The sequence below is a fragment of the Callospermophilus lateralis genome, chromosome 5 (assembly GCF_048772815.1).
Source record: "Callospermophilus lateralis isolate mCalLat2 chromosome 5, mCalLat2.hap1, whole genome shotgun sequence".
NCBI classification, from domain to species: domain Eukaryota; kingdom Metazoa; phylum Chordata; class Mammalia; order Rodentia; family Sciuridae; genus Callospermophilus; species Callospermophilus lateralis.
This window is the reverse complement of record NC_135309.1, coordinates 112460185-112604363: the sequence shown is the minus strand read 5'-3', so window position 1 is coordinate 112604363 and position 144179 is coordinate 112460185. Positions and strand designations below refer to the sequence as shown.

The 144179-nt window shown below is 38.3% G+C and overlaps 1 protein-coding gene across 4 annotated transcripts; it reads left to right on the top strand.

Annotated features, from left to right (window-relative positions):
• Positions 1 to 45362: 45362 nt before the first annotated feature.
• On the top strand, positions 45363 to 130157 carry Pik3r1 (phosphoinositide-3-kinase regulatory subunit 1). Of its 4 annotated transcripts, none has more exons than XM_076857180.2 (16): positions 45363 to 45567; positions 55494 to 56200; positions 100687 to 100779; positions 101256 to 101330; positions 106820 to 106951; positions 107727 to 107928; positions 108123 to 108202; positions 120111 to 120213; positions 121426 to 121524; positions 121626 to 121806; positions 122039 to 122164; positions 122964 to 123106; positions 123317 to 123493; positions 123592 to 123660; positions 124361 to 124531; positions 125863 to 130157. In XM_076857180.2, the coding sequence occupies exons 2-16, from the start codon at positions 55867 to 55869 to the stop codon at positions 126050 to 126052; spliced, it is 2175 nt and encodes a 724-aa protein (XP_076713295.1). In that variant the 5' UTR covers positions 45363 to 45567; positions 55494 to 55866; the 3' UTR covers positions 126053 to 130157. The 4 variants fall into 4 exon arrangements, with proteins under 4 accessions (XP_076713295.1, XP_076713296.1, XP_076713298.1 ...); XM_076857181.2 differs by lacking the exon at positions 45363 to 45567 and adding an exon at positions 46259 to 46654; XM_076857183.2 differs by lacking the exons at positions 45363 to 45567; positions 55494 to 56200; positions 100687 to 100779; ... (2 more) ...; positions 107727 to 107928; positions 108123 to 108202 and adding an exon at positions 116336 to 116520.
• The last annotated feature ends 14022 nt before the right edge of the window (positions 130158 to 144179 follow it).

Sequence of the window (144179 nt, the reverse complement as noted above, 5' to 3'; positions counted from 1 at the left end):
TGAAATAATAAACACAATGGAAAGAACCAAAACAAACCTCAGGGTGCCCACAAACTTCCTATATAATTAAGGTGCACTTCAAATCAATATGGGGAACCATTATTATTTAGAAAGTAATATCTGCGTAACAGGTTATTCATTTGTAAAAACAAAACATGGTCCTTCATTTACTTTTTTTTGAGGGGGCGCACTGGGGATTAAACTCAGGGGCACTTGACTACTGAGCCACATCCACAGCCTTATTTTGTATTTGATTTAGAAACAGGGTCTCACTGAGTTGCTTAACACCTCCCCACTTTTGCTGAGGCTGGTTTTGAACTCTCAATGCTCCTGTCTCAGCCTCTGGAGCCACTGGGATTATAGGCATGTACCACCACACCCGGCAGCCCTTTTGCTTCTAATCCAAGCCAATTTATATTAAAAATTTAAATGAAAGAAGTAAAATCATAACAATAGTATACAAAAATACAACTGAATAATGCTATCATCTTATGGGAAGGACAAATACAATACAAATAGAAAAGCTGTAAAGGAGAAGTTGGATAAAATTAAAACCTAAATGTCCCAAAATACAAATAATAAAAACTGAAACAACAACAAAAAATAATGAGAGAGAGAGAGAGAGAGAGAGAGAGAGAGAGAGAGAATCACAAAGCCATGTACTTATGCACATAACATTCACGGTGTTTAGGTTTTATGGTGATATTATACAGGTGATGTTTCTTTTCCTTGTTTTCTTACTTCTTGAAGTTTTTTTCTTGAAATTAATATGCATTGCCTAATGATAACCTTACTTTAAATGATATTAAAACATTTTTAAATAATTAAAAATAGATCACCATAGTGAAAAGACTCACTATTGAAACAGTGTTTTCCAGTAACACATGAAGACTGAATATGTTTGCTGAGGTAAAGGAACTGCTTTTCCAGCAAGTTGTTTTCTCCAATGGTACTCTTCCTCAAATTGTCATTTTTTTTTTTTCATCTTGGAACTTGAATCCTTCTGTGTGCTTGCTTACTTTGAGCTGATGTTAATAGAATGCTGTTCACAATGACATTGGAGAGGATTTCTATTGACAAACCTGAAATTGGAAACCTTGGTATAGCAGCTCCCAACAGAACAATATTGTGAAGAGTGTGTGTGCCCTAATTGATTTATTCTTTCACACCCAGGTTAAATTCTTCTAATTCCAGATTTAAACAAGAGGGCAAGGCAGTATTTTTAGCCAGAAAGCCCAGAGAAGGAGAAATGACGATTGTTCTATTTTCAAAAGTCAATATTTTCAGAGTTCAGAAGTTATAACAAATTCTTATAATCTACAACAGAAAACCATGTGATAAAATAGCAATAAGCACCACAAACCAGAAATAAAGATGTTATATTAATAGTACCGATAGTGACATTTGAGCACCTGCCATGTGCCCGTTAACCTACTAGAGGCTTTATGTACATTAGCTGTAGCCATAGTGATTCCTTAAAATACAAACTGCTTGATTGATTTCTTTTCAAAAAGATAATTCCATAAAAATTAGATTTTTAAAATACTATGGCCCGTGACATTAGGGCACGTACACTCTTCACAATAGCATTCTGTTGGGAGCTACTATATCAAGGCTTCCATCTCCGGTTCATTATCCTGAAAACGACTGCTGTTGAGTATAAACATAAATAATAATTCAGGTCCTAATATATATTATAATGTCCCTAAGGAAGTTTAGGGATATAAATGAAGATCTTCAGGACCATTTATTTTTCCATAATGAAAACAAAGTTTACGATACAGCTCAAACACTTAGGCTCCTACAAAGTCCTGGATGGTGATGATGAAGATAATGAGGAAGATGATGAGGACAGCAAGTATATGGAGAGTCCTTGCTGTATGTCAGGTGCTATTACATTCACTCTACACTTAATTTGACCTAACCAACAATTCTGTAAGGAGTAGGAGAGATATCCCTGCTTTAACAGAATGAAACTGAAATATTCAGAAATTCTAAAATGCATCCTAGGTCACACAGCTAGTGAGATAAAATGCCAGTAATTAGGCTCAGACATTTTGAGTCTAAAATGTTTATACAATACACTGTCCCCCCAGGCTCAGATCCTGAGGGAGGAAAGGATGGAAAGATCAAATTATCACATTTTGGGAAATAGGTCTATATCCCTTGACAAGCATATCAAAATGAACCACCAAAACACTTATTTGAAAAAAAATAAAATCAATTTCATACTACAATATGGAATTAAACCAAAACAGAGGAATGCCTAAGTTGTTGAGATAATTGCCTTGGGGTTTTATTATCCTCTGCTAGAGGACACTGACCCAGAAGGGCACATTCCCAAGAGATCCACTGTCTCTGTGACTACATATAAGGCCAGATTTTCACTTCTTACCCTGAGAAAATGAGTCTGCTTCTCACCTAAATTAGTGCAGTAGTCACTGAAATAACAGGATGGTAGAAATGTAGGACATATGCCCTGGTACACGTGTAGAAGTAGGAGTATGCACAGCATATACCAGATGAAGTGTCCTAAGATATGTAGTCTATGTAACATAGTGATTAAAAGCAGGGACTTTGTAAGTTAGGTAGAAGTATCTTCAAATACTGGGCCACAACTTATGAGTTCTGTGACCTTGGGAAAGTAACTTCACCTCCCTAAGCCTCAACTTTCTCATCTTTAAATGGGATAACACATGCCTACCTTATAGATTTGTTGAGAGGGCCAAAGGGCATGCCATGTCTGGTACTGAGACTGGAGCATGGATAGTGCTATGTAATTGTTAGCTCCTATTATTTTCATGATCATCTTCAACACCATCATATTTAGCCCACATCTGCTCTATTATTAGCATTTTTAAGCTAATAATAGAGTGATTTCCAACGTGGCTATCTTCTTTGCTTTTCATTTTTACCTACAGAAAATGTGTCCCATTAGACTACTGAATTTTCCATCTAAAGCATCTTGTAAAGTTGAACCAACAAAGGAAGGAAAGACAGAAAAATGAGAAAAGCCATCCCACAAAGCCTCCTTATGACCAAAACTTTCACAATAAATGCAAAGCATATAAAAGGGAATGTCCATCCCCTTATGTCACAGCTGAAAACTGTGGCATAAATATTTTTGTCAGTTGGCTTTATTCTACAGATGTTTTTAAGTATTTGTTGCTGAAACAGCCAATCCACTCCTGAATTTAAAAAAAAAAAAAATTGGCAGTACTCAAAGTGTCAACTAATTAGATCCAAATTGCAGCTGAACACTTTGAAATGTATGCATCGCCCACATGAATACTGAAAAATTTATTATAAATAAAATTTCAATTGCTATGAAAGGCACAGGAATAAACTAATTTGTGAGCATTTATTAAACACCTTGTTACGAGTTCCCCTCATAAGGGACAATGGAATAAATAATGGGTTTTCCAACACTGTGCTCAGGGAGTCAGAAGGAGATTGTGTGCATAACCAACTAGATTCCACTCCCATCTCTGCTACTAACTTTGTGAAACTTAAAAAGTTGCTTTTCCTTTTTGTGCAAACTAGGTCCCCACCCTCTGGACCTAATTCCCTCTGCAAACTTTTTAAAAACTTAATTTGAATGACTAGAGCGAAGGCACCTATTCTTAGGCAAACACTTCACAAGTTGTGCTACTTACTTACCCTGAAGTCTGTGAGTGGGCAAGGCATTGGTTTAATCCTATGGGGTCTCATTGTCTGCCTTTCGGTGAGATGAAATTTTAGTGAGCTATTTGCCAAAGTATATCATGATATGAATTATAGACAATGCCAGTGGTTGATAGAAATAAAGCAACTTAAACCACCCAGCAGAAAGTCTTTCCATTATATCAGGAAGGACTTTGTAGATTTTACCACCAAGCCATGCATTTGCCTATTATGTTGGGTAGTGAATGCCCATCATTGGACTTGCTCATTCTAAGGCTATTAAACTTTCTGCAAGAGGTTGGAAGAAGAGGTATGGTATAGATTGGGAGGTGTGGCGGTTTCCTAGGGCTGCTGTGACAAGGTACCACAAACTTAGTAGTTAGAAATTAGTTTTCTCACAGTTCTAGAAGTCCAAAATCAAAGTATGGTCAGAGCCAAGCTCCCTCTGAAGATCTAGGGGACAATCCATCCTGGTCTCTTCCTAGCTCTTCCTGGTTGCCAGCAATCATTAGCACTCCTTGGCTAGAGGATATGTCACTTCAATCTCTGCTTCCATCTTCCCAGGGCCTTTGTCCCTCTGTAAAATGTCTCCCAGTCTCTCTTCTCTTATAATTATGCCAGTGGTTAGGTGTAGGGGCCTCTCTAATCCAGTACGACCTCATATTAAGTAGATTATACCTGTAGAAACCCAATTGCCAAATCAGGTCACATTTGCAAGTGTCAAGGGTTAGAGCTTCAACACTCTGGGGGAGGTGCAGAGGAGTGAGGAGGATATAATTCAACCCACAACACTAAATATGACTAGACGCCTGCTGTGGTGATCCCACCTGCTGTGAGATTTTAGACTTTTATAATTCCGTTCTACCAGCATACTGTTATTAATTTGTTCAACAAATATTAACTAGCTCTATTCTCTAATCCTGTTTTTTTTTTCTTAAAACATGCATCTTGCTAATTCTGTAAGTTTTGTGTTTTAGGAATGACTGGGGAAATTGAGGACATTGCCTTGAGTCAAATCCCAGAGCACACAGGGCTAATTACTGTTTTGTTTGTAGGTTGTTGTTGTTGTTGTTGTTTTAATTTCACATTCAGCTCATTAACCTTACATTTGCTTTGCATTCAGCAATACAGATGCATATGCACAGTGCAAACAAGAGCTAGATGTTGAGCATGAGGCACAATGAACTTCTCAAAAAGTTTTAATGGTAATGAGTTTTAATAGAAAATCAGAGCTCAAAAGCCAGCCTTGTATTTTCCTTTAGAAAATAACAGACTGGTCTCACTAGTAAATCAGAAAAGAGTTCACATGGCTTGAACCTACTATCCTATGCTGATCTGTTTGTCTCTTGTTCTCAAAATGTGGCATTTGGACACACATTCTTAAGTGGTTGTGCTTTATTGTCCTTTTTAACAGGCAACTTTTTTATATCTCTCTTCTATCGCTTATTCTGTAGTTTCTCAGCTTTGGTGCTATTGATATTTTGTGCAAATAACTGTCGTGGGACTATCTTGTGCACTGGGGGATGTTCAGCAGCATCTCTGGCTTCTACTAAATCTCACTGACATCCCCACCTCCACCCTTTGTGACAACTAAAAAAAGATATTGCCAGGAGTCCCTGGAGAGCAGGGTGGTCAATATCACCTCCAATTGAGAACCACTACATATTTTATAAAAATGAATTATTTTCAAAATATAATGAGGGGCTGGGGATGTGGCTCAAGTGGTAGCGCGCTTGCCTGGCATGCGAGCGGCCCGGGTTCGATTCCTCAGCACCACATACAAAGATGTTGTGTCCGCTGAAAACCAAAAAATAAATAATAAAAAAATTCTCTCTCTCTCTCTTAAAAAAAAAAATATAATGAGGATACTAGTAGCATTGTTACCTTATATCTTTAATGTCTGACTCAAGAGAAGCCTGAATTCTCACACTGACTTCTTTCATTCTGATAATATGTTGTTTTGGTTGAAGTATACGAAGAAAACCCGACAGAGATATGAAATTGGAAATATGTAATTGGAAAATGACAGCAAGTTTTAACAGCTTTTTAAAGTCACTATGAACAATTTCCTTTAGCACTACCCCAAAATCACCAAGTAGTAATTTCTTAAATGTTACTTTGCAAATTATTTTGTCTATCTTTGACTTTGAATGGATCTTTCACACATGCTTTGGTCATTTGGAAAATACCAGTTTGTTGAACTTTGTTGTTCTTCCAAAATTTGACACATTTTATCAATTTCATTACTGATTCAATATCAAAAAGATCACAATTGTTAACATCAACATCCATCTCATCAGCAATGCCTCTAAGCACAAGGATGTGGTCAAGTTCACAGCAGTGGGTAGAAGTTTTACAAAGTTCCCATTTTTTTGCTTGAAATCTTGAATTTTATCATTGGCAACAAATATTGCCAGTTATTTCCCCTGAAGGGACAGACTCACTTCTTTAATTTTTTAGTTATTGTCTTAAAAAAATGCTCAAGTATGAATAACCATAATTTTCTGTGATTCTTTTGAGTAAAAAGACATGTTTTGTGAAAAAGGCTTTTAAGTCTGCATCTTATGCAGTTAAGCACCCACTCTCCCCAAGCCAACGGGCTACCTTAATTTGCAGCTTCATGTGCATTACTCATTGTGACACATAAGACATTTTTAAGGCAAACTTAGGGTATATTTGAGATCACATTTTATGTTTCATCAAAGACCTTCTGAACCAGAACTTGCTGTTTTCACCACAGGGCCTGGTGACAAGGAGTACAATAACCTGCTGGCACAGCTGTACAGCACTGTCTTGGTTCCTGCAACACCACAGATACCACTGGTGCAAATGTCAACACAGTAGAAAGGGCCAGTTTTGTCTTAGTAGCAACAGAAAGAACAGTTCGACCACAGAGATCCCCAGAGGCCCACAGACCACACTTTGAGAACTGCTGGTCTATGAAGATCATTCCACTCCACATCATCTGAATAATATAAAATGTATCTTCTGATAGACTTGCATGTAGCAGACACACATCATCAAACTAGAATTTGGCATAGACCAAACACTTCACATAGCATCTGAAGAGTACATATCCTACTACACCAAAATTGTTAAAACAATGTGGTTGATTTCCTTGATGAGAGTCTTGGAGATTAGAAATGTTTCTGAAACATTTTAGTTTCTATATTAATGAAGCTGGCATTTCTGAGCTTTTCTTTATATTTTTTGAAATGATTTCCACATTTAGCCTAGACCTTTCTGAGTTTCAAAACTTTGTGTGTCACTGCTGCTTTCTGGGATTTGTACCAAACTTGACTCTTTCTTCCCTCAAAGAGTGGGTTCCAGTTCCAAAGAATTTGGTAAAGAAGCAAGCATTCACTCCATTTCCAATGCCATGCCTTGTTCAAATTAGACACTCAATAAATATTTGTTGACTATAAAATTTAATTGGCTTACCCCTTTTATAATCTTGATAGTTTTATGATCTGATAATATGTTTCTAATCTTCATCCATCTTAACTGGACAGAGCTACTTTTTAGACCCCAGGCATTTGAAGGTGAAAGCAAAGCTTTTTATTGAAAACAGAATGATTAAATAAATTTCTGCATACTGCAGAAGAAACCTGTTCCCTTGCCCAAGGCCTTTCCAGGACACAACCTCAGCAGCCAAAACCTTGGCTGCCAGTTTGATGCACACCCTCTCACCATCAGGCAGCTGAGGGATTCTCTCCAAGAGAACTGATAAGCACAAGAGATAAGACTCAAAGATAACTGGCATTTGGGGTTCCTAAAGAACCAGATGGGCCTGTGTACTGAAAGACCTACTTTTTGATAAACCACACCCTAGGAATACAAGAGAAAAAGGAAGATGATATTCAACAGATAAATAGAGGTCATCAGGAATTCCTAGAATAGGACTACATGAAATCCTGGAAATATAGCTCCTCAGTAAGCTGGAATGAGAAGATGGATTCTCCAAGAGGAAATCTTCAGGAGGGAAAAAGAACATAGAAATTACCAGCCAGATTTGATCACACTGAAGGACATTTCAGATGCCTGAATGGAGGATTCAGAGTAAACCAAGAAAATAAATTCACATTATGCCACATGACTTAGCTGAGAACAATATTTACATGGTGGTAAAAATATAAACACTATGTACGTCGATGTAACCAAAACCTGTGAAAGATTTTTATTGGGAGGAGAAAGGTAAAAATAGTAGCATCAAGGACTGGTAATTATAAAAGAGTTCAATCCTCATCTAATAGAGTAAATCAGTTCTAAATAAAGAAGTTACAGTATAGTATGTTTCTTTAAAAAATGGAAGTTAAAAATCTGAAGAAAAAGCCTAAGATGTTAAAAGTAGTTCCTCTATATAGTAAAACTTCAGAATGGGAAGGTTGGAGAAGATTAACTGTTATTTTTCACTGTAAACCTTATATAGACTTAACATTTCGTACATGTTTTGCCTCAAATTACTTCAATAAAAAATAAAAGCTAACAAGTCAAAGATGTTTTGCTTTCGAAATAGATGGACCCAACTGCGTACCCAGGCTTTTTTTCGCCTAGGAGTTTCTGGTAAACCACACTGAATTTCCCTGCAGGAACAGGAAGCAGCCGCATGTCTGGCCCTCCCCGACCCCCTTCTCCTATCAGAAATTACCTGTCATGTGTCCTATCTCCTAGAATTCTGTCCTTGAATAGTTAATTGAATTAAGACTTTGGTCTAACTGCTTTACCAACCTGATTTGTCCAACGTATCCTGTATGAACAAATCTCTCTGGCCAGATTGGTCTTCTTCCTGCAGCTTGATTATGTCATTTTGTCAAAGAGAAATTATCCTTCTCTGTTTCTGCTCTGAGCTTTACATATCAAACAAACTTCCAGCAATAGGTCAAATCCCAATTCTGTGTGGGATTTTTCTTGACCACTTTAGTCAGAAGTGATGCTCCTAGATAGACACTATTTGGTTTTTAATATTTTTACACTATTTGTTTTTAATATATTTTTTAATTATCTTAAATACAAAAGCTATGCATCATTTATCTGTACAACTTAGAAGAAAATAAACATCCAATAACTCACTTCCCAACTTAAGAAATAAAACATTAATTTCCATGACTGTGTATCCCTACCCTTACCTCACAAGAAATTGCTGTCCTGCTGTCTCTGTTACTGATATCTTTTTATCAGGTTATTCATTTTCTTGCTTTTCTTTATGGTTTTATCATAACTAGATGCATCCCTAAATAATCTTAATTGGCTTGCCTTGAATTTTAAATGAATGAAATCCTACTTTATATATTTTCCTTAGATTTTCTTTTGTTCGAACATAATTTTTAATATTATTATTTTTTAATTATTTTCATTTTGAGACAGGGTCTCACTAAATTGCTTAGAGACTTGATAAGTTGTTAAGGCTGGTCTTGAACTTGCAATCCTTCTGCCTCAGCCTCCTGAATCACTGGGATTACAGATGTGTGCCACTGCACCTAATGAAACATTATTTTCAGGAATTACTTACGTTCATATCTGCAGTTCATTCTTTATCATCATTGTATAGTATCCAATTGTCTGAATGTAATATGAGTTATTGATAGTTTCTGTTATGGACTGCCACATTGAGTTGTTGTCAGTACTTTTCTATGATGACCAGTGCTACTGTAAACTACACAGAGCTCTTCCCTAGAACACTGCCTCTCATGGTGTGGTCCTAGGACGACCATCAGCTATGATTGGGCCTAACCCCAGACTTACTGCATCAGAAACTGTCAGTGAAAATCTGTGTTTGAACAGCTTTCCAGTGATTCTGACACACTCAAGTTTAAAAACTGCTGCTCTGGTGTGATGACCCATTTGTCAGTTTAACCTTGTAGTTCTCTTCATTATTTTATATACTTTTGTATACTTTATTTTATATACAGCTATGTTACTGGGCTATATGAATTAAAATTGTTACATCTTCCCTTTGAATCAAAACTTTTATAGCAGCCGCGCCTAGCACATGCAAGGCTCTGGGTTTGATCTTCAGCACCGCATAAAAATAAATAAATAAAATAAAGGTATTGTGTCCAACTATAATTTAAAAATATATTTTAAAAAACTTTTATAAAGATAAAGTAACTCACTTTATTTCTGATAATGTTTTCAGCCTTAAAGTCCATTGTGACCGATAGTAAAACAGTTCAACATCTTTTTCTTCTGTTAGTTCTAGCTAACTTTCTTTCTCTGTGCTTAAGTTTCAGTTGAATGTGGCTCCTGTAAAACAGCATATTACTTTTTTTAAAAGTCCCATCTGATAGGCTTGTAATTAAGGACCTCAGTCCACCTACATTGATAATCTGTCTTTTTAAACTCATTTCTACCTTCTTACTTTCATGTCCTGTTTGTTCAGATTCTTGTTTTGTTTAGTTTTTTCAATTTTATATTCTTTGGGTTATTCAAGATTTATTTTTTCATCCTTTATTTTTTTCTCTCTGCTTGTTTTATACTTTGAGTATTTATCCTAGGAATATTATCATGAGTATTTAATTTTTAAAATTGTGAATTTAATGGACATTTCTACTCCAAGGAGTAGATGTTTATAATGTTCTAAAGTTAAGTGACGAGCTGGGGGTGTGGCTCAGTCATAGAGCGCTAGGCTAGCATGCATGAGGCACTGGGTTCAATCCTCAGCATCACACAAAACTGAAATGAAGATCGTGTGTCCACCTACAACTAAAAAATATACATTTAAAATAAATAAATAAATAATTTAAATGACACTCCTCCAGACATGTTTTCTAAATCAAAAATTTCATTTTTAATTTGTTTTCAGTCTCATAAATTGAACACTCGTGTTTTATTTCATTGTTGATGTTCAGATACCAAGACATTCTTATTTTTGTTGGTTATTATTTTTCCATGAAATTCAAGTCTTCTGCGGTTCTTTTTCTTCTTCACTTTTGTCATGTAGGAGTTCTTTTAGTGAAGGTCTGGTGGTGTTAAGTTCTCTTAGTTTTTATATAAATTTCTTTATCTCATCCTATTTTTAAATGGTATTTTACTGTGTGGCCAATTCTATGGTGACAGTTATTTTATCTCTTGTAATTTAAAAATAGTATCCAACTATCCTCCTTTCCATGTTGCTACTGAGAGATCAACTGTCAAATTCATTGTTCCCTCATAGTAAAACAGCCTTTCTCTGTAACACAAGTTAAAAGATGATTTTCTTTTTTTGCTTTGCCACTACAATTTTTCTCTAAATGTCTGAATGAAGATTTCCATTTAACATGTCTAGGATTTGCTGGGATGTCTGAATCTAATAATCAGCCTTTAAATATAGATGCCAATTCAATGCCACAATTTTTATATAACTTAAAATCTATTAAATATCATTCTCCTTCATTCTTCCTGTTATCTTTTCTAGCAATCTGATCACCTCATCCTCAACATGTTTTGACCTCCTTTATATTTTCATTCTTTTTCAAGTTCTTCTGTTTTCCTGAAACCGTATTTTTCTTTATAACTTTTATCTGGTTATGCCAATGTCTCTCATACTTATATGTCTATTTCTATATTTTTTGTTGTGCTGATTCTTATTCCTGATGGCTTGTTCGTTCACGTTAGTGTATGTGTGTGGTGGGGGAAGGGGAGTGTGTAGAGAAAGAAAATACTGATGCCAGATGTTCTGTGAGATTTTACATAGGAATCTGTTTGAGGTCTGAGTTTAAGGAGGATTTGTGTTTGCTTCTGCCAGGCATCTGAGGGCAATATCACTTTAAGCTCTATTAGAATACTGTACAGATTTTTATAATGATGGTCCCAAGTCCATGTGGTTAGAAATTCTCAGAAGAAATATTTAAGAATATTTCTCCATCTTTATTTTTTATTTGTATTTCACTACATCAGTTGACAATGTATTTTACTGCAAGCTATTGTCCTCTTTGATAAAATTTTAAATTGTAACTATAAAATAAAAGGAGTGAATCAAAGAAAATCTAGAAACCGGTTGAAGATAATGTTGCATTATTTTTAAATGAGAGTTTGCTGGGATCTCAAGAAATACAGTCCACTGTGTTCTGCTTTTAAAGGAAGTTTCAGGGCATTGCCTAAGGCAATGCTAGCAGAATAAATTGATTTTGGAGTGCTTAGGCAGCTTCAAAATCTGAGCAAGGAAAACTGAAAGTTCTAACTTCGCATTAAATATTGAAATGGCAGTTATGATTTAAAGACTTAGGAACTCAGACCTGGGTGTGCTTGCCAGTGTGAATGGGCAAGATGGAGCCATTTGGTTCCGTGTAACGGAGAATAATATGACTCCAAAAAATACTAAGTGCAAAACCAAACCAAGTGCAGGACCATGAGTCTAGAGTGCTTCCTCAGAAGGCAAGAATTTACATTTGCTCATATATACATATGCTATCTCTGCAGGAATACTCAGAACACTGAAAATATTTGTCCTCCCTGGGAGCAGGAACTGGATGGTAAGGAACAGAGATGTGATAGAGATTTTTTCCATGTGCACCTTTTAGAAGCTCTTAAGTTTTAAGCCATAAAAAACATTTCCTATTTACATAAGTAGAAATATTGATGCATATTTTGATAGATATAAACAGATGAAGAGTCAGTGATTAAATGACTGAGTGAGTGTGTGAATTCCCTGACCAGATGCAACTCTCACTGATTGCTGTATAGCCTCTCTCTATTCCTTCATTTCTGTCTGTAAAATGGGGGTGAATAGCACCTTCTTATTGGGTGGTGGTGAGAATTAAATGAGTTAAGTCAAGTAATCAGAACAAAGTTTAACACATAGTAAGAACCTGAAAAATGATAGCTATCATTATTTTTATCATAAGCCTTGTGTTCTTGGGAGCCTACTTACCTAATAAACATGGGCTTTGTACAACATTATGCACAGATTCGAATTCAGATTCTCCTACTTACCCTCTGTAAGATATTGTGCAGGACTTGGGATTTTTCATGCCCTGTTTCTACATTTACAAAAAAAATAATGTAGAGAATAATAATTCAAGAATAACTGCCATAATCAACTCAGCCATCTCTCTGATATTGACATTAGGTATTCTTAATTCTTTAGGTATAATAATTATAGTAAATTTAGTTTTAATGAGTCTTTATATTTCATAAATGCATACTAAAATATTTTGGGGTGAAAATCTCACATTTGCTTCAAACTAACAGAAGGAGGGATGGGTGAGGGAATGGGTAAGACAGGAGTGGCCCTGAGTAGATACTTGTCATAATTGAGTGATGGGGGCATGGGGCTCATTACAAGTGCTCTCTCCTCTTTTGTATATGTTTTCACTTGTCCCTAATAAATTTTTTTTCAAAGAGACTATGGTTAAGTGAGAAAACAAATCACACAATATGTTATTTTTTTTTATGTAGTAATGACATTGTACCTGGTTGCTGGTAGCCAGTTGCAGAACTGGTAATATAGCTAGAGTATAGTAACCTCATTATTTATATTAGCCCCAGTTAAATGGTCAGGAACAAATGCTGGTAAGCCAGGGAAAGGATTAACTGATGTATGCAAAGAAATCACCCCCTTTATTTATTTATTTATTTTTTACAGTTCTCCTGATGAAGATCTCAGGTTTCTGACATTTGGGGAGACACCAACCCCCACATGTTACTGAAGGTCCAGAGGTCTGACACATAACATTCATGCTATTCAGCCAAAAACCAGACCCTGGAAAATGGCAGAATTGTCTCTCCATGCTTTAGTGTCAGCAGTCATTTTGCCTTCACTTCAAGCTTCAATTGAATAGTCTCAAACAGGGCAGGTACTTTCCTTTATCTCTATAACCGTATCGTATCTGTATAACCAAATTCCTTATTGTCATCATTTAACTTAAAAGAAAGTGAGTTTCAGTGATTAATGTTTGGACAGTCATTAAATAACACGGGGGGAGTGGGGATTTGGAAATGCTGTCTTTAAAAGTTTCTCCCTCTACTTATTTTTTACCCTTCCCACCTCTGTCTCCATGGAAATGAGGTCAGAGGTCATAGGGACTCACAGGGAGCCAGCAGCTGAGAATGAGAATTCCCACTTAGAGATTTCAGCTGAAAGCCATAAACTCTTTTACAAAGACCAGCTGAGTCTTGGCCTCTTCAGTCTCTGGCTTTTTATACTGATGAATAGGTGGCTTTTCATTTTGTTTTGTTTTCCTTTAGTGTGTATGTGGAGGAAGACTAGGTACTACTAAGTAAAACTCATTTTTTACATTTGTATTTGATTTCTGTGCAATAAATCAAGTATGAGGACATTCCTTAAGAAGTTATTTTAAATTTAATATTGTTAAATGATAGTGTACATGTGGAATGAAGCAATTATCACTAGTTTGATCTCTTTCCTTTCAAGCTTATGACAATACCAGCTATTTGAAGAAAAGCATATGTGAAATTATCATGCAATCAGTTATAAATGATTCTGTCTGATAAAATGTCACCATAATGCATTTCAAAATCACTTGGCTAAAAAACAAAATCTCAAGATATGGGTAGTTAGTACCATATCATACATAAAATGTTTTATGAACTTAAATATAATTTACTATTGGCTCTTTGTCTTTCTGAACTATACACACTATCTCATATTTTTTGCCCTTTAAGTATTCAGCTTACTTTCTCAGAAATCATTTAAAAATACTTGAGGAGTGACTACTCAAATATACCAAATATTTTAAATTATTCTTACATATTCTACATTATCATTTTATACATTAGTAGCTAAATACTAACTGAAATACTATGAAATATAAATGTAGGTTTGAAAAAGCTCTAGCAGGTTCTTATTAAATTTGGAACTAAAGGAGTCTGTTTCAAACTTTAATATTCTTTTTTTTTTTTTCCGTTTTGCTACACATCTTTATGGTTCAAGGTTTATAGACTCAGCGTTATTCCCAAGTACTTTTGCAAAATGTCATCATTACTGTTACATAAAATAGTCAGTTCTTACTTTTAATTAGCAATCACAAAACTGCTCTGAATATTTCAGAATGTAGTTTTAGCAAACATCAGTACCACAGTACCTCTCAGGGGCTTTACCATTCTCTCTTTTTCTTTTGTGGTCAGCAGTCTAACTATGTAGTTTTTATTCCTTAGTGTTTCCTTTGTCTTTCAGCCTTTCTCATGTCTGTACTGAGACCTCTGTCCTGGGTTGAGCTCTTATTCCACTTTCCTCTGCTCTCAGAAGTGAAACAGAACATCGTGTTCTGAAACTGCCCGGCACACATGCCTGAGGATGCTGCCAAGTCTGCAGCTGACCAATTGGCCTACTTTAGAGGACTTGCATTTATAAAATTTACAACCCTTTATTTCCACCACCCCATCCTCACTGCTCTCCCCCTGCCAGCACGATAAAGAGTATGCCAAACGTACTGATAAATCAAGTGTTCTTTGGTTTGGTTGCAACAAAATGGGCAGCCCTTTCTTTTCCCTTCGTTGGCTCTGAGGCTGTCCATTCCCTCCTGAATAAATGGAAAATGTGGTTGATGTGGTGTACAAAGACATTTGAAATTGGCTGCCTCTGTATTAATGACTATTTTCAAAGAAATATACTAACAAAAATGATATGCTCTTCAATTTGGGGACATTTGTATTTTTAAAGTAATTCCCTTCCAAAATCTGATTCAGACAAACCCTCCTTCTTCCAAATTAGGAAGTCAGTGATGCCCGGTTTTCAGCAAGATCAGGGAAGTCAGATATTATGGATGTAGGTATTTTGAAGACTCCTTATTGACATTGGAATCTTCTAGGGTTTTAAGTAGATTCAAGACCAAGACCAAGTAGGAAAGGATGAGGATTTAAACAAATAAAGAGAAGCTGTGGGAATTGCTTTCTCATAATTTAAGTAATTATTCTGTATCCAACCCTATTTCTCAGAAGAAGGATCTCTGCTAAGTGCAGATACAGAATTTTCCAAAACTGATAAACCATTGTACTCTCTTTATGGAACAGAATATAGAATAAGGTCCAAGAGTAAATATCTATTTAGAATGAGAAAAGAAACCACAAAAATTAAAACATTTTTAAAAGCATCCAGAAAACAGATTATCATTTGTATTAATTAATACTTAGGTGTTTGACCCACCTATATAACTTTTATTTTTTTAAATCTTGTCCTCTTTGGTCCTTCCTCATATGGCAAAAATTTTGCAATGCCATTTTTCATAGAGAGAACAGAAAAATAACACTGTCTTTCTTCTGGCATAGTCATCAGAAATAGGTTTTTTGTTATTGATGGATTTAAAATGATTTCTTTAGCTTCAGAATTTATTGGTCACAGCCAAAACACTTTCTTACTCCAGAGGTACTTTTTGAGAAAAGTCTCTAGAGATTCCCCTTTGATTTTGCTAGGTAGTATGTTTGCTGGTCCCCTTTGACTGGTCCAGCACCCTGTTGGTTGTCCTGGCCAGGAAAGCAGGACATAAAATGTTTGTAGTAGGGCCTTGGTCTGGAGGGCCCTGAGCAGAGAGTGTTGCATCCTATCATTCCAAATTTCTTTCTTGGTGCCAAAGTTAGATTCCAGACTCTTACGGAGGCCCCACATGGTGCAGGGCGTGTTACTGGAGGTTGGCAACCAGAGGAAGTATTGGAAACCCACTGGCCCCACCCACAGGTTCAGGACAGGATCCAGCTACACCCCAAATCCCTGAAAAGAGCACACAGGACCTTGGATGGGTCCTATGAATATAAATAGCTATGAGACTTGAAGTTTTAATGTTTTAAAAGTCCACCTCTCTGTTCAGTGCTGGTCATTTCATGGACATTCATGAAAATGAAAAGGGAATTGAATCCCCTAGCCAAAGTGACTTCTTCTTAATAGTCTTAAAATTTGTAATCTCCACGTAGCATGGATTTTTATCTACTTGGTTCACCACTATATTTTCATCATTTAAGCAAAATGAGAAGTCTCTTCCTCTGAATATTTTTCTATTCAAGGAGGGTACCAAGATCAGTTAGGAATGCTTTTCTTTTCCTGGGTTAAAATGGACCAGCCAACAGGAAGCCCTGGCTGTTGCTCACTTCAGATGCTTTCATCCACCCTCGAGATGCTTGTTTTTACATCAGCTGAGCTCCCCCTTCCCTGGGGGAGTACTGTAATGCATATTTTAAGCATCATGTCATCTCCTTTCACTTGGAGTGCAGGTTCTAATGCTGCTGGGGAGGCAAATGTAAAACCTTTTAGGCTGGAACCCTTCCAGCCAGGGTACAATTCTTGAATTTTATCAGAGTCTAAAATTAGTTTCTTGCCCTCTGTTACAATCTCACTTAAGATATTTGAAGAACCTTGAAAATACACATGTTTGCTTATTTGAGGGCTCTGGGATGCTCCTTTTGACCTCTGGGGAGAAAAATAATTCAATTAGTGTGGTCAATGTATGCATTATTTTGGGCCACTTCACAACGTGGCCATCCATATGTACAGAGTGGGAGTAGGGCTGCAAGGAACTCCTGAATTACAGATTACTCAGTGTTGGGGCTGAATGTGTGCCACAGTGTATTCTCCCACTTTACTTGAGAAGAAATAGACCTGCAAAGAGATGAATTGAGTTGCCCAAAGTTGTCCTCATGAGTAGCATCAATCAGAAGTTCTGTGAGGGAAGCATATTAAAGTTCTCTCTCAAAATGAGTGTCATAGTCCATTGTCTTAGTCCATAAAATGGCAGATTGGGCAATTAATAAATAGCAAAATTTATAACTAACAAATTTATTTCTCATAGCTCTAGAAGTTATGAATTGGGAAGCCCAAGACACTAGCAGATTCCGTGTCTAGTAAGGGCTGTTTCCTGGTTCACAGAGGGCATCTTCTCACTGTGTCCACATGTGGTAGAAAAGGTAATGAGTCTCTTTTTGGCCTCTTTTCAAAGGATATTAACCCCATTCACAAGAGCTCTATGGTCATGAGATAATCACATCCCGTAGGCCCACCTCTTCCTACTACCTCACTGAGGGTAAGGATTTTAATGTATGAAATTTGGTAGGGACACAAACATGCAGGCCATCTGTTCTTTTGTTTTGTTTTGTTTTTTTAAAAAGAGAGAGAGAGAGAATTTTTTAATATTTATTTTTCAGTTTTCTGCGAACACAACATCTTTATTTTATTTTTATGTGGTGTTGAGGATCAAACCCAGCACCCTGCACATGCCAGGTGAGCACATTACCACTTGAGCCACATCCCCAGCCCAATGTGTTCTTATCTCTTATTTTTATTTCTTCATAAGCACCAATCTCTAGTACCATAACAGTTTGTCTAAGTCAGTAACATTTGAAAACCCTGTAGTTTATGATAAAGCACACTGGGAGGCCAAGAAAATTAGAGAAATTATTGTGGATGGACTTAACATGGGCATCTGAAGAATACTTAGTGAAATAAATTGAGTACATTTGATCCTCATCTCTAATTGCCTATACAGCACTGCAAAATGAAAAGGCACTATTTTATTAATTTATTAAATAAGAGACACTCACTAGGCCATTGCTTTGAGTCAAGCACTTTGTTTAGAGGGGCCCGCATATGGTGATCAATAAAATATGGACACTACCTTCCAGGAGATCATAATTCAGTGGAGAGGACAAATGTATGATATATTTGTTTCTACAGCTTCATAACCAGTGATCTCAAACTACTGTGATCATTAGCAGCTAAAAATAGCATTTATTTTTAGTTCACAGTTCTATGGGTCAGAATCTTGGGTATAGCACAGGTATCTGCTCAGGCTCTCACTGTGCTAAAAAGTGAGGTGTCTGCATTCTCATCTGAAGCGGGCATTCCATGCCAAGATCATGAGGTTGGGACACAATTCAGTTCCTTGAGATTGAATTTCCTTGTTGGCTCTCAGACAGGGACTGCTTTCATATCCTAGAAGCTACAAACATTCCTTTCCTATAGATCCCTCCATCTCTAAGCAAACAAATGGGTATCTCCTTTATACCAAATCCCTCTCGCACTTCATTCTCCTTTGAAGAACCTCATCTCGCTCTTTTTAAAATTTATTTATTTATCCTAATTTGTTATACATGACAGCAGAATGCATTTCAATTCATAGTACACATATAAAGCACAATTTTTCATGTCTCTGGTTAAACACAGAGTCACACCATTCGTGTCTTCATACATGCACTCAGGGTAATGATGTCCATCTCATTCCATGATCTTTCCTACCCCCATGCATCCTCCCTTCCCCTCCCTCCCCTTTGCCCTATCCTAAGTTCCTCCATTCCTCCCATACTCCCTTCCCCACTCCCATTATGGATCAGCATCCACGTATTTCATTAGGCCTGTCTCACAATGTCCACAGATTTTTGTACCTTAATTCCATCTGCAAGAACCCCTTTAGCCCTATGCTGACCGGGGAGAAGCACATCATCATTGTCCCAGCTGCGCTCACACTCAGTGGAAGGAGACTCTACAAGGGAATCACTGGAGGTCATCTAGAATTCTGCCTACTGCACCTAACAAAATGCTACCATTTACCAGTGTAAATGATATAGTAAAGGTGGGTACAAAGAGCCATGAGAACTCAGAAAAGGGAAAGAAGCAACTCCATCTAGTAGAATGGATAGAATCGGGGTGAGAGAATAGGTAAAGTTTGAGCTTAGTAGGAATGAGCAGGAGGGCAACAGACAGGGAAAGGGCAGTCTTGTATACTTTTCTGTGATGTGTCTCTGTTTTATCTGTACCAGTGTAGCTAAGGTCTTTGAGGACATGAAGCTTACCACCTCTGGAGACTCCCATCTCTAACCTGCAATATACCAAATAGAGCCATAGACTCAGTGTTAATGTTTAAGAAATATTTGGGGCTGACTCAATATCTAACTAGTTCTGATGATTGTGTAACCTTGAACCTCTCACATTGCTTACCCAGCAGAGGTTTAAAAAATAAAATGTGAGTTTTGTAAAAACTTTTGACATACACAAATATTTTGTAAAAAAGCTTTGCCGATACAGAGGAAATAAATAATTGTTCGTTATTAGTCTGACATCTATTAACCTCTCCTGTCATTTTCTTCTGCTCATCCTACTAAGCTTTGCCCATTTTGTCCCAACTCAGTCAATCCAGCTGATGTTGTATTAGTCAGGGTTCTTCAGAGAAACAAAACCAATAGGAGATTAGATGGATGGATGGATGGATAGATAGATAGAGATTTATTTTAAGGTATTGATTTATGCAGTTGTAAGGACAGCCAAATTCCATGCATGGGGGCTGGAAGCAGTCTCAAAACTCAGTGAAGAATTGCTGCAGACTTGTGGCAGATTTAATTTCCCAAATAACCTCACTTTTTGCCCTTAGGGTTTTTCAACTGATGGGATAAGGCGTACCCACCTTATCTAAGGTGACCCATTTTACATAAAATCAACTAAGAGTGGATGCTAATCACATTTACAAAATACTTTCACAGCAGCATCTAGATTAGCATTTGATGAAATAGCTGGGTAATGTAACCCAGCCAAGGTGACATTTAAAACTACCTGTTAAGGATGTGTTAAACCACTCTTGGACCTTCTGGAACCGTCAATTCCCCCAGGTGTTGACCCTTCAGCCAACATCACAGAGAGCAGTATTACCCAGCTACAGCCAGCCAACCTGGAATTATGTGAAACAACAAAATGGTTGTCATTTTAAGCTGCTAAGATTAGGATAGTTTGTTACGTGGTCATAGAAAAGAGGAGCACCTACAGATGAAAAGGAAGAAATAAACAACATAAGGCAGAGCAGCTCTGGAAAAGAGCAGTAAGATTTTGAGGCCCATCTTCTGGAACAAGGCCATTCCTGTGATCAGCTCCAGTGACCCCAGAACTATGCCTTTCCAGTCAAAGTTCTTCAGGAACCCACCAGATATTTATTACTTTCTCCCTTCCCAAGAACACCTGGTTTCTATTTAGGGATCAAAGAAATATGACTCCCTCCTCACCCCCAAAGAAATGAAGCACATGACCTTGGCTAAGCTCATCAACAGATCCCTGGACACAGTGATTGAGTCAAAGAAAGACACATGACCTAAACCAGTCCAATCAGGGTTTTTGCTGATAACTACAGCAAAGACATTATTTGTGCCTCGCTGGGTGTCAGTGAAAAGGCATGTGGTTCCTTCCAGGAGCTGCTGGCAGCCAGTGGATGACCTTCAGGGGAGTCAAATATTAACCCAACAGCACAGAAAGCAGAATGAAGACAGATAGTTACTCCTTCCTACTGTCACTGCCCTGCTGGTGTAAGCCCCACCTGCATCTTATATTCTGATGGCTGTTCAATCCTATGAATGAGCAAATTTCCTTTCTTTCTTACACCTACTTCAATTGTACTTTCTGGATCTGAAAGCCTCTGTGTAGGTAGAGCCTTTCCTAAAGAAGAGAGGGTTAAGCAAACTCAAAATGTTTATCTATAAAACTCCCTTTCACCTGTGTCAGCAGCTGTCTTGAAAACAGGTACACAGAAAGGGATAAGAGGTAGCAGGACATTTCTACTGTCCTCGCAACTCTGGATTCTGCAGGTCATCTGTTAGGAAGAAAGAATGATAGAAAGCGGAGCTAGAACGAATATTTACTGAGCACCTACTATTTACCAGGCACAGACCTGGATTCTTACACACATTCTCTTAGTCAATCTCTACAAAAGCCCTTGGGTCATCATTCTAGACCCCATGGATGTGGTAGCCTAAGATCAGAGAAAACAGCTCGGCTAAGTTCATGCTGGTATTCAGTTCTGCCTGACTCCGTGCTCACATCTTCCCCACTCCCTCTATATCCCAGAAGCACCCTCTCAAATCAGTGGTGTTATCATCACTGTAGAGAGTAACTCTCAGTGGAGATAGGGAAAAGAAAGTATAACGCAACTCAATGCACATTAGTCCTTGAGGTGAGGACCCGGAGGTGGAAGGGATGAAATCCACCCTCAGCCTTGCTCCATTAATTGCACAGGTTGTCAAGAATGCTTTTCACTTAGAATCCCTGCATGTTGGAGCAGGGTCATCTACTCTGATCTCCTTTTACAGTTGATGGAACTGAGGCCACAGAAATCAAATGACATGCCCTAAAGTTGCACAGCTAGGAGTCAACACTCGAACTGAAACCAGAGTGTACTTTGGCCCTACCTCATTGGTCCATAGTATAGAATGTCAAGTTTGAGATTTTGGGACTAGACATCCTAGGTTCATCACCTGGCCCAATACTTATTAAGTAGGTTGGGCAAGTTATTTAATCATTCTGGGCCTTGATTTTCTCTCCCTTTAAAAAGAGGTAATAAAAGCACCTCTTGGATATAAATCACATAGCACAGCCCTGGGATACAGTTACTGCTAAATGTTAACCACTGAAGACCAACTTACATCTCACAACCTCAATGGTACTGATTCTCTTCCATCCTGCCCCATCTTATGTACTTCTCAGGATGTGTTTTCCAATCTGATTATCTCCAGTGTGATCTAAATTAAAGTCTTCAGAAGTTTGCCTATATCTGCTATAGAATAGAACTTTTAATTACTACACTCTGAAATGACAGAGAAGATAGGATAAGAACCCTAGTTTTCATTTTAATTTATCTATCCTTGGGTTTAGAAGAGGAAGTAGGAAGTTGGTGGAAGTAGGAAAAGGAAGTTTCCCAGTTCTTTTTCCATCTTCCCACTGTTGAAATCTGCACCAGGGAAGCATCTGATGAGTTTATTCAGTGGTCACTTACTGATACGTATGGTTTAACCAGTGACCTCTGCTCTTGAGGGTATTTGCAGTTTCACCAAAGGTCAAAGCTGAAATTAAAAGATCTCTACTGTCTAGGTGTCAATCAAGAGTGAAATAGGTTTGCTGCTGCTGATCTAGGGTCAAGGAGCTGACCGTGAAAAGGAAACCAAGATAGGTCTTTTTACAAACCCAGGTTTCACACTCCAGAGTCGGGGTAAACTGATCAGGTGGCAGATAGGAAAAAGGAAGTGTTGGCTATTTCCTGAGATAGCCCAACTGGAGTAGAAAATCAGAATGCCTTCAGGAAAACCAAGGGGCTGGGGTGGAGAATACTTCCACAAAGAGCCAAGCCCTTTACTGAGGACAAAAAAGCATACATCATATCTAAGAAGCCAGAATAGCACAGGGTGACCCATGAAAAACTTCAGAGTGAGTCAGAGCCCTGAGCTCACACACCCTTCTTTCACTTGGCTGGCTCTGTGCTATGGGCAGGGACAGGTTCAGAGTATCAAGGTGGCTGATGCTATACCACTGCTCACTCCTGCTATTCTTGAGGTTGGTACACGTTCCAAAGAGTTGGGAGTAGGAACAGGAGGAAGCAAAAGCCAGTGTCACCAAGAGAGGCTTGAACTTCAGAAGAGCATCAGAACTCCAGCCAGGTCAAATCCAGCCCACAGGAAGTTCCTTCTCAGTGTTCTATGGAGATATGAGGAGGAAGGGAAATCCTCAGAAACTGGAAGTCCAGGCAGAACAGCCCCTCCACTAGAAATGAAGACCTAGATTAGAACCAGAAAGGTGAGCTGGGGAGCAGGGCAGGGCAGGGAAAGCAGGGGCAGCAACCTGTGCTTTCCTGTCTAGGGGGACCTAGAGGTCTTAGGGCTTATTGAAAGGCTTTTTGCAGAAAGCCCTATGTAGTCTTAATAGATATATATTTTTATACATATATACCTCTGGTTTTGCAAATGTGTATGGAAGCTGCAGTGTGAATATGTGATTCATATTCCAAGCTTATGGTTTATTTCATCAATAAATGTACAGTAAGACTCACTTACTCTCATATGGGGACATACATAAGAGTTTTGACTTCCAAAGGAGATTCTCACTCTTAAAAAGGTTGGAGACATTGGGCTATATCATTGATTGCATCCCCTTCTCATTGCCACTGCAAGTACTTCAAAGCTGGGTTTGTGAATGCCTCCTTTATGACCAGAAAGCATGCTTGTTGTCCTTTGATGAACAGTGGATAAAATAAATCAAACAAATATGTCAAGTACTTCTTTCAAACAAGCCCCAATGTATTCTACTGAGTAATATCTTTTACATTCTCCTCTGGGGTGAATTTAGCCTCTTCTGTCTTGCCTGCCAGTTTCTTCCAATGTAGTGACTTGGGGACAGACTCTTTTGGAGGTAGTTGAACTTTGCGTTCTGAAACTTCCCATTACAAATTTTTAGGTAAATGTGATAATACAGGCCCTTGTTAACACACTGAGAAGCATGGCCCTCAGATTGCTAGTTATGAGCAGTTCAAGGTCAAAGACACACTACTAACTTTGCTTTATTTTCTTTACACTAAATAAATCAACCATCAGACAATATTTAGTTATATTTCTAACATTACTTGTCAATTATTTTCTTTGCATATATTTTTTTAAGTTTTTGATTTACAAAAATAATACACATTGAGCATTTAAAACACAAGTATGCAAAGATAAAGTGGCCTTATTAGCTCAAAGACAGAAGTGAAGAGATTTTGAAATATTTAATGTTTACAACTAGAAGGCATGCTTGTTGTCCTCTGATGAACAGTGGATAAAATAAATGATATTTAGGAATAAATGTGTGCTGGCATGTAAAGGGCTACTTTAAAGTTGTTCTTTTTTTTTAACCTTGGAATACAGTCACAGTCCAAAAAAAAAAAAAAAAAAAAAATCTTTGTGTGAAACATTGATAAAATGAAAATAACTGTCTCCATCTCAAACTTATTCCTTTCTCATCATCTCTGTTCTCCTCCTCCTCACCCCCAAAGAACCAAAGCTGCCCTTTTTGTTTGGTTGGGAAATTTTTGTTCATAACACAGGTCAGTTCCTACTTGTAGCAGGTAGACCTTGTTTCCTTACAGTTGACCCATCTGCCTCTGTGACCTGGGACAACTCACATCACCTCTCTAACTTCTCTTGAAAAGATGAGGGGTCTTTAAGACTCAGATAATGTAAAGATTATGCCCATGTTTTACGTTACTCAAAATCAAACAACTGAGCCCTAAGACTAATTTCAGGATACCCCAAAATTTCTGAGTTTCCACAGGATGAATACTTTCTTTCTTTCAAGAAATATTAAATATGAAATTCTTTCAATACACATATGGATTTCTGCTTCATCTGGTTTTGGCAACCCAATCCCAAAAGGACAAGGTCCACAATATACTCTCTTGAGCTTTGAAAATCTACAACTTGTTACTTACATTAGGAGAATACTGCAGAGGTGGAGAAGTTGATTTTAACAATGATATAATATAAAGCTAAATAAGAATAAATCATTTTGAGAGGCTGGGAGAAATAAATAGGACTGTTTCAAAAGTTAATGTGTACCACTACTGGTATAAACTGTGCATTGTGACTTTCAAAGAATACACTGTACAAAGGGGAGTAGGATCTATTTACAGTGGATAAACCTGAGGAACACTACTTTAGCCAGGTGACCAATGTCAACATCGGTAGTCACAAATAATGATGAATTCTCAACATACCTTGGTATGATGTAATAACCTGGCATTTTACCTCCACAGTATTCTCCCCAAAATCCACTTTTCCTAGTCTAATAATGAGAAAAGCTTAGATAACTCTCAGTAGAAGGGCATCCTCTTATCTCTGACAAAATCAATCACCAGTGCTCTCAAAACTGTCAAGGTAATCCAAACCAACAAAGTCTAGGCTCTCCAGGCCAAGTGGAGCCCAAGGAGACATGACAACTAAAAGTAATGTGAGTCCTGAATGGAACCTGGAGTAGATAAAGAAATCGGGTTAAAACTAAGAAAATTTGAATAAACTGTGGTCTTTTGTTAATGTGTCAATATTGGCTTATTTATTATAACAGCTGTATATCATTAATGTACATTAAAGATGATAATAATGGGGAAACTAGGTAAAGGGCTTATGGAAACTTTGCACTATCTTAAATTTTTCTTTAAATGTCAAACTGCCCCCGCCAGGTAAAGTCTTTTTAAAATTTTTAAATCAATGAGCAATTAGTTAAAATAAGATAATGGTGGCCTGTTGGCATTAAAAATTTGTATACAATATCACTAAGCCCAGATGGGGAAGTATCAAGTAATGGGAAGGGATGCTTTTTCAACTGGGCCCAACGACTTTATCTGAATGTTCCTAGAATCCCCTATAATGCAAAGAGTAGATATTGTAGTGTATCTGAATTAACTAACTCTGCCTTCCCACGCCCAACTCATCTGTGAAAGTCCATAGCACCTGGTGTCGTCAACCTGGAATCTGTAAGCAAAAGTTATAAATTTCCCCATAGAATGAGTAAAAGTTACTTTATGGTTTTTCAGAGATTGGATCTTTGGCTCCATCGCTCATACACTACAAAATAATGGTGGACAATTTAATAACCTCTCTGAAGCCCTCTGTTCTCTTTTTGTTAAAGGAAAATCATCAACAACAAAACTTTGAAGGGTTGTGAGATGGAGAAAATGAATATAAAATACTCAATTCAGTGCCTGGCACATAGAAGTTCTCAGAAAAACGATAGTTAATAATAAGCAAGGTCATCCATCGAAATCAAGAGAAGATAATCTCCTTAGGTGATAAGAAAATATGACTTACAGCTCTTTCCTCCAAATGCCCCTTCTCATTTTAACTGCACCAAGCATCTAGGAGGCTCTCTGCCAACAGCAGGGCTGGTTTGTTATCTAAGTGAGTCTTGGTCATTAAGCAAAGTCAGAGTCTTTGTTAAGGTTTTCATCATCACTGGCTGAGCAGAGAAAGCCCAAGCCACAGGGTACATCTCTGCCTGCCAATGCTCTGTATTCTCCAAACAAAAACGCAATAAAAAAACACGACAGTTAGTGTCAGACCCCGAGCCCAGGCCTGGGAGCGGGCGGGGAGGGCTCCTTTTTCTCCTTGTTCCGCAGCACCTGTCACAGAGACGGGGACGGCCAGGCCGGCGCAGTCTCGCTTCCTCCTGCCCCCGCCGCGCTCGGCGGGCGGCTCCAGACCGTGCGCTCCCAGCAACGCGGCGGCGCAGCCCGCTCGGGACTAGAAAGCGCCCATTGAGGGCTTGCAGCTGCCGGTCCCTCTTGCCCAAAAACTAAATAAAGCCTCAACTTCAGTTCCAGTGAAGAAGACACTACTGTGTTCTTCCCGAGACCCAGTCACGGCTATAAAACATTAAAAGCAAACTGGCGATTGTTAAACCCTGCATTTGTTTACACCCCGAATCTTGAATCACAATGGTGCGGCTCCGGGCTGCCAACCCCCGGCCAGGCCCGGCTTTTTCCTGGACACTGGAGTCTGTTCTCTGACCCACCAGACAGAAGAAAAGTTGAGTAAATACCATATCGCTTTGCTTTTGATAGATGTTTGCTCACAGGGACTTCAATGGGAGTTTTCTCGAGGCGGGGTCGGAGGGCACGTACTTGCAGAAGCAAGATGCTCTGTCACATTCGTGGGTGTTCTGAAGGCTCGAGGCTTTGCAAAGTATCCCCCAAGAGAAAACCCAGGCTATAGGAAATAAAATGTACCCAGACGAATTAAAGGATAGCCGGGATCCTTTTAAAGAACTTCATGGAATAAAAAGTGGTGGGGGGGAATTGATGAATGGGGGTAGCAGCGTGGTTAACCGCTTAAGCAGACCGATGGTTACTTGGAACATAATCTCACTTGTTCTCTGTCTGCTCTTGTGAATTTAGAATGTATTTCATTTTAAAATATTACAATGAATGCCCCTTTGCTCTCCCCTTTTCCCAGTCTACAATACGTAAAATCGTTTTTCTTTTAAAAGACTTAGTGTAGTCCCTTTTTCAATTTTTCAGTTTTTTTTTTTTTTTTAATGTTACATGAGGGTTTCTTTAGAAAAAAGTGCATGAGCATCGTGGTAAATTGAGAAAATGTAGAAAAGAAATATAATGAAAAAAGTAATTACAAGTTCTACATTTTTTCAATTAGACTGCCATGGTCTTTATTTCATAGGTAAGAACCTTTAGAATCAAAACTAGTGAGAACCACAAAGATTGGTGGGGAAAATGCACAGAAATGCAGATCTTAGAAATGCAAAGTAAACAAAGCTAGTGCAGCCAGATCGGAGGACAGCATTCAGCACTAATTGAACACTGGTTTCACACAGAGCTATGTACTGGCCATTGAAAGAGGAAGAGAAATAAATAAGACTCAGTCCTTGGTCCCATGGAGCTCAGGGTCTAATGGGAAAAGAGTATATAAGCAAGTCATTTGAGTACAACTTTGAAATTATATATACAGAGGAGTGAATGAAGGGCTGTGAGAGCCCAGTAGAAGATACAAGGACTGAGAGAAAGAAGATTGGAAGGCCTTAGACAGGAGTAACCTTTTAGCCAAGATGAGAGGAATGAGACTTCACAAACATAGGAAAAAAGGGGGGAAATAATGAAGTTTTCACAGTTAGGTTAGCAAGAAAAACAACTGTGGTGTCTTTTTTATATGGGCTTGGGAACCAATATTATTAGATTCAGACTTGCCCGTTTTTTCTATAATAGAGGCATCATTCCCAAAAGGTTTTGCAAAGGATTAACTTTGATATTTTTCTGTATATTTCCAAAAGAATGGAGTCACTGTTCAAAAGAACCATACTGTGAATTTGTTATCTAGATAACATCTCATTTGTCTTTTTTTTAAACATGAACTTTATATATCACCTGTAATTAGTGCAATTGTGAAACCAGTGTTTCCCCCACTTATTCCATTCATTATTCCATCATAGTTCCAAACCCAAATGGATCATGAGTGAGTTTTATGTTTATTTGCTAATGCTACCACCTACCACCCACACACACATTCACTTATTCATATAGTGAATTCCATTTGGATGGCAAAAGGCAAGTAACAGCACAGACAAATGTGGCCAGGGTGAATACAAATTTCAAAGATTAACATTTTTTAAAAGTAAACTTAATAATTTTTAAAACTCCCATATTTACAAAAATGACTTAGTATTTTTAATTCTTAGTCTTTTTTTTTTTTTTTTTTTTTTTCTAAAACCAGTTTGTAGCCGCCCCCATCCTACACAGTGACTATTAAGGTAAGTCAGGACTGTAATTACAACTTTGCAAATAAAGAAACCAAAATGAAGAGGTAAGGTAGTTCCTTTCCCAGGGTAGGCCCTTAAATTGTCACTTGTTAAAACAGAGATATTTTCTGCAGTGACTAGAGCCTGTATCTTCAGACAAGAGTTTGACCCATGGAGTCCTATAGTTGTCATTCTTAGGAGGTGGGTCATTTTCCACCTCCAACTAAATTACAGAACTTGAATCTTAATAGTATTGAACATATCTAAGAATTTACAATGGGAGGATCATGTGCCACCTGGTTGAGCTGAAGGGGTAGGGAGAAGGAGTCTATTCTTATCTTTCAGTATTTTTCCTCTGATCACCAGACCTGAATGTTTCACTGTGGTTAGAGTAAATAAAGACTCAAGATGACTTTTTCTTTTTTTTTTTTCCAAACAAAAACAAAAAATTCAGTTGTCCTGAAGAACACTGATAACGTGAAAGGACAACAGTAATTACTATTTATAAGGTCATCTATGGCTTATTTTTCTTAAATTGAATTTTATCAGAATACTCATGTTTCATGGCTATATTTCAAGTTTGAGGAAACCAAAACTCTACATTTCAAGGCTATAATTCTAGCAATATAAGACCTTTAATAATATTGCATGATTCTGTTTATGGAGATTTTAGGTCAATTGTATCATTGTCTTCTTTATCTTAGTATGCATGTGCTATACCCACTGGAAAAAAATTCATTGTCTTACAAATGTTTCTATGGTAACTTTGATTCTGGATTATTTTAAGAATAATATCAGTGAAGATATTATTCTAGTTACTATTGCTGCATAATAAATTACCCCAAAACTAGTTGCTTAAACTCAACATTTTATGTTGTTGCCAGCCTTATGGGTCAGAAATTCAAATAGGGCTTAGATTGGGCAAGTCTCTCTTGGGACCTCCCATGCAGTGGCAATCAGATGTTGGTGGTGGTTCCAGTCGTGGAAGGCTCCACAGTGCTCTCTCACAGAGATTGAGGTACCTTCCCAGAGTTCAGAGGGGCTATTAAGGAGAATATCTATGCCAGTGTGGTATCTCAGAGTAGTCAGATTCCCTACTTGGTAACTGGTTTCACAGAAAATAAGGCAGAAGCCTTTTCCAACCAGCCTCTAACATCACAGTCTCTACCATAACTCTTGGTTTGGACTGAGGTTGGCCCCATCTTGATGGGATTGATACCAAATAATTTGCAGACATATTTGAAAGCTGCTGCATGTATGTTTTTGTGCTTTTTTTCTTTAAAAAAAATAACAACATAGCTTGTATTCTCTTAAACTGTCAATATGGATCATACTAAATTGTGAATTCATCCTGTACTTCTAGAACCTAGAGCAGGGATCTGTGTCATAGCAAGTGCTACAAAACATTTATTTACCTGAGCTCAACAGAAGGCTAAGGAACCAAGAACCCTTGTCATCCATATGAGAAAGAAGGGACTTTGAGACAGACAAATTTTTACTTTTGGTAAGTTGGAAGATATTTTAGTGAGTTGTTTTTTTTTTTTTTTTTTTTTTTCTGCTGCAACAGAAAGAGCTGACCAGAACAACTGTAGAGAAATAAAAGTTTATTTAGGGGCTCACATTTTCAGACGTCTCAATCCATAGATAGCAGGCTGTATTCCCAGGATGCATCATGAGGCAAGTCATCATGGGGGAAGAGTATAGCAGGAGGAACCAGCTCACATGATGATAAGGAAGGAGAGAGGGAGAGAGAGACAGAGAGACAGAGACAGAGAGAGAGAGAGAGAGAGAGAGAGAGAGAGACTGACTTCACTTGCCAGATACAAATATATACCCCAAAGCCACACCCCAATGCCCCATCTCTTCCAACCTGCACCCTACCTGCCTCCAGTTACCACTCAGTTAATCCCATTAGGGATTAATTCACTGATTAGGTTAAGACTATAACCCAATCATTTTTCCTTCAAACATTTTTGCATTGTCTCATATGTGAGATGAATTTTGTTAAGAAGTATATTATTTTTAAAGTGACTACTCAGTTGATTAGCACCAGGAAGTAAATCACATTTTTCATAACGTCCTTTAGCAGAAGAAGGTTCTTGCTTTAGACTTTCAGCAGTGTATTCAAAGCTGTTTCAATTTAGTAAATCCAGTATTTATTGGGAAAGGCAAATGATAGAACTAGTGTCTGAGAATTTTTCTTCAACTCATTTCTGAGGCCATTAAATGTGGCCTTAATTCAACTTATTGAGATGAGGTTTGTGTGGCTGGCTGATAGGGAGCATTGGGTTCATGTTAATTCCCCTTCTTTTGCCTACAGCATTGTACAGGAAATGATTCATTTTCACAATGTTCAGTATTTCTCTAAAATACTCTTGAGTCTTCATTAGTGGGGGAAAAACTCATTAACATTTGGCCTCTTGAACTTGTTTAGGCAGAACAAGCTTCTAAGTTGCTTGTATTTATTGTAGTCCTCCAGAGAAACAGAACCAATAGGATATGTGTATGTATGTATGTGTGTGTGTGCGCATGCGTGTGTATATATGAAGAGATTTATCTTAAGGAGTTAACTTATATGATTATGGAAGCTGACGAATCCCTAAATATGCAGTCAGTGAGATGAATCAAGAGGGCCAATGTGTAGTTCCAGTCTAAGTCCAAAGGGCTGAATCCCAGGTGTAAAAACTAGGCTGAATGCCAACAGGCTGGAGACCCAAAAAGAGCCAATGTTTGAGTTAGAGTCTACAATAAGAAAAAAGGGTGGGGGTGCACATTCTACCTCTAGGCAATCAGATAAGAACCAATTCCCTTTTATTGTAAACCGCCTTTTTGATCTATGTAGTCTTTCAGCTGATTTGATGAAGACAATCCACATTACAGAGGAGGGAAGTCTGCTTTACTAAGTGGACATAAACAAATGTTAATCTCATCCAAAAGCACCTCCACAGATATACTAAGAATATTTGACCAAACACCTGGGCATTCTGTGGGTCTAGTCAAGTTGGTATATCAAATCAACCATCATATTCCTTTTCCATTAAACACTAATCAAATTTAAATTTCAGGTGGATTTTGTGTGGTTGTAACAGAAATTATTTTCTGGGTAAACCTATTTTTTGAAGAATGCTAATGTAGCCAATGCTCTTCATGTTTTACTGTATGCTCAGAGTATTTCATTTTATGACTGTGAATAAATAGGATGCCCTCTTGATCCCTGTCCCTGGCAATATGATAACCTTGATAATGGGAAACCAGGAGAAAGAAGATGTCCTAATGATCACTTATGACCATCCCCAGAAGGAATGCTTGTGCAAGTACTCTGTCTTTGCTCTGGAAGATGACAGGCTTGCCCTCAGAGATATTGTAGAGCATAGAAATTAAAACAGAGCTTCACAAGCATTCTCAGACTTAATGACATCAATTGGAAGGCAAATCATCTGTATAGTTATAATTTATCTAAAATTCAGGAATTAAATATTCTTCACTTTGGTCTTACTCAGAAACCCATAGCCATTTCTCATTGGATGGTAGAAAGTTTAGCTTGCCCGGTGGAGAGACTCTGTGTGCAGTGATAAAGTGTGCAGCTGCCAAGGAGCTGCTGCAGATCTACCAACACTGGAGCCCAAATGGGGAACCTGATAGAACAAAAAAAAATAAAATACAATATTTAAAAACAATAGTGCAGGAAGGATCATTGGGCTTGTTTACATAGTATTCATTATATTTTAAATTATCATACTACAGAGACCATACAATCTTATGTATAGACTGTTAGGGAAATTCTGTTATTATTTCCATACTGCATTTTGGAAGCAGAAGCATAAGGAACTTGTCCTCAGGTCATTTAGGAAGTTAAGTGACAGACCTTCCTACAGAGATTTGAAACTAAGAAGTCTGGCTCCACTTCTTACCATCATACTAATGGCACCTTTCTCAGTTGGGTGAGTCCTCTCTTGGTTACCCAAACAAATCCACAGTCTGCCCCAGTGAGCCTATGAGGTGCCGCCTTGCACTGCCAAGTCCCAGAAGATTGCTAGGCAAAGGTTCCTCTTTCTGCCTTAAGGCCACACCCCTTAAGTCATAGGCAGAGGTGTGGGGGATGAAGTGAAAGGCCAACCCTGGTGGATCAAAGACCTGTTCTCCAGCCCTTTCACCTGTCCTGAGCTCTTTCATACCTCCCTCCTCCCACCATCCAACCCATGGACCTTTCCTTAGAGCTCTGCACTATATATTCCATTGAAGACTTGGTATTCCCTTGGACATATTTATTATCAAAGTAATTTTGGTAACAAAAATCTTGATGCTGAATTTTAATGCTGCAGCCAGTGAGGCCACCCTTCCCCTCACTTGGTCACTGAGAGGGTTCCTTTCTTCTGACTGTAGGCTAGGGAGTAGAAGTACAGTAGTGAGCAAAACAAATACAGCCCCTACCCTCAAACAGCTTATAGTCTGGTGGGGAAAACAAACATGATTCAAATGCTTACACACATAGGTGACACTAGATGATGACAGGCACTACAGAGGAAGGATGCACCATGCAACAGCCATAGGGGAAGTTAAACAGTCAGGGGCAGCAAGGGAAGCTTCCTTGACTAGTGTGCTGGCTCAGGTCAGGAGAAGATGGAGCCTGTGCCACAGGAAGGGGCCTGGAGGCAGGCGAAGGAGTGGGGGGATTTTGAGGAAGTGAGAGCAGGCCAGTGTGCCTGGAGAACCGGGTGTGGTATACAATGAGGGAAGACAAGCAAGCAGGGGTAAGACTGAGCCGATGTTCAGGACTCTGGCTTACAGTCATAGAGCAGTTGTTTTTCACTGCACATCAGAATCACCTGCAGAGCAATTTAAAATAATGAAAAAAAAAAAAAAAGGATTCCACTTCATAACCATAAACTCTAAATATCTGACAGTGAGACCCAGACATAGGGTTTTTTGTTTGTTTGGGTTTTTTTTTTGTTTGTTTGTTTAAGCTGTCAGGTGATTTTTACCATGAAGTCATGGGTGAAGCACTTTGGACTCAGGAACAGGAGATCACCAAAATGTTTAAGAGAATGTGTATACTATGTGTGTTTTGAGAAGGATGGATGCCACTGTCAGATTTACACCTCAAAAAGCATAATTTCAGAAAGGAGGTAAATTTAGTGACTATTAAATGTGCAAGTTGGGGTCAGGGTAGCACCAATGAAGATGAAAAGAGATGAATATATTTAAGAGATTTCCAGTTGCTTAAATCACTGAGACTGGAGGCAGTATGAAAAGATGGACTTAATGTAGGGAAAAGAGCAAACGACTATTAGGCTTCTGCTTTGACAATGGGTGGATCGTTGTGCCACTTATTGAGATAGGGACAGGGACAAGAATCAAAGATGTTTAGTGTGGGGAATGGGACTTCCATTGTGGCACATGTATTGTGCTTTCATTTCATCATTACTTCTCTTTTCTTTAATCACCAATATATCATTTGCCAATCATTGCTACTGATTATTCATTGGGACAAACCACAACAATAACAACGGCCACAGCAACACCAACAAAGAACTATTGACCTAACTGAGTCTTGGACTCAGTTGGGTGAGTGAATGTCCTACATCGAACTCAGACTTCTTAAGTACAAGTCATCGCCCTGCTTCATCAGCCCTCAATTGTAAGTCAAAGGTGCTTATTAAAAAGTAGAGAAACTTTCCATAAACCATATTTTCCTAGCAAAACTGTTTCTGTTTCATCTTGTCCTTAAAATTATTTATGCTGTGTATTTAAGATATCTAGTTCCAAGTAACAAGATCCCATCCCAATAAGCTTAAACAAAAATATCTTTTTATTTTAAGGATATAAAGGTTTCAAATACAATATAGTACAAGAATAAATCTGCAGCTAGGGTTCAGGAAAAATCAGCACCATGAATTTATGATTTCACATTTCTCTTTCCTTGGTTCTTCCTTTCTGCATATTTGCTTTGTTCTTCTTTCTCTCTCTTCACCAATATGCTTATGTCATTTTTCTAAGGAAAACATGGGAACAAACAGTTCCTGAGATTTAAGTACTCGAGCTCAGAAATCCTGATTCCATCAGTGCAAAATCCGAGCTTCCATGGAGGACATTCACTCACTCAACTGAGCCAGCTGTCCTCCGTGGACCAATCAACTTTGTATTACAAATATTACAATCATCCCACATTGATTCGTATATCCTGATAAACTGGCCAAAATGGATGTTCCCACCAAAGCTCAAGGGGATTATTTTAGATCTGGGAGTGCAAGTCCTGGAAATAAAGGAGCCAGCCAAACAGTACAAGTTTGCCATTACATTCTGCTATAATTAGGACTTTAAATGTCCCCAAAAGATCGATGAAGTAAAGCTTTGCTCTCCATGGTGGTTGTTTCAGTCAGGTTTTTAATGCTGCTGTGACCAAAAGACCCGACCAGAAAAAAATGTAAAGGAGGAAACATTTATTTGGGGGCTCATGGTTTCAGAGATCTCAGCCAATAGATAGAAGACACCATTCCTCCAGGCTATGTAAGAGGGAAGTAGCTCTTATAATGATCAGACAAGAGAGAGTGAGTGACTCCACTTGCCAGACACAAAATATGTACTCCAAAGTCACACTCCCAATGACCTACCTCTTCCAGCCACACCCTACCCACCTTCAGTTACTGCTCAGTTAATCCTGTCAGGTGATTAATTCACTGATTGGGTCAAGGCTTTCACAACCCAATCATTTGTCCTCTAAACATTCTTGTATCTTCTCACACATGACACAACACTTTCCCTTTATAAGCTGATTACATGAGATATTTGTTATGCTGACACAAAGCTAACACACATCCTAATCGAGTAAATTAATGTATAGAAGTCACAAAGACTTAAATGAAGATCATTTCAAGAATGCTGCTAATTCTACAAAATATTTCATCTCTTTAAACTAGTATTTTGTTTTTGTTATTAATATTATTATTATTGCATCTACAGTTTTCAAAATTTCTGAAATTTCATATTAAATAGGGATGAATGCTAATAGATTTGCATTTGTACATGACTTGGACTGTGAGGTTGGAACTGATTCAACAGAGCAATGCACTAATTCTGAAATTGTGCTTATTTTAAATATCATTTGCATTTCTGTAGATGGAAAATTATATAACCAACTCTAGCTCTTTTGATTCTCAATTGATTCACACTAAGACTCCTCAAAGCCCTAAGAGAAATAGCAGGAGTTGAAATTTCAAATGCATTTTGGAAAATATGTACTTTGTTCTCTTCAAAATCAGGGAGAACATGTTCAATGACAAGTCATAAAGATGCTGGTTTTGATACTGTATTCCTTTGAAGCTCTAAGATAAAATGAAGGCTGTACTGGTGATAAAAATGATCATAAATAAAGATGTCTTATAAGTTTTTTAAGGGGTGGGCATTGAGAAAAGACCAAAAAATAATCAGGCCAACATTCCCTTCTGACTGCTCAGGTGGTGCCTCTCTGCAGGAAAGGGAGACTGTACTGCAAGTGCTGATGACCTGTGGACTTTCCCTCAAGGAATTCAAACTCCAGTTAGGACTGAACACATATATGGCTAATAAAATTTAAAAAACAATCTATTCTTAAGTGCCCGGTACAAAAGCTACATTAGTATAGAGAGAAGTTAGGAGCTGAAAGTTCCAGTAGTGTTGCAGGTCCCTGCCAGGCTGATCTTGACAAATCTGTGTAGTGGATACAGTTTGTCTTGGGTGCCCTTGTATACACCTATCAGCATAGACTGTGTGTTCTACCTTTGGTCTTTCTGAATTTCTCTTTAACTTCACCCTCCATCTGCAGGATGGTACCTATCCTTCATTTCAGTCTTTGCTCTTAACTCATTTTCAACAAATCCTTTCTAAGGTGCTCATTGCAACATGAAACTGAACCAGAACAAATCTGTGAGGTGAGGATGTGGGTTCTGGTCTGGGCTCTGCTCTGGGCTCTGCTCCTATGTTACTCAGTGTAACTCAGTGTAATTTTCTTCAACCTGACCTTATCTCATTTTTTAACTTTTCCTCATCTTTAAATAAAATGGGGTAGAATTAGGTAGGGTAACTATCTTCCAGATAGTAAATTGTCAATACATACATACATATGTATATAATACATATATACATACAATACATATAATCTGAGAGCAGATGTGTTTATATTTTAAAAAGTGGAAGAGGGACAGTCTCCATTATTCCCAGTGCAATTAACAGCAAGAGTCAGCAAACATTTTTCTGTAAAGAGTCAGAAAATATTTTAGGTGTTGTGGGTCATATGGTCTCCATTGCAACTACTGTAATTAATTCTGCCATGGTAGCATCAGACAACTTTAAAAATTATTTTAAAAAGCAGGCAGTGGGCCAGAGTTGGCCTGCAGGACATAGTTTGTAGACTCCTGGATTAGAGTGTGTTTTCTGGAGCCAAGTTGCTTGAGCTCAATGCTCAGTTCTTTTCCTTATCTATAAAATGAAAAATGGTATTTCTCATAGTGCATTTTTGGAGACTGAATGAAATAATATGTGTAAAACACTGCTCTGTTTATGAACTTTCTCCTTGTGAGCATGGACACACTCAAATTCAAACCTTCTTACTAGACAAAATCTTATCAACTCACCCTGCCTCGGAATAATGACACTAGTGGTCACTTGCATGATACCACTTTGACTCCAAGACAAATGGTCTTGTAGCCTTCTGTAAGGTGGTCTGTTGGGAAGCCAAGAATCTTCTGAACACCCTTCAAAGAAAAACTGTGGTGAAGTTACCTCATGTGAGAAAGGAGGATTACTAAGTTACTAGTTTTTAGTATTTTGTAATACTAGGTTCTTGGTGTTACATATTAGCAAGGGGATGATGGGAAATCTGGGTGTAGTTTTAATGGAGTCCAACACAGCTTTGTGTAACAGAAGTGGTGGTAGAGGTGGGAGTGAGGGTGTGGGAACATCTATAATTGCAGGAATGACTTAGGAAACAGATGCAGATTCCCTTTGCCCTTTGAATTCAGTGATTGAACAAAATACCAAGAATTGCCAACTCCTGTGCCACAGTTTTTGTGCACTAGAGTATTTTATAGCATTTATGGCTTAAATGGGTTTTGCCTTGGATTGCATCATCAGCCCATATTGTTCCTCCTATTTTTCAGGTGGCACAGTGCCTACATTTTGTGAAAAATTATTAATCTTTTACAAGGGCATTGTTGACAGTTCTGTAATCATTTGTTTGAGTCATAAATTTTTTCTTTGATAAGTCAACGGTGCCTGTACTATTTGGCAAGTATTTGCCACACACTAGCTAGACCATAACGATACCACAGGGGCCACAGCCAACACAGGAAGGCCAGGACTTGAATAGACTTCGATTCTTCTCATGGTCATATCATTAGCCAGCTGTGCGGCTTGGAGCAATAATTACCTTTGTAGCAGGAAGACAGTCATGTTGCTTCTCTGGGATGTGGTTTCTTCATCTGAAAAACAGTATGTAAAATAGATGCATAAGGCAATTGCCAGTTCCCTAGATCACCCATGTAGAGGTGAGGTGACCCCAGAGGTCTGAAGTTCGGTGGTAATCATCTCAAATCTCTGGGCCTTTTTAAAGCTTCTTCTTGGTTTGGGAGGGATGATGGATAGGTTAATAAGTACAGTTTGTTAAACTGAATTTTGCCTGGAAGAGGCTGATCACAGATTCAGGATTAGAAGCATATTAGTCCAAAGGGAGGCATCATCCAACAAGGGGCAGCAGGTACTGCTGTCTCAGACTGTGAAGAAGACCCAAGTGGAGATTTGGTTCTGTGGCTCACCACCTATGGGAACTGGCCCAAATCCTACAATCTTTCCAAGTCTGTTTCCTCATCTTTAAAATGAAAATCACAGTCTGTTGTGTCTACAACCCAGAGCTTGTGCATCAAATGAATTGATCCTTGTACAAGCCTACTTTAAGCATTAAAACTCAGAGAAAGCCAACATTAATACGGATTCCTTCTTAAAACAGAAAACACATGATGTGATTTTCAAATACTAGTGGTTAAGAAACCTGACAACCTATGAAACATTCTAAAGTATTAGTAGTCATTGCTTCAAAATGCATTTTGAAATCCACGTTAACACCATTGTGTGTTCCCCTAACAAAGACTTGGAGTATTAAAAAGTTCTAAACCTTTTGAGAAAAGTCAGTACTGTCAGAACATAGCCTCACCTGATCTAGAGTGTTTTCTTTGCACACACAGCATGGCAGGGCCCAGAGAAAAGGCTATGTGATGGGAGTTGTATTGGGGAGGCTGATGATAATGTGTTTCCTTTATTCTGCAAGGCTGTCTGAAAACTCCTGGCTAGATTCTGCCGGCAGCCCTGACAGCTCTGGGTCCCCTCCAATGAAGGGAACAAAGACTGGGGTTTCTTTTGAAAAAATTCTTTCTGAGCAGTGAGATTGTCCAACACAGTTTCCCTGATAAAGGGTTCATTATCTATCCGCGTGACTTTGCCCTTAATTTTTATGCCGGCAGTGCCAACAAGAGCATATTTAAAGCCAATCCTTTTACTCAGACAGCTGTAACAGCATCCTGACAATTTGTGCCAGTGCTCAAGGCCTGGGTGTGGAATATAATCAACCATAGGCTAAATTTCCAATTAGTTGAATCACCAAGAAATGTAATTTATTAGCTTGCTTCGTTGTATTTACACTTCTTGTCAGTTTGATAATGCAAGCTCATTTTCAGATTAAAAAAAAGAGAGAGAGAGAGAGCAGCATGTTTCTTCTGTGGCTCAACTGACACATTCTTTATAGATCTGAAAGGATTGCTTATGTTGGAGTAAGGTGGCTTTACAGCTTTGGAAAAAGTGACCCTCTAGGAAATAAATGAATATAATAATTAGCACACAATGATTCAGTCTGGAAGGGACAATCTGTAAATGGCAGAGGAGAAAATCTTGTATCATCCAAGTCTAAACAAGGCGACTAAGTTTTGTCTTTCCGAGGTGGGATTGGATGTGATGTTAACTCAGGAAGGTGAAAGCTAAGTGTTCTGTCAGCTTTGTCAACAAGTTTCAATCAAAGTGAGGTAGCTATATGGAGCCCACACAAAAGGAAGCCACAGAGTAAGAGCAAATCCATTTTTATCAGACAGTCTAAGGGAGAAAGTGTCTGAGATGAGGGATGCACAGGGAGATGGACTCTATTGGGTTCCCAGGACACTTCAATAGGGGTTTTCAGCTCCAGGATGAAATAGCCAACAAGATTCTCCACCCACTGTTTACTCTGAATCTATGCTCATTGAAAACAATCTTTCAATGAATAATTTTTTCTGCTTCTAAGTTTCCTTAGTATTAGGAAGTGGGTAATGTGAACATGAAGATTTTCAGGCTTCTTAGTATGGTTGTTAAGGTTAGGCACTGGACAAGAGTATCACGTCAAAGGTAAAACCAACCACAAGATAAACATTGTAGATTTAAATATTTATTATGAAAACTCTGACGACATTAGAAAATTTTCATTGTTTTTAACAAAAATCGGTATGTCTTAATAATTTTCTGGCTGATGGGATTAGAATGCCAGAAGGAGGGAGATTTTTTTTATTTTTTTTTAAAGCTTCCTGGGTGTAATTGACATAATAAACCACATAGATTTGAAGTGCACTAGTCAGTGAATTTGACATACACAACACATACATTCAGGAATCCATCACCACAATCAAGATAAACAATATGGTCCTCAGTCCCCAAAATTTCTGCCTGCCTTTTTAAAAACTTTTTTATTTGTTTTTTTTAGTTATACTTGACAGTAGATGAATTTTGATATATCAAACATATATGGAGTATAACATCACTTTTTAAATATTTTTTATTTGTTCTAATTAGTTTTACATGACAGTAGAATGCATTTTGACACATCGTACATTAATGAAGTATAACTTCTCATTCACCTGGTTGTACATGATACAGAGTTACACCTGACATGTAATTATATATGCACATAGGGTAAAAATTCGTTTTACTATCATTCCCACCCTTGTGCCCCCTCTTCCCTTCACTTCTCTCTGTCTTGTCCCAAATACCTCTGTTCTCCTCCCACCCCTTATTGTGAATTAGCATCCACATATCAGAGGAAACAATTGACCTTTGGTTCTTTGAGACTGTCTTATTTCGTTTAGCATAATATTCTTCAGTTCCATCCATTTACTGGTAAATGCCATGATTTCACTCTTCTTTAAGTCTGAGTAATATTCCATTGTGTTTATATACCATAGTTTATTTTTTTATCCATTCATCTGTTAAAGAACACTAGATTGGTTTCATAATAACTTCCCATTTTTGTGGTTGCACATGATTGGGAGTTACACTGGTTGTGTATTCATATATGAATATAGGAAAGTTATGTCCCATTCATTCTACCGTCTTTCCTCCCATCTCCACTCCCTTCCTTTTATTCCCCTTTGTCTAATCCAGTGAACTTCTATCTCCACCCTGGCCCTGCTTATTGTGAGTTAGCATTGGCTTATCAGAGAGAACATTTGGCCTTTGGTTGTTTGAGATTGACTTACTTCACTTAGCATGATAGTCTCCATTGCACACCTTTTTATAATCTATCCACCTCTTCACTTCCACCTCATCCTGGAAGATTAGTAGGTGAACATTCATCTGCTTCTTGTCACAGATTAGTTTGTATTTTCTGGAGTTTTAAATAAATAAAACCAAGCCATATGTATACTGGCTTTTGTTTGCTTGATTTTTGTTTTGGTCTAGCGTTATTCCCTCAGCATCATAATTTTGAGATTCAACAATGTTGTGCATGTCAATATTTTGTTCCTTTTTGGTAGTGTATCATTATATGGAACTACCATAATTTGTTTACTCAATCCCCTATTAATGAACATTTGCACTGTTTACAGTTTGTGGCTATTGCAATAAAACTGCTGGCAACTATCATTTTCAAATCTTTGTATGAAAATGTGCTTTTATTTTTCTTTGATTTATACTTAGGAGTAGACAGCTTGACCTCATTGTACATGCATATTTAATTTAAATAAATAGTCAAACTGTTGTCTTGACTGTCTTTACAGACCCAGTATAATGGAATTGGATTTGTTCTATATTCTTGCCAACACTTATTTTAGTCAATCTTTATGATTTTAGCCATTCTAATGTGTGTATAGTATATCTCATATCTCATTGTGTTTTCTTTTTTATTAAAAAGCATTTATTGAGAACCTAGAAAATGCAAAATACCATTTCTTTAAATACAGTTGGTTCTTAATTTTGTAAAAAAATTCATATTCTAATAATATATATAATCTAGAATTTACTAATTCAACTACTATAATTGTACAATTCATTGGCTTTAATTATATTTAGAATACTATGCAACAATATCACTGTGTATTTCCAAAACTGTTCATCACTTCAAGCAGAAAATTTGTACCCATTAAGCAATAAGCCACCATTTCTACTCTTCTACCCTGTAACCTCTATTTTATGCTTATGAATTTGTCTATTCTAGATATTTTGTGTAGATGGAATCATACAATATCTGCTCTTTTATGTTTAGCTTATTTCATGTAGCATAATATTTTTCATTTAGAATAAGTTTCACCTATGTCATAGCATGTATCAGAACTCCTGATTACTGAGTAAGATTCCATATTGTGTTATATACACATATTTGTTTATAATATATTTTATAACTATTATATATATATATATATATATATATCACATTTATATGTTTGTTTATTCATATGTTGATGAAAACTTGGATACTTCCAATTTTGGGATACTGTTGAGTATTGCTGCCATTGACAATTTTGGTTTTAATTTGTATTTTCTTAACCACTAAAGGTGCTTCTGTACATGAGTTTGTGTGCCACACAGTCTATTCAGCTGTCTTTCCTGAGGCACTTTTCTACCTGGATTCTCTAAGGCAGCAATTCTTAAAACCTGACTTCACATTGGAATCATGAGAGAATATTTAAAAGTTACTAACGTTTACATTTTGCCTCTAGAGATTTTGATATAATTCATCTGTGATGTAGATGAGGCAGTGGGATTTTTCTAAGCTTCCCAGGAAATGGCAATATGTGACCAAAATTAAAGATTCCTCTCTAAAAGCTTCTCAAAGTTTAACTTGCATATGAATCACCTGGAAATCTGCATTTGGTAAAATGCAGATTATGAGCCAGTAGGTCCATCATAGGGCCTAGGATTCTGCATTTCTAATAGGCTCTTAGATGTTGCCAATTTAGCTAGTCTATGGAGCTTGCATTAAGAGGTTGGCAAATAAAAGTGTCCTGCTGGTCTTGAGAAGAGTATTTTCTCAGCTTTCTTTGGTATTGGGAATCCTTGGTTTCCTGTCTGATTTCTAAACCACCTTCACTGCTGGTATGCATACTATATAATGCCCCTGTTTCCCTGCTGGAAATCCTACATACTCAACATTTTGAGCTCCTTAGTGGGAGTACCCCTGACAGTCATCAGTTTGTCTATTACTGACTGAAATGTGGTGTCTGCATGCTTATATGAATATATTGTTGTGATAGGTTCAGTTCCCAAATGCCCTACAGCAATGGTTCTCAAATCCTTGTAGGCATCAAATGACTTGGGGGGCTTATTAAAATACACCACTATATTCCACTTCAACATTTCTGATTCAATGAGGACAGAGAAGTTGAATTTCCATTAAATTCTCAGGAGATGTTCATGATAATGGTCCAAGAATCTAGAGGTTCTTTAGAGAAGAAAGAAAGAGACAATGTGCAATAGGCCTCTTGGTTTTGCCACATGACCTTTTACTTTTTAACTTATATTTTGGGATTCTGGAAAAGATTAAGGGTTATTTTAAAGACAAATTTGAATACTGCTGTTTTGTTGCCTTTAGCTTTTATTTAATAGAAATCAATGGAAAATGAAAATAAAATGCTAATACTAGTTATGGGAGAAGATATCAATTTAATACAAATGAAACAAAGACAAATTATTCAGTTCTTGTGTATGGAAAAAGAACCTTAAGCTATGTGTTCAAATATGATAGAAAGAATTAAAGAAAATTCAACATATGCTGGAAATAAATTGCTGACAACTGTTTAAAAGAGGAAGTACAATTAGGGATTTTATACTGTAGCAGTGCAGAAGTCTCTTTCCAGGAACTTGGCATGTACAAAATGGCAAGGTTTTCTTTTTCAGAGTTTATTCAGACTAAGAGCCTAAAAAAAATACTGTGAATGGTGCAGCAATTTCATCTCAACTTACTGGACTGGATACCAGTAATTCTACCAGAAGGTGAGAGACATCATTCCATCTACAGAATCAATGGAGCCCTTCATTTCGCATAGTAGGTGCAAAGAATGTACCTTGAAAAATCGCCTATTTACTTTTAGATAAAGTGAATCTTATACATAAGGTGGGTAGTTGCCCGCTTTCCTATCTCCGCTTCAAGAGACATCTTGGAATAATAGAAACACCCCTACCTGAATAGCCTAAAGTAGAATTCACTTTTCCATTAGAATGTGAGTCACCTTTAAAAGTGATTATATTTTCTAAGGATAGGCAATTAATTTCAATGATGTTCTTTCTTCTACATCCAACGCCCACCTAATTCAAAGTTTACTGAAGTCTAAGTGCATGGTTAAAAAGAAAAAAAAAATAAAGTATGTTTTTGCAAGGACTTTGGAAAATGGACTTTAGGGCAGGCGGTGTGTGTGTGGGGGAAGGGCGGTTCAGATCTCTAAACTGCAAACAAAACAAAAACCCCAAACAAAACAAAACAATAACAACCAAAGCCCCCAGTAATCTGGGAAGAACTTAAAAAGCAAACTCTTACAGATTTTAATAGGAACGAGAAGAACACATGGTGCTGGTATTCCATTTTATCGTCAGTGTAAGGTTTGAACCAGTATGATTGTTACTCGCGGATCTGCTTTTTACAACCAAAACATTTAAGAAGCAATGCAATTCATCATGAGCTTCTCCCGCCCGACCAGGAGCAGAGAAAGGTTGGTGGGCTGCCTGAGCGACCTACATTTGCTCAGTCGTCTGGACTACTAGAGATCAGCCAACGTGCGCCGCCCTCTTGGTAAAACTCTCTTCCCTTCTCTAAGTCCCGCCTGCCTCCCAGCGGCGTTGGTGCCAGGCTCCTGGAGTCCGCGGCAGGCTGCGGGCACTCATGCCTCGGGTTCACCCTTTCACCCCTCCTTCACCTCCGGAGTGCCACTCAGGGTGGCGCGTTGTTTCTGCCCACTCGGGAGGCTATGCGGGCAAGGCCAGGAACTGCAGGGCCTCCCCATTTCGGAAATCCCTGGAATTGTATCCGCTCCACCTTAGCCACTCTGCTGAGGCATGGGGGGCTCGAAAGAAACAGGGGTTGGTAGCAAGACACTCGACTTAGAAACGCAACCAGCCTCCACGGAGATCTGAACTTGTCCTGGTCCCCTCCCTGACCCTCTGCCTCTTGTCCAGGAGACACCCAGCCAGCCAGACCAGCACCGGGCGCGGAGAACTAGAGCGCTCGGCAGCGGATGCGGCGCGCAGCCTGGCATCCCGGGGCATCCCCGCAGCTGGGGGCGGAAGATCTGGGCGGTAGCAGGAAGGGTCTGCACAGCCCCAGCTCCACTCCACCACCGCAGCCCTGATCTGAGGCCGGCGCGTTGAGTGGCAGAGAGGAGGGCGCGGCAAGGGAGGAGAGTAGCGAGTGTGAAGACGCTGATTGGTGCGGGCTCAGGGGCGGGGAGCCCGGTGGGCACGGGGGCGGGGCCTAAGCCAAGAGCTGGAGCTGCTGGAGCTGCGAGTGCACGGAGAGGAATAGCTAGCAGCTGGAGCGGAGTTGGAGGAAGCTACGGCCCCGGCGAGGGCGGTGGACTAGGGGGTCGGAGACTTAGAGCTAGGATCGGGAACAGTCGGTCCAGGCTGGATCGGAGGCACGTCGAAGCCGTGAGCTCCGGAGGCCGCTACAGCACCGGCCCAGCAGAGGAAGGAAGCCGGCCGGCGGGGAGGTAGGCGGCTGAGGCGGCGGGTCCGGGAGGGGGAGGTGGTGCGTTCGTGCGCGGCTGCCTCCGCTCTCTTCCTGTCACCAGCAGCCGCTTCTCCTTCTGCAGAGCCCAGTCAGGGGAAGCGGGCCGGCTGCCGGCGCCCCCGTGGTCCGCATCCTCCAGCCGCTAGGCAGCTTTTCCCGGCTCGTGGCCAGCGCCCTGCTTCTCCTGGCCACCTCCTGGCTCACGTTTTCCCGGCCCTCCTCCGAGCCGGTTCCGCACGCTGCCGGGCGCGTTCGCCGCGGGAGTTGCCAACGAACCCGGGTTTCTCTCCCAGCCCTTGTCTCCGCACGCTTCCGAGGGTCTCCCCTGTCGCCTTTGCTGCAGTTTCCTGGGGCCTTTCACTAGAGGAGAGCACCTTATCCGCTGCCTTTGCATTAGCGGAAAGGAGCGCTCCCTTCCCCGCCGGCTCTTCAGCAGCAGGCAGGGTCGCAGTCTGCGCTTTTCCTTAGGCGGGCGACGGTGGTCTTCAGAGCTCGCCCCCCAGCTCCCGCCCTCCGAAGTTTGCCGCCCTCCTCTTCCGGGGTGGGGGAAGTGCGCCTCGGGGCGGTTGTTCGCTGGGGCCCTAACTCAGCTTCTAGTGCTGGCCAGGCTTGGGCAGGTTGTTGGAGGCTTATTTAATGGGGTCCCGGCACAGTCCGGAAATCCAGCTTTTTGTAACGCAGGGCGAGACTGGAGGGACCTGCCCAGCAATATGGAGCCGGCCAGGAGAACAAGCGAGCGTGCAAGCTGGAGCTAACATCGAGGGGAATTGTCTGGAAGCCACAGCTCGAACACTCACTTCCCAAGGGCAGAAACTGCCTGGCAGATCATGAGACAAAGAGAACAGACAAGCTCTGGCCAGGCATCCCTGTACAGAAATGTATTTTGATAACCAGAATTTGAGCATAAAAATGCAAGAGTGTGAGCAGAATGGCTGTTACGTGTTGAATGCAGAATGTGTAGGAATTGGATTTGGGGGAATTATGCTTCTGGGCGCTGTTAAATACCGGAAAGGTCTTAGCCCCACCGTTAATTCCTGGCGGAGCTGCAGCGCTGTTGGTGTCCAAGTGTGAGTTTACTCTTTTATTTGGGGTGGTGGGGGGTGGAGGGGTTCCTGACTTTAGGGTTTTTGTTTGTTTGTTTGTTTGTTTTTCCATTTTCCCTCCCCGTGCTCTTTTCCTCTTTGTCAGTGCAAAGTAAGAATGGATAAAGCAGTTCCGGGTTTTGAATGTAGCATGTGATTGTCATTTCAGTGTGATGAGTTTCAAGTTTAGTTGTTAGGCGGGATATTCACAAAGCTTATTGACCTAGGCTTTCTGTGGAATCATGTTTTAATATTTTATTAGCTTGTGTTACTTTTTGGCAACCTTAAAGATGGTTAGTATTGGAGTAGGTAACCGACAGGGTCATTTCTGACTCAAGTTATCAGAGAAATGGATCTTCAATGTATAAATCATTAGGAATTTGGTGATTCTTGCACAGGAGAGGGCCACAAGCCCTTTAATCATCAAAAAAGAAAAAAGCATCATACAAGCTGTAACTTTTTGACAGATGACACTAATCTTGAAATAAGTCACTCATAAACAAGAATAGTGTTCCTATGTACAAAAGTTGCTAAAACTTTGCAAAACAAGTGTTTTGCTCAGCAGAAAGAAAATATGAAATAATGTGTGTGTGTGTGTGTGTGTCTGTGTCTGTGTCTGTGTCTGTCCAGGTTCCTGCACGTGTGCCTCTAAAGTTTGTTGGTTTGGAGTCAAATTGGAAAGGACAGGGGGAAGCGCCAGGCTTTGCTGTGGATAATGTCACTGTTGGATTCTTTAGCTTTTATATGCCAGTTGCTGGTAGTTATTAGAGGGGTCATGCTACTGTTTCCAAAGAAATGTATAGATCTTATGAGTAGAAGAAAGTTCTATGTGTCTGATATCATCTTTCAAACTGTTATGTCCTTTTACTTTTGATGTTCATTTTGATTTTGAACCTGTTCTTAGTTGCATAACAGAACTCTGCAATGTACACCCTCTTAATCTGCTGTTTTATCTGTACTGTGTCTTTTCACATCTGTGATGCTATATGGTCAATGTAAAAATCATTTCACTTTCCATTGATTAAATATATTATTTTCTTTAGCAATTTCTTGAGTTTAATACATTTACAGTAAAGTTGGTTTTGGGAAACTAAAATGCTACAATAAGTTATAGGGATATATATTTCATTTATTGGCAGTGATAATGATTGTTTGCATTTATCTTCTGGAAATATTGATTTCACCTAAACTGATTTTTGGAGGGCTTTGAATCCTAAGTGCAAACCTATTCAACTTACCCAAATTGTTAAAAGTGTTGGCCATTCCTTTAATGAAAAATTTCCATGAATACCCTGTAATTTTTATGTTGATATGTTGGTTTTAAATCCCCCCTCCTTTTTTTTAACCTAGGTAGTTTAGGGAGTATTGTAAAAAAAAAAAAAAAAAAAAAAAGCATCCACTTTGAAAGATTGTCCACATTGCCATCTAAAATGGGAACAATTCTAGTTCAGCTTTTATCATATTTGCATTTTGTAATTTGCAAAATGTTCTTTATTGAATAAAGAGCTGGTGAGTAAGTAGAACATAACAAGCTGAGTTGATGTTTGCATGAGTTTATACTTTTAATTCTCTAATATTTGATTCAATGCCGAAGAAATGAGAAGTGCTTAAGTATCAGCATCTTATACGTTTTAGACAGGCTGACCACAGAGCTCTCTTATGCAGAGTACAGGTCCTCTCTTTCCATGGCCACTTCTTCGGTCATTCTCTACTGTGGTGATGCAGAGTACAGGGTTTTGCTGGTAGAAACAAGAACATGAAGCATCAAAGTGAAGGCCTGAAAGACTAGCATGTTACTTATCAGTGGAAGGGATTATCAATTTGGCTTACATTTTATAAAGCATAATATAAATTATATCACAACAATTCAATAAAAACCCAGGTTGTTAATTTTTACAATATTCATATTATTCATTGCATTATGTCTCCAGTCTCATTCAACTGTATCCTAGTCATCTTAATGCTTGCCACAGTTCTGCCAATACTGTTATTGAAATTACTTGCCTAAATGAGTGGCAATTAAAGACCACTTCATGTATGCTAAACCAAGTGAATTGAAAATAGACTCTGTAATTACTTATAAACTCATCTTTTTGGCCAATGTTAACTTTTTGTTTTTGTTTTGTGAAAGAGTAGAGTACAATGAATGTAGCATGGCTTTTAGTTAAAAAAAAAAAAAAAAATTAGAAGTCTACTATAAGAACATCTTCAGAGATTTTCTTGTGCCAGAATTGTTTTCCTTAAAGTAAATCAAGTAAGTACCCATAGGTACCTGTAGTCAAAATCATTTTCAGGTTAATGATCACCCTAGAGAGTTTGGAAGTCACAGGAGTCTGGCCAAGTATGGAGAGGCTCCACCAGTGGGCGTAGTGAGTTGATAAAGCCCAGGTGCCTGGCTGTTGGCTGTGACTTGCTCCTTGCCTTCGTCCTAGGATGCCTCAGTGGTCTCCATCTGGGGCTTAGTCCTAGAAACTGGGGCTCTACCAGAGGACACAGCTGCTTTCAGTCCCTAGGGGGTTGCATTACTGAGTTTGTGTTTTTCTCTTTGAGAACAGCCCAGGAAGCAACCACCAAACCCTGCTGGAGAGGAGTATATCTCTAGCTTTCACCCCTCCTTATCCCCTCATATTTGTATACCTACACACTACATACACACACTCCTAGCCCCTCCCAGGTCTCCTTGGCCCTGACCTCTGTACAGCCACCCTCTACCTCAGGTAGGGAGAGAACTACTTGGGCAAAGTCCATTTGCAGCCTTTATCTATCTATATATCTGTTTACAGCAGAAAGTTTTATTTTAGTTAGCTTCAGGATTCATTTAGAACTGTTTGCAGCATTTAAAGGCACTACAGGAGAAAATTCCTGGCTAATGTCTGTTCCTGTTTTAAATCTGAGTTGTAAAAATGGCAGTAAGTAACATTCAGTGCTAATAGTACTAGTAGTACATGCTACCAGTGGAAATAGTAATACCATAGCTACAGTTTTCTTTATAACTTCAAGCACATTATCTAACTCTTATAGCTTATTTTCTCATCTGCAAAATGGGGATGATCAGTGTATCGAGGGTGATTACAAGGGTTAAATGAGTCACTACATGTAAAACTCTTAAGAACTGGGCCTGGCACATAGTAAGCACTGATCTGATGTTCATTATATTAAGCTCTTATTGTCAGGCATGCAGTTTTCCATGCTTTGCATGTGTGATTTCCTTTAGTACTCATAATGGCACTATAAGGCAGAGGTTTGCTTATTTTTTTTCTTTTTTACAGGTGATAAACTATTTCAAAGAGAGATTTCAGTGACTTTTGCCAGGTTATATATCTAGGCACTGATGGGGCAGCTGCCCCTATTTGCAAATTCTTGCTAAGAATTTTAAGATTTTTTTTTTTTAAACAAAAAGAGGGACTTAGGTCATCTCTGTTAGTCCTCTCTTTCCATGGCCACTTCTTCGGTCATTCTCTACTGTGGTGATGCAAAGAACCAGACAGATCACCCTCCTAGCCTTTTCTGGGTGAGAGGATCTGTTCCTCATGTCCTGTAAGTTGCATTACCCTTTCTCTCCGGAGTACATGTGTTCCTCTTTCCGTTGCTCTTCTTGCAGTGCTCAGGGCACCCATTAGTGAGACTTCTTTCTGAAGAGCCTCATTTTTATTGTATCACCTGGTCAGGCCGTCTCCCCTCAAGGGCTTGTGGGCAGCATTTGCAACCCACATGGCCTCCTTAACCCCATTAACCCATAGTGTGGCAGCAGGAAGTATGTTCTAATTAGCCAGTTATTTTGAAAATAAATTGAGATATTTAAAGTCTATTAAGTTGAAATATCAAAAGTCTTTGGGCTAAGACTGAGTTCATCATTTTTATTTTATTTTAATTGAGATAAAATTCACCCTAAGACCATCATTTTAAATCGAAGGTGCCATACCCACTATATTTGCTAGGATATTTGTTTTTTATCATGATTTCCAAAAATTTGAAAGGTAGAAAAGATTTTAAATAATGATTTTAAAAGGCTGTTTAGTTGAGTTAGGAGGTTCTTTCAGAGTTGAAGCTAGCACTGAGTGGTGGGGGTATGGAATATAGGGTGGTTGTTGCCAGCATAGGACCCTCTGTACCCTCCTTGCCTCTATGAAAAAAATCCATTTTGTGCCACCACCCAGTGCCACACTGCTAATTTCATCACAGAATGGCATCACATGACTAGAATACATTCTCAAATTATTTAATGTAATGTTAGAATATCCTTTAAAAACATTAGTTTTTATTGATGCATTATAATCACACATAATGGTGGGTTGTATTGTTACATATTTATACATGACATAATTTGGTCAATTTCATTCCCCAGCACCTCTCTTTTCCTTCCCCTAAAAATATCCTTTATTCTTGACTCCCTGACAAACTTTCCAAATCCTGTCTTTCATAAAATGGGCATGAAGCAAGTCAACAAAGTTAGAATTTTCTTTGCTTTTTTGCCATAATGCCTGCAGGTTATAGGATTAAACTGAAAATCTATTTTGTAAACAGTTGTATGTTAAGCAGTATAGCTCGCTATTTGTCAAGCTTCAGAAACAATTTTTTCTTGAGAAACAGAATAATTGCTCAGAATTATTTGCAGATAAAGAATATGTACTTCCAATTAATGCCATTGCAAGCAGTTGTTAAAAGGGTTGAAAGACTGAGCGAAATAATTACCTTGAAGGAAAATTGGAATTGTTACATAATATTATACAAGAGTAACTTAATTTGTTATTTGTTCAGAGGATTCCACTATACCTTTGTTACAGTAACTTATGCATGCATTAGCTTGGAATTTCTATCATAAAACTGCCTTCATTATTTGAAAATGATAAATTGTAGATGATGAATATCCACATAAAAACCTTTACTACATAAATAATTAGGTTGGATTCAGATGCAAATAGTTTGGTGCACAGGTGTCTGTAGTCAAAGAGAATGGAGGCAAAATCTGGTTAATATGGAAGAAAAATATATTCTGTCAGTCTGTATAGTTAGGGCCTCAAATTGGTCTCAGGAGGGTTACACACGTACTGCCAAATGCCTCAGGCCACTGTGTCTTCTGGATGTGACAATCCTTGTGACTCTGGATTAATGCTTCACACACCCCATAGTGAGGAACTGAGTTGTTAGAAATTGTGCAATAGGGGCCCAGGAGTGTGGCAGGGGGCAGAGGTGCCAAGAAGGCTACTGGTGGCAAAAGCTAAGTTCACAGAGACGAATGGGCAATCTTCCAAAAGTGGTATGCCCAGGATTCTTTTATTCACTAGTTTATGGACTTTGCAAGCAAGGATGCATTTTAATGAAGTCTCTTTGAAGAAAATTTGCATGGCTGGGATGCTGCATCTTGGACTTGGAGGAACCGCTGCTGAGTTATAGTGGTTTCTTTTTGTGCAGGTGCATGAGAGCCAAACACTATCAACAAGGCTGCTGTCTGGAAAGTAAGGGAGATGTTCAAGGTTAGTTTCAGAAGCCAGCTTGGGCAGGCAAAGAATCACTGATACTACTGACATATCTAGGCTGCCCTTGATTATCTGAGCAAGTTGAGTTCAGGCAATGGGTTATGGTGGTGTTAAAAGTGGGGGCTCTTCAGCCAGACTACCTGAATCTAGTTTCTGTTTCTCAGTTGCTGAGTGTAAATCATGGTCAAATACTAAACATTGTGCACTTCAGTTTCCTCATATATTACGTGAGACAATTAATAGTGCCTACCTACCTTGCATGGTTATCGTGAGGAACTAATGGGTTAATACACATATAGCTTCCAATAAGAATTAAATGACTATAGTGGTGATGACAATGACAATCACTAAAACAGGCATGGCAGTCAGGAGAAAGTGTGCAGTGTGTGGTCAGGTAGAGATGTCTGCTGCCTCCGCCCAGTTCAGGACTCTCTGAATCTTAACATCAAGTAATCAAGTGACTACACCTCAAAAAATGGCTCATCTGTTTTCCTTCATCTTTTTTTAAAAAATATTTTTAGTTGTAGGTGGACACAATACCTTTATTTTGTTATTTAGTTTCTTTATGTGGTGCTAGGGATCAAACCCAGTGCCTCATGCGTGCTAGACTTTGTTCTCAAACCACTTAGCTGTCAGAAAATGAGGTTCTTCTGACAAGTGGCAAGGAAAAGAGCACGTAGAGACCTCTAGGTCTCTGGCACTCAGTGCCACGAAGGCTTCCCTGGAGTTTAGCCTCTTTACAGTCATTAGGTTCCTCAGGGTTCTTTTGCCCTTTGCACAGATTTATCCTCAGGCATATCCAAGCACAGTTTTCAGGTTTGTAAAACCTTGAAAAGACATGAAGTTTTTTCTTACTGAAATGTGTCCCCCAGCAAGAAACATGCATAGCTACAGAAGTGTGCTGTGACAAGGACTTGATAGTTGTGGGGTTGGAGGGGATTGTTATGCTTTCCATTCTGTATGAATCCCACCAAACTGGCCCAGTGGGTGACTGAAACTGAGGAAGTGCTAGGCAGCAACTAACATGAAGACCTACCCAGCTTACTGGTTGGATTTTTTTTTTCCCCCTCTAAAACGACATACATTGCCAGGAAAAGCTAACAAAAATTTCAAGGCAGATTTGGAGGAATTAAAATTATTCTTAGGCCTATTGCCTGGTTTCTAAGCATTTAGGGATATGTAAATTTTCATGTTCTTTAGAGTCTCTTTTGTTCAGAGTACATTAGTGCTAAAAATGAGATTTGCTAGTTCTACATTTTTGTGTGAATTTATGCAATAAGTATTTAATTTGATTCTGGATCTTTTGAAAGGAGAGGCTTTCTTCAAATGGATAATATAGCTTGTTTTTCTCATATGCTTCACTGGTTGCATTAATTTTTTTTTCTCTGATGACTAAAATGAAAGTAGAGTACTATCCCAAATTAATATTCTTGCTCCACAAAGACTTCCAATGTTTGTTTTTGCTTCCTTTAATGTGTGACTCTCCTAAGAGTGTTATTATATTACAGCTAAGAGGCTTTAACCATGTAAAGTTGACTACTTTACACTTCTGAATGCAATATAACAATTAATCTATGATTAGATTTTGCTTCTTAAAATGCCATTCTGAGGAGTGCCTATAATATTAAACTTCTAAAGTGTTTCACTTTTCAAGAAGTATAAAAGCTCTCTTTGCTTTCACAACCTGAAATTGTGTAGGTATTGTTTTATTGCATTTTTGTGCAATCAGCTTCACAGAGGCCTCTAGGTTGCTTTTACTCTTTATAATAAAGATAACTGAGGAGTGGAAGGTGATGTGTGTGTGTGTGCAGGCTTTCCTATCAGCCATCTACTGGGACTTTCTAATTCTCTAACTTATAGTCTTTGACTCTCTAATTCTTCTGCCTCCTCTATGCTTTAAAGCAAAAAGCAGAAGAAAAATACTTCCATTACCCATTTCCCTGTCTGTGAAGCCATCTTTATAGAGTCCTCTGCAGCAACCATTACTACTTCTGATTTCTTAACTCCTTAAAATCTAATAACTATCTTTACTACTGGCCTGAGTTCTGCTTTCTAGAAAGTGTGTGATGATTCCATGATAAGAAGAGCCCCCAATTATCATTGTCCCCTGTGTCAGTGCTTCTTCAGGACTTTGTTGAAGGGGAATCACCTGTTCCTCCCTGATTCTTATCCCTTGTTTCTGGGACATTGCTTTGTCTCTAAACTTGACTTTTCCTCCTCAGTGGGAGTTATTGAACCTCAATGTGTAGTCCTTAGATCATTTTTAAACTTTTAATTTTTTAAATGATTGATTGCTTGATTTTTGATGAGTGCCATTTCATTTATTGGTCTTAGCTTGTTTGCAGCTGATTACCAAATCTCTAGTGTGTCCCTTCTCCTGAGTCACAGCCCAGGCTTTCAGCAAGCCACTGGCACACCTGCAGGTGGATGTCCATAGTCCCAGGAAGTCTCCCGGCTTCCTTTTGCTTGCTATTAGTACAAAATTCACAGTAGTGGAGAACCAGGCACCTGTTTCTTCTCTTTTTCTTGCTCCCCATTTAAGCATTAATCTCCTCCTACACATTTTTACCTCACCATCCCATCATGTTTCTTACTTCATACCTCTCTTTTCACACCTTCTGCTGTCTCCTTCATCTGTTGCCATGGCCCTGGTGGCCGCTTTCCCAGACTGCTGCAATACACCTTTCTCAGTTTGCCTCACCTCTGTTCTCTCTCTCTGGCATTCCCTCCTTCGCTCTGTGGTTAGTTTGAGATTCCTCAAGTGCAGCCTTGATCCTATTGATCCCTTTCCCCAGGTCCTCTCGGTGCTTCCCATTCCACAGTTACTAAATTACAAACTCAGCACAGGCATGCATGATGTCAGACAGTCCTATCTGTCTTTGTAACGCAGCTCCACTGTTCCCTCCCTGACTTTGGGTGGATCAGACTGTTCTAACTCTTCCTGTAATATAACATTTGCCTAATCATTTCTGTACCTAGGATCATGCCACACATTTCATTCTGTCTTTAGAATCCTGCAATTAGATGTGGTCCCTCCCTCACCTGAACCCTGCAGTGTTTAGTCGGCCTCTCTTTTGGCATTTACCTAATGTTTTGGTTCCCTGTGTACCAGTCTTATCTCTGAGACATCGACACCGCCAACACTCCTCCTCCTGTTCCCGCCCAGTGTTCTTAGAAGGCAAGGCTCTTACTAATCTTCGTTGTGTGTACCGTGTCAGGCAGCAGCACACTGGCCTGTGTATGTCTGCCAGCTCTATTAAGTACTTGTTGAATGGAAGTAGGAATTCAAATGCACACAGATGGCGAAGTGTGATGTTCATTCATAAGTCTTGTTTTTCCTTCACTAGGTGATGCTGAGTGTGGAGTGAAATCAGACGACAGATGGACAGTGTGACAGGAGCTGAACAGAGGATTGGGCCTCGCTGTGAGAGTCAGCCTAGAGTCAACGTGTTGACAAGTTGCTGAAAAGGAAGCCAGGGAGGACTGTGACACACAGGAAGTGGAGCCCTGTCTGCAGTCACACCATTGATGGAGGACAGATGGACAGCCGAATGGCCAGTCAGCTCTCCTTGTAAGCCTTTGGAGAGTGGTCCTTTGTCCTCTGTTGGACACCTATTAGGATTTTTAATACACTCTCTGATTTCATTTTCCATTAAAACATAAAATTAGACTACAGTGCACAGCCAGACTCATCTGTTGCATGGTAACAGATCTGCAAACATGAGTGCTGAGGGGTACCAGTACAGAGCGCTGTATGACTACAAGAAAGAGAGGGAAGAAGACATTGACTTGCACTTGGGTGACATATTGACTGTGAATAAAGGATCCTTACTAGCACATGGATTCAGTGATGGACAGGAAGCCCGGCCTGAAGACATTGGCTGGTTAAATGGCTATAATGAAACCACCGGGGAGAGGGGAGATTTCCCTGGAACTTATGTCGAATATATTGGAAGGAAAAAAATCTCACCTCCTACTCCGAAGCCCCGGCCACCTCGACCCCTTCCTGTTGCACCAGGTTCTTCAAAAACTGAAGCAGACAATGAGCAACAAGGTGAGCATCAATAAGTAATTGCTTAATGTCCTCTACTTTCTTCTACTTCTCCTTTTTTTTTTTTTTTTTTTCTGCAAAGTCTTAGGTTTGGGCTGGGTTGCTGTGCTCTGGGTAGAAGTAGTCATGGTAACTTTATCTGAATTGATATATGGTATGTACAAGAAGCTTTTTGAGTCATGACATGGCTAGAAATTTTTGTCTGTGTTATAAAAATAGGGAGATGGTATCTGAGACCTGTTCAGTGAGTATCTATCTGTAAGCACTATTTAAAGTTACCATTAAATTAAATACCTACTGTATTCTTACTCTTGTAATTGGTATTATGTATCTAAATAATCACTTTGGGAAAGTAAGTCTAATATAAGTATATTTAACATTAATATGATTTGTATGGAAGAAAATAAGCTATAAAATGACCAAAAAGCTCTTCAGAGAAAAGATAATTGTTTTTCTAATCCTGTATCTGCCTCTCAGTTCCCTGTCTCAGAACACTTTGTCTTAAGCCAAACCCCAGTCCTTGGAGTTAGCATAAAAGTAAAAATTTTTTTTTCCTCCTTTATGCACAACATCACTTGTAGCATTAATACCTAGAGTCCGCTTGGCCCTGGTGAGGGGAAAACAATATTCACTGGAAACCTCCTTGATTCAAAACCCACTTACAATTTATTGGAGATGTTCACACTTGAGTTTGGTGCACAGCTGTTAAGTTTTAGGATCTTCTGTTCAGTTTCTCATTGAGATAAGCCTTATGCTCAGCTTTGCTGTTATCAGCTTTGTCAAATACCGGTTTCTCACTAGTAAACCTCAAGCTTTTTTTTTTTTTCTTTCTTTTTTTTTAATCTCTGGGACTAAGAAAGTTTATGGGAAGATACATATAAAACAGGGGAAGCTGACTTGCTTGGTTATGTATTGAGTAGCATCCCAGGAGATTTCTGGAAGCAGTTCTGATACTACTAAATGTATTACACTTTCTTTAATGTTGGCTTATTCTTTTACAAACAAATGAGATAATGAGAATAAAGATGCAGAATACAGAATAGGGTAAGAGCTGCCTTTTAGCATTGGGTAATAGGACTGTGTGAAAGACAAAGAATTTTTTTTCTTCCCCACTAGACCTAAAAGGGATACTTGTTTTATAAATGTTATACTATACTTTATAATAGAAGATATTATTTGAGTAGTATTATAAAGTTAAAAAAGCAAAAGTTAAATTCCTTTCAGGTGAATCAGAAAACCTTGAATCTGTACCTGTATCTGTAATTTTGTCAATCATTGAATTTCTTGCAGTTTCACTTAGCAGATTGAAGACAAATGCATAATTTTATTTCTCCACCAAATAACATGTTTTTAATTTGACTTTTGATTTTTGTAAGTTAGAAACACTTTCTTAAGTAGGCTCATTCCAAAGGAAAAAATGATTTAATTTGACCCCCAATACAAAGAGGTTTCAGAATCTTAAAAAACATCTCAGTTGAATCAGAAAAGATGATTTAAGAATAAGGGTATCTTGTCAAGATTAGTGACAAGAAGATTTTGTAAAAATAGTTTCTAAACAAAATTGCATTTGATGACTGCCATTAGGTATGTTTATTTAGATATAATATTCAGAAAAGCAAGTCTTACAAGAAAAATGATTTTCTCTTTTTAGGAGCTAAACTATTTTATAAATCTTTCTTATAGGTGACAATTGAGATTTTTAAAAGCTTTTTCATTTTTTTCTTTTTAATGCATGGAAAGAGTAAAATGAAAATTTTTAGCAGAATTCGAGAAAGAGGTCCATGATAATGTGCATGAAAATATTAGAGCCTGAATATAAATGAGAAATTAGGAATAACTTAAAGGTTGAAAGGCAGATGAGGTGGATTATGTGGAGAGTATTATACTAAACATTAGATTTTCTAGAAATGTTAGTCATATTCTCATTTAAATGTGATTCCTATGAAGTGAGAATTCAATAACTCCCATGTTAAATTGTTATGGGTAATAGTTGTAATGTCAAATTTTATGTGTTGGAACCCGTGAGGCTCCAGTTTCTTTTGCCTAAGTGCATATTTGTTTGAAAAGCTTTTGTAGTGAAAAAAATGTGTGATGGCAAGAAGGGAGAGTTCTTTTCTCCTCTTATAGTGATTGAATTCTCTAGGGTTTTGTTGTTGTTATTGTTGTTTTGTTTTTTTAGTCTCTCCGTCTGACTTAGCCTATTTTTCACATTTGCCTCCCTTTATTTTATTTAGATTTCCTCCTTCCCCACTTAGGTCTAAGAACCACACACAGTTCTCTTATGTCTTATGGCATAGTCTTTAACAGGTCCTGAGGTAAGATTGAGGGGTCTCAGACCAGTCTGCAGCTAATCATTTGTTTCTTATATGTTGCCAAGCCTTCCCCCATCCCCTCTCTTTTATTTTCCCTTTTTTTAGAGATAGGGTCTTGGTGTGTTGTACAGGCCAAGTGATCCTGGGCTCAAGTGAGTCTCTGGCCTCAGCCTCCCTAGTAACTATGACTTAGGGCATGCACACCACCATGCCTGGCTATATTCTGTTTTTAAAAGAAGATTGTCATTAGACTCTGGTCAGAAGTAGACTCAGGGTCTAGGGGTGTAGTTCAGTGGTAGAGCACTTGTCTAGCATGCACAGTTCCGCGGTTCAATCCCTACACACACACATACACATATACAAACTGAGAGGTTCCTTCTATACAATGTTATTATCCACTTTTTTTCTTTGTATGCATATTTCTAGAAATAAAGCTGTAAAGTCTAACTTTTTCTCTCTTTTTTTTTTTTTTTGGTTGAGGGGAGAGAAGAAAGTTAAACAACAACAACAAAAAGATAACATCCTCTCAGGAAAATATACTTTTTGCTAATACAATTTTGCATGCTGTTATTTAAGAAGCCCTGGCCTATAAATTAAATGAGTTTATTTACTGTATAATTTTGGGTTTGGGGCATTAAGTTCATTTAGTAAACATGAACTGAGTCCCTATTTTGTGCTAGAGAGCAATGATAAAAGATGAAACCAAGTCATCTTTCCTCTTTTGCCTTTCCCCCAGTTCATGGCTGGGCTTTGTCACCTCTGTCATGGTGTATAACCCGAGCATCCAGTTGGCTGACCCACTCTGCCCTCTTTGTTCAGATCTTTGTTATGGAAACTGGCCCTGTTCACCCTCTACTTTTGCAAAGTATTTAATGGCTAATCTACAATATAATTTTCTGCATTTGCTGTTTGTTGTCTCTCCCTTTGTGATGAGCATGCAAGGTGTGTGTTACTGTCCTAAGAAGATGCATGCTGTCAGAGGTGGTCCTCTGGCTCCCAGCTGTTTGGATTCTGGCATTCCATTCCCCTATATGCAATCTTATGGGAGCTGGGGTCCTGTATTCCCTCTTTTACACAATGGAAGGAATCAGTTGGAAGTAAGAATTAGGGATAAGGGAGAATAAAAATATGTATCTCTCATGTGTAAACTGGAGGAGCTATTTCTCAGCACAGCCATTCTAACACATACTTTGAAATCCTTTATTTAAAATTATGCTAATGTAGAATATGTAGGCTAGTGAATTTCTGTGATCATGTTAGTTTAGGTAGAGCATTGAAATCTGCTAACTTGAGAGGTCTCCGGTGAGCTGTCGTTCACATTCGCACCATCCATGACCCTCACACCCCTGCAGTTCCCCCAGCTCCTATTGTAGACTCTTGACAGCGAGTCCCAGCTGGTTTCACATATAAAGCAAAAACCATGCACTAGACGTGGCCTATTTTAATTTTGATCAAAATCCCGTCTAAACAAAAAAGAAAATAGCCTGCAGTTGGTGTTTATTTTCATGGTTTCCCAAGGCATGTTATTCTTACATTTTCCACACTCTGCATTTGAATATCCCTCCATGGTTATCACTCCCTGTCTAGAAAGCAAGGCTGTAATACATCACATAAATTGACTACACTGTAAAGAGGTCACAGAAAATAGCGACCTGATCCCAAATGACAGTCAATTGGCTGGGTCCTGTGGTCATTATATGGCTCTCTCCTTGAGACAACAAAAATAGTGCTTGTGCAAGTGGTTTGCTTACTGCATGAATTCCTGCCTATACAAATCCTGTTTAATTTCAGAGTATGCCTTCTACTTTAGCCACTTTCCCTCCTAGTTAATTGAGACTTCCCTGTGAAGTTAGACGACTGTCTTGTTAACAACATGTGACTTCTGGTGCTGTGTGCCCATTCTGTGCTCACTGCCCACACTGTTCTTACGAGAAAGCTGGGCTAGTTACAGGATCTTTGCAAACAGGGCCCCATCTCTTAACTTCTGACCAACCAGAAAACTCCATCAGTACATTATAGCTTTTACCAAGGTGTTAAAGTTTGTTTTAGCCATCTCTGTTTTAGTAGGAAATAAGATATACTTCTGAAAGATATTATCAAAATACTTGATTAAAAGAATGGGTCTGGAAACAGCAAATATAATCATTATTATTATTATTATTATTTTAAAGAGAGAGTGGGAGAGAGAGAGAGAGAGAGAATTTAATATTTATGTTTTAGTTCTCGGCGGACAACACAACATCTTTGTTTGTATGTGGTGCTGAGGATCGAACCCGAGCCTCACGCACGCCAGGCGAGTGCGCTACTGCTTGAGCCACATCCCCAGCCCAAAAATCATTATTTTTAATAGAATCAGATGAGCCTAATTAATCCTCTTGTGATCACAGAATACATTGCTCATTTATTAAATTTTACTTATAACTCAGTTCCCCCTTGCATGACCGTCAGCATTTATATTCTCGTTACCGAGTTCCTCATTTGTTATGATTTTTTTTTCCTATTAACTTAAAAGTTCATTGTTTTCCCTGGAAATGTGTACAAGGAGGGATGGTGAACTCAATAATTTGTATATCCACAGTTATTTAAAAACAAAATTGACGAGAAGAGAAAGAATTCCCAACTTGCTTGTCTTTTAGAGAGAAGACTCTGTCCCTGAACTGGCTCAGCTGTGTTCAGAATTTACAGGCAGAGCCTTAGGGGCCTATGAGTCGGGCAGGGCTACCCTGGGTATTCCCAGGGAAGAGAGGAAGGCTTGCTCCCTCCTTCTGCAGGAAGTTAGTCAAAAGGAAGGACTATTTCTCTCTTCCCTAGAGCTGTGGTGACAGTTGGGTTCAGCCTGATATTATTTGAGGAGGAGCTTTCTACCTGTGTCTTTTGGAATCACAGGGTGAATGTAGGCAAATTACATTTTCTTACTGAAGTGAGATCTAGTACCCCTCTTCTCCATGCTTTGCTTTTCATGGTTTTCAGTTATTTGAGGTCAACCGAGGTCTGAAAACATCACTGAATAATTACATATATTGAGAGACAGCACATTCACATAGCTTTTATTACAGTATGTTGTTAAAATTATCCTATCATTGTTATTATTGTTAATCTCTTACTGTGCCTAATTTATAAATTAGGTATGTATGCTTAGGAAAAAAACAATAAATGTAGGGTTTGGAATTATGTGTGGTTTCAGGCATCTACTGAGGGCATTAGAATATATTAGAAGATACTTTTGTTATAGCTTGTCTTTAGACACTTATGTGTTTTGGCTTTTTTCCAAAGTAGGTAAAAGACTCTGTGTTTATATCTTTACATTCTGAATGAAGCCCTTGCACCTGTGACTCAAACAACTTAAGGGAGCCTATTTTATTTACTAGCAACTAAGTTGACATTGATATTCTATTAAAACTCCCTTTGTCATAAAAACATCCTATAGGCTAAAAAAATGTTTAAGCTTAGTTGTCAGCAGCTTCTTAGTTAAGTTTGCTGTCAATCATTTCTGATTTCTAGGTGAATGTATCTTTGTCTCAAACAGGAATTCTGATACATAAGCACTTCTTCAGGAAGTCTTGAATTTTTTAAAATATACATTAGAATCTGAAATTTGAGAATAAATGGTGCCTTACATCTGCTAAGTGGCATCCAAACAGGAAAGATTTTTTTTTTTTTAAATTTGACCAAGAAGTCAGAATTTTTATTGTTTAAATTCTTTTTTCTTTTTGAGGCCTTACAACTTTATTTTTAAACTTTATTTATTTATTGTTTGTTTGTTAAAGAGAGGTAGCCAACCTGCAAACCATAGTTTACAGATTTGATTTTTTTTCCACATTTTTTGGTACATTATAATGTACATAATGATGGGATTTGTTGTTACCTATTAGTAGATGCACACAAGAAAGGGGAAGAATTTTGTGCCTATAACAAATAATAATGCATAATATATTATGCCACATACACATCCATATTTTGATTAGAAAAAAATGAAAACAAATGTTAGCAGTACAACCGACTGTCGTATATATGTATCTCTTTGTTAACAAGTTTTCATGAGCAAGCCTGTAAAATTGATCTAATGACTGAGATGGGAGAAAATAACTAGAAATAAAAATCATAGTTACATGGTGGATAATATCTTATGTTGTGAGGTCTTGATTGAGGTTATAGCATTTAATATCAAAGCAATTTTAGTCTTTCAACAAGACTAATCAAAGTAGAGGACAAAGTTAACTAGAAAGTGTTTTTTTGTTATTGTGGTTTGTTTTCAGTTACTTGGGTACAGTTTCCCTAAAATGTCAAGTTAGTTATTTAACAAAATATGTCAGAATGCTTTAGAAATGTATTATTTCTACTTAAAATTTATATAAAGGACCATGATATTTTGTTTCTACTATGGAAGTAGAAATATTGCCAAAATATAACATTGCAACTAAAAATATATATTGTGATACAATATATAATATGTATACATTGTTAAAATATAACTTGGCAGTATTAACAAACGTACATTGTAGTACAACGTGTAACATACATTGTTAAAATATAACTTTGCAATTAGAAACAACAAGCAGCAGATCTTTCTGTTTAATTATGTATGTAGAACTTTTTCCCAGTGGTTTTATGCCATCCCAAGTATGGTTATCATTTTTAGAAATACCTTCTCAATTGTTTCTTGCTTGGGAGAATTTGCAGTGTTTGTATTCATCCATTTATCTATTCTCACTTAATAGCATGTATTATGTAATACCTGTAGATTAATCTGTCCTGTGAGTTTGATGCATATTGAAGGTCTGACTGTGAATTTATTACAGTATTTGTCAGACTTTTTAATTTGTTGATCAAATTTTATATCTAAGATTGGAAATACTGTAGGCATAAATGAAATGTAAATTTTTTTATATATATTATTGGAGTCATAAATTTTACCCTGCTTTTGTAGCCTACCTATCCCTAACCATTCTAATCCCAGTGTTCTGTAATTATAAAACAAAAAGCCAGATACTGCCTTCTGGTTTTGTCTGTTTTAGTTTTACCCTTCCCATTCCTACTTATAGGAATTGTTAGAGAAATAAACACAGAAAACTGTAAGTTTTTACTAGGAGTATTTCCTCAGTAGTGCAACTCTGAAGCCCTCTATAATGGGAGGAAGGGAATGTAATGAGACTCTTGAGAACGCAGTGAGACAAATGAGTTATGCTGGTTGGAAAGATGTGTCACATGACCTTATCACAATATCTGATTGGAGGCTGGTCTGGGATTATTTAAGAATATTGCTACTAATGGTGTTGGAACCAAATGGTACCAAGTTTCTTTCTTTTTTTTTTTTATACATCATATATGATTTTAAGATGTTTCACCAATGTGAAATATTTATGTTCTACCCCTCTTTATGGGCACTCAGCTATTACTGGCATCATCTGTTTGAGACTCTTCCAGTTTCAGTTCACATGTAGCAGTACATGAGTAAATTAAAGGATATTCATGGAATGCCTTTTTGTACTGTATCTGTGCAGCGTAACCAAATTCAGTGATATGATATATACTCAGACATTCCTAGGGATGTGTTTGGTGTTTTTCGTTTGTTTATTTGTTTCTTTTTAAATTTTCCAAGGTCAGTAGAGGGTGATGATTATCGTAATTGTTTATTCCATAGTATCAAGCTTTGTTTATTTGGACTTCTTCAAATCCACCTAAGAGGTAACATAGTAAGATAGGCATTAGCAAAATTCTGTGATAAAGCCAGTGTGACTGTCTTGTGTGGTCATTGTGATCTTTCAAGCTTTACCCTAAATGGGAAAACCCACATAATGCTCTCAGACCCAGCACATGGGACCAGTGCCGCAGCAAGAAAAAGTAGGTGTTAGTTCCATCTTTACTACTGGGGTTTGGTACATGCAGTTTTCAAAATTACTTAAGGATGTTAATAAGACACTGATTTTGTAATATTAGTTATTGAAATAATAAGATGTTACCTTTTAACTGTTGTGAACCTACACTGAATATGACTTTTTAAATTTTTATTATGTAATATTTTTTCTTTTTCTTTCTTTGCATCCATCTTCATCCCCCACTTTGTCCTAGGGTTAAGCTAAGACAGTCAAGTGCTCAACTACTTAGCTACATCCCCAACCCCTAAATAATTCTTTTTTGGGAGGGGCAGGGGCAGGCAGTACTGGGGATTGAACCCAGGGCACTCGACCACTAAGCCACATCCCCAGCCCTATTTTGTATTTTATTTAGAGACGGGATCTTGCTGAGTTGCTTAGCACCTCACTTTTGCTGAGGCTGGGTTTGAACTCGAAATCCTCCTGCATCAGCCTCCCAAGCCACTGGGATTACAAATGTGTGCCACCGTGCCTGACCCTAAATAATTCTTAATATTAAAGAATGTTGCTTCTTTATCAGAAAGTAGTCATTTCTCACTACCCTGTGCCCCAACTATAGAAAATATAATTAAATACTTTGTCATTATTTATTTTAAAGTATTTTACAACATTACTAACTTAAGTCTATCTCCTTTAGGTAGTAAAAGTAATTTTTTTTTAATCTTTGAAGAAAAAGCATTTAAAGAGGTTAGAGTGCTATGACTGTATTGCTAAAATAATATTGGATATTTACTGAGATATGATGAATTTTGTTAGAACATATTACAGTTGTTGTCTCACACTTCCCTATAAGTCTATTTTCATGCTGAAAATGTCTTTTTGTAAGTTGAACATTAAAATTTTGCAGACTTAACTACTTGCCCTGCTAGCATTTTATAGACTTTTTAAAAATTTGATCTTCCTAGTCACCCAACAAAAATAGCGTATTATTAACCATTTTGAGATTGAGAAACTGAAACTTAGATTATCATGTGAATATTTACAAAGAAAAGGGACAGACCATATACAGGGTTCAAGAATAATCCAAGGGGGACAGGCAGTCACAGAAGTGTGGAGTTTGCTAAGCAATTCTTTGAGAAGTTATCAGTAACTGAATTCTGCTTTTGGGGCAGTCTTCAAATATGTCTGTCTTATCTGTTAAGTTTTGTTAGCTAGTATATTCATACAACTACAAAAAATTATCTTCACTTTATATATGACTTATGACATTTTCTTATATCTGGTAAATATATTGAAAGGTTGAATTATAAAAAGACTGAGAAGGAAGGCCACAAAATGAAGACAGTTTTGGGTATGTGTATGATATGCAGTTTTTCCCAGGATGAAGTTTACCTCGATCAGATAACTAAAAAGTTATACAGCATTATAAATAGATTTGCCTTCCATATCTATTATTTTTGAGGAAGTCAATGTTGGATGGTTTCCTGAGTTTCAAATTTTCTTATTTCTGCCTTATATTCTTTTTATTAAAATGGAACACAGGCTGGTTATTACCTACTTAAAAGCCAAAAACCTGAGGATATCCAGAGTAAGAATTGTGTGTTTTGGCATGTGGATAATGGCTGCTTGAAACCTTTAAGTACAAGATATCTCAAGTTGATTCAAATGAATCTAAAGTCTTGTACCTGAATTATGTCAAGTTTAGCAGTAAATGCCATTTTAAAAGACTCAGTAAATTACAAAATTCCTTTGAATGTCAAACCTTATTTCTCAGGAAAGTCGACCACTGCCAAGTTTATAACATAAATATTGTGTTTCTGTTACCTGGCTTCTAAGGACAGAAGAATGAATGAGGGCACATGAAGGACACAGGTGGGTTTTATTTCTAGGTGTTTAAAAGAACAATGTGATATTTTACAGAGATAGCTTCTCAAAGGCAGTGAGTCACCACCAGCAAAACTTCTTGGATGTTTTTATTTTTGCTTATTTTGTTTTTCAATTTAAAAAGAAACATATATAAGAGTTTTCAGAGTTTAAAAAGCTCTGACTTTTTAAAAAAGTCCTTTTAGAGAGCCTCCTCTTACTGCAGTTCCTAAGAAGCTGGGGAAATACATGCTTATAAACATGTCTATAAAAACTGGAACTAGTGGGGAGCAGCGTGTACTGTAAATTAAAACAACTCAAGTTTAAAAACACAATAGAAGAAGTTTGACCACATAAAAATAGCTAGGCAGATCCATGCCTTCCCTGATTCTCTGCCCCTGATTCAGAAAGAGCTTAGGCAGCTGTCCCTGGGACATTTTCTCTCCTCCTCTTCCTTTTCTCCCCAACACTGCCTTTTTATTCAGTGGGAGGTTACAACTCAGGAAATAGGCAGGCAGAGCTGGGAGGCTAGAATAGGAGTTAGAATTGGGGTAGCCTGAGAATCCTACTCCACAGAAGAGAAGTGTTGCAGGTGGGTAGAGTTAGAAAGACCTGTGTTAACCGAGGGTCTGAGTGTTCTGAGTGCTTGGTCATTCGGAGGAGCCTCAGAAAGGCAGGCAGTGAAGGCAGATTTTTTTCTCTCAGGCTAGCAAAACTATGTCAAAATGAAAACCACATTGGGAATTGCCAGGAAACTGTTTCAACCTGCTTACTGACTTTAAATCTGAAATCGGCACCCAAGTCAATAGAAAGGGGAGGCTCAGAGCAACACCAGGTCTGGGAGATTTCTGCTTGTTTAGTGATAAATAAACAGGAAAAACCTAACAGAGCCTTACTGAAAACCACTGCTCCATACAGGAAAGGGAAGATCAGATCGAAGATGCAAAGCAGAGGAAGCCTCCAAAACTGATTATTTCAGAAAGATATGATTCTCGTGAAAGGGGCAGAAAGCAGTCAGATGATCAGGAGCTGAAAAGATGGGAGGATGGGGTGAAATGGAAGTAAGACAATAAAAAAAATGATTAAAGAAACTAAAAATATAGTAGCACATTAAAATCCACATCAAGGTCAGCAAAGAGAGGAATTGACACAGCTAAAACAAATGTGTTGTGAGGCTAAGGGAAGTTGAAGCTCTTCAGAATCCAAAAAGAGAAAGAGAGAGATTTAAAATGAGGGGAAGAATACATACAGAGAAGATCTAGCATGAGAATTGTAAGTGCTGGTAAACAGGAACTGGTAACAGAACAATATAATTAAGATAAGCTTTCATGCATGTATGCAGATTTGAAAGCAACCTCCACATTTGTCATGTGAAATCAATGAGGGACCACCTCTGGATTCATTTGGCCTCTTTTTAATTGTAAGCATAATATTAAAATACCTTACCAAAATATCTGGTAAAATATTTGCTATCTGATAGGAACAAAAGTATCTTCCTTCTCCTTTTATACAGAAAATACCAAAAGATGGCAGACTGACCTCAATAGTTTTAAAGGGTAAGAGATGGTGACTTAAGAGTGTAATGAGCTGTCTGTTTGTATTTTATGGGGACGTACAATTGAGAGACATTCTCTAATCAGCAAGTGCTCAGAAATGATGTATCAAACCTTGCATTAAAAATTGCCTTTTCATTCTTAAGCTTTACACTTAGAACTCATAGGTTTTAAATAATTTATTTGGATGAACCGAAAAAGTAATTACCATAATATGCACATTTTCCAGATTCCTAGAAATGCAGTGTGTATTACAAGACAGACAATAAAGTATAAAAATATTACTGATGGAGAAAATGCTTAAAAAAGGAATACATACATGTACATATATGTGTATAATATATGTAAATATGAAACTGGATTTATACCCATATTTGAATGGTCAACATGTTATGTGTCAGGGACTCTGCTAACCTTGTACTGTGTTGTTATTTTTTATTAAACAGTTATATGACATTGATCTCATTGCACTTGTTGTAAAGATAAAGAAAGTTTAGTTATGTGATGGCCCAAGGTCACAGCTGGTGGTGGAGTTCAATATGACCTCAAAAGTCCATTAGTTGACCCAGTGACTTAAGAAACTGTGCCATACTGCCACAGACAGGTGTGAAGTCACATTATATAGCACTGCTCATTCCTGGTCATCCGGGAGCTGGCTTTTCAGTGACCTCTGATGTAGTCTGGTAGGACAAAGTGAGTTAAACAAGTGGATTTTTCTTCTTTCAGGAAATTGACTCCAGTAAAACTGGAGTATGAAGCAGACGTGAGAGTTATTCTTCCTTAAAGCAAAAGAACGTCAGAACAACAGGGTGGGAAGCAGCAATTCATTTTAAAGTTCCAACTCTGCACATTGGAATTTGTGGGTCTTAAGTCGTTAAAATATTAACCATCTTTAGCCCTCACTTGGGAAGCATCTCTCAATGTTATATTTAACATTACAAGTTTATGTAATGCTGCAACATTTATATATACAGTACTTACATATAGCATTTATATATAAATTCATGTTCATGTGTATGTACATTATATAGTTCTTATAAAAAATGTATATGAAATTTTATCTATATGTATCTGATAGTATAGTACTTCAGGCCATGTAGGAAAGTTATTGTTGTGTTAATTATGCAAATGCACCTTTATAATTGAGTTTGCTGTTTCAAGGATTTTTGCTGGATTGAAAGCTAGCTCTAAATTGCTACTCTACTAGACTTCATTGTTTGATGTTTCATGCACAGTTACATTGTAACTGTCACTTATCATTATACCTTTCCCTTAAGAGAAACTTAAGAAACCTAGGCAGCTTTTACTTTTAGAGGAAGTTTAAAAATATTGGAGCATTAAATTTTGTTGCATAGCTGAAGCTTCGGTTCTTGTCAGACCACATCTTTCTCACTATTCTGTGATCTAAATTATCTAACTTTGATCCTCATTAAGGAAAAGTTTCACAAGGAATAAGAATGTTTGCTCTTGTTTTCTTTGCCAGATCCGGAGTCTACAGCACATCTGAGACCTCTTTGCCTAATATAGTTTAATCAAATAAGTGAACTGTCATCAGTCAACTTTTTTTTTTTTTTTTTTAATTCTCTTAACTACTTTTAGTGAATTCCACAATTATTCCCAAACCTAGATGTTAATATTTTGAGTAATTTATATTCTTCGACTAAGAGGGAAAAACAACCTTCTCCTTCCTTTCGTCCTTCTTCCCTCCTTCTGTCCTATCTTTCTAATTTGTTATAGTAGCTGTGAGACTAGTTGCATTTCACATACTGTAGAAGAAAAGAAAGGAATCAGTTTCACAATAATTCTTTCCAAAATGCAAAAATACTGTCCCTCCCTACCTCTCAGACAGCCCTGCTCATTCTATTTTCTAGTACTCACTATCTAGTAGAGGACTTTGCTTAGATAATAAGAGTCTCTTGATTCAGTGAGTCCCTAAGGGGCCATCTTTTACCAGAATTCAGTGCTATGTTTAGTTCACATTTTGAAAAAATTATGAAATTATAAATCCTATGTTCTACCAAATGTAGTTAGTAATCTTTAGATTTAATATGTGTGTGTGTGTGTGTGTGTGTGCGCGCGCGCGCGCGCGCACATGGGTCTGTGTGTGTTGTTGTTGGTACTGGGGATTGAACCCTGGGGTAATTTACCACTAAGCCACATCTGCAAGCCTTTTTATATTTTATTTAGAGACAGGGTCTCACCAAGTTGCTCAGGGCCTTGCTAAGTTGCTGAGGCTGGCTTTGAACTGTGATCCTCTTGCTTCAGCCTCCCCAGTCTCTGGGATTACAGGTGTGTACCACCAGGCCTGGCTTATGTATATTTTTGTAAGAGAAGGAAATGGGGAGAGTGGTTAATATTTACAGTTATTACAGGCTTTTAACATGAAGGCAAAAAAAAAAATCTTTCGTTTATAAGAGTTGGAGGGGCTGTGGTTGTGTCTCAGCGGTAGAGTGCTCTCCTAGCATGTGCAAGGCTCTAGGTTTGATCCCCAGCACCACATAAAAAATAAATAAATAAAATAAAGGTATTATGTCTGACTACAACTAAGAAATAAATATATAAGAAAAAGAGTTGGAAAGGGGAGAGTTAATATTTCTTACTTTCATTAAAGGCAGTACAGGTTCTGATGAACTTGTTATCTTATTCTGGACCTTTTTTTTTATGGGCATGCAGTTGAACAATTACATGACTTTTTAGTTTGCTGAAAAGGTGGTATTTTCAGGGGGTTTTGTTTGTTTTACATTTTTAATTCATTACATACAAGTGCTACATTTTCCTTTTCTTAACTACCTGGAAGGAACTGTTTTACTCCTGAGATGGAAAGTTTGAAACTTCTTCAACATGGTTTTTTCTATTCGTACCTTTGCAGGCAGACATCCAGAGTGTGCTGTGAGCCAGGCACCAGGCTGTGTGCTCTGCCTCATCTCACTTGGTCCCATTTGCTGGTGGAGGCTTAGAAAAAGAAACGGACTCAGGATCAGCCCCTAGTAGCTGGTGCTGGGCTGCTTTGCAGCTGACTCCCTTCTGGATGTGTGGTTTTTGGGGCTTACTGCAGCACCCTGGCAGTGTGAGACTGAAGGAAAGGAGCCTCTAATGGTATTAGCCACGTACTAGACTATGAACTGTGGGCTTTTAAATACAGCTCACATCTCTGTAATCTTTGCCTGTATTCCCATTATTCTTGAGCTGAATTAAAAAGTCTCACAGATATGGATAATAAACATGTTCAGCTGGTCAATAACTTGGTTCTGTCAAAATCATGTTTTCGAAGCACATATCACTTATATTGAGGCAATTTGTGTACGCATTTGTGCAAAATGCATCAACTCCTTTCAAAGTTTCATTGCAATAAAGAGTGGCATAGTAATAGAGATGTAGAAAAAATGACCCCATTTCATTTCTGGAAAGGTATTGTGCTTTTAATATATTGTTAGTTTTGGAACCTAATAATTTGAATTCAAATTCCTTTGTATAGCAAGTCTAATATAGAAGGTGGTTGTGTTTTATTTGATTGGTGAGGAAAAAATTGAATCTTTGCTAGAGAGAAAAAAAAAAAAAAAATGCTTGAACTTTGAGCACTTGGGGCCATAGCCTGGGTCATGGTGTGAACTTTTTCATGTGGCCTCAAGTTGAGTCTTGTTCAGAACACAGTGGTCTGACTTTGGTTCACATTGTGGTCATAACACATGAAGGTGAAAGAAGAGTGAATCCTGAAGTAATCAAGATGGATTTTATGATTTTATTCAAAGCACTAGTTCCAGTAGGCAAGGGGGCAAAGAGAAAGAGATTCCATGGGTAGATAGACACCCAAGTGCTTTCCCAGGCTGTACCTGGAGATAGTCAACCACTGTGGTATAGTGTAACCCCATCTCTTAGGAGTTAGGGTGTCCCCTATAGCTATGATTAGGGAAAACTTCCCTCCTGTGAAGTGGAAGATGCGCTAAGTTGAAGGGACAGTTCAGGCCATTCCATAGGCTCAGTAGTGACCAAGAACTTATTGTGGAAGCCTCCTTCCTGCGCTTCTCATCTTTCAGACTTGGCCCTCCATGTTCAGTCAAGTTGGAGTGTGTCTATCCAGGGAAAGCCCCTGTTTTGGGTTTAGTCAAGTTTGCCAGAAAAGATGGACCTAAGTGGGAATAAAATTTGCTGACCCCTGCCTCAGAGGTTAACGGTTTCATTTATGTTTTTCATGACTCATTGTAAATTACAGTGCTCTACAGATAGAGAAAGAAGCCGTCCTCTTCCCACCCTCCCCCAGACACCACATAATGGAAAAAGTAAGAATTTTCTGCATAAGCAAGGCTTTTTTTCCTCTCTTTTTTTAAACAAAAAGCCAGTCTCTGATGGGACTTTTTTCCTGCCAGAATTCCCACTGGTCTACTGTCGCAATTTTTACAAAAGGCCATGCACGATGAAAGAGGGAGGCCCATTTTAAGCCCTTTGCTTCTTGTTATGTGAAATGTGTGTTTCTGTTCTTGGTGTTGGAAGAATTATTATTTTTTTGACTTCTCTGATCGGCATGTAAAATATACTAGAGTCTCCAATTGCTAAAGTACAATTTCAATTAAGAAAAGGTTTTTTCTGCTGCTGTGATTAGACGTATAATACATTGGAAGTTTTGATGTTCTGTTTCCTGTTAAAAAAAAAAAAAAAAAAAATAAGTGTGGTCTCTTGGGATTTCCCGCTAGATGAGAGGATTTTCCTCAGAGAGAATTTAGCTCTGGGAAGAACCATCTATGGAGGTCATAACCTAGAAAATTCTTCAAGAGGAGTTGCAGTGAATTAAAGAGGTGAGGAAGCCGAAAGTTCTGTTCAATTGGGGCTGTGGCTGAATGAGCCATTTCTCTGTGGAGCCTGAGCCCTCCAGTAATTGGGGACAACGTGTCTGCAGAATTTGGATTTCAATTCATAATGGAGGAGAGAGGGAGTCTGGAACCCCACTAGGAATTTGTACTTATAATTATACCTTTCTTTTCTTCCCAAAATCTTTATTCCATTGCATCCTTTCTTTTTCTTTAGAGATAGTTCAACTTGCTAACAAGAAAAAAAAAAAAAAAAAAAAAACCCACAACAAAAAACCTAAAAGACACTGTAACCTTAAGACTTGCCCCCAGCCAGTGGCTTCAGCATAAAGCAGGTGCTCGGTTAATTTTGGTGGCTCACAAACAGAGAGAGGTTACCTTTGAGATCCAGATTCTGAATAGTCTGCCTCTGCACAGTCACATCGACAAGAGTGACAGAGGACTGCTTAATTGAAACTACCTAAGATGGTTCCTTAAGCTTCATGGACAATTGAGTAACTTCAGTTTCCTCTCTTTACTCTTGTTTACTTCCTGCTCCTCTAGAATCAAGCATTAGGTATTCTGGTCTCTTACAATGAGAAGATTAAACAGCTGTAGTTTAAATTAAAGCATTAATTTAAAGTGTTCTGTGGCTGCATTAATTATATTCTCTACTGAGATTAAATTCTTACCAATTTGACAGATGCATATAGCAACAATATGTGCTTATCCAGGGCAAACCAAAGTTCTGTTAACCACTGATCCTTAGTGGTTTTTTTTTTTATTTACTGTATACATTAAAACTTTAGATATTGACATAATTTAACTTGACTTCTCCCAGCAGATAGAAACAAAAAGAATCTGAAGCATGAAACAGTTGTAAGAGCTATGTTTGTCTGGAGACCTGGCAGGACTAAGTGATGGAAAATTCTGTTTTTCAGTGGAATTTAGCAGAAATCATGTGTAAATGAATCATAATTAAGAACTCTGGGATTTATTTATTTTAATTAGAAATATTAAGCTCACTCAGTGGTCTTTGAAAAAATTTTTCTAACTTCATAATCTATGTCAAGTAATAAGTTAAATTTCTCTGGGCACAAAGAAGAGTTTTAGCTGTAACCATGATCATAACTCATGCTGAATATATTACTGCTACTGTTTGTTGAGTGGTTAACTGGTCACATTCATTGTTAGTTTAAACTTTTCTTTGTTTTCCAATAACAGTTATAAGGTAATGTATGTTTTAGAAATGCACTTGTTTGAGCTTCTCAAAATTAATGTGACAATTAGTGGGACTGGAGGTAAGAAATAATAGCTTTAACTTTATCTAAAATTTTGTAATATTCCATTGCAGAACACATCCGTGGATTTTATAGACAATTTCTAAGAAATTTAGGGTAGTAGGCAGCTTTATCAACCTGCATCCCTTTGCACAAGGAATCATTTCTCTGTTATTGGAGGAAGGGGCAAAACAGAGGGGTGAAGTGATTCACAGTTAATGGACAGATTTCAAGGCATGTAAGTCACTCTACTTAGGTTGATCCTGAGACTCAACTGTGGTCCTCAAAAAAAGGAAGAAATACACTTCAGCAGCCAAAAAGAAGATAGCACACATATGTGATAGGTCTTATTAGGTATGTCTTATTTTCTAATCAAGAGCTTCTTGGTTGTAGGAAAATAAATGGAACCATTTTAGCACATCGGTGAATCCTTATTGTACTTTGTAATTCTTTGACCACAATGTAAATGTAGTGATGGCACCTCTTGAAGAATTTGGACAAATATGCTTTTTTTTTTTTTTTTTAAGCTGGTTGTGTTTTGAATTTGAATGGGTTATTGTAGGCTTGTGCAGGAGACATAGGACAGAGTTTGTTACGGTTGTTATAGGATCACTAATGCATTCAGCATCCCTTTTCATTATTCTTGGTTATGTGGAGCATTTGTGAACAGGCCAAACATCTCAGAGATGCCTTTGGCCAACCATTAGTCCTAATTGCTGTGACTAATTTGTTTTATGACCTAAAGACAGTAATATACTTAACCTTGGTTTTCTCATCTGTAAAATAGAATTGATGGGCACTCTGCCAAGCTGAGAATTTCAGGGAGGCATCACGGTCACAACCAAGCCCCTAGCACATTCTAATTAGAGTATTAGAAACCCAGTATTTGATGGTGACATTCAAAAATGGAAAAACACATTGGACACAAACAGAAAAATTGTTTCTTAGACTTTAAGGGACGTGTTTAGACCTAAAAAATGAAAGGAATTGAAATTGTTTAGCCACAGGAAGTGAAGACCAAGGGCCAGTTTAAACAGCTGAGAATTACACAAAACAGTGTTTTATAGAAAATAGTAATGAACTCTTCTTTCCCTTCTTTGAGGCTTTTCAAAGGAGAAGTGAAGTTAAATTACAGCAGAATTACATGAGTTAGACAGTAATAGTGATTATACTGACCAATTCTAAGACACACACAAGGGTGTTCTCTTCACTTTCAATGAGGGGGAGAATGCATTTGCCGAGCTGCTACATACAGAAACAGAAAGCCTGCTGGAATAATGTTTGTTTCTTGAAACAGAATTTCCATTTGCATTTATAAGTCTTGTCCTTTGGAAAATATTTCCTGGTAGACTCTTTTATTCTTTTTGCATCATATTCATTACTTATGCCACTTGATGTGTCATTCTAGGGTCATTAGTATGCTGTATGGATGTTTTATATACTTACTGTATACTTCAATATGCCATATTCAGAGGTCATAATGTTGACAAAACTATGTGCAGATTCCCTCTGCCACTTTCTTTTGTTGTGTCCATTTGGTGTGTTTCTTCTTTTGCAAGAGATTTTTAGGACAACTTTTCCTCTTACAGGACCAGCATTGCAAGCAGCTTAATAAATTGCAAATATTTTGCCTTTATGATTACTAACCAATTATAAAATAGCTCATTAGTAAAATTATTTTTTGGTTTTGGGGAGGAGGGAAGAAAATCAGTCTTTCTGAATCTGAATCTTTTGCTTAAATAGCCTTAGCAATAAAGACTGCCACCTATTGGTAAAAAGAAAGAACTAAAACTAACAGATGCTTGCTTATCTTACAGGTCTGTGTGTGTGTGGCGGGGTGGAGATCAAAGAATTCTTTGATGATGCTCTTGACTAACGTATTTGAAAATGCATGATTTGTTTAGGAACCTATGCCTATGGTCTAAATTTATCATAGTCCGTCTCTTTAAGTCCTAATAGATATTTATGGTCTCATAAAGTATAATTTTGAGACTGTCAGAATTCCATTTTAATGGAATATTAAATGTGGTTTTAACTGGACAAATTTTGGAAGCTTGATGATAGATTTGAAAACATTGATGATTAAATTTGAAAATATTTTTCTAATTCTGTGGTTAGTTCCTTTAGCCTTTGGAATCTAGTGTTTCTGGCATGGCCAAAGTGGGACAGATTGGTGACATTGGCCTTTGGTGCCTCTTGGTTCCAGATCATGGGCAGTATACAAAGACCACCATCTTAAGTGATGTTATCTGCCTAGAGTTGCTAAACATTTATAAGGTGCATTTGATTAAAAAAAAAAAGTTTTTTGTTAAAATTCTCATGAGAAGAGATTCCAAACTGGGAAAATATTATTTTTATCAGCTTTTCCCTTATTATTGGATTGATACATAATTCAGTTATTAAGATGACTTGGATTTAAATATATAACACTAGCATAGCAATATTTTATTTTTAGTAATATATCATTTTAAATCCACGTATCACCATCATCCCCAGTATGTACACTGGCAACTTTTGAGAACAATTGAAATTTACATGCATTAGTGTTTCATCTGTGTGTGTGTATTGGTAGGTAATCCTAATAAACTAAAGAATAAAGCCACCATTGTTCTGATATGGTGTCCTTATTTTTTTTTCCTTATGTGTCTGTTCATATTTGGAATTTTATACATTTTTATGTTAAGTACTACTCAAATAATCATTTGATATTCTCTTTTGTCATTACATGTTCAGTTCTTCATTTGGCAAAATTTATTTGCCCTCCACTGGGAACTAAATAGCATAAAGCTAAAGAAAGTGTTGGTACAAGGGAAACTGAGAGCCCCATATGTTATTTGCTTCAGTTTTTTGCATAGTACACCTATATATGTTTGAAAAAATATAAACTGTTACAAAGCAACATATTGGTGAATTTAAATGAGTAGAACATAATAAAAGCAAAAGCCAAGCAGAAGAGTCGTTGGAGTGAGGCCATAATAAACCAGGAGATACTTTTTGAAGGAAGTAGAACATTCATACTTTCCAGAAGATTCTTATGAATGTCAGTATTAGACTTATCCTTGGTATTGCAGCATAATTTGAAAAGATGAGATAAAGATGAAAAGCAGCTTTGTGAGTATTGTCAAGAAATTTAAGACATGCACATTTTATGTAGAAAAGTTGAAATGCATTGTTACAACCAGGCTGTGTAATTTCCTTCTGTAAAGACCTGCCCATTTACCAGTAATGATACCTTCTTTCTCTTCTATTTTTGTCCCTTCCTTTAGGAAAAGGAATATATGCTTACTCATTATTTAAAATTCAAAGTCATTTTCCTGTTCCAGTTGCTTTTGTTCCTACCATTAAAGACGAATTCAATTGAGCACATGTGAAATTTTTATTCCTCTTTTATTTCTGCTTTTCCCAGCTATCCAAATTTACCAATTTTTAAAAATTTTTACCCTATCATACATCAAATCTGTATTATGACATCTTTTCTTGGTCTTTCTATATTATATTTGTATAAAAGCAGATATATCAGTCTTTTAAAATGCTCCCAAATTGTCTACCCTGGAACTTAATGGTTCTCTCACAGAAATCTAGTACTTAAACACATTACTGAAGCATTTAAATCCACTTTTATTTTAAAATAATATTGTACTGGGCTGTTGGACTTCCTAACCATAAACTGTTTCTTTCCCCCAAATAATATAGGTTAAGCAAACAGGCCATTCTAGGAATTTTTTTTTTTTGCATTTTTTTTAAACCACGCTACCTTGATAATGATTTAACTTCCCATAAAGCTGCATTTTTAATAGGTGTTTATAGGTGTTGCTTACTGAGTGTTTCAAGTACTCTGAATGGAAACTGCTGGGGGAAGAAGTTAACACAGCTATTTTCTCAGTCAAGCAACCATGTGAACATTCCCACATAAAAAACTGTTGATAGGCAATGTGTTAAGTGAATGAAAAACTGGAAAAATGCCTGTCTCCTACCATTGACCTTCAGAAGTTATCTAGAGAATGGCAATTTACTTGTGTACTTACACTGTGCCAAATGCTGGGCAGGGCGCTAGGATCACCAAAATGAAGAGGATCCTCATGCCCTGAGCAAAACTCAAACCCCAGTGGAGGAAAGCTGAGAGAACCTGGGCTGAGGGAGCCCCCCAGATGGGCGGGCACCATCCCCTGGGACCTGGGCAGGGACATCTGGCTCATAGGATTATGTGTCTTCCTTTGCCTTCCACTTGCCTCTCCTGCATGGTTGTGTTTCTCTCTGGGGCCTATGGAGTGGAGTTTCTGTGCCCGCTCCTCAGATTGTTAGGGCAAGAGGAAGGCACTTGTTTCCCAGAGAATCTGGGTCTTGGTGACAGGCCCCAGCACGAGAAGGCAGTGGAGACCCGTGTGTTGCTCCCTGGCATAGCCATGCATCCCATGTTGCCTCCCGGCTCTTAAATTCCCCCCAGCTTTGTCAGCTTTCTTGCTTCTGACATCAAATATGAAGGGTGCCAGGGTAAGATAAGATTATTCCCTTTGGCCTTGGCATTCCTAGATGTAAAATAGAAACTATAATAAGTGAGTTAGATTTCTGAATTCATTTACCCAAATTTATATTTCATTTACTCATCACATTATTGAAATATGCCCATTTGCAGTCATCACCAACATAGTCAAAGTCGCTCAAATGAAGTAGACTTTGATAGTTTTACGTAGAGCTCTAGCCACCATTTATAACATTTCTGAGGGAAAATGTGTTCCAAGTTTTATGTCGCCGACTTACAAATGAGTTTTGGAAACACAATCCATATGTAAGTTGTTAACAATCATCCACGCTACGGCGGCCCTAGCTCTGTGAGCATGCTGAGGTGGCTCCAGCCTCCTCAGTATTAAAAGTAGCATTGCCAGAGGATTTTGAATTGGTTTTATTGAAGTTCTTTAGGTTTGAGATAAGATTTCAAAACCTGCTTTCCAACACCTCTGAGCTAAAGGAAGTGTACTTCCTATCCTTAAAAAGTTCCTTTTAAAACAATACTTTGTCTGTTTACCTTTTATTCCTATGTTAAAATTAATCTGATGCTGGGCTGCGGTTGTGGCTCAGGGGCAGAGTGCTCGCACATGTAAGGCCCTGGGTTCGATCCTCAGCACCACAAATAAATAAATAAATAAATAAAACAAAGGTATTGTTTTACATTACAACTAAAAAATAAATACTTAAAAAAAAATACAATGCTCCACATTGGCTGCCTTGTGACCTCTCTAAGGGACAAGGGAAGTAAGGGAAATGATTAATTTCCAAATACATCAATCAACTTATAGGTATTAAAGAGTTATTTTCACAATGGTGGAGTAGAGTGGGTTCCATTTTCTGAGAAGGAATCCTACTTAGACTATCCTGGGATTGACTGATTGATTGATTTTGCCAAGGAGATTCTGTAAGGTAGATGACACTGTGACTGACTGACATGGTATTTGTTATTTTTTGAAAGTAAAAATGCCAGGATTTTAGATTTGATTTTAACACAGGACTTTAATAATGCATAGTGGCATTGTGTTCTTGGTCAGACCTTTGCAGCCCATCTCTGGTAGCTTTGTCATGCATGAGCATGACCATTTATTGACACAGGAAGTGCATAAAAGCAGTCAGTCTCTAAGTGGAAGCGAAACAGCGGCGATTCCTGTCACCTGGATCAGCCACCAATGACTCCTGATGGTAGGCCTGGCTGCAGAGGGCAGGGAGCTTTTCTGTGGACTAGAACTACAACTCCTTTCTTTCAAGTTTTCTAGTCTTGTCATTCCTTTCCATTCTTTAGACTTTGCATGTTTCAAAAGTCTTTAGATATCCACAGAGGAAAATCATACAGTTGACCGAATTCTGAGAGGGAAGAAAGGAACAAACTATGGTCACCTGCAGAAGTTCACAGATCTGGAGCTTGCTGGGGTCAGGGTCGGGGGAGTTCCTGGCTGTGTGTGGGAGGAGTGGACTTGAGATGCTGTGGTTGGATCCTGAGTCGGGGCTTGGAAAGCACTTCCTCAAGTTCATTAGCAGGAGTGTGGCAGAATTCATGGCTTGGTCTGAAGACCTCGTGGCTGCTAAGCGTTTGAGTGATCCTCCCATCTCTCCATTGAATCAAGGAGCTGAGGCTGGTCAAAAGCACCACGAGATGAGAGAGGTTGGTCCCTCGGTCCCTTGGTCCCTTTTCTGCTGCTTAAACTAAAGGCCACATTCTAGACCCTCTGGGTCACACTATCCTGAACCTGAGATTAGCAGAATTATAGGCCTGATTTCAGGCAGACTTGAGCTTACATGAGATGAGGGCAAGTGCCTACATGTGTCTTTCATTATTCCATTGCTTTAGGAGATGTGTTTAAGTTGGCAGATCTACTTATTGAAAGCAAAGCTTGTCACTGGTGAGATTACTGATTTCACCAAAAAAAAAAAAAAAAAAAAAAAAAGTATCAGATACCAAGGGAGGAGTGTAGCATTTAAAAGTGTGGTGAAGCCATCAAGTTAACAAGAAAAAGTAGAATAAAATGTGGTTTCAATTTGTTGTTCTGGGCTCAAGATGATTGTATTTCAATAGTAAACTGCAGGGGTGTGTGTGTGTGCACGCGCGCGTGCGCGCATGCATGTGCATACACTTGCTCTCCAAATTTCAGAATCCTAGAAATTATTTAGAATTTCTAATTCTTTCAGTCCCCAGTTCCATACTTTGATAGTAAATTAGTAATTTTCAATGATAAGTAGAACAAGAAATTGTAATTTTAGGCCAGAGGTTCCCAACTTTTTTTTTTTTTTTTGGTAGATAAGAGATACTTATATTTCCATAAAGCTTTGGAGGCCCAGCATGTAAGGAAAATTTTGAATGACCCATCCTACCTTATTAGCAGTTTTGCTAGGTAAAACCCCACTGCCATCCAGTGGTGACTAGTTATACAACACAGTGGTTACAAAATACACATTTTTCTACCTTTTCTCCCACAGTTTATAACCTCTCTGCTCTTATCCAGATACTTTCCATCATAGTTTTTTTTTTTTTTTTTTTTTCTTTTTTGAAAGTGATGCATATGAAACCCGGGGCCTTACATATTCTATGAAAATACCACTGACTCTATTCCCAGCCCCTGCAACAGTAATTGACAGAAAAAAACTGACTATGTGACAGGCTTTAGAAATTCTTTTTTTTTTTTTTCTTTTCCTTTTTGGTACTGGGGATTGAACCCAGGAGTTCTTTACCACTGAACTACATTCCCAGCCCTTTTTATTCTTTATCTTTGAGACCGTTTGAGACTGTGTCTTGCTAGATTGCTGAGGCCAGCTGGCCTCCAACTTGGGATCCTTCTGCCTGAGCCTCCCAAGTCCCTGGGATTATAGACATGCACCACCATGCCTGCTTTGGCTGAAGAAATTGATGGTGAATAGGAATTCATCTACCTTGTTCCTTCTTCCTAAAAATACTAATTGTCTGTATTAATCTTTTTTCCTCCTTAAATTAGTCATAATATGTCTGCTTTTTCCTTGAACAAATGTTTTGTTACTTTGGCTAAAGAATTAATGTCTGGTGCTATTCTTGCTTGTCAGTTTTACTTTAAAGCCAATTTCACTTCTATCTTTGTATTTATACTTTGACCTGTGGTTTAACAATTTTCTAGTATGTTTCATGACACTTATCCTACATTTCAGACAAAGATTTATGTGTCCCATAGGGTCTAAGTTGGACTTGGAGCAAGAGTCAACTAGCAAATGAAATTATTCTGTCCTGTGAAAGGTTCCAGCCTTTTAAAACTAGAGTCTGAGAAATTAAAAAAAAAAAAAAATATTCTTGGGAAGAAACTGGGTTTGTGAGTACTTGGCTAGAAATTTTAGGAAAGGAAAGAACATTTCCTCTGGCCTCAGGAGCACATTCAATGTGAAATATTACTGTTTTTAAAAGAGCCAAGCTTAAATTTATCTTTGGGTTATTTATTTGACTTGAAAATAAATGGATGTAGTCCTTATTAAAAATGTTCAGAATCCTATTTTAAATAAAATGGTATTTTACTAAGTTGGGTGAGAGGCTGCCAGCATGAGTTATTAATTGAAGCAGCTGGGACTTATAGAGGTGTTTGCAAATATCTACTGTGAGTTGGGGAATTGGTGAAATCTGGTACAAGTGAGTTCCAGCTGCACCCATTTGCCTTATTAGAGTTCTTTATGGTAAATGAGACACATGCTTCCTACGTGCTTTCATGTAGTCTATACTCTGAGCACCTAAGTAAGCAGGTGGAAAGTTTATTCATTCAGAAAAATGAAAACGACCAACCATGGGCCCATCTATATCCACTCCAGGAAAGAGCTATTCAATATCTTCTTTATATTTTCCCATGGATCTCATTTTGGTTTTTGCACTTTAGTAATCTTTCCAGCATTATGAATGATGTTTAAATGTTGACTTTTTGGTTATCAATGTGGACAGTAAATAAATATGAATCTTCACACTCAAACATGAGATAAATCAGTTGACCAATCAGTGTGGGAGCAAACTTCTGATGGTCCCTCTGTGAACTCCCTATTCATCCTGCAATCACCATATCTAGAGCTGGAACAAAGGAAACAGTTCTTAGAAATGAATGATTCTGCATCTATAACCAAAATATCATCTGTTTGGGTGCTTTATTATTTATATGGTTAGTTCCCATCTCTTGTCCTCTCCTGTCATCCACTAGAATAGAACATCAAAGGTTTACTGAAAAGAAATTTGAATCATGGGATTGAATATTTGAAAAGCACCATAGGGACCATCTACTCCCATTTCTTATTCCCTCAAAAGCAAAAAATCTAAAAAAAGATGCATGATGCTGTAGGACATTGGAATCTCTTCCCAAAGGAGACATCTTCTCAAGTCATTTTCATCTTAGATTTTTATCCAAAAGGGTTTCCCCCAATTCCAGTGCTGGGGATTGAACCCCAGGGCCTCAAGTTAACTATGCAAAAAAAAAAAAAAAAAACACTCTACCACTGATCTACACCCTCAGCCCCTGAGAAGGGGTGTTTTTACACAGACTTTATTTTAGTGAAGCCTCCAATAAAAGAAAAAAGACACAGTGTTGCGATTCTAAGGACTGGGTTGTGGTATGTACTCTGAATGTTGGTTTAATATATAAATCACTCTTAATCTTGGAGCTGGTGTAAATGGACTGATAAGTGTTTTGGTCAGTCAGAAGTTGTAGCTTACTTTTTCCAATGTTGATATGCTTCAAGGGAAGACACCCTTGGAAGTACTTAGCTGTGTTTTATATCCATAATCATGTTTAAGTTTTAAATTTTATATAATACAGGGGAGCAGATTGCATCAATACAGTCTTTTTTTTTTTTTTTTCTTCTTTCTTCAATGATGCAAACAAAGCAGTATCTTAAATTAAATCAGGGCTTCCTGAGGTTCTGGAATCTTATTCCTAATTTTTCCACTGGGTAATCTCCAAATCCTTCTCTTGCCTTTGTCCCTAGTTAACACCAGTCAGGACATGAGCGAACAAGATGCTGCTCTGAGGCAGAATCTGCGTGGAGGGAGCCTTCAAGGGGATTAAATCTGGAATGGCCTAGAACATGTTTAATCATTGGGTTGCTTTAGAGTTTAATTTCTGAGACTTCTAAATGGGTGATGAAATTTTGCAGCATCTGCTTTTCTAAAATTACCAAAGGAGGATCGTTTCAATCCCTGATTTGCAAGGAAACCCCCCCCCCTTTTTTCAGTCCTGTCAAAAATTTTATCAGATAAAGATTTTTTTCATGCCATGGACGAAGAAAAATAACCCATTCTTACTGATGAAGGGAAGTGTGTATAGGAGCAAATGGTGGATTCAGAGCTTTTCCAGAGTCTTTGGAGGTATTCATTCTTGACAAAGTTGTATACAAATGGTGTCATACCTGGGTCAGCCTCCAATGCAGCCTCCTACTTCGGCAACGTGGTAAACAAATGTCACTCACTTGTTACCTGCTTCTTCATGACCCAATAGATGAGGCATTAATTTAAAGTCATGCCCTGCAAAATAGTCCTTAGGAAAAATGGGTTAGTAATGGGGGTGGAAGAAAACCTTTCAGTTTTCATTTTAAGTCTCAGCCTCATTACTTTCTTAGTATTCTTTTACCATGCCAGTCTAACGTCAGCCTCACTGTGTTTCTTCTAAAGGGAGGAAATCAAAAGGTAAAACTGAAAGATACTGGCTGTCAGTATGAAATGCCTACTTCCTATACAGCACTGGAATCCTATTGTTATTCATGGTTAGTGTAGGGGAGGGAGTATAAGATGCAGAGTCATGATGTTCTTATGCCCTTTGGAGAATTATGCTTTGTGCAATAATCCTCCAAAGATGGGGTGATTATTTGGGATTTTGATGGGCAAGACATTGCATTTTAAAATGCTAGTAACACCTTCACAAACCGCGAAGGCCTGGGCTTTGCAGGTGGAGTAGCCGAGTACCTTTGCGGTGTGGTTTTATTATTTCTCTGAAGCACCTGCTTGCAAGGAGTGGGACCCTGAATTCATAAGGGTGGATTCACAGAAGTCTTTAAAACCAAGTATCTGTTGATGCAAAATAGCACAGAGTTCAAAGCAACTTTGATATCCCCAACTAGATGTTTTTCTGTTCTTTAATGAAAACAACCGACCACCCCACTCTGCTTTTCTCTTTAAGAAGTTGTTGTTTTTCTTTTGATCACACATATATTTGGTAATCTTTTAAGTGCTACATACATTAAGGTATCCTTGCTCCACTTCTTTTCCACTGTGGCTTGAAGTTGATGGTCTTTGAAGCCCCAGCTGTGGTCATGGTTAGGCATCCTGAGCCATCTCTGGCCTCAGCTGTGCAGAGTTGACTGGAGTGTTTTAGTCGTCTTAACTTGACCCAGTCCAATGATCCATTCGTTTAAAAAGTTCTGAAGACCCACATATGTGGGCATTTGTTTTCAGGGAAGTTTGTAACTGAAATGGTATAATTAGAAGAATTTGGCTCAAGGCCTGTTAACATCACCCCATGATATGTAAAGCAGAAAGCTTCACGGGTCCTTTACATTTCATAATTTCATATATATATTTTTTCACATCACTGTCAGATCCTCCTCAGAGAGGCTGGCTTTTGAATGAGGAAAGACCAGAGAGACCGTAAGGGACTGAGGAGTCTCATAGACTGGAGAGGATGCTCAGCGGGAGCGGGGAGATAATAAAGAAAGAAAATTATTACCAAGTTGGGGGAAAGGGTTGGAAAGGATGATGCAGATGCTCTTGACAAGCCTCGTGTTCTTCAGCTTTGCCGGGCCTGGTTGGGTTGAATGTTGGTACATTCACCTGCCAGTCGTGGCTTGGTGACCCAGAAAGCACAAGTGGGCAGTGGGTGGTACATTAGTACTTGTCCTATAGTACAGAATAGCCTCCTCAGGTAGGGCCACTCCAGTGAGAGGGCAGATGTGCTTTATGGGGGCTTCCTTGGCCATAGTTGTTTTCTGTTCCACAGGGACCCAGGATGCTGCGTGGTTTCGTCTGAGGTGGAAACTGCACTCAGCCAAGCTCAGCTCACCCCCAGATCTCATAGGCCTCTTCTTTTATTGTCATTTTTTTCCCTTTAGCATTTTAAATTATAGTGCAAAAGGAAACACCGATAGTGGACAATAGGAGCTGCTGCTTCCTTAGAAGTTCCCAAGAAGTTCCCAAGACCCACAAATCTCACGCCTCCTGTGTAGCAGGAAGCTGGCTGGAATGCAGGGATAACCATGGAGGTGTAACCGTTTATATAGGGCTGTGTTCCTGATTTCATGTTGGTCATTTTGCCCCTTCAGCTTAATGTAGTCATGATAGCCAGTTGGGATGGTTATACCTAGAATGTATTTTGTTCATCCATATGCTGCAAAATTATGTTCTCCTTCCTTTGTTAAACAATTTTAAGAGAGAACCTTAGTTCACATTTTCATTCATTGTATATAGCATTTTTTTTTTCACCCAGAAATCTTATTTCCAAAGAGATTCCATGTCTGTAATTTGAATTTCCTGTTTTCTCTTAGTTGTCTTTTCAAACATATGGCATCGGCTACCCAGGAATTAACATTTCCAAAGGAGATTCCCTTGTGGATCATGTAATGCTCTGTTCTTGTTGCCTTTCCTGAATGATATTTTTATTATTATTAATGCCTTTTAGCCATTTATCATGTTATCATATGATCTGAGTTGGAAACTGTTTGCTACTTCCAGTTTCTGCCACCCAGGAAAAAAAATTTTAAAAAAAACACCTTATACTCAGAGAAAAACAATAGCAGCTTGGCTTTTTAAAAGCAACTCTCTCTTCTGGATATGAGCCGTGCCACTCACTGTTGCTTAGACGTGTCTAGCAGGAGATGGGTCGAAGCTTCACAGGCTCTCTGCTTGATCCCAGAGAGCACAGGCACGGAAAGAAAGAAAGACAATGGTTGATTGCCTGAGGTATCACTGAAGGCCTCAGTTCCCTTCACAGCCTTTTATAGCTGGAGTCTGAGCCCAGAAGCATTCTTATTGTAACCAGCACAGTTGAAAAAATAATTTTTTAAAAATTAACACATTCATTAACCTGTATTTTTTTTCATCCATTCTATCCTCTCTTTTTTTCTGTTTTTTTTTTTTTTTTTTTTTTTTTTTTTTTTAACCTGCATGTTCTACAATGAGAATGTGCTAGAGACTGGATTTGAGGATGCTGGACTACAAAAACATACACTGTTGGACCATCCTGTCAAGGAAGATGGCTTCCTAAGGTGCCTGTGTCTGCTTCTTATGCTGGGTAGACATTTCTACCTCTACTCTTTTTATTGTAACTTCTACTCATTTGTCTTGTAGGCAATATCAGACATGTTAATGACCTCTAATTTTATAAACAAAATTACTGCAGCCCATATTGTCCAGATGTGAACCTAAGCAGACCTAGAGTTTTTTGACTTAATAGCTGAATGATGCCAGCCTTCCCCTGGTAATTGAACCTTCTGTCATCTGCAGTCAGCAGACAGTCTGGAACAGGAGGCACACAGACACACTTCATGCTCATTTTAAGGAGAGCCAGAAGCAGATGGAGAGCCCTCAGATGCACCAATGTTATTAATCACACCATTTCTGAAGAGCCCACTTTACAGGCTTGCTTACTATGCTGACTCCAACCAGACACTGAGACGAACACTGTGAGACCCTACTAATAGCATTTGAGCAGGTTCTTACAGTGTGACGAACACTACTGCTTAGCTCCCAGTCAGCTCAGGCACAGTGCCTTCATGGGAGGAGTCAAGCTCTTCTTCTTGATGTGCAAACAGGACAAGAACACAGAACTCTCATTGAGGAGTGTGGCTCCTCTCTTGCATGTGTTTATAATTTTGATTTCAAAGCTTACACATTCTCCAGATAATCAAACCACACTGAGGAGAAACAGAAGACCCCAAAAGTTGTGCCACTCAGTGTAGGGTTCACCAGCCACACATGAATGCCACTGGAGTCCTTGGAACATGGCTGCTATGAAATTGAGATATTCCACAAGTGTGAAATAAAACATATTAAATCTGCAAAATTTCTAGGTGAAGCTTTTTATTAATTATATGTTGAAATGATAGTATTTTGCATATGTAGGATGCTAAACAAAAGATGAAAAGGTTAAATTTTGCTTTTTTTTTTTAACTTTGTAATGTGGCAGCAAGAAAATGGAAAATTACATATGTGGTCGACATTTGGACCCCTCTATTTATAGAAAGTCATCCTTCCTCTGAATTCCTGGTCCAAACTCTATTTGATGACTGTGTTATGCATTTTGTTTGATTTCTTTTCATGTGTAGCAGTGTTTTCTCTTCTATATTAATGGCCAGCTAGTAGAAGGTAGGACTATGGACACAGTTGGTCTCATTGTGATTTTCAAGAGTGAGGAGGGTTTGCTGTCACCAGGACTGCCAGGTTCTGTTCTCATTTGGTTGGCATAAATCAGGTATGCTAAATACTCTGTGAATATCTTAGTAAAAGTACATTACATAGAGAAATAGGCCAGTTTTTTTTTTTTTTTTAAAGTGGCTGTTCTTGAGCTCTACTTCTTAGGTCTGTTCTTTGGCTAGAGAATTCTTTCTAACTTCATTATCTGGCTCTTCACAGTCCACTTCCAAAATATTTAATTAGTCCATTAGAATCCCTTGGAAGGGTGCTGCCTTTGTGGCCTCTAAACTCAATGACTTCTTGTCAGTTATATCCTGGCTGTGACTGGCACAGCTGTGTGAGCCTGGACAACTGACTTAACTTTTCTGAGCCTTACTTTTTCCTTCTTTAAAATGGGAATAATGATAGAACCATCCTCCTCATGGTATTGTAAAAGATTGTATTATTTTGGGGACTTTGCTAAAGTACATCAAAATGTGAGTCATGATTATTGGCATCTTTATAGCAAGAGTCTTGAGGGCAGTCTTTAGTTTATTGTTTCTGATCTCATATAATTTGTTGTTATTTCCCACTACCATGTTTCCCCCTTCTGTTCATTTTTTTTTTTTTAAACTGGTGCTTTGTAGATACATATAAAAGTGAAATTCACTATGATATAGTCACACATGTACATAGCAATAGTTTTGAGAATGTTCAAAGAATGAAATAACTGAATGACAAGTTAGTCAGAGAGGAAAGAATAAACTTATCAAGATCTAGGTTTTGGGGGAACAGTAGTTTCCTCTGAGTGTCACGACTTCTAGGTAACCCCCTTTGGTGTTCTGTCACTGATGTTTCTACTCACTGGCTGTAGATCATGAGATAATTTTCTTCCCTACTTCCCATCTCTTAGAGCCCAGCAGTGCTATGCATACATGGTCAAAAATCTAAAACCACCAAAAGGTATTTGCATTGAGAAGTGATTTAATTCAGAAAGTCAGAAGAAGGAGAACTGGGGAGAAATCTAACAAAGTATAAAGAGAAAGATCTCTGGGTCCATGTAAACATGGGTTGTAATCTCTGCTTTGCCAAACACTGGTCAAGTGACCTTCAGGTGCTTGCTTCACCTCTCAGTCCTTCCCAAGCACAAAATGAGATCCATGTGCTGTCATGACTAGAGGAAGGGCCCTAAGTGTCTAGTGTTGTGTCCAGGTCAATGACCGTCCCCCACCCCCACATTCTTCGCCTGGCCAGCTTCCTGTTGCTTTGTCTCATGATCTTCCCTTCCTGCAAAATCATTATGCTTAGAAACGCATTAAAATCATTTTGTCTAATTTGTAGCATTCATGACTATGGAATTAAGAACATAGAGCTGGTTGTCTTCCATTAGGTCTACCTACAGAGGTCAGAGGAATTTTTCAGTCCTTTTGAATTTGCTGTTGATTCTGGCCAAATGAAAATTTATATCTAAGCTGAAAACACTTATTTGACCCTCCATGCTTCAGATTAGAAATTATAGGTGAATGAAACCTATGACATAAATGGATGCTGATACTGTCCCACTTTATTGAACTTTATTTATTCCCCCCACCCCACCACACTTGAAATTATTCATGCTTGGTGCCCACTCCAAATATCCTCTAATTTTTTTTTGCTGGAGTTGCAATGGCATGGTGACTATGAAGCATACAGTTATTTTAAAAGTAATCCATGATCACATGTAAATTTAATAATTTTGGATTGGCCATATGCTCTCCTTGACTTCCTCTCCAAATCAGAATTTAAGAAATAGAGGCTATTTTAGAACATCTAGCTAAACTTTGATGACTTCACTGATCTGCACAGTGAGGCCCAGAGATATTGAATGTTTCCCCCAAAGTTACCCAACCTGTTAGCAAAGCAATCTAGAGCACACTCCTCACTCATTGTCTAGTTTTTTTTTTTTTTTTCTCCTACTGCTGCACAGTGGCTTTTTGCTTGTTTCCCATAGGACACAGTGACAATTGTGCCTAAAGAAGGTATTTAATTATACTTATTATTTTTTAAACAGAAGTCATAAGAAGGATGCAATTGTGCTATAGATCCATTTCCTGGCTTTCTGTATAGGTTACACTAAATGGCCCCAAACAGTAGTAATTCATGAAGGAAAACAAATGGGTCATCAGAAGGCTGATGCAAAAAATGACCAACAGGGGGAAACCTAATACAACCTTTTGGATTAATTCTTTAATCCCCCTTAAAAAAAAAAAAAAAAAAAATTCACCCAAGCTCCTACTGGAGCCAACAAAAAACATCTGTTGTTTTATTTATAGCCACAATTTCTAAGAAACATATTCTATAGCAGATGAAAAAGTAGTTGACAGCTCATAATTCACGGAGTTACTGAGGCCTGATCTGATAGAACAAAATGTACAAAACTCCCTCTTATGTTTCAGGGCCTATCACTTCCTTTTCAGCCGAATAGAGAAGTGACCCAGCGGAGAAGTGGAGCATAGATCGTGACTGTCATTAGGAAAGAGGCAGCTCTGAGCTGATAATGCAGAAAGGAAGACCCCGCAGGGATATCGATTGCTTTCACCTTTGGGCCCTCTGTGGCCTGAGTCACGGGCACTTTTTCATTAACAACATCACAGGTATTTCCATTATAGAAAACCAACACTTTCTCACCATTCCCACTTTCAGCCAGGAAGTTTCCGCAGTGTTCTGTCTTCAGGTTGTTACCAGCGTACCTCTATCAAGAATCTCAAGTGTTGATTAAAATCACTGATTTTACAGTTCCCTGAGTCCAGCTTAATCTTTCCCTCACTCCTTTCCTTTCACCAGTTAGCTCCAGTTCATATCGACAGAAGCACTTTACCCTATTGACTTTCAAGCAATTATTAGAATATGTCGCTTCTGAGATATCACCTGTTTGTCAGCTCATTTCTGACAATCAGATATGATCAGTGTATGTTTTATATTTTGCGTCAGTTCTATCTATAGCTCCTCCTGTAGGTCTCAGTTAAAAAAAAAAAAAATAGATTGTTTTAGCACAAGTTACTTTTGATAGCCGAGAACTGTTTATCATCCTGAGCTTTTTTTGATAATTTAATCATAAGGTCCAAATTGGCCCATTTAAAATTCTTAAAATCATACTAGAATAAATCCATGAATTTCCTTAGCAGAGAGGTGAATAGTCTCCTGTTCTTGCACTGATGATCATAGTATCTTGTGAAATATGAGAATTTATTAGCACACCAGAATTAATCATCTCTGTCTGAGGTGGTGAAAGTATATTGCATCATTTCTTTAAAACTGTAACCCTTCACATGATTGTTGAAGGTTGTGTTTACTTTTACATTGAAATTGTTGTACCTTGTATTACGTAAAAATAGCTCAGTTCTATATTGGTGATTTTGAAAACTTTGGTAATTAGAAAAAGCTGACTGAACACTCTCTCATGAATTACTTCTTCATTAGCTGGAGGAATTGTTTGTTCAGTATTTCCAGGCCCCTTGTCTTTCTTTTTTCCCCCGATTTTCTTCCTACTTCCACTCCCAGTTCATCTTTACTCCCCTGCCTCCCAAACTGGGACCCTTTAACTCCCTTCACATACCTCTTAAGATTTCATTTTGGAATCCTTGGAAATATAAATCACAAAATATATATTCTTAAAAATTATTTGCAGGGTCCTTTCCCTACCTGATGATTAACCCAAAGAGTCTGTTATACCTTGTTGGAAGTGATAAGTTGGCAGGTTATTTTTAGATGAATAAAACCCATTACATCCTTGGGGAAGAATGTGCTTAGTTTAGCCTTATGAGAAAATATTTAATAAATGCTGTCCTGAAAATATTTAGCCTGGCTGAGTGGGCTGGCAAGAGTTCCATCCTGATAAAGCAGAAGTGATGGTGAGAAGCTGGCTGGACAGTACAAGCTCAAGTTGAACAAATGCCTGTCTTGTCACCATGGCTTGTAACTGTCACCAAATGCTTTTCCACTGGCATCCTGAAAAGATTTTTCAACCTCTTTTGGCTTTGTAACCTCCAGAGTGTTGTCATGCAGTCTGTCTGTCCCAGGAGGTAGACTAGATTCAAGGGGTGATTAATGTTGGCCTAGAGGTCAATTTGTTTTTTTACAATCTCAGCTTTATCACTCTTAGTACTAGCATGACTTTAGGTGAATTATTTAACTTTTCTTAATCTCAAGTTTCCTCATCTGTAAGAAGGGGGGCAGTTAAAACTCACAAGGTTATACAGATTAACTGAGATAAAGTCCTGAGCATAGTTTCCATTGCAAAGTGTTCAATACATGGGAACCATCAGGAGGAGAAGAGGTAACTTGTAATTTCTCTCTACCCTCTCCCCTAACCACACTCCAAATTTAAGGAGCCCAGTCCTTGGCTGCAACATACTGTGGGACCTTGTTCACACCATTCCTCCCCACCCAGTGGTACCCAGATGCACAGAGCTCTTTTCTCTGTTGATACCCAATTAGGGAGGATCTCAGACCTAATTCACTGTGATAGCTAGACCCTTGACTCATTCAGCATCATCTGCCCAACACAAGTTTAGATGTTTGATCACTGGAGTCCAGTGCAAGGCCAGCCTGTGAAGCCCAAGGCATGCAGGCATATGTTATCAGTATGAAAGGGAATCACTGAGATTCTGTCTCCTACAGTGATTTTCTCTGTGTGACTGGCAGGCTCATCCTTAATTCATGCTGCTTAAAGTGTGGTCTGAGAACCATCGGGGCATTACTTGGGAGCTTATTGGAAATGCAGGATCTCAGACCCCACTCCACCCCAGGCCTTCTGAAGCAGGTTTATTTATACACACATGAAAGCTTCAGAAGCATGACCCAAAACCTGTACCCTTGGGAATATCTGACATTCAGAGAAGGTTTTACTAAATACCTATACAATTTGTGTTTGATAATGACTTTTTGGTTAAGGTTTTCCCCCATCTTTGGGTATAGTTACTAATGCATTAGTTCAGGTTACCCTAGCATAGACTGGGTGGCTGCAACCTCAGAAACATTTCTCACGTTTCTACTGGCTGCATCTGAGGTTAGGGTATGAAAATGGTTGGGTTCTGGTGAGGCCTCTCTCTGTGACCTGTAGATGGTTACCTTCCTGCTGGGTCCTCACATGGGAAGAATGGGGAACAAGCTTTCTGATGTCTGTTTTTATAAGGGCACTAGTCCTATCACCAAGGTCCCAACTCTATGAGCTCATCTCAACTCAGTTATCTCCCAAAGGCTCTGTCTTGAAAGAGCGTCACTTTGGGTGGTAGGGCTTTGTGTGGGAGACATGATTCAGCCCACAGAAATTGACTTCTATGCCTTACTTTGAAATTCATTTAAAAAGATAAATATCTATCAGATTTATGACAAAATGTTAATTGCGGAATCAAGGTGGAGGATATATGGGCATTCACTGAACAGTTCTTTCAACTTTTCAGTATGTTTAAAAATGTCAGAGAAAAAAAGCCAGCTCTCTGTAGTTATTTAGAATGGAATCTGGTGGTTCTTTTTGCCTCTGATTTTCATCCAAGCTGTCTTAAAACTGCCTGTTCTATTCAGCTGGATCGGTTTTTCTCTTTGGCAGCTCTTTCCTCTCTCTTCGAGCTGTCTCCTTGGTCAGCCAATGCCTGCTGACCATCCTGTCAGTGAGGTTCCAGCCTGGATTCAACACCTCTGTCTGGGCTCCAGCAATATCTTTCTGTCCAGTCCCTTTCCTTACCCCAGCCTTCTCCCCATCAGGGGATCCTGCAATTGCTTTTGACATCAGGGTTCTCTGGTTTATTATGTTTAAGCATTTAACAACTTTACAGTTTATAAGTTTGACTCTGAAATTTATGGTTAAGTCTGTGTGGGAAAGAAGTGAGCGCCTCATTCTCTGCAAGTTCGCCCCCAGTTAGAGATTGTGTGTTCTCCTGGAGTGCTTCACCTCCTTCTGCTACCCATGGGGGTTCCCACTGCTTTGCTGTTTATAGTGTTGGTTATCCACATGTAAAGGAGTCTGTGGTTAAGGAGAATGTATTGACTTTCTTACTTGGGGAGGGGAATATGAACACTGTTATTATCAACTTGAACCCACTAGGAAGTATGCTGGCCATTCCCTTACAGAATAGGATGAGCAGCATATCTCTGTGTGGTAATAACACTTTCATTGTAATGCTCCCTTAAATTAGAGACCTTGGCAGGAATTTGGGGGAAATGTGTCATAGGTTTCTTTTCTTGACTGTGACTCTTCTATTGTGATGGATGGAAGCCATGCTGAACTCATGTTTATGAGCTCTGTGACATTGGCCAAATGGCTTCATTTCTCTCATTTTAGTCCCCTTGCCTGTAAATTGAGGAAAGTAAAGGCTATCCATCTCTGATCTGCTATGAAAAATAAAACCATGTCTATAAAAAAGTGCCACTGTATGTATGGTGTGTGTGCTTCCTTTCTTTCTGTCCTTTCTGAAGCTTCTGGGTCAGGTGTCATATGAAATCTTTCTGGGCCAACAGACCAAAAGGCTACTTCTCTTCTGTCATTGACTTCTGAAATCGTTCAGAATCAACTACTTTTCTGGGTAGGGAGAGGGGAGGGGAATCCCTTTCTTCTCCATTTACCTCCTTTCCAGCATTTTAATTTGCTAAACACCATAAATTGTCATCTTTAAATCAGATTCCAGTTTAGGTGATAAGAATCATAGTTAATTAGGCTGCCTGTCAAAGATTAAGTGTAATCTTGCATTTCCTGATCTCTTTACTCCAAGGCTTTAGCCAAGGCCATCAGAAGAGAAGCCGTAATGTCTGCTTATGCTTAATAAGAAGATCTTTGCCTGCCTTTTGTTTCTGATGCCAATCTGTTGTCTAGAAATAAAACCAAATGGGCAGAGGGTCTCACATCCCTGTCATTTGTTTTTAAGCTGTGGATCAGAAGAGATGAAGTGGCAGAAGATAAACTTGGAGATATTAAAGACTACTAACTTTGGGGTATCTGAAAAGATTTGCAGATTTCAAGTTTAAATCTGTTGGCAACTCCTTTAATTCCCTCCTACTAGTTATCTCTGAAAATAATGCAGTTATGTTTGAAGATTTATTTTCACATCTACTCTTTCTACTCCTATTTTCAGTTGCCCATACTTTTTTCTCTCTTCTCCTCATCCAAAAAAGTCCTTGTTTTCTGCCAAGCTTAATGTAATTTATTACATAATCATTCCTAGTTCATTTCTTCTCCTCATTCAGAAAACTGGAGTCAAATAACTCAAAGAGGTTAGTATCACAGGAAAAGTGTAATAAATTGAAAATGATATTTGAGTTGACTTCTGAAAAAATATCGAATATTATTTATAGAACAAAGGCAAAATGTTAACGTCTACTCTATCAAAGCTACTTCTAACATGCCTCCTTTAAAAAGTATCAAGAAGACTCTTGCTGTCTTAATTATAATTGTTTTTGTCTTAAAATTTGCTATTGTGATTAAGTATTTCAAAACATTGTTAGCAATATTAATCAAGATTATATGAGTAATTCTAACATTAATAAAGATTATGCTATCTGTACACTGGAAGCTATACCTACCATATATATGTGTGTGTTATATTATACTCTAATTTATATGCATAAATTACATATGTACATACATATATAAGTTATATATACAATACATGCACACATACATATATAATTTACTTAATCTTATTTTCTCATGTAATTCCCATTTTATAAATGAAAAAACTGGGGTCCAAGCTCATTGACTTCCCCATTATATTAAGAGCTATCATCAGGATTAACATGCAGACCTCTGGCTTCAAACCTATGACTTTTAATCACAAGCAATTATCAAGTGAGTACCAAAAATAAGGATCCATAATTGGAGTTGTGTTTTGTTTTTGTTTTTTTAGCGTCAAAGTACAGTGTTTAAGGTGGTGTTGCCTATAGAACTTACGAAGTTTAAAATTCAGGGTACTAACTAATGTAGGTATAAACTATAAATGTGTTTATAGGTTTATTTAGAAAAAGAATTGGGATTTGTGTAACTTTTGCCCATCAGAATGTTTCATTTGAAGTCAAGAAACAGATTATTTCAGGCAGAAACAAAGTTTTGATTCAGTGGCAGTTAGACAGACTAACATCTTGATTTAATATTGATCCATGTTTACATATATAATTTCTGTGTATTTTGTGTTGCATTTTTAGAGGAAAGCAGCAAAATTTCACACACTTCCAAGCCGCTTCCATCAGGAATGAAATACTTGGCTGGGGCCATCTCTGGAGTCCCAGTGTTTCAGCTTAAACTTTCCACTTGGCCCTGCCAGGCACTAACTTTAAAATATCTCTTTTTAATGGAGAACGCCTCCAAAGGTGCAGCTGTGTGCTGGTTTCATCTTGCACTTCACAGCGGTGTTGGCACCGCTTAGTGCAAAGAATGCCACCCTCTCCCACACACTGCTGGTGCCCAAGGACTGTTGAGGCCTGTCCGTGGTAGTGGTTTGGGAAGGCTTTAAGTTTGAAAAGAAGGCTTTCTTCTGTTGCATGTGATTGGCTGTCACCAGGATGGGTGGGTGGGTTGCGGGGGTGGTGGCATCAGTGGAAGATGCAGCCTCTGATGTGTCATCAAAGTTCTTTCTCCAATTTGGTACACCTGGATCCCTGGTGATCTTGTCAATGTTGAAAATGATTCCTCCTTTCTTTTGAAATAGTGTGTGTGTCTTGGATTCACTACTTTTAGACCTTTTAGCTTTTCTTTCTTTATTTTTCCTTACCTGATACTGATTTCTTTTTGATCAAAAAAAAAATAAATAAAAAAATAAAGGGACAAACTCAATTAAGTGGACAAAAGGGGTTGGATTGTAGTAGTGGAATCTACAAATTCCACCAGATTCTTCAGAGTGGACCTGTTTCTCCAGACTTTAGACAATGTGCTATAGCTGCTTTCAAAACCAAAATGCAGTTCTTATTCTGGTATAAAAATCATGCTAGCAGATGAAATCCAATGAGAATTTATATGTAAACTTTAGAAGGATCACACTTTGTCAATTTGTGTTTTACTTATAACTCTACCCTATATGTTTTATATTTTAATTATTTTTATTCCAATTATGTTTTGGTTTATCAAATTGTAGATGTGATACTTTATTATGAACTGGTCAAAGAACAACTTACCAAGTTTGGTAATTCCTAAAATTGCCATTTCCCTTTAAAATCCCTTAAAATGAAATTTATGAAAAAAATATAGACCTACCTTTATGTTTCCCTTCTGTTACATATGCTGATAGGGTAGTGTTTGTTTTGTTAAGTATAAGAAAAGTATTTGTGGGAAAGGATCCTTTTGTGAACTAAACATCCACTTAGCAACAGAAATGGTTTATAGTTTATCAAAGAAAATGAAAGGGTATACACTTTCATATTAGAGTGTTTTTAAATTTTACAATGCTTTTAAATGTTTTTAAATTTTACAATGGAATGAAAGGAATAATTGATTATAAGATTGTTGTAAGAATATTTTACTTTAGAATGTCTTTTAGAGTTTTGATGGTAATTAATTCTGATGCCCAAAGTTAGTGAAATGAACTTACAAACTTCTTGGGTAGGGCTGCCATATTCCCTATGTCTAAATATTTCACAGGGGAAGTGAACTGAATCACAGATATTGTACTAGGGAATAGGAAATCCTTGAATTGTTTTTTTTTTTTTTTTAATCATCTCTTGTAAATTTTACTTTTCAAACTCCCGTTTTAAAATCTTGAAGCTATAGTAATTCATGCCTATGAACAATAAACTTTTTAATATTAAAAATTCAATATATTACAAAAAGAGCTCTACCACTTCCTTCGATATGTGTGTCAATTTTTTTTTCTTTCTTTATTAGATAATCTGACGGCAGTATGAAATACTCTCAGTGACCTCACAATGATTTCAGAAACTTCATAAAACCCCAGTATAAGTAAAACAAATGCTATTGTGTAGCTCAGGATAAGTGCAGGTAAACTAAATGTCATGGACAAAAAAAGCATGGGAAGAATAAAGAAAGTAAGCTTTTGCTTTTTAAAAATGTCTTCAGTTCAAGTGAAGAGAGAAGGGTGGAAACCTGCATGTAGCATTTGCCAACCCAGCACTAGAACAACTGTCGGGTGCACATTTCAATCACAATTAGATGAAATTTTTAATTATCGGTTAATTTAACTTTCATATTTGCCTTCAGAAATGATCATGTTGATAAGATTCTGGAAGGAGATAAGGCTTTATTAAGTAATTCCATTTTTAGTGCCAGCGTAGAAATTTTTTTCCATTTAAAAAAAATGCTTATTTATGAGAGAAAGGAAAGCAGAATCAGCTTTGTTCATTTATGTTCATTGCATAAGTGTTGTGTGGGTATGTGTATTGTATATTCACTAATCCATTTTCAGTTTTCTGAATTTGGGAGTGTGCTCAGATCTGTTGGTTTGATAGAGCTAAGTACATACTCAGTAGTATTTCTCTATACCATTTCCCTACCTTTACGTTTCCCTTCTGTTACATATGCTGATAAAGTAGTGTTTGTTTTGCTCACTATAAAAATAAAGTATTTGTGGGAAAGGATCCTTTTGTGAACTGAACATCCACTTAGGCCAACAGAAATGGTTTATAGTTTATCAAAGAAAATGAAAGGATATACACTTTCATATTAGAGTGTTTTTAAATTTTACAACACTTTTAACTAAAAAGACTAAAACTTTAAAGACATTTGTATTTTGAGTGCTTATCAGATACTTTCACATTTTAACATTTAGAAACTTGGAGATACCATTAATGGATTTTTTTCAGGAGAATCATCTGCATGGATTTTTTTTTTTTTTTAATCAAAAATAGTAAGTTATAGGGCTGGGGCTGTAGCTCAGTGGCAGAGTGCTTGCCTAGCATGTGTAAGGCACTGGGTTTGAACATTAGCAACACATAAAAAACTAAACAAATAAAGGCATGCTGTCCATCTACAACTATACAATAATTTTAAAAATTAGTAAATCCTAAAACTTATTACTCCATACAGCTTCTAGCCCCATTCCTGGTCATTCTAATTCTGGGGATGTAGTGCAGCCTGGGAATCTGCATTCCATAGTGTTCTCCAGGTGGTGATCAGTGTTAGGAGAGCTGAGGTTCCCACCCATCTCTCTAAATGGTGCCTGTTAATGGCATTATCTGTTCTCCCTTTATGTTCTAACCAAAAGGTGTTAGAGTGATTTTGCAGTTGTTTAAAGTCACCCAAGAAACTGGTGACCTTTTAAGGGCCTCAAGTCCAAATACTGACTAGCCCCGTGTCAGGATGCCATTTCAGAGATAGCACACAATGACTCAGAAATCTTTCATCTGTCATTGATGATATTTTCCCTTATGCAGGATACCAGACTGTGCCCTCTAATATTGTGGTCACTAGTTGCATGTTGCTATTTCAATCTAAATCAATTAAAATGAAGAATCGGTCCCTGGATTTTGTAATGGCTACATTTTAAGTGCTTAGTAGCCACTATGACTAGTTGCTGCTTTATTGAGAGCACAGCTATAGAAATATTTTCATCATTGCAGAAAAGTTTTATCAGACAGCACAGCTATAGGATTTTCCTCCTATTATAATTTAGCTCTTCTCATTTTATCCTGAGTTGTAGCAGTGGCTGATAGAGATAGGTGCAAAATCATATATGATGTCTATTATAGGTCATAGTACAATCTTCAAGGATCTTAAACCAGAGTGTTAGGATTTGCAACATAATTTACTTAAATCATTCTTAGTTCTGAGATCAAAATTTAGTGACACAACTGTATTTTTGAATCATGAATCTGTCATTAACTCTTAACTAACATTAATTCTTAGTACTTGATATATGGGCTTAATTAGAAATCTGCTTAACCAGGTACATAGTTTATAATAAAGAATTATACCATTAAAATCTCACTGAAACAAAATTGCAACTATTTAGTCTTTCTTAGATTATATGAACTATTCCTAGGTCAGACTGCAAAATGTAGATTTTACTTGTCTAAAGTTATTTATAGATGGCTAGTAAGTAGGTTGCACAGACAGACATTTTCTTAGACTGTCACCCATATTTTGAAGTTTGAAAAAATTCAGGTGAATATATTTAGCGCCCTCTTCTGGCATATTTTGAGAAAATTATTTTTACTTTAAAACTTTTGTGGTTTTTTGGAGTAATAATACAGCCATCAGTGTAATATCATAAAAAATTGTTAGTGAATGTCATTCAATCAGATTTCTCTGTGTCATTACAATTGGTAAAACATACAAATTATACAAATAAAGCATGGAGAAACAGCTTATCAAAGCTTCACAGTTCTTAAACTACTAACTGCCCAAAATATATGTAAGCAAATAAGAGCTCTGACAGCAATAACACAGGGACTTAATTTGATGTCAAGTGGACAGTGATCATTTGTATTGGCTTGCAGCCACCCCTTGCATTTGTGGGGTTTGAGGCGAGAGTGCAAAAAGATGCCCAAGTACCCTGAGTCTAAATATTTTAGTTAGACATCATGCTAACATTCAACAGAATCTCATCTGTTTCCCCATCTGGATAAGGATTGTTTCATAATAACCAGGAGGCCAGTTTGAATTTCTTAGGCTTCTCAGAATACTGCTCCGGAGCAGGGTGATACAGGGAGAGCAGCAGCCCGGCTCCTCCCTGGCTTATCCTGCTCATCCAAACTCCAGTCCAGCCCTAGACCCCTGCCAGATTCAGCCAACCTCTGAATTCTGGGGTGCACCTGAACATGGAAGGTTCAGGAGTCCTGGGGAGGATGCCCTAGGGAGAGAGGTCTTAAGAGATCATGTGGCTGGGAATCATAGGATTCTAGGCTGGTACTCTGAATATATATCCTAGGAGAAAAGAAATGGGCATTTCCCCTGGCCCTGAAAGTGTACAGCCTGGGGTGGGGGTCTCTCTTACTTAGACCTAAGTTTGCTACTGTCAAATGTAATTAAATTATATTTAAAATAGTCTTTATTGTGGTCTAATGTGTTTGATTCTCCTAAATTAAATATAATTGTGGGATTTTGTTTATTTGCAGCTTTGACCCTTCCGGATCTGGCAGAACAGTTTGCCCCTCCTGACATTGCCCCTCCTCTCCTCATCAAGCTCGTGGAAGCCATTGAAAAGAAAGGTAACCAGACTGCTAGAGGTTGTCAGTTCACTTGTTGAGACCCTTATTTCATGGATGCCACAATTTATGTGTATTTCTGGGACATTTATTAAATAAATTTCTTACTACCTGAAATATGAAGACACTTTGCCACTTTGCTAGACACCTCCTCTCCCCCCCCCCCCCCCCGCAGCTATTTAGGTCTCTTACTGGGGAAATAATCTTGGCCTGTGATTTCTAGCTCTAGGTTAACATGTAGTTTACTGTATGGAAACTCTTATGTATTCCATAATTTAACTTGCTTCTTAGTGGCCAGCTGGTTTTGCCAAAATTATTGACATGTTAGATAAGATTAATAGTAGGAGTTGACTTCCAAGTATGTTTGGTACACATCTAGAATAGATACGGCATGGAAACTGGAATGTCTCTCTGGCAGAAGGCTCACAGGTTCTCCAGAGAGCTGTGTTTGGCATACATGGTTCTGTTTTGTGCCCTAGGTCTGGAATGTTCGACTCTATACAGAACACAAAGCTCCAGCAACCCTGCAGAATTACGACAGCTTCTTGATTGTGGTGAGTGTCACAGAGCTACACATGCAAATGGGAAATGTAGGTCTCACCTTGCTGCTTCCAGTAATGCGCACAAACATACACACACACACACACACTCACACACACTGACATTGCCCCTTTGAAGGGAACTCAAATCATGCACAGTTCCCTCCACCCTATTGTGTTAACAGTATAAACCAGTATGAACCTTTGATGTTTGTCTCCTGAGTTGGGGTGTGTGTACACCTGCCTGCTGGCATGTTGACCATCATCACAGCCATGGGCCCCTGCATTCTCCAAGAATTACAGAGAAGAGAAATGACCTTGGGATTTCTCTGGCTCTGCACATCTACCATCTTTCCTTGACCTTTCTGTTGGCTACATTAAACCCATCTGGATCAACTAAACAGTGTTTATATGAGGGTGTCCCATCTGACATCCTCTTCCTTTCATTCCCCTTTCTTTCTTCTTTTCCTCTCCCCACCCACTGCCCCATCTGGCTGGCTGACGTGCTATTTTCCTTTCTTGCTTGCTCGGTTTTTCATGCATACATACATACATCAAGTAACAGAATGATATTGATTGTTTTATTCAGTCACGTACTGGCAAATCAACTCTCTGGAAAGAAGCCCTGGTTTGTAACATCTGCCCATTTCTGTGGCATAAATATCCCCACTGTGGTTGAGTTCAAGCTAACCAACGTGATGTCACTGAATGTGGAGCTGGGGAGAATTGAGGACAGTTGGCGCCTAAGAGCCAGGACAAACCAGCGCCAGCACACCATTGGGCAAGTGACACCAATTCAGCCAAGTGGTGGCTTTATATTTGCTTACTCCCTCCTTTGCCATAAAGGAAAAAAACTGTACAATTGGTTTACTACTTGCTGTCATTTACATGGATAATTTTCTCATGTCAACTTCTAGAATATCTCAAGTCCTTTATTTCTTCATGGTATATTTATTCTTTTTAGAAAGATACTTTTCAATCTCACATGATATTTCAACTGAATTTGAATGCTTGAACCAAAAAAAAAAAGTAAAACTCGGTCCTAAGTGAAGCTTCTTAGAAGTACAACTGTACAGGACTGCTTATGTGGTGGTATTTAGTAAATGAGAATTGAAATTTAAGGCAGCTTCAGAATAAGCTGACTTAGGAAAATTTTTTAAAAAGATGTTTCTTGGAGAAAAGAATGAAACTAGTTCTTTTTTTTTTTTTTTTTAGTTGTCAATGGCCCTTTATTTTAGTTATTTATATGCAGAGCTGAGAATCAAACCCAGTGCTTCACACAAGCTAGGCAAGTACTCTACCACTGCGCTAGCTACAAACTCAGCCCAAGTCTAATTCTTTATCAATAAATATTTTCACTTAAAATGTACTGCACAAATGTTTTGACATTTTTTTGAAAAAAAAAAATTGTTTAAATTGTATTTCCCCTTTGTACCTGGAAATCAGCCTTGGGCGTACAGTGCAAATCCTCTTTGCTGCTATATCTTCTATACTTCCCACAGAGTAGGTCATTACAAGTTGTTTGGCAGAAAATTCAAGGTGAAAAGACTTTTTTTTCTGTATTTCCAACAATATTACCAGTGTATTAAGGAAACAATGAATTTTGTCCTCAAACAATTGACATAGAGATAAGTGTTCTGGTCAGAAAGTTGGTCAAATTGAACATGTTAAAAGTCACAGGAAATGTTTAGACCTCAGAAACTGATGAAATAGTGGTTAGGTTTTTAAATGTGACCGATACAAAATGATGCACATTAGCTTAAAAAAAAAATCACACCACCTTGAGATGGTATAAACAACCAAGATTCACGTCAACAATATATTTTGACTGGCAGTTTTCCTCCCCCTTTGAAATCAAGACATACATATGAAAAGCTGGCTTCATTTAAATTCTGGGCTATAAAAAAATGAATCTATCCTCCGCCCCCCAAAAGTAAGCAGACTTGGAAGTGGATTTGCTAATTCTGTTTCCAGCTTGAAAATTGTTCAATACATTAAAATACTGTAATATTCTGGAGAAAGCTCCAAGATAAATCTGAAAAAAAAAAATCATAGCTTTAAATCAACCTTGTGAATTTCTAGCATCTGAAAAGAACAAATGTAGGGGACAGCAGCCTCCTTTTATTAACACCTATTAACAGTTACTTTATTTTATCCACATATTAACCTTATAAACATTAGTTACTTTTACTTCCAGAAAAGGAAGCTGACCCTTAGGTAGGTAAATTCACTCACATTGCACAGTGACTGAGTGGTAAAGCTGTGTCTTATAGCCAAACAGTTCTGGCTTCAAAAGCCCTTGTTCTGTTCTTTTTTTTCTTTCCCCACTATTTTGCCCTAAAATGAATCATTTCTTCCCTCCTTTTCTCATTTGAGTATTAACAGTATGAATTTTCTCCTGACACTTTCTGATTCCTCTTAACAGGAATCTGGCTCTTAATCTTGGCACTATTGGCATGTTAGGGTGGATAATTCTTTGTCAAGAAGAGTGGAGGAAACTGTCAGAGCATTACAGGATGTCTGGCCACATCCCCAGTCTCCACCCACTGAGTGCCAACCTCCCCCAGTTGTGACCTTCAAGAATGTCTAGACATTGCCAGATGTCTCCCGGCCCACCCCACTCACAATGGGAACCACTCACCTAGATAGTCGTGGGGTGGTGGCATCTTTCCAGTGGAAAGGTAGGGTAAGGTGTTGGTAAAGACTGTATGACTCTTCCAAAGTCATCTCAGAATAGCTGTGGTAGCTTTTGGAAGAGCGTGTTGAGATGGTTTTAATGCAGAAAAGAAGTATCATAGCCTAGAAGTTGGAAACTCCAAGAAACTTTAGAAGTTATATTACAAATGATGATGATGATGATAATGGTAATACAACATACTGCGCCATGAATTGTAGTGGAAGTTGACATGTGGTGAGTTAGCCAAAGACCTGTGTGAGGTAATTTCTTTCAAACACTGTAATAGCTCCTTGGGAAACACATCACGTGTCATAGGAAAGGGCTTTGAAATTAACATCACTCTGAGGACTATGTAGTTCAATCTACAAACACATAGCACATTTCTATGTGCTGGACTGAGGGATGTAGGAAGAGCGGGTGAGAGCTACAGCCCCTGCCTGCTCCTGCAGCACCCTCTGTCTGGTAGGGGAGACACATCATCCTGCATCACTACATACTGTTTACTAGCTGTCTTGATGGAGGCATGGCTCATCAGCACTGTAGGAGAACAGAGGGGAACCCTGTCTGACAGAGGGACATGCGAATATTTAGTCTTGATGTTCACACACCATGGCCAAATGGCTTCACACATTTATCAGGATGAGCAAATTCAGTAATATTAATTTGCTGGGCAAAGATATATTAAATGAAGCATACAGGGGTGAAGTACACAAGGAGCTAGAGGCTTGCCAAGCAGTTGATGACTGTGGAGAGTTCCTATCATGATACACATACAGTTTTATTGAACAATATTTTGTTACACTAGTATTCGCACACTTTCAATGTTGGTTCTGTATGCAAAGACCTACTTTAGTCCTTCTCTTACTTGTTGGAGGTGTCAGGTATTTTTGCTTAGCTCTTAATAGGATATTTAAGGGATATAGCACTTTTTGTCTCTTCCCCTTCTTTTTTCCCCTCTGATGCTGGGTACTGAACCCAGGGCCTTACTCGTGCTAGGTAAGCATTCTGCCACTGAGCCACACCCCCAGCCCTTGTCTCTTCACCTTTTTCTCAAACCAACCTAGCCGCGACTTATACCAGATTCGCTTTTCTTAGAAGTTTGTAGTGCTGTGTAGTTATCTTTCCTAACATTCACCTACTTAGTGAGGCAAGTTTGGCTTATGGTAATGATGTGTCCAATGAATCTCTGTGGCCTTGGTCTCATCTTAGGGGGATTTATAATATCATACTTAGTCCAAGTGTCCCCAGGACATGGCCTTCTACTCACTCACTCTCTGGCAACTCGATAATTGGATACTTTCTCATTCTTTCTCAGTCCACTGCCCAATCCAGTTACCAGTTGCATTATTTCCTGATAATGTCTTGCTGGCTTCTATCTGCATTAGAATTCAGACCCCATCCCTTTGCTTCATTACCAAAACCAATGCCTTTACTTCCAGCAGCTCTCCTTTCCAATATACTCTTAACTCTACAGTTAAAGAAGCTGTATAAAAATGTAGTGCTTTGGACATTGACCCACTTGTTCTCTGTTGAATACTTGAGTCCCAGATAACTTTCCTCAAGTTATCCTTCATTACCAGTGAGCATCTTCAATAGTGGCCAAATGCCTGTCCTTGTTTTTAAATGTCTATGAACAACTGCTCCTTGCACTCCTCCTCTTTGCTGGGCATAGTGCCTTTTTCTATTGCAAGGACTTGGAGCATCATACACAGTGAGTACTCAGATGGCATTTTTTGATTAGCATCACCCCTTTATTGAATTGCTTGACCTCTTTCCCAGCTGAGAGATCCATTAGGCAGATATGCTTATCTTTTTTTCAGAGATGGTCTGATGCCCACAGGTTAGATTAGTAACAGTCACCATTAGGGGGAAACATTCTGAAACTGTTCAAATTATTTTTATGGATTTTCTTGATTGACAGCTGAAAGTCTGTAGTATCTTACTATTTAATCTATCACTCTGTTAGGTTAGATTTATATTAATTCTGAGATGCAGTATGTATCAGTTTATGTCTGAGACAATCTGGGAGTTTGCTTTACTTATTTTGCTCTTGTGATTTTGGGCAATATTTCCTCCCTTCTCAATCAGGCAGACCCACTCTCCAGAGAGTATTTGGGCATGTGGGGTTATGTTACTTTGCTAGGGCTGCCATAGCGAAATACCACAAACTAGGTGGCTTAAACCACAGAAATGCCACTCGCACAGTTCTGGAGGCTGGAAATCCAAAATGAAGGTGTAGGCATGCTCACTTTCTTCTGAGGGCTCTTTCCTTGGCTCTCAGATGACAGTCTTCTCACTGTGTCCTCATGTGGTCTTTTCTCTGTGCACACATCCTTGTTTCTCTGTGTGTCTTAATCTCCTCTTCTTATAAAGATATCATCACATTGGACTAGGGCCTACCCCAATGGCTTCATTATAACAAAATTACCTAGCTCTTAAAGGCCTTATCCCCAAATATAATCACTTTCCAAGTTCTTAGGGTTTGGGCTTCAACATATGAATTGGGAAGGGACATAATTCACCCGTAACAGTGACATTATTATTTTTTTTTCATTGCCTCAAAGTCTGGGAATATGTTGGCATCATGGCAAGGAGCCAAAAATGCTAAATGCTTACAACACATGGGGTAGATCTACATAAAGAAAAATTGTTCTACCCCAAATTTAGGAGCAAGGCCTCTGAGAAACACTACTAATAAATATTCCATGTCTTATATTTATCCTCATTTTGCTTCCTTTCCTGTGTCACATTTAAGTCCCACATTTGGAAAATTGGCCCAACTGTTAGATAAACGTCTGAAATATTTCTTAAAATGGTTCTTTCCTAGATGCCGCCTCCTTGGACTTGGAAATGATCGATGTGCAAGTTTTAGCAGATGCTTTCAAACGCTATCTCCTGGACTTACCAAATCCTGTCATTCCAGTAGCTGTTTACAGTGAAATGATTTCTTTAGCCCAAGGTTTGTTTTCTCTTCTGAAAACCTCTTTCAACATATATTGGGATCTGGATATGCTGTAAACTCAGTGAAGTGCTGCATATAAGGAGATGGTATTTAGGAAATATCAGTAGTAAGCCTCCTTTCCCTCTCACTACCACCAAGAATTCCCTTCCTTATCAGGACATCCAATAGAAGACCCAGAATCTCATTTGCTTATAAGATTGTCCACATGTTGAACTGGCTAATTCTTAACCTTTGATCAGTATTAACAAAGATCACTCTATCTGAAGGACATGGTGTTCCAAATACCAGTGTGAGATTCAGGGACCCAGGATAAAACCTAGTGACTAGGGATGTTCTTGACCATCTTTCCCAAGTGCCCATAACAATTTTTATTGAAGGATGAGGATTCAGTTAAAGAAGTCTCCGTTCACTGCTTTGGGGACAGGAAATTGTGGTCCATAACCTTCAAAGTCAAACCTGTGCTACTTATCTGATGCTCCTCAGAATTAACCAATCGCTTGAAGCCACTCAATAGTGGGCAGGTTTCAATCATCACACCCTGAACATCTTGTGGTTTTTTACACAAAGAGTTTCTTGCATTTCTATTTGACTTTTTTTTTCTTTCTCACAATTCATTTTCTAATAAGAAGAACAAACGTCCCATGTACTTCTCCTAAAGACTTTTGATTGACTCCTTCTGTAGCTAAAGGAAAGAACAGGACTGGTCTTGGTATGCATTAACTGATACCCAGAAACAGTCTTACTCTTTTTCTTTCTCTTTCCTAACTTGCAGAAGTACAAAGCTCCGAAGACTATATCCAGCTGTTAAAGAAGCTTATTAGGTCGCCTAACATACCTCATCAGTATTGGCTTACACTTCAGTATTTGCTAAAACATTTCTTCAAGCTCTCTCAAACCTCCAGCAAAAATTTCTTGAATGCAAGAGTGCTCTCCGAAATTTTCAGCCCTATGCTTTTTAGATTCCCAGCAGCTAGGTAAGTAGAAAAGGGACTCATGAACTTGGGGATGAGGAGGGTAGTCCTAAAATGATCCATCATTAACTGTGTTCTAAAGAAACTGCTTCATAAACATGAGCAGATTTTTACCACAAACATCACTTGAATGTGTATAAATGAAAACGAATTTGTTTTTAGTGATGAGGTTTCTAACAAAACTCTCTTTCTTGCAGCTCTGATAATACTGAACACTTCATAAAAGTTATAGAAATTTTAATCTCCACTGAATGGAATGAACGACAGCCAGCACCAGGTAAGGCTTTGTGACATTCAACATTCTCTCATTGTGTGGGTGTTTTTAAACCTTAAAAGCAGTGGCTTCAGACTTCCTCTGAAGTCACGTAAGTTTTTGGTATGGTCGAATTATAATCCACAGTATTATTTTACTTGTGATTCACAGAAAAAAATAACAGAATGGTAGTGAGTACAATAAACACCCAGGCTTCAGCATTTGCAGATTATGAGTTGTCTTGGTGTTAGATGAGAGTTGGGTGAGTTCCCTAGACCCACCAACTTCTGGACCTCTAGTTGTTGAGTAAATTTATGGAGTTCATTTTAGTTGTTGACATTTTTATTTTTCTTTCTAATACTTCTAAAGTAGGGGATTTATAATTATTATATAATTTTAAAGTATTTTGGAATGTGATTTTTGGAAGTGAGTATGCTGAGAAATGTCTATCAAAATAAACATTTTCAATAGTGCAAGCAGCGTGAAAGCCCGGTGTTCACTGCAGCAAGTTAGAGCAAGCCAGGCACTTCTTTGAAAGCAGGCTGGTGTTCAGTTAGCCATTTAACAAAGCAGGAAATGTAGGCTATGTAATTTAAAGTGATTTTTTTTTTTTTTTTAAACTGTGAAGAGTCCAAAAGATCTCACTTTGCTATACACTTGTGGAGTAGTGGTCATTTAGAATAGCAATAAAGGACCTATAGGCAAAATGAAGTTTCAGGACCAGTAGAAAGTGTTGCCTGTAGTCTTGATTTATAAATAGAATTTAAATGAAGCACCATGAATTTATTATTCGTTATAGGTAATATATGCAGATTACTATGGTTGTCTTTGTATTCACAGGCCTGGGGACCCAGGCACCACTGTCATGCAATAGAGTTAAGTTGTGCTTTTCTATCAGATATTGCAGAGGCAGCTTTGATTATTTACATCTAGATGGGAGAGCCCCAAAGAGGCAAGGACCTGGGCTTAAACCCCATCTGCAGGGATTGGACATGGAGAGAGGGAGATGACCATTCATAATGTAGAACTTCTATAGGATTCTACTGTGAACAAGTCCAAAAAATGGTAACAAAAGTGAGAGGCATTGGGTTTAGTAGATAAGGCAAGCACATTCTGTTCCAGTGCTCCAAATTACAGCAAGCAGAATGTTTAACATGCCCAGAATTGTAGGAAAACTGCTTCTAAAAAGACAGTCAATAGATGCCTTAGGCTTCAGTCCAGTGGGGGCCAAAAGATTTCATCTCATATTACTTGGGTCATTTGTAGTCTTGAGAGCTCTGTGTCGGCATTCAGGCTTAGTAGGAAAGAATGAGAGTGGGGCACGGAACATGGCGCTTGAGCCATTATTCACTGTGCACCCCTAGATGAATCACATAGGCTGGAAAGGAAGAGGACCAACAAGAATAGGCAGGCCTCTGAGGCAAAGAGCTGAGCAAGGACCTTTCACTCCCTTCTGACCAGTTGAAGTATATATTAGAGAGAGAAAGTGGAGCCCTGCTTACGGTAAAGAGCTAGGGATTCTTTAGTGACCCTGGTCTTCTTTAGTGATCTTCTGCCATTCCCATCAGGGGGACATGTGGAATCTCAAAGCCAGACAGGACTTGCCAGACACCTACAAATAAATTTGTCACATGGAGCCTTTGAGAACTTCTGCTATACAAAGTATAGTAGAATCAGTGGTGGAGTTTGATTAGTCTGGCTGGTGTGAACTGGTTAAGTGTCTTCTATCAGTCTTAGTCTAATTCCACCAAAGTAAAAGTTTATCAGCAACCATTTTCATAATGTACCTTTAAAGCTGCTTGATGTGTCAAAGGACCCTGTGTTCCTCTACTTAAAAACTGGTGTGCCAGTTTCAAAGGAGGATTAGTTCCATTAGCTCTACTACAGAATGACAAAGCCTTGAACATTTGCTGGATCATCCCAGCAAAAAAAAAAAAAAATTAAATCCAAGTAATTTTTAAAACCTCGTCTTAGGCCGTTTTCCCCTTTGTGTGCTATCTCTTAGCCATTCTGCAAATTGTCTAGGCCCCTTGGAATTCAATGGATGCCTAAGTATCTCTCGTTTGTGAAAACATTGCACTCCCTACCTGCTAGGGAAAAATGCCCTTACCCTGAATACCTTTGTATCTGGGAATGACTCCAGCACAGATGATTGACAGAGCATCCCGAGGTAAAGAAATGATTTGTTAGGCCTGCGACACCTTACCGGAGTCCTTCATCATTACCCCAGCATGTGCTAGTACCAGAGGGCTTTGGAAACACAGCTCTGGCACATCTCCAGTGAATGGTCATAAATCAATCGTTTGTAATAACTTTGTTACTGTGCATAGAAATGAGTACCTGAAAGCTATTTTAAAGGGACAAAAAGCAAGTGTCTCTTATGGGCCAAATAGACATGATTTCTAGTTTTTACCAGGTAGAACTTGAAACAATAAAGCTGATGATGTTTAAGGCATAATATCAATGTAAATAAGATTCATAAGCACATAGTATCTAATTAGATACTGAACTTTGGAGATGTATCTGGTGACTTTTTAGGGCAATTGAATAGATAGAAAAAGTTCATGGAAGTAATATGACTTGAATTGGACCTTGAAAGATAGGTGCAATTTGAATAGGGGAAGGAGAAATAGCATTTTGATTCATAGACTTTAAAGGTTTAAGTAAATTGCAAAGTACAAAAATAATGGCTTTATATCTTACAAAAGCAGTAATATAGTAATGTGCCACATAAGGATGTTTTGATCAACATTGGTCTCATATAAGGTGGTAGCTATATCATCTAACCTGGGTATGTAGTAGGCTATAAAATCGAGTTTGTATAAGCACACTCTATGATGTTTGAACAACCATGAAATTCTCTAATGATGCATTTCTCAGGAGGTATTCCTGACTTTGCAATACATGACTATATTTTAAGTGACATTATCATAAAAAAACATCATTTTGGAGTTGAAAGCATTGTCCCACTCTGTCATTTGGAGCATGAAGATACTAAAGCCTATAGAGAATGAGAGTAGTCATCTCCCCCAACCCCTCGAGCCTGTCCCCTGCTACTTGGATTTTCAGAACCTTTCAAGCAATGGAGCTGCTTTCAGTGTCCACAAAGTCCTCTGAGGTTTCCAGCAGATGATAAACTAAAAATACATGAGTGTGTTCCTACAGGTCACATATACCAAAGACACAGAAGGCAATGTTGGTAGCTTTCGGGGTAAGCCTTTGCACCACTCTGTCAGATGTGCAGTGGAAAGAAGCCAGGATTTCTCAGTTGGCTATATCTGGATTTGAAGCTCACATCTTTGCTACTTACCTGCTTTCTCAAGTCACTCAGCTTTTCCAGACCGTTTTCCAGACTGCAAAATGGGGATAAGACCTCTTGCTCAGGTTGTTATGAGGATTAATGAGCTAACAAATACCAAGACTCTACTGTGTCAACTGTAGCTTTTCAGACCCTGCCAAGAAAGATCAATAGAGGAAAGGAGTAGGGAGGGGAAGGAGAGTTACTGGGGTCTGAATTAGAATAAGATACATTCCATGCTTGTATAATTATATCAAAATGGATTCTACCATGTATAACTAAAAAAGAACCAATAAAACAAGCAAACAAACAAACAAACAAAAACCAGACCCTGCCAAAGCTAGGCTCACTCTGCAGCTCTAATTCTTCAAACCGCTATTTCTGGTTGTCTGAATTCTGTCGTGCTGTTCTCCCCATTGACTCCATGTTCACAGATAGGGCTTTAATGCAAATCTGAGATACTTTAGGTAAATGTAGCCACACTGGATGCATTGCTTGGAGCAAGGCATTTGCCTTCTTCGTATGATGCCTTGTCCTGTGTGTGGCTTGCTGGGTGAGGTGGCCTCGACTTTAGTGCCACTCCCCATGTACATTGCCCAGGTGTACACAGTGCACAAAATGTGAAATTATATATAGTGTTCGTAAACAGTGCCATCCACTTTGTCTTTGCCCAAGTAGGTCCTCACTCTGCTTTTTGTGAAGGTTAAGTTGACATATTCAATAGGTTTATGCTCTAAGTCCTTTTCCTCTTAATCATTTTGTAGGTTTTTTTTTTTAATTTTTTTTTTTTTAACTAACCTCTTCAACTACCTTTCTGCAGGACAAGGACAAAGGTGTTTTGTTGTTTTTTTTTTCCTTCTTTTTTGATCTAATTCTAGCCTAGATCTAGGCCCAGCATAATAATCATCTAAATATATATATTTTTTCTTTGATAAACTTTCAGACAGAGAAACTAAGGTTTAGGAAGGTGATCCATACAAAGGAAGTTTTCAGAGCTTTGTTGATAGTTTGCCATTTCCTTTGTTAATCAAAATCTTAACACCTGTAATCCCAGTGGCTCAAGAAGCTGAGGCAAGAGGATCACGAGTTCAAACCCATCCTGTAACTCAGCAAAGCCCTTAGCAACTGAGACCCTATTTCTAAGTTAAAAAATACAAACAAGGGTTGGGGTATATAGCTCAATGGTTAAGTACCCCTGAGTTTAATCCCTAGTATCAAAAAAAAAAAAAAAGTCTTAGTTATATTTTAAGGTGGTAAATAGCAAGTTTTCTGGAATCATTATGTGTTATAGCTGTGCTACTTAGGTAGCTAATATAGATTTCTATAGGGCAACCAAAGTAAAAACAGCTTCATTTAATGCAGGGTGCTTTTGAATGCCACCCATTATAAGTGTATTTACATATTTCAGATTTCATGGGTATATTCAGAAATATTAATGTAGCATAATTGAAGTCTAATATTGTACCCTCAAGCCTAGAGAAGAAAATAAATGACTCTTTCTCCCCCATGCCCTTCTACACCTGTCAAAGTTAATTTTTAACCACCAACACATTGCAAAACATTCATCCTGAAGAGCCTGATTCATAAATCTTGTTTTAAATGCTGTGGGTTGGTTTCCAACCAAGACTAAAGCAAGCACTAAGGTACAGGGAAATGACTTTCAAAAAAGAGTTTTACTTTTCTCTGATTTATTTTTTATTGGGTTTAAAATGTGGTCTGACATTAGAAGGTCATTTCTACGGTGAGAAATGAAACCTTGAAAAAAAAATTGCATGCATTGAGATGGGTAGGAATAAACAGAGTCAAGCCGCTCTAAGTTTCATCAAAAAAGAATTTTATTTGAGCTCTGAAAAAAAGATGAGATCTTCGGTGTGCATGTGTTGAGGGGAATGCTCAGTTTTTGTTTTCACAGTGCAGCCTTTTCTTAAGGGACGGGGCCAGAAGGGAAATTGCAGGGGAAGAATTTTATTCTGCTAGGCAATGGACCTGCCTTTTCAGACACTTTGTAGAATGTGTCCGAGTTCTTGTGTATGTAAACCTGAGTTTATTTATAAATGTAAATGGACATTTTTCTTAGTGCAGGGTCATTAAGAACATTGGATGTAAAGTACTGCATTTGCATCATCCTGAAAGGCCCTCTGTCTAAGTTGTTTTAAGTTAAAAATTAAGTGTAAAATGAATGCTTCCCTTCATAAGTGAAGATTTTTGTTCATTAGAGAGTGTGTTTTCTGTTTCTTTTGTTTTTTTTTTTTTTTTGGCTGCCTCCCCTTTTAATGGTCTTTTGTTCATTACTAATGACCCACAAAAACCTCTAAGAAGCTTTCCAGGTTGAAAGCCATTTGTGACATTTGCTACTAGATGATGACTTGTGCATCTGAGAGACACTACCCAGTCTATAACTTTAACACATTTTAATGATGGAGCGACGAGGTTGAATCTGCTGAAAACTGAAATCGTGGCCTATTTTTGCTTCTGAAATGATTTTTACAAAACACTGAGGAAAGGGAAGGAGGTACACATTGTTTTTTAAAAGTCCAGAAAGAAAAGTTAGTTTTTAATTACATGTGCCAAGATTTCCAACGTGGATGGGTCTTTGAGGTCCCAGATAAATGCTTTATTAAAACACAAATTTTCCTACAAGAGATTAGCAACCACATGAAAATCATTTCTCAAGTATTTTGACAGCTGTGCTTTTATTAGTGAATCATATGGATTAAATGACAGTTGTACAATCATACTTATTTGTATGACATTTTGGACATAGTCTGAGAAGCACAAAATATACACTAAGTTCTGTTTTATACCAAGCCGAAGTTACTCTATGGCGCCAGCAGAGGGCTCTCTTTCTAAGCTAATAAAGAGCATGGGTCTTACAAATCACTTTTCAAAGACCAAAATTCAATGGGAAAAGATTGAACTCAAACTTTCAGTAATGTAGTAGAACCTCTTAGATGATGATTATACATATTGTGAGATGTTTAAAGCAAAATTTCCAAATCTAAGACTTTCTTTTAGAAGTTACACTGCTTTTCAGTGGATAATATTCTCCTAAAATAGAAAATGTACTGTTGGACTTACCATTTAGGTTTTGTCATGATACATCATTTGAATCCAAATAGGTATGCTTAAGAAACTGATGTGCTGATGTTTTTAGCTTCAGGAGGGCTATTTTTAAAAGGAGGGCAAGATTATGCAGCTCAGCATACAAGGTATTCTCTGAACTAACCCTCTCTATCCCTGACAATTGGCAGATTCACTTATAGACTTTTCTGTTGGGAAAGTTTTTCAATATTCTATCACTTGTACCAAAAGAATATTGTAAAGTCATTTTCATTGTGGATTAGCACCACTTGCCAGGTATTTTGAGTGTGTCTTTTGGTTCCTGCTGGTGGCCTGTGTGGTCTTGATGTCAGCACCCGCATCTCCTTTATCACTCTGTGAGACCCTTGGGTCACCTTCCCATACAGAGTATGAGGGTATTATTTACAGAACCCATATTTAAGTAAGCTGAAAATAGAAGACAGGAAAAGTCAGAGTTTCGTTATAGGTGTGAAGGTTTTTTTGCACGCAGCTCAAAAGAAATTAACTTCAATTTCACTTGTCAACCTTTACTTTCTCTAGCAGAGGCAATAAAGGAACTGGGGCTGTGGGCAAAGAAAAGAGTTTAGGGCCAAACATTAGAAGTGTGGGTTATTTTTCCTGTAGCATGCAAGGAATTATTTGAAGTGATAATCTAAATTACTCTCCGATTTTAAAGCCTGGTGATTCTGTGATTTTTGCATTGTAATACAGTTTCCAGGATAACATTAGAACCATCTACCTTGGTTCTAATGCAACAGGAAATTTTTGTAGGGGGAAAAAAACCCATTTAATTCTTTAAAGAGTAGCCAGCACTGCTAAGTCTGGTTCATTGCAACTTTATCAAATAAAGGACGAAAATCCACTAGAAAGGTATGCCCTTTTCTGCCCTTCTCCCTTTGCCCCATGTAGCCAGCACAGAAACCTAATGCAGGAACACCATTTAATTATTAGAAAATCTTATAGCTGTTTAAACATCAGACGAAGTTGATCTCATAAAAATAGCCACAGTATTTTTTTTTTTCTTCTTAATGCCTCATGGTCATGAAGTATGGCACGCTGTGGGGTTCTAAGTCGTCTTCCTGAGGATACCCTCCCACTACTGTGAACAACTGAGTGATATGCTCCCAGCCTGAGCTGCTCTAGAAGGGCTTTCCAGTTACACCTGTGGGGCAGTTTGTGCAAGTGTGGGGGGAGGAGGTGGACACGAGCAAGGCTCTGTGTTCTGGGCTGTGGTGAGAGGTTCAGGCCTTTACAAGCGAGGCTTTGATTCTATTTTTTGCTGAACTAGCTCAGCCACTTCCTGTGTTTGGCTGTGCATAGTGCCTTGCTTCACTGTCGGCTACTTGAGCCCCGGGAGTCAGCCAGCCAGTGAGCTCCGCCACAGCCTTTTAGACTATTTTCAGCCCCCTTACAATGGTCTTCTCATTTCCTCGGTGAAAATGAGCAAGTTAGTCTTGCATTGGCCACTTGTCAGCCCATGACAACTTTGACTTTGGCTCCCCTCCCCCTCCTGAAATCCCTAGCTCAGCAAATATTTGAACCTGCCCAAGTTAATCATGAAGCTGCGATCTTTATCTGAGAGAGACGTGCGAGCGCCTGGGCTCTTTCCCTCCCCTGTACAGTAGCGCGATCCAGTTGGCTTTTCAATGGGGAGCGGGCGGTGAGCGGGCTGCGGGGAAGAGCTGCTGGGGCCGGACTCGCCGGGCCTGGCGGGCGGGCGGGGCGCGGGGCGGAGGGACAGGCGCAGCGCAGCCCAGCCGGCGGTGTGAACGGAGGGTCCGCGGCGCCCCCACCTCTGCGCGCACTCGCAGCGCCGGGCTCGAGCACTGCCCGCCTGGAGCAGGAGGGGGGAGACACCCGGTCTTGGCCCACTGGGTGGAAGAACAGCTTTTTGGATTTTTTTTTTTTCATTGTCGGATACAGGCATTTCAAAGGGTAACCGTTGAAATGCATAACCTGCAAAGTAAGTTGCCTTTCATTTGTGCACTTCTCTGCACTGTGGCTTTGTATCTGCGAATGGTTCCTCTCTGTAATTTGTCTCAGGGTGGGTGTGCGTGCTTGGAGTGTGCGTGTTCATGCAAAGAGCTGCCTGAGGAAGGCAGATGGAAGATTAGGAGAGACGCTGCCTACTGTCCTGCAGGGGGACAGTAGCGGGGAAAGATGGGGTTTAGGTTGGAAGTTCGGAAGGAGGTAATTACAAGGTGATCAGCTGGAAGTTGTTGGCAGTCCAGGGTGTACATAGACCACGGAAAATCACCTGTCTCCCTTCCCTGCTGCTGGGTTTCATTTGCTATCTGGGATCTAGGGACCCAAAAGGCTTGCACCAAGTGTTTCCAAATTCATGGGGGTGGCCCTCTGGGCTGACTTACATGGTCACAGTGCTCAGAGGACTTCTCTCCTTACTTTTGAGGGAGGGTCAACATTTTATTAAACTATATTTTTTTTCCCCCTGAACCCTACCCAAGGACATATCCTACCACAGCCATTTTTTATCTTTTTGGCCATTTTTACTTGAATTTGAGTTTACCTAAATGCTTAGGCAAATGGTGAAGTGCTGAGTGGGAAAAAGTAGAAGGGAATAGGTTGAGCCTGCCTTCTCCAATAGGGGAACACGAAGTAGGGGACCCAAGTGGACAGTGCCCAGAGAATACAGTGCCTTGGTTTGCTTTTTAATATGTTTTATAATTCCAAATTTGATAGAAAGTCTAAACCTAAATTTTAAGGGCTTCTGTGTTCTTTAAATTGTCACAGAAATATGTGACATACATATATATGTACATAGATCACAAAGCCCTGCTATAGTTTTTTTAAATGAGCCACATTTACATTGTAAGAAGGGTTCCCTCACACACACACACACACACACACACACACACACACACATATTGTAAATGTCAAAAGTGATTGGGTCACAGTGGGAATGTCCATTAGGCTCCAGTAAGGGTGACAGACTTATAGGCAGAATGGTTTTTTAAGAACCAAAATCATTAGATTTGTAGGAAAATTGATTTCTTTAAATACTGCTAAGGAGGAATATTTGAGTGAGGCATTTGATCTAGAAGGGGGAAAAAAGATTACATCACCCTCCCCTTCAAGCAGCTTGCACTGAAGATGGATTCATCAGTGGAATACTTTGGAAAGATCACTATTCTTCAACTCTGCAGTCTGACACATGGCTTCTTTTTGAAAGAAGCATTTTTTCCCCCAGTTATGTTAGATAGTTACTTTAAAATTATCATAAGGAATGTTGACAATTATGTTTATTATTTCTGCAAACAGTAGGCATCTTCATTTCCACAGTAAAATGCGGAATTTTCATTGTTCTATGAAGTCTCATTTTTAAGTTTGGCATGTTTGATACAGGAAAAAATTCTGCCTGTGCATTTTCTTTTAATTGCCCTTTCTAATATGGTAGAATGATGAGTGTTTAAGTTCTAAGCTTTCAGCAAATTTTGGAGGACTCAAATTAAAAAGCTAGTCTCAATCCTTTCTGCTTTTAATATATATGGTTGGTATTTAAGGACTGGAAAGTATAGCTTAAGGATAACCTTTTGATGCCTTTGTAAGATTTTTACACGAAGGAATGGCCAGGCTATCTATAAACACAGATGCACTAGGGGGGAAAAAGCTACGAGCTGCAGTGTATCAGCTGTTGTCAACCTGCCAACAGCGGAGCGTACCATGCTGCAAGGAGTAATAAAAAAGGAATTAGAAAACTCACTGCTGGAGGAGAACAGTCAAATTAAACACCTTTGGAGAGGCTGAGCATATGTACATGGCAGTTCTGTTCCGTGTGGGTCCTTGGTGAGGCTGGGACTGTGTGAATGCTGGCATAGAGGAGAACTGATGAAGCAGGAGTGGTCTGGTGACATTTTTCTGACTTGATTGGCTGGGATGTGTGATGTAATAGGTTACAGTGCAGCCCCTTATAGGTTTTAAAATGAATTCCAAGACACCATTACAAAGAAAGCCGGACTCTTTTCTTATAACTGAGCTCAGCCAAGGAAACTCTCGCACAAATGTACAACACTGTTTGGAATATGGAAGACCTGGATTTAGAATATGCCAAGACAGATATAAACTGTGGCACAGACTTGATGTTTTATATAGAAATGGATCCACCAGGTAATACTGCAGTATTAATGGAGCAAGTCAGTTAAATTTGTGGCTTTTTAATTTTTTGGAAGCTGCCATAACAGATCCTCTGTAGATTGCTATTTTCATTTATTTGTTCCATTGATAAAAATTAGTTTGATTATAATTTAAAAATTAAACAGATTGTTTGACTGCCTGAGGAAGGAAGCAGCTCAAGCTGTGTGGGGTAAATGCTGATTCTTACTTGAATGGATCTGAATTAGATTCCACTTTTTTTGTTAATTGTGATCCTTTGCTAGTTGGAGTATATTGTTCCTTTAATTAAAAGGATGCATCTTTTGTGTTGCTTTTCTCTGTTGACAGTGGATGAGAACAGTGTGGTACTTTGCTGTGATAACACTTGGTACTTTAGAAAGCACGTAAAATGTGGCAGTGATTACAACTTAGTTCTCAATGAAACTGTTGAGAAACTATTCTAAGTCAGATATAGAGACAGCTTATTCTCTTTCTTATTAAGATACTATGTGATAAAAAGGTGGCTTTTCATTATTTAGTCCCAGTCTTTGTAAAATGTTCTTGATAAACATCTGAAATAATTTTTATATAAATTAATATCAGTGCTTTAAAACTTATGCCTTTAAATTTAGCTACAAATCCTAGATTTATTTCCTAAATTGTTTTCTTTCAATGTTAGTGCCCCCCAATTAAGAACGCTGCAGCCTTTTGTCACCAATTCATATATGAATACTGATTTGACATTGAAGAAAGGGGGTAGGATTTTTAACCAGACCTGGCACATAGAGCACAATTTATCCAGCAGAATATTAACGTGAATACTAAGGAGATTTAGGTCACAGATGAGTTTCTTAAAGTGGCTTTTGGCAGAACAGTGCCTGAAATACTACGATTAGAGAAAACCAATTCCTGCTCTTAAAACATACTGCTATAGATGAGCTTTTTTATTAGTGCAATAGCATTTGTGGAAGACAGAGACCAAATTTGTCTTTTATAATTAAGTAAGAAGAAAATTAAAGCCAAGTCATGTTACTCCTGCTGCTCATGTTCATAGTTTCTTACTTTAGATGGATTTGACCAGGCATAGAACTTTAATATAGCTAAAAATCTAGAAGTATAGAAAATTTCATGACTCTGGGTTTACTCTGAAATTTATTTACATGGCCAGCCCAATTTATTTGTTCATCTCTAGATTCTCTGTGCCTGTCAGTCTCCCTCTTCTCCTTTTCAGTTTCGTTTCCTTTTGAGCCACACTCTAAGATTTTTCTTTTAACTGTCTTTCATCGTGTATGGAATTGTGAATTACTGGGTGTCTATTTCCAATTTCTTTTTTTCTTTGTTGTAATGGAAATGTTTATCTGAAGAAAAAAAAATAGGTCTAAGTTTAAATGTTCAGTTGGAGTTGGAATTGCAAACAACTTTTCCTTTCTCTTTCACTTGCAGCACTGCCTCCTAAACCGCCCAAACCCACCACTGCAGCCAACAACAGTATGAACAACAATATTTCCTTACAGGATGCTGAATGGTACTGGGGAGAGATCTCGAGGTAAGGCCAGAACTCTTCATTTTCAGTCGATACAGAGTTTTAGATGAAGAGAAAGAAAAGCACCAGCTTGCTAAGTTCCATTTTTAGGATATCCTCCAACATAAGCATGAAGTATAGTTGGTTCTTTTCCAAAGATGACCGAAAAAGTCCCTGGGCGCTAGAGCACTGTGGGAGCTCAATGCCCCAGGAAGTTAATAACCGGGAAGTTTTATTATTGACAGAGATGTCAGGGAAGCACCAAGGTGACATGGCACTGCCTCAAGGCAAAATGTAGAGGCATTCTCTGTTGAGCAGAACTGTGATCATTAATATTATTGTCTTAAACACAGTAACATAAAATGTCTTTTTTTTTTTTTTTTTCCAGTTAGCTTTTTTGGAGAGTAGAGAGTGGTAGGAGGAAAGCCTTTTAGGAATAATTTCTGTGCTGGTTTGTCAGGGACATTGATTGAAAAAATAAGTAGAATCTTTGTAGTATAGATATAAATGAAAATGAATACTTTTTTTTTTTTTTGTAGTACTGGGCATCGAACCCAGGACCTTGCAAATGCTAGACAAATGCTTTACCACTGAGTTGCAACCCCCAGCCCTCATGTACCTATTTTTAATGACATTGGAATTAATATGTCCTTATACACAAATATGGAATTAGCAAACTCTAAAAACATAACATCTAAATATAAATCTATAAGGGGTTAGAATATGGAAATTGTCTGTACTTGATGCCCAGTTTTGCTGTGAACCTAAACCTCCTCTAAAAAACAGTCTATTGGGGCTGAGTGAACACTTGCCTAGCATGCACAAGGCCCTTGATTTAATGCCCAGTGCCACCCGGCAAAAAAAGTCTATTAAGAAAGAATGTAGCGGGTAGGGTTGTGGCTCAGTGGTAGAGCACTTGTCTAGCATGTGTGAGGCACTGGGTTAGATTCTCAGCACCATGTATCAATGAGTAAAATAAAGCTCCAGTCACAACTTAAAAATATATATAAAAAAAAAGAGAGAGAGAATGTAGGATTTGGGGTTGTAGCTCTGAAGCTCAGTGGTAGAGCACTTGCCTAGTAGGTGTGAGGCATTGGGTTCAATTCTCAGCACCGCATATAAATAAATTAAATAAAGGTCCATCAACAACTAAAAAAAGTGTTAAAAAGAAAGAATGTAAACCTATGATTACTGAATTTAAAAGGTAAGCATTGTCTTGTGTTCTGTTCATTCCAGGGAAGAAGTGAATGAAAAACTTCGAGATACAGCAGATGGAACCTTTTTGGTACGAGATGCCTCTACTAAAATGCATGGCGATTATACTCTTACACTAAGGTGAGTCTCAGAATGCAGCTGCAGTTGGGGTATTTGTGACATAAAATCATATTTCTTTATTAAGAAATTTTAATACTGTTATTTTTCTTTTGTATTTACAGGAAAGGAGGAAATAACAAATTAATCAAAATATTTCACCGAGATGGAAAATATGGCTTCTCTGACCCATTAACCTTCAATTCTGTGGTTGAACTAATAAACCACTACCGGAATGAATCTCTAGCTCAGTACAATCCCAAACTGGATGTGAAATTACTTTATCCAGTATCCAAATACCAACAGGTAATCAAAACTGAATTCTTCATATTATCATAATGTGGAGACAAGATATTTTCACATAAATTACATGGAATCATGTTTGAAAAACTTTACACATGCCACAAAATTGCTAAATCAAATAGCAAGATTAACAAAATTGGCAACATGGAAAAAAAAATCTTTAAACAGTAGTAATTTGATTAAATACCTTACCAACTAAATTTATTTTTTTTCCTCTAACCCCCCATCCTTTTAGGATCAAGTTGTCAAAGAAGATAATATTGAAGCTGTGGGGAAAAAATTACATGAATATAACACTCAATTTCAAGAAAAAAGTCGGGAATATGATAGATTATATGAAGAATATACCCGTACTTCCCAGGTGAGTTTTTGTGAAATCTGGACAGCTTCAAAAAAAATAAATAAAATAAAATAAGAAAGGCTGTGATTGGGGGATGAAGTGGGAGGGAGGTCATTTATTTGTGAGTCATTGTTGATTATTCCAGCATAGGAATTCTAACCCTATTAAATGAAACCTATAGTTATCAGAATGATAAATTAAGATCACATGATAACTGAAGGGGTTACTGTGAGATTTAAATTGATTTAATGTGAAAGTTTCACATTCATGTGCCCTGTTGCCAAAAGAAATGGGGTACATTTGCCCGCAGTGTTTTTTCTAGAGATTAGAGCCTCTATAGGCCCTGAAGCATCTGGGAGAGAAGGAAACCTGGATACTATAACAGAAATGGTTTAAAAAGATGGAAACTATAATCATTTTCCATAGATTGAGGAAAATTCTTCAAAGGAAATGTGTGTCTCTGAAATTCTATCAGTGGGTTTTTTTTTTTTTAATTCACATCCCAACCTGCTAACATAGTACCATTATTTATATAACATTTACATTATATATATGTAGTGTAGAGATGATTTAGCTTTCATAGGAGGAGATATATACAGGTTCTTTTTGAATACTGTTTTTTATATAAGGGATATAAGGGACATGAGCATCCACTGACCTTGGTATCTCAGAGAGGTCCTGGAACCAACCTCCATGATACCCCAGGACAACTGTTCTTCCAAGCTAGATGATGATATAGGTCAAAAATGCTGATACTATCTTGCAATAAGAGGTTGTTCTATGAAATATGTGACATTGTCTTTTTAAATTTTTGTTTCAGGAAATCCAAATGAAAAGAACAGCTATTGAAGCATTTAATGAAACCATAAAAATATTTGAAGAACAGTGCCAAACCCAGGAACGGTACAGCAAAGAATACATAGAAAAGTTTAAACGTGAAGGCAATGAAAAAGAAATACAGAGGTGAGTGAACTGTGACTTTTTTTTCCTCCTCTCTCTAGAAATAACCAAAATCTTTTAAGACTGCTTAAACTGATGGTCTCAATTTCTGTGCTTTGGATAATTTAAAATGATAGGAAGACATTCTTTATCAGAGGAAAACTTCCAGGAAACTTTTCATAACTTACCGGATGTACCCAAGTAAATACAGATAACATTTCTCTTGTCTTATAGAATTATGCATAATTATGATAAGCTAAAGTCTCGAATCAGTGAAATTATTGACAGTAGAAGAAGGTTGGAGGAAGACTTGAAGAAGCAGGCAGCTGAGTATCGTGAGATTGACAAACGTATGAACAGCATTAAGCCAGACCTCATTCAACTGAGAAAGACCAGGGACCAGTACTTGATGTAAGTATTTGAAACAAAACCCTGGTAGGGGATGATTGGCGATTGCTAAGGTTAAGGACAAATTATTAATGCATTTTCTTTTCAAAACTGTTTTCCAGGTGGCTGACTCAAAAAGGTGTCCGGCAAAAGAAGCTAAATGAGTGGCTAGGCAACGAAAATACTGAAGAGTAAGTAGCTAGTTACTAAGATGACAGAGAGCAAAAGGTTGTCCTCATTTTAGGAAGACGCATGACATATTTTGTTTTCATAACAAGTGAGGAGTTTTACTGAGTTTGGAACATCTCATAGGAGAAAATTATAAACTCTGTCATTATCTGGAATTTTAAAAAAAGGAAAGTTTAGCTAAGGAGGACTTGGATTTATTTTTACTCATAGTTGTGTAAAATGACCCTGTGTCCATAATGATGTCCCTGAACATCTGAAAAATCCCAAAATATTTTTGGAAGCTTCAATGAAAAAAAAATTATGTTTAGTATATTTTGAAGGTTAAGTGTATGTTTGGTTTGAATTATTTGAAAGCTGGCAGTCCTCCTATTTAATTAATTTCCCGATCTAAACTGGATAAACAGGATAATTTAATAGTTTTCCTTCTGCCTTGGTACCTCCGTGTGGTTGCTGACTTGGAGACAGAGATAGTATTTATTGCTAACTCTGTCCTGTGGAGTGGCATTGGAGGCTAAACATTAATAAGAAAACTCAGGTCAGAGAAGCAGGGTTGATCTAGCTGCCTGATGGCTGTTCCAACTTTGTTGGTTGGAGTCGGACAGAACAAGGTGGAAGTGGTAAGAGAGCCCTGCGGGGAGAAAGTGAGGCATGCTGGGGGTTCCTGCACTTTTTATTCAGAAACCTTCTCTCTCGTCTATGTAGCCAATATTCTCTGGTGGAAGACGATGAGGATTTACCCCACCATGATGAGAAGACATGGAATGTTGGAAGCAGCAACCGAAACAAAGCTGAAAACCTATTGCGAGGGAAGCGAGATGGCACTTTTCTTGTCCGGGAGAGCAGTAAGCAAGGCTGCTACGCCTGCTCCGTAGTGTATGTATCTCTGGCAAACTAGTTTTTGTTTCATTTATTCATTAAGGGTAAGGATTTGAAAAAGTTCTAGCTTTGAATCTTACAGTAATGCAGAAGAAGAAATAAAATAGACACTTCTAGTTAGACTTGAATATTATGTCTATTAAGAAGTTCTCATAGCAGGTTTGGTGATACATGCCAGTAATCCCAGCAACTCAGGAGGCTAAGGCAGGAGGATCATGAGTTTGAGGCCAGCTTTAGCAAATTAGTGAGATCCTGTCTCAAACCAGTTTTTAAAAGGGGCTGGGGATGTAGCTCAGTGGTAAAGCACCCCTGGGTTCAATCCCTAGTACCCATCCCCACCAAGAAAAAAGATCTACCAAAGAAACCTGCCTTTTATTTAGAAGATTGGGGTTTGGTTTCCAATTTGGCAACAAATGAATCATGAGACATCTTTAAGTCTTTTCTCATCTTTAAAATGGAAGTAGCAATGCCTGCCCCATGGTTTTTTTTTTTTGTTTGTTTGTTTTTGCCTCTGAAGGCTAATACAGGTAGAATCTGAGGTCATTCACATAAGAACACCTCCTATAGATAAAATATCTACATGTCAGAGCCACAAGAGGAAAGACCCCTTCCCTGTCTGGCTTTGAGACCTAGTTCTGTCACATGGCCTGTTTTTCTTTTGTTTTTCCCCACTTACTTCTTACTATTGTGTAGAGTCCTTTGAAGAGTGAGTTTGGGTCACTGGCGTCACCATTTGCATCACCATGTCAGAGACATAAACGTCCTGTCCTCTAATTGGGAAGAGTTGTAAATACCTTGTACTCCAAGGCTGACCTCCATTTACTGCAGAACTACTTTAACTCCCAGGAATGACACAGAACTTTGAGTAGGAGAACAGGAGAACACAGAGTAGATGCAGAGGTGGAGAGCTGTGTAGACCTTTTGAGGAGGGCTGAAAGAAGGAATCCTGTTATCAGTTGTGACTGGAGGGAGAGAGTGCTGCTGTCACTGGGCTGCACTCACTGTCACAATGGTTGGGAATGGCTCTTCTCTTCGCTGCCTGCTTACCGCATGCCGGACATTCTGTCAAGCGCTTCGCATGCACCACCTCAGCCTGTTACATACATGTTACTCTTGTCCTCCTGTTAAACCATTTTAAAGATGAAGCTGGCCCCAGAGCTTGGCCCTACTCAAGACCCTCAGCCAGTAAATAAGTGACAGCACCCTGGATTGTTTCACCTTCCCATGTAATATGCTCTTTCACCATGATAACCTTATTAAAGATGCCCTATAGAGCTGTGAATTGTCCTGGGCATACTCAAAAGGCAATTGTTTTGTCTCCTCTCCAGGGTGGACGGTGAAGTCAAGCATTGTGTCATCAACAAAACGGCGACTGGCTACGGCTTTGCAGAGCCTTATAACCTGTACAGCTCCCTGAAGGAACTGGTGCTACATTACCAACACACCTCCCTCGTGCAGCACAACGACTCCCTCAACGTCACACTAGCATACCCGGTATATGCACAGCAGAGGCGATGAAGCGCTACCCTCTGATCCTGTTCCTGACGTTCAGCCACCCTGAGGCCTCTGGAAAGCAAAGGGCTCCTCTCCAGCCTGACCTGTGAATTGAGCTGCAGAAAGGAAGTTGTCAGTCTTCAGATGGGACTAGAGCTTTCTTGGACAAAAAAGAAAGTAGGGGAACACTCTCAGCCTAGAGCTGCAGGATGATCAGATATTTCTAACCCAGACTGTTTATTCTTATCTTTTTTTTTTTTTTTTTTTGGTTTAATTTAAAGCCACAAACACAACACAAAGAGAAAAAGAAATGCAAAAATCTCTGCGTGCAGGGACAAAGAGGCCTTTAACCATGGTGCTTGTTAATGCTTTCTGAAGCTTTACCAGCTATAAGTTGGGACTTTGGAGACCAGAAGGTAAATAGGGCTGAGGAGCCCACACCCGAGAATGCTGGGTCCAGCCTGGTTTAGCCTGGGTGTCGCTGTGCACGGTGGGCCCAGACGCATCGCACTGTGGATTATTTCATTTCTTAACAACCGAACGATATGTAGCAGAAAGGCACTTTGCTCACGAGGGGCACCTTGGGAGAACATCGGTTCATGTATGTTCAAGGGGAAATCTGTTGTAGCAAAGTGCCATAAAATGTTTTGTTTAAACTTGTCAAGATAAAAACAACCTACCAACAGAAAAATGGAGCGTGGAAAACAGGAGTTAAAATGACATTAAGTATATAAAATATGTACATAATATCGGATGACTAACTATCAAATAGATGGATTTGTATCAAAACCAAATAGCTTCTTTTTTGTTTTGCTGAAGGCTAAATGCACAGCGCTATGCAATTCTTAATTTTCATTAAGTTGTTATCAGTTTAAAAATATACCTTCAGAATAAGCTTTCCCCTTCCCAGTTTTTGTTGCTTGAAAATATTGTTGTCTGATTTTTGTTAATATTTCTTTTGTTATTCTTATCCTTTTTTTAAAGAAGAAATGTACAGAATGCCAGTTTTAAAATAATGGCTTCAGAATTAAAACTATGAAATAATTTTACAGTTTTTCTTGTACAGAGTACTTGGCTGTTAGCCCAAGGTTAAAAAGTTCATAACAGATTTTTTTTTTTTTTTTGGACTAAATGTTTTGTTGGGCAGTGCCTGATAAGCTTCAAAGCTGCTTTATTCAATAAAAAAGAAAAGAAAAAGATGTATGAATATGACAAAGTATCGCTGAGTCCAACAATGTTGTTATAAGATTTAAAATACGGTACCTGGCAACGTTTGTTTTATAATGAATTGTGAACTTCTTGAATCTGGGGGTTGGGGGGAGGAATAGCCAGGGGCTGTAACAGGCAGGGTGGTGGGAGGGGTGGTATGCACTTTCTCACAATTCAGACAAGTGGTAAATAACTGCAAAGTGAAGTTGCTTCTGCTTCAGTCTTTTCCCACTTTGACTTGCTAGTTGTTCTCAATTAATGATAATTACACACCTACTGTAACTCTAACCCAGTGCAGCTGGTCAGGTATTTCAGTTCTGATGAAGAAAGTGCTGAGAGTTCATTTTGGGTTTCCTGGAACAATGCTCCCCACCCCACTTGGTTTAGCACACTGGTTTCAAGGTATAATCTGTGCATTTAGAAAATGTATTTTTTTTCCCTCTCGTTTTAACATTAGTTGAGACAACCAACAAATGTTCATTTTAGAAAAAGCATGACCTGAGAAAATCGTTTCAATTGGATACTTGTTATTTTCCTAGCTTTCTATTCAATTTAGAACATAAAGCAAGTAGACACAGACATCTGGTTGCTGCTCTGGGCTGTGTGGAGCTCCTCCAAGCTCGTTCAGGTCGTGGTGGTCATTGCAGGAATCCAGATGACAGTCCTTGTCATTCATCCCAATAATCGTGTGTTGTACTTGAGGGTGGGGAAAGGAAAAATTTTGTGGTGACATCTTTCCAATTTAGGGTGAGGATGAGAGTCTCCCTCCCTGATTTACATATGCAAAAGCTGTTAACTGTTCAGCAGGAATTGTACCCATGGCCGAAGGGGCAAAGGCTGATGATGATCATGGTCACTACCCTGTTGGATTAAAATGGAATCTTACAGTTTCAGTTTCCCTTTCTCAATATTAGATTCACCCACATCTTTATTTCTCTTTTCTTAAAATACTAAGGTGAGGGTGTTTTGTTTTAGTGTTCCTTTAAAAAAAATCGTTTGGAAGAATTAGTCTAGCACCTGAGTTAATCTCTGTAGAATGTATTATTTTTCTTCTTTTTATGAAGCTACTCATTACTCAAGAGCAAAAGTCTTATCTTCGGTCAGACTGCCGCCCTCAGACTTGACTCTTCTGATCTGACCATCTCCCTCTCACTGCCAGACAATTTATGATTCCCTGGTTTTAGTCCGTCTTTGCTTTAAAACTTCCAGTGGTGATATCCTGCCGCATCACGAAGAAGTTTGTTAGTTACAAGTAGTTGATAAACTAGACTTGTGGGGTTTTGGTGTTTTTTTGTTTTTTTGGTAGCACATCATGTATGCTATTAAATACAAATAACTTTCATTTAATTACTAAAACACATCTGAGGTCGGATGTTTCATTAAAAGCTACAGTGTTTTTGCTTCAACATTCTGCAAAACAACATGCTATTTAGACAGTTGCCTCATTTTTGTGTCTCACAAGCAGAAGTGCAATAGATTTTTCTTTGAACAGAAGACAGGATTCGGTGTTCTGTGTGGCAGCGAGTTACATCAGACCTATTCCATCAAATGCCTTTTGACCTAAGGTAGCATGCACACCAATTTGTCCTTGTGGATGTTTGACCATCAGTGCTCTGTGGGTTCAGTCATCTCCTAACGTTTTCTGGCTCATGAGTATGAAGGGAGGCAGAAGAGCCACTCCTGCTATGTGATTTTTATCCATGCATTCATTTTTTCCCACCCAATGTAGCATCCTAAAGTCAAAGCCAGAAACTAGGCTGCAGAGAGCTGTGAAAAGGCTATAGAAGTGGGAGCAGTGGGACCTCATACTCCATACAAGAGTGATCATAACCATGTGAAAAGGCACATGTGTTGGCAACATTTGACAATGTCACGGCCCTGGATATATGTATATATGTATATGTGCATGGACTGTTTCCAGTACACCTTTCAGCCAAGACAGATCCACAGTCATTGAGTTCAAGTACATAACAAGCAAATGTCTAGTGCAGTTCTTGTATATGTGTATGGGTTGTTTTTTCCTTTGAGGTTGCTTTGTTTTGTCTTATAAAAGGTGAAAATTGTTGGCAAGTGAAGTGAGAAGTTCATAATTCTTTGGCTCTTTTGTTTTTAGAAGTTACTCCTTTTAGGGAGCAGGTCTAGATGACTTATCTTGGAAATCCTTATTTTCAGTGTGTCAAGTCAAAGTGTGTTTATGTGAGCTGTCACTGTGGGGAACGAATTACTTTGTCATATAGCTGGTTATGAACTAGTAATGTGTTTGGGAAGTCCTACTGATGTTCCTTATTGGGGAAAAAAGTTCTGCCGGTTTTAACAACTGCTTTTGCTATGCATGGTATCCAAGTCAGTTGGAAGGCAGACTGTGCTATCTGTTTGAATTTAGGGTCATTTAAGGAAGGGGCAGTTTAAAGCACAATGCCTCACATGGGACAAAGTTCCAAAATGCCAAATTATTATTTTTTAAAAATTGAGTTATATAACATACTAGTATGATGAGTGGGGAGGGAATGGAATTGGATTAATTGGAAAGACTATCCAATTTAACATTAAACTTGTCACCATGAGATAGCATTAGCTGCCCAGGATGCTGCTATTTAAAAGAGGAAAAAAAAAAAAAAAGCAAAACAAAAAAATTCTCATTTATATGTGTGTATTTTTTAAAGCTACAATCTGTTCGATGTTTTTACAAATCTGTTTATATGACATTGTTAAAATAAAGTTGGTCTTTTGACGAGAGGGAGGATGTCATGGTCAGTTGTAATTTTGCCTTTACAAGGCACCTAGGGTGGGTGGGTGGGGGGAGTGTGCCTCCTTGACATTTTGTTCAAGTTATAGATTCAGTGGAGCTATGTCTTGTTTTAAGTTGCTTTGATGCATTGTATTAGGTCTTCAACAGAATAAAGGTTGTTTTGAAACTTAAGTTTGGGTTTGAAATTTCAGTTGTCACCTAAGAAATATCCCCAAACAGCTCACTCTCTTCTCGATTTATAAATGTTTTAGTTTTCATTGATTTCTACCTACCCCTTTTATTTCATCATCACATTATCTCATTTTTATAAAGTGAAGAAACTGAACAGCCACATGAATGTTCTCAATGTTATTTCCATGATTTCACTGTTTTTTTTTTTTTTAACCAGGGATTGAACCCAGGAGCACTTTACCACTGAGGCATATCCCCAGCCTTTTTTATACTTTATTTAGAGACAGAGTCTGCCGAGTTGCTTAGGGCTTAGCTAAGTTGCTGAGGCTAGCTTTGAACTCATGATCCTCCTGCTCAGCCTCCTGAGCCGCTAAGGTTACAGGGGTTACTGCACCTGGCAATTTCACTATATTCTTAATGAGGAAAAGAAATGCTTGTATTTGTCATTTCAAGGTAGGTTCTTGCTACCAAAAAAAACCAAGAATGCTCTATTCCTGTACCCTTCCCCTCCACTATTCATCCCCAAACCTTGACAATAATCTTCTAGTAACTGGATTTTGATGATCTCTGGTTTTGTCTCTTGTATAGTTTGCATATTTTGAACACAGTGCAAGGATAGTACACGGTGGTGTGACAATGGTATAAACTAGCTAAGCTATACTATAAATGCAGGTTTTACACTATCACTTGGTCAAGCAACAGCTCCTACCGTGAAACAACTGTTACCTTTGTTTTTTCCTGTTGACAGAACTTATGACCATGCTACCTTGTTCGTAGATGACATTCTCTCTACATATAGGCACAGGGAGGATCCTTGATGTGTAGGAGAAATGGTCTAGGAACAGAGGTGGGGACACACAAATAATTACTGTTGTGGCAACGATGACTAGCATTGGTTAAACATGGCAGCAGCTGAGACTCTTCTTGCCTTTCCTCTGTTCTGTGTGGTAGCACAGCACTATATTCCCCAGATATTTTGCCTTCTAGTTTCTAGGAAGTGAGTCTCCTCCATGGTGACAGTTCCAGCTGGACAGACCCTCTTTCCAATTTGAGCAATCCCCTATACTCCAGATCTCAGATGAGGTTCTGGAAACTTGCCTCTACCTGTCTTTGCTCACTCAAGCAGTGGTCCCAGCTCTATGCTGTTGCTAAAGCTCTGGTTTTCCTCACCATCCATTTGGTTTCTGAATGCTTCTGTCATCTGAGTAGTTCTCTTTAATTAATGTTCTCTATAAGATCTAGAGTATAATCATGCATCACTTAATGACAGGAGAAAGGTGATTTTTGTCTTTGGGAGAACATTGTGGAGATAGATGCATAGCCTAGACTAGGCTACAGGGTGCATGTATGTGATATAGCACACTGCTCCTTGAGCCACGATGAACAAAACATGAAATTCAATCAAGCCAAGCAATGCAGTCAAGCGGTGCAGTGAACATGAGGTACAGGAGGGTACTGCTTGTATGACATGACATCCTGTTACATAGTAAACTTTTATAAGCGGGAGTAATCTTTAAACATAAAAAGGTTATAAGGTTATGTATAGTAACTACATGAGTCAGTAGCAGTTATTTATTATCAGTTTCAAGTATTACATACTACACATAATTGCTATATTTTTATATAACCGACATCACAGTAGGTTTACACCAGCATCAAGTGGCTAAGGTGCTGGGTTTAATGTCAATAGGCAGTAGAAAGTTTTCAGCTCCACTATTATCCTGTGGGCCCACCATTATGCATGTGATCCATAGTTGATTGAAACAATATCAAGTAGAATATGGCTATAATTTCTGTTCTCCTGACTGATTTCTGATTGATATACCATGTGATAATTATCCATAAAATTCTCTTATCCCTTACCTGATTCAATCTTTTCACAATTATACAAGTTAGAAGACATTATCCTCATTCTACAGGTGAGAAAACTGAAGCCTAAGTGTAAACTGACTTAAGATCATGCAGCATATCAGAGCCCTGAGCCGAGTACCTAGGGCATCTGACTCAAGTCAAACTCTTCATCCCGTACCAGAATATAACAGACATCCATTGAAAAGTGCACTCTTGAGTTCGAAAAAACATTCACTGATAACTCTTCCTGCTGGGGAGCTAACCATGTAACTCAATTGGTATTCAGTGGACATGAGGAATAGCAGGAATTAGCATGAGCTTCAGACCCTTGTACCCAAAGTGCAGTCCCCAGACCAACAGCTCTAGCATTAGCGTCACTTGGTAACTCCTTCAAATGCAAATTCACAGCTTCCATCCCTCATTGAGTAGCAGGCCAGCAACTTGGTTCAACAAGTCCTCCAGGTGACCTTTATACATACCAAGATTTGAAGAGCACTACTTTAGGTCATGTGATTATTGAAATAGTACTTCTAGTATTTTAATTAAAAAGCATCATTACTAATGAGTGATATGTTATTTTATGATATAATGTATATTCATAGTACACTACTGGTTTGCAATTTAGGACACTCAGCCTGGCCTTATTTCTGTCCCTGTGGGAACTTGGACAACTGGACAATTGTCCAGGCCACCAGTGCCTTATCTGTGAAATCAAAGTCTGGACCTAGACAGTCTTGAGACTCCGTCTAGAGCACACGCTATGATTTGGTGTAGTGGATAAAACTACTCCATCTCCCATCCCACAATGCTTGGTTTACAATTTGGCAGCAGTTCTAACCATAACTAGGGGGTCTGGAGACTGCAGCCTACTCTGCAGCTGACTGAGCACAGGCCCTTTGTGTTGTCAGTGAGATGGCCAGGTGAAAGCTTTAGCAGAAGTGGGGTCACATTGTCCTGCTGACATCTTAAAAGCTACACATTAGGTGAATGGAAACTGGCAGCCGAGTTCTCAACAGTGTAGAGGGGACTGTATTTGGAAATGACCCTGTCATGTCTGTCTACAGCATGAGGCACTAAGAGAATGTAGCCTACCAAACTCTCTGGGGCGTAGCAGGTGGTGGGTAAATATAGTCTGTTAAGCCCCGAGACGGTATCAGTCCATTAAAAAAAAAACACAAACTTTTTGTCTGAACTTGTTCCTTAAAAAGTCTATTTAGAAATGAGGATCCTGTTGTGATATCTTAAGTGTAAATAGATATAATTGATTGTTCACTATCCAAACTTCAGATTATCTTCTCAAATACTGCTCTTTGTAATCTCCAGCTTGGTACTGATGTCATAAATCAGCTCAACAGAAAACTGCTGAGATGCTTTGGGAAGGAAGAAAAAAAGGGATAAATGAGTAACCATCAACATGCTTATCTGCATTTTGCTTTTGCGAAGGAAATGTAGAAATTCCCTTCTCTCTGCAACACTCAGTTACAACTGTCTAGAGCATGACCTCAGGCTTAACTTGTTAAATAAAACATTCTAAAGCTTTACCTGGCTGGGCACATGTAAAAGTTTGGCTTCTAATACGAGAACAGGACTCTCACCCTCCAACTACCACCGCTCATTGCATTAAGGACAAAGTTACAAGATAACTCCATTCATCACCAGGACGGCTCATTAGAATTATGGTTTTGACTGGAAAATATACCACCCACTCTATGACTAACCCACTGGAACCAATTTATTTATAGAGCTTTCATTTCAGAGCTAAACGATTTATAATCCAAGCACTCACAAATCAAAAGAAAAAAATATGGATAACTTTATCACAAGGGAAAAAAATGTGTCAGTCACTTTATTTCATATTTATTGTCATCTAAAGAGGTCCTATGTCACATGGTTTGGAGTTTTTAGTAGTTACTAACAGCAGTGATCTGTTTCTTTGGACTCAAGAGAGTAGAGTATGCATCATTAGCTTATTGATTTGGCCAACAAAATTTTATTGAGCACCTACTGTGTGTAGGACACCTTACTTCCCTCTGGAGGTCTAATGATAAAGAAGCCAACTGGCTCCTTCAAAGATGTCAGTCTTCTAGTGAAGGAAAACCCAAATAACTGCCATCTACTGTAATAGATAGAACTGAGCTGTAAGCCTCAAGAGGCCAGAGGGTAAAGCAGAGAGGCAAAGCTTCAGAGGGGAGATGACATTTCAGATGTTACCTGGCCTAGAGAAATGGCCTCTGTACTCCCGGTGGGAGGTTGCTACTCCCATCCTTCATGGGCACTCGTGTTGCCCAGGCTAGACCACTCCCCTCTTAAATACCGCCCCCCTTTCAGGTGATGTGTTCAAGGCACCATCTCCATCATGAGGTCTCTTCTAGAAGTAAATGTCCCCATCTGTGGTTCCCATGCTGCAAGTAGTTCAGATAGCTGACATCATACCCCTCACCTTCAGCAGGCCCCTTTCCTCCCTATTCAGAGACACATGCCAGGGCTTCACTTGGCATATGATGTGTAAGGAATATATCTGATCTGCACACAGTTATACCTGTTCCTTTTATCCTGGATGAGAATTTTCAAACCTAGCTGAGCACTAGAATCATCTAAGTATCAATTTAATAGGAAACCAGACCTACTGAATGGGGGTGGGGATTAAATAAGAAATGATACAGAAGGCAACTGGAACATGACTGGCACCTAGTAAATGGAAGCCAGTAAACATGGTTGTTGGAAAGACTTAACAACTAATAAAGTTAGATTAAAACTGTATCTACCACTTTTGACTTACTGTAGCCATTGGCATAGGGCTAAATATATTGTAAATCAATGAAAATATTAATTTAAAATTATTTTTTTAAACTATTTATAATTACTCATACCTTTACCCACTTCCAGAAAATATTTTTGTATTTCACCTTTATTGGATTACTATGGTTTAACACACTGAAAAAAAAAATCATTGGTCCATGCATGGCTGGCTATTCTATTAATTATTCTAAAACTATAATTATTTAATTTATTAAACATAAGTGCTTAATGTGGCCAAAATAAAAGACAAAATAAGTAATTAAGGTAGAGGGGAAGGGAAGAGTTATTAAAAGTAAAAACAAATTATATCTATGGAAATTTCCAATAATTGAAGAAAAATGATCCTTCCTATCAGCCAGGCCAAAACAACAACAACAACAACAACAACAACAACAACTACACAGCTGTTTCCTAGTCCTAATGCTCCATAGAAGGAACTTTTTAGTTCATTGTGAGATAAAAATTTCCCTCTCCCCAATATTGAGAGGAATCTGTCAAAGTCATCTTTGTAAATGATAGTGCCCCTTTAGTGATTTTCTTGATTAAAAACTTTTCCCAGATATATTCCTTACACTGCGCATTCTTATTCAACTGTGGCAGAAACTGAATACTGTTCTGGAAAGGATGTTCAGTGGCTTGCCTTTAAAACTGTGCTAGAGGGACAACTTGTCCATTTCCTAGCACCCTCTGGGCTTCACTTGCTTCAACGTGCCCAGGAAAGCCACTCTGCAAGTTCTGCAGAAGGAAAGGCCAACAAAATCAGGAACCACTGCTCATGTGCTCGACTGTCACAGGCCAGAAGCCCAGTGGCGAATCTCCTGCCACCTAATGTTAGTTTTGGCATGTAATAGTAAAAGTTAATGCAACTTTTCAAGAAGTCCTTGTGACATCTCTGGCAGTGCCAAGTCTCAAAGCCATGAGAGGCTGGACTCTGCACACTCTTGTCCAGACAGCTTGGTCTAGTGCCTGGATTTTATTTTGTGAAAATACAGCACCACATTTTGTTCACCACTCTCCCAGGGAATATATTTGCCCTACTTTATTTTTACTGTTCTGTTGTTGTTGTTGTTGTTGTTGTTGTTTTTATTTTTTTCCAGTATTGGGGACTAAACCCAGGGCCTCACAAATAGTGGGCAAGTGCTCAACCACTGAGCTACACTCCCAAGTCACCCCCACCCCTTTTAAACTTCATCCCTCAAGGATAGAATTCAATGATACATTTTAGTAACAGCCACAAAAGTCCAAATTTTCTGGTCTATTCCTAAAGAGAGGGGTTTATTAGTATGTAGAATTTTTGAGGAATTCCTACAAAAACTTATGAGGATAGGGTTGGGTTCAAGAAAGTTTTGACCAGGCTATGATTAAAGGCATTTGGAGGGAAAGTGTCCCTGGGAAGCATTTAGTTGTAAATTATTTTTTTTCTTGAACATTTTCTAATTTGTTCTTTTTAGATATACATGACAGTATATTTTGACATATTGTACACACATAAAGTATAACTTATTCTAATTAGGATCCCTTTTTAAAAAAATTTATTCTAATGTGTTATTAGGATCCCATTCTTGTGGTTGTACATGATGTGGAGTTTCACTGATGGTGTATTCATATATGAACATAGGAAGCTTATGTCGGATTCATTCTTTCTTATGCCTTTGCCCCTCCCTTCCCTTCATTTCTCTTTGTCTAGTTCACTGAACTATTTTTCCCTCCTTCCCTCACTTGTTGTATTTTAACATCTACATATTAGAACATTTGGCCTTTGGTTTTGGGGGGAATGGCTTATTTCACTTAGCATGATAGTCTCTAGTTCCATCCATTTACCAGCAAAAGTCATAAAGTCATTGTACTTATATATACACAACTTTTTCTTTATCCATTCATCTGTTGAAGTGCATTTAAGTTGTTTCTATAGCTGGGCTATTGTGAATTGAAATGCTATAAATATTAATGTAGCTGCGTTACTATAGTATGCCAATTTTAAGTTCTTTGGGTATATATGCCAAGAAGTGGGATAACTGGGTCAAATGGTGGGTTCCATTCCAACTTTTCTGAGGACTGTCCATACTGCTTTCCAGAGTGAATGCATTAATTTTCAGTTCCACTGGCAATGTTTGAGTGTACTTTTTCCCCTTAACAAATTTTTTTGTTATTGGTATTCTTGATAATTACCATTCTGACTGGAAGTTGTAAATTCTTAACAGAACTGCTCAATCCATCTCGCCTCTTCACCCAGTCTAAAGAGGCTTAAGGTAAGAGCGTGCCAGCAGGAATGTGCTGGATATTGTTCAACCACCCACTCTTTCATACATCACTCAATACAGAGTCAGGAAAAGATGCACAGTCACACACCAATATACAATACTGCCACCATACAGATACAATGAATAAAAAATAAACTTGAGAATATTGATAATAAAATGTAGTAAAACAACCAGGAACTAATGAGTTTTAAGTATTTGATTATATTTTTTTGATTTTTAAAGATTCCTGTAATTATAATTTATTTGATTTTAAGTTCATATCATTTACTTTTGAATAACTATGTATACAACTAGCTTATAAAATAACTCAAAAATGTAGCAGTTGGCTCATGAGTTGATCTGAGTCAGCTCCAGCACACAAATGGCAGTTTGAAGTGGTCGAATATTAAATTGAAGGAAATTTGGGGGATGCATCAGATATCATGCACTGACTAACTGTGGCCTTGTGTACAGCTTCTACTTGGTAGGACAATTGCTAAGAAAAGCATAAGTAGCCCCACACTCAGCTGCTAACAAAATCGGTGAGGAAGAGTGGGAAACTAAATACGTTGAAGCAATGACCATGCTTTTCAGAAGACCTGCTTTATCCTATCACGGGGAAAAAAGTAGTCCCCTATTCTAAAAATCAAAAATTAAAATTCAATAGTTAAAATTCTAATATTTTTGTAGTTAAAATTCTAATATTTTTGTAATTACAATTTACATTTTTTTTTAGTTATACATGGACACAATGTCTTTATTGTGTTTATTTGCTTTCATGTGGTGTTGAGGATCGAACCCAGTGTCTCACATGTGCGAGGCAAGTGCTCTGCCACTGAGCAACAACCCTAGCCCTGTAATTACAATCTTTATTTAAAAAAAAAAAAGAAAGAAAAACTACACTTAACTCTTCATGCCCACCTCCATATCTGTGACTAAGATATTTGAACATAGACCTACATAATCCCCAGAGGCAGACTTCCAAATGCAGACATTTTTACAGCCAATCACCAGGCATGTGAAAGTTCTAGTAAGTAGGATGAAGGGGACATGTCTGCAAGATGAGAGCAGAAAGTCGTAAAACAAACTAACTCCAGGAAATGGGGGGGGGGGGTGGAGGTTCACTATGAAATTTGAGAGAAATCTGTATTTATGAAAAGTTATTTCTCTGAGCGTGGGCCTCATTGCTATGAAATTGAATAAATACATTATTAGTAAATTTTAAATTGGATTGTTGTCAATAAAAAGCCAATTAGGTACTATAGAAACTTAAACTAGTAAGAACAATTCAAAATACTCTCCCAGAATCTAGAGAAAGAAAGGGAAGATCCTGGATGGCTAAATAGAGCATTCACCTCCTCCCCAACAAAAAAGAGCTAACGGAGCAGGCATATAGCTGCTTTTTGAGCTGACTGACCATGACAGAACACTGCAGAACATGTGAAATCAGCTAGAGAGAGATTTGAACCTTGTGAACTTCAGAGGTCTGGCACAACAATATAAAAAGAAATAAAATATCTTGGCAACTGCCACCCCAGCCCCATATCCAGGGGAGGGGGGAGTCTCCCCTTTGCAGGATGAAAGAGGTCCCAGAAAACTCTATCAGTGTTGATGCTAGGAATCCTAGCTACTGTAAAATGTTTCACAATCCTGACAGATTTGCCTCCCACTTGAATAAGTAACCTGAAATCTTCACAGTAGCCTTGCTTTAGAAAAGGATCTCACATCATCTCCTAGTGAATACCCATGGTGCTGTAGCCCCCGCCCATTTAGAGAACAAAAGTATTGTCTGTGTTTGGACTGCCCTGGGGGCAAGGGGCAAAAATCCCTTCATATTACATCTATGGGACTTCATAGACATTCTGTTGCAGTGACTTGGTGCCGGGGGGGGGGGGGGGGGGGGGGGGAGGGGAGTAACTGCCCTGTGAACTCAACTCGCTGGAGACAGAGGGGAACTGAGGACAATGCCTTCAAAAGGTAGGAGATTAGGGTGCTGGTTCTCTGAGACCCAAGGTGTGGTCAGTCACCTGCGTACTCAGGACAGTGTAAGGACAGCAGACAGGTTCCCATGCAGTTCCCACCCTCACCTGTGTAGTACTCAGGTCCCTGTTACTGACACTACAGTCCCTACTGCTGCCCTGCCCACAGTGGCAAGCTAAGTGATCCTTGAACAACTCTGAGTTCCCAACCCCAGGCACAGAGCTAGCTGTGTGCTAGAGGGAGGGGGTTTGAATACAATTTTGCCCAACTCTGGCCAAGGTGTCCTGCTCTGGGCAGGCACTACCACTGAACCAGCAAGAGGAACACCACACTCCTGCTGTCACCCTACCTATGTGGTTCCCACAACCCCCCCATTCCCACACCTTGTCTGACCATGCACTGCTGCCTGGATGCCTTATAAGTACCACAAGAGAATACTTTGGTTCCTGCCACCACTTCTCCCTGTGCAGCCTGTGGGCCTGCACCACTGGCTGGTTGAAAGAAAAGTGCTTCAGGCCCCTCACCACTACTATCAAGAGGCCCTTGATAGTAGCATAGCAAGCTTGATCTTGTCTGAAGAAACCCCCATTGCTTGATGGGGACCTCCACTCTCATTGTACGGGTAACCATACAATGAACACCCCAGGATCACTGCTATCTACTTGATACTGAACTGAACAGCTAGGATGTCTCCATTCTTTTGTGGCCTGCAGACACAGTGCTGCTCTGACTTTACCACAGTATGTACTGTGTCCAAAGTCATTAATCATAGCCAAAGAAGCTATAGAGAGATTATACCACAGTGCCCAGCTGGAAACAAATCTAACATTTCATATAAATCAATACCCCAAGACAAATTTTCAGTAGAAAGCTGCTAAAAAGTTTACCTCATAAAAGTGGTAAAGATACCGGATCCATCAGATATACCAATTTCATTGTAGGATCGCAAGGTACATGAAAAAAATATGGTAATATGATGCCTCCAAAAAGAGTATAACTTTCTAACAACAAATGCCAAAGAAATAAATATGGAAAAATGCCTGATAAAGAATTTAAAAGCATGATTATTTAAAATCTCAATGAGATCCAAAAGAATAGACTTTTAAATGAAAGCAAAAGGATAATGCAGAAGATAATTGAGAAATTCAGGAAAGAAAAAGAACCGAACATAAATATTAGAAATGAAGAGCTCACAAAGTCAAATAAAAATACATTTGATAGCTGCAATACACTAGATCAGGGAAAACAAATAACCTGAACTTGAAGACAGGTCTTTAAAAATATCCCAGTGAGATAGGAGGAAATAATGAGAACATTTAAGATCTTTGGAACCCATCAAACAAACATCCACATTTTCAGATTACCTAAAGATGAGGATAAAAATATTAGTGGCATAGAAAACTTCCCTAATTTTGGAATGATATGAACATCCATGTGCAGGAGACTTATAGAACCCAAATGGAAATGACTAGAAAGGATCTTTACTTTACAAAAGCACAAGAAAAATTCTAAAAGCACTAAGTAAAGAAAGGAATGGAATGATACATTCCAAGTCCTGAGACAAAAGTAAACTACTAACCAAAAATACCATACCTAGAAAGGAAGGCTATTCTTCAGAATGAGGAAATAAATTTCTCCCAACTCAAGTAAAAATAGGAAATTCATGATCATGAGACTAGTCTCATGAAAGATGCTTAAGGGAGTCCTACACACAGAAGTGAACCATAACTACCATCATGAAAGCATGTGAAAGTATAAAGTCCACTAGCAGAGTAGATTCAAAAAAGAAATAGAAAAGAATCAAATACCATCAGTACAGTAAATCATCCAACCACAAAAATGAACAAGAGGAAGAACAAAGAATATTCAAAACAGCTAGAAGAAAACCAAAATAATAACCAACTAATAATCTTTTCTATAAAAGGACTAGAAAGAAAAGATACAGGCTGGATGAAAGGACACAAAAACAAAACACTATATGCTACCTATGAGAAACTCACCTCATCAATAAAAACTCACACAGACTGAACAAAAAAAAAAAAAAGGATGTAAAATTATATTCCAAGCAAATGGGAACTTGGAGTAAGCAGCAGTGGCTATACTTATATCTGACAAAATGGCATTAAGACAAAAACTGTATAAAGAGATACAGAAGGTCACTATCTAATAATCAAAGGACCAACTCAACAAGAAGATATAATAATCATAAAGATAAATGTTGGAGCACCCAATTGTACAAAACAAATTGTAATAGACCTAAAAGAAGACATAGGCATCAATATGATAATAGTGTAGAGCTTCATTTTCATCAATAGAGAGATCATCCAGATCAAAGGGAAAAAAATCAACAAAGAGAGTTAAACTATAATAAAGACCAAATAAACTCAGATATTCACAGAACATTTTATCCAGCAACTGCAAAATACATATTCTTTTCTTTTTCTTTTTTTTTTTTTTGAGAGAGAGAGAGAGAGAGAGAGAATTTAATTTTTTTTTTTTTTTTTTTTTTTTTTTTTAGTTTTTGGCAGACACAACATCTTTGTATGTGGTGCTGAGGATCGAACTCAGGCCGCACGCATGCCAGGCGAGCGCGCTACTGCTTGAGCCACATCCCGGGCCCTACATATTCTTTTCATCAGCATGTAGAACTTTCTCAGGAATAGACTATATATTAGGTCACAAAACCTATTTTATAAAATTCAAAATAACTGAAATCATATCCTGTGTCTTTTCTGATCACAATAGAATAAAACTAGAAGTCAACAACATGAAAGTGCAAATATTATACAAATATATGAAGACTGAACAATATACTTCTGAACAAACAGTGGGTTGAAGAAATCAAAAGGGAAAAATCTTAAAACTTCAAGATAAGTGACATGTAAGTACAATATACTGAAACCTGTGGGATGCAGCAAAAGCAATGCTAAAAGAGAGTTCAAAGTAATAAGTACCTACATCAAAAGAAAAAAAAAAGACTTCAAATAAACCACCTAATGATGTAACTCAAGGATTTAAAAAAGAACAAATCAAACCCAAAATTAGCAGAAGGCAAAAAAAAGTCATAGCAGAAATATGAAATAGAGCCTATAAGCAAAAAAAAATCAATAAAGAATTGTGGTTTTTTTTGAAAAGATAAAAAATTAATAAACATTTAATTTGATTAACCAAGAAAAAGAGAAAATCCAATTAAATAAAACCAGAAATGAAAAAGGAAACATCACAACCAATACCACAGAAATATAAAGGTTCATTAGGGATTACTATGAAATTTATATGCCAAGAAACTGGAAAAAACTAAAAGACACTCTCACTGCTCAAAGTCTTAACCAAAGCAATTAATTAGGCTAGAGAAAGAAAAGGAATTTAAATAGTAAGTCAAATTATCCCTGTTCAAAGATGACCTGTTTCTAGAGAAAAACATAAAGACCACCAAAATACTATTGGAGCTGATAAATTAATTCCATAAAAAAAGACTACGAAATAAAACATACAAAAAACAGTAGCTATTCTACATACCAATAGTAACTTTGTTGAGAACTTATAAAAGAAATTCAATTCACAATACCTACAGAAAAATAAAATACCTAGGAATAAACTTAACAGAGGAAGTGAAACATCTATTCAATGAAAATTATAAGACACTGCTGACAGAAATTGAAGAAGACACCAAAAAGATGGAAAGACCTCCATTGTTAAAATTCAATGCAATCTTCTTCAAAATATCAATGACATTCTTCACAGAACTAGAAAAAACAACCCTAAAGTTAATATGGAAGTACACAAAGACCCCAAATAGACAAAGCAATCTTGAGCAAAAATACCAAAACTGGAGATATTACCATACCTAATTTAAGGACATACTCCAGAGCCATAGTAACCAAAACAGCAGAGTGTCAGCATAAAAGCAAACACACAGACCAATGGACCAGAGATTCCATTGGTCTTTTACTTGTAAAAGTTAGAAGACCCAGAGAACAGATTGAGGAGAGATATTACTTGTAAGTAGACCTAAAAGTAAAATAATATCTAAAGCCATGTATCTAAAGCCAACTGATTTTTAACAAAAGCACTGGAACCAAACTTTGAATAAATGGTGTTGGGAAACCTGGATATTTGTAGACAAAATATTGAAGGTTGACCCACCCCATTCTGCACAAAAATCCATTAAATCAAAATGGTTAAAAAGACTTTAATGTAAGACCTGACACTCTGAAACTAGAAGAAAATTTAGGGAAAAAATTACTTCAAGAAATTGGTATAGGCAATTATATTCTGGATAGGACCCCAAAAGCACAGAAAACAAAAGCAAAAATCCACCAATGACATTACATCGAACTAAAAAACAGCTGAGCAGAAAAGGAAATAAACAACAGTGTGTAAAGACAACCTACAAAAATAATCAACCATGTGTAAAGACAACCTACAAAATGATGGAAAATATTGGCCAACTATTCATCTGACAGAGGGTTAATATCAAGACTATGTAAGAAACTCAAACAACAAAAATTTTAAAATGGACAAATTATCTAGACAGATACTTCTCAAATGAAGAAATATGAAGACTAACAAATAAATGAAAAAATCAAGGAAATGCACATCAAAACTACAATGAAATACCTCACCCTAGTTATAATGGTTATTATTTAAAAATGGGCTGGCGGCATGGCTCAGTAATAGAGCATTTACCTACCACGGCAAGGCCTGGGTTTAATCACCAGCACAACAACAACAAAAAAAGAAATGATGGAAAGGATATGGAGAAAAAGAAATTTTTATACACTATTGATAGAAATGTAAATTAGTACAAGAACAGTATCAAGGCTCCTCAAAAAACTAAAAATAGGTCTACCATGTGATTCATCTATCCCATTTCTGGGTATATATCCAAAGGAATGAAATCAGCATATCAGAGAGATGCCTGCATAACCATGTTTTTTGCAGTACTACTCACAATAACCATGATAGGGAATCAGGCCTTAGTTACCTAGCAACAGATGAACAGATACAGAAAATGTGGTATATATACACAATGGAGTATCATTCAGCCATAAAAAAATGAAAGTCTGTCATCTGAAGCAAAATGAATAGAAATAGGGGACAGTACATTCAGAATTCAGACACAAAGACAAATACTACATGTTCTCTTTCA

What these genes read in the sequence shown, in the direction of transcription:
- Pik3r1 (XM_076857180.2), top strand. Translation starts at nt 55,867, where the DNA reads ATGAGTGCTGAGGGGTACCAGTACAGAGCGCTGTATGACTACAAGAAA. An exon ending in AGCAGACAATGAGCAACAAG is followed by an intron (nt 56,201 to 100,686) that starts GTGAGCATCAAT and finishes GTTTATTTGCAG; the next exon opens with CTTTGACCCTTCCGGATCTG. An exon ending in CAGTATCCAAATACCAACAG is followed by an intron (nt 121,807 to 122,038) that starts GTAATCAAAACT and finishes CCATCCTTTTAG; the next exon opens with GATCAAGTTGTCAAAGAAGA.